At 48.1% G+C, this 144,179-nt stretch overlaps 1 protein-coding gene across 2 annotated transcripts; it reads right to left on the reverse strand.

Annotated features, from left to right (window-relative positions):
* Positions 1 to 301: 301 nt before the first annotated feature.
* On the reverse strand, positions 302 to 92,814 carry NDC1 (NDC1 transmembrane nucleoporin). Of its 2 annotated transcripts, XM_063939616.1 has the most exons (19): positions 92,636 to 92,814; positions 91,295 to 91,415; positions 89,696 to 89,797; positions 80,019 to 80,193; positions 79,787 to 79,928; positions 79,286 to 79,394; positions 78,798 to 78,849; positions 78,561 to 78,693; positions 77,416 to 77,505; positions 52,286 to 52,367; positions 52,014 to 52,175; positions 31,747 to 31,794; positions 29,951 to 30,196; positions 29,602 to 29,717; positions 23,229 to 23,279; positions 3,116 to 3,179; positions 2,689 to 2,789; positions 2,392 to 2,552; positions 302 to 2,245 (listed from the first exon to the last, which is right to left on the reverse strand). In XM_063939616.1, exons 1-19 carry the CDS (start codon positions 92,657 to 92,659, stop codon positions 2,182 to 2,184), a joined length of 2,043 nt encoding a protein of 680 aa, XP_063795686.1. In that variant the 5' UTR covers positions 92,660 to 92,814; the 3' UTR covers positions 302 to 2,181. The 2 variants fall into 2 exon arrangements, with proteins under 2 accessions (XP_063795686.1, XP_063795687.1); XM_063939617.1 differs by lacking the exon at positions 31,747 to 31,794 and having other exon boundaries at positions 92,636 to 92,812.
* Positions 92,815 to 144,179: the final 51,365 nt, after the last annotated feature.

Raw genomic sequence — 144,179 nt, forward strand, 5'->3', positions numbered from 1 at the left:
ACATTATCTTTCACTAATCACTATACACCTGGGTTACACATTATTCTTCTCTCCCACAATTCCTCATCCATGCGTTGCACTGCCCAAGGCCGGCCTTCCAGTCCTCTGTACATGTGTGATTCAGCAAAGATACATGCAGAAATACCAGCAGGACTGGCTGGCAAAACGTTATCCACCTTGGCTGGCAGCAGTAAGAGGATTCCTGAGTATTAGCCAGATGCCAGTGCAAACTGTTAAATAGTAATGCGTCAATATGAGATTATCTAAACATAAATAGAAAGTGAAAAAACAAACACAAAAGTATCTGCAAACATTTTTATTTGTTACTTTTTTTCTAAAACTACAATCAAGTAAAACTTAAAAGCAGTCAAGAACACATACAAACTTGTAGCACCTAGTGCACAGTGATGCCACATCCCCCAGTAAAATATCGGGAAGGGTGATGTGAAGTCAGGCACAGTACCATAGTTGGACATGAATGGTGCAGTGAAACCCCTTAGTGTCGAACCCTTCTTGTAACATGTAGATTAATGTCACAGGGGTAGGGGGTACGGGGAAGGGGCTGCAAACAAAAATGAACAAGTCCGGAGCGACTGTAGGTGCAGCATATTGCCGCTCTTATTTGCAGATGTGAGAACATCGCATCTAACAGAATCGACAATATAAGGTCATAATCTAAGTTTGGTATGCGTTTAGCATACCGATCGTCAGGATCCCGGTGGTCACAATACAGATGCCAGGATCCCGATAGGGGCACCATACCGCCGTGGTAGGTGATTCCGCCTCTATGGGTGTCCACGACACCCATAGATGGAGAATGGAACCTGTGGCGAGCGAAGCGAAGTTCCCCACCAAGCCTGCAGTGTGGCAGGCACAGCGAGACCGCAAGGAGCTTGGTTACGCTCGCCCCCCTGCCAGCATTCCACCGCTCAGGATGCCGGTATACTGACATTCGGCATCCCATCTGGCGGTAAATCATACCGAACCCCCGAGTCCTGATAAAAAAAAATGTTGTAATTCCCATTAGTCAGTATGTGTGCCTGGACTGTGGTTCCTGGAGGGCAAGCGTGGCAGTGTGAGTGACTACCACCAAGAGGACAGCGAGACTCAGCTTGCAGCAGGGAGGGGTGGGGGGTGACATAAGTACACTTTGCAAGAGACCCATTCAGCCTGCACAATTAGTTTTTACATGAACTACATTTTCTGAAGCCCTTCAGATGGGGGGAAAAGGATGTCCCTATTTCTGCCCCAAACAGGCTATAAAAGTAAACAAGGGCACCCTGGATACCTGCAACAAATTAAAATGGTTACAGCCTCAAAGACTGGACCTAGGTCCACCTACTAACTTGTAGCTAGCGTCATTTACTGTAGTATAATCTGCAATTACATGTAGAAAATCCCTGTGTATAGACGCACATTGCAGCATGTACAGAGCATCAGCAAGTGCTGCCCTCTAGAGCCCCATATCTACCCATAAACCGGCCCTTAAACTTGTAGTGTTTGGAATGTGCTTAAAATCGTAATACATGCTACACAGATTTCCTTATTTACATATGCAGTGCTGCACATATGAATGCTGGTAACAGTGATTACCGGTCTTCAGCCGTTACCATATTCCAAAAATATTTTTTCTTCCACTTACTACAAAAAGAATAGCACTACACCAACTGGTGTTCCCTGCGCCTCACCTGAATTGCCCAACAACAATAAAACCCACACATCATCTGCTCCAGGCACCTTCTTTGACCTGCAGACAATGCCTACTGGATGTAATTTATACAACCGTGTCACATGGTACATCGCACTGATCATAGGACTCTGTAGTAATCAGAATATTGGTTAGTATAGACTTGCACTTGGTTTAATAGCTTTCTACCTTTATTATTGTATAGTTGATTGCACTTCTGATAAAACAGTTACAAGGATCATACAAAAAAAAAAAAACTTAGAAGATACTAAAGACCAGAAATAAACACACTGCACAAGGAAAGAAAGTCAGGAACTCGTAATTCATAAAATAACTCCACTTTAACATGTAGTCCTTGTGCTGGATGTTTTGAGTGGAACGTTTGATTACATGATTCATCCAATGCTCAGATTCCGCATGAAGCGCCATCAGGAAGGGAGAACTAGATTACAAAAGGTTACCGTCATACTGTACAAGCAATCTTCCATTTACAGTCATTCTTTGAAGTCCAGGAATTGCTGTAGCTTTTTCCTGTGTTCTGTAGACACTGGAACAGCACTAAAGTAGAAAGAAAATGTTGATGTTTTTATTTATGATGGTTACAGGGATTAATCCACCGTTAGGCAAACTCTGCTGTGTAGATCCCCCAAGCCCAAGTTGCACTCAATAGGATTACTTTTACTGCGGATAAGGAAAATACTTACTGTAAGTGCTCCCTGAAAGTTGTGGTTATTCTGTAGATTGCAGTCTTCAGGGCAGACCGCAAAGCAAACCTCAGCGTCTTGTAGGAAGAATCTACTAAACTGCTGGTAATTCTGGGTGGTTTGCTAGATGCGTGTGGAAGCTTGAAGTGCTTCTCTACAGCCTGCAACAGAAACAGCCCAAAGTACAATGCAGCATTTTAAAAACAAAGCAGGAAGTGTTTTACGTACTGCCGAATGTGCAGCACCTTCCAGACAGATGTTACATGTGGCTACAGGACAGAGTACTATGCTGCTCACCTCTTGTAGAGTCAGAAATGTAGTAAGTATGGTGGAGAGGGAGGTCTGTACCACTCCCATCCGGTCTTCTGAGAACGAGGCTGCCACTAGATGGGACAGACCTGCATGGAGAACCAGAGTACATATACTGACTGCGGTGAACACACAGTGCAGAAACAGATGTGACAAAAACCAGGTCCATTTATCAGGTTATGCTTCTTATCAACCGTATTCCCACCCTCCTCATCAGTTTTAGGGCTCATTCATACAGACATATTGCCACTTGTGCAATACGCTGATACAATTGCGTACTTAAGATGGCCATTTACTTCTCTCCAAAAGAAATTAACAGAAGAAGCCAGTTAAGTGAAATGGGCTGGCAATTTACTATACATTACTGCAGAAGCAATCCTGTGAACTGGTTATGTGCTCTTCCCCAGACACTCACCTTCCAGAGCCCAGATATGAATCTGGGAATCAGCAAACAATTCCTGACTAGAAGCCTCTGGGTGCTGCAGAGAGAACAGATACATGTCATACATGTAATGAGAGCTTATCAAGTTTTACAAATGTTATAGCTGCACAGCGGACTCCCAGGAAGGACAGAATTTCTAAGGCCATAACAAGAGCCCGTTGTTATTCTTGCCTCCTGCCGGGTCACAGCGGCTTCGTACGCTGAACGCCGGCAGCGATGTGATGACAAAGGCAGAATATGGCACAGAGTTTGTTGGGCTCATCCACTTCTGAAGGACCTCTTACAATTTAGGGCAGTGATGGCTAACCCGAACACTCCAGCTGTTGTTGAACTACACACCCCAGCATGCCCTGCATCAGTTTTAGCAAGGCCAAATAGCAAAACTGTAGCAGGGCATGCTGGGATGTGTAGTTCAACAGCAGCTGGAGTGTCAAGGTTAGCCATCACTGATTTAGGGCATAGAATAAATCAAAATTAAAAAGTGAACTGTCTCCATTACATTTCCGAAAATGAAAGCCATTCTGTCATAATGATTCCACATTTTTAAAGCCCATTGCGACTAAGCACAACAAATTGGCCACTTTCCAGGAGTTCTTAATCAAAGTTCCTCTCATTTTACCGCCTGCTCCTTCTGAACGCAAGTGGTATTCTGTGCACCTGCCACAATCACTTCTTAGAACTCTAGGATGTGTATTATCATTGTTTACTTATATAGTGCCATCAATTACTCAGCACTGTACAAAGATTGGTCACTCACAGTAGCAGATTAAAAGATATGGGTTTGACAATCATAATAGTGGAATTTCCTTACTCGGCAGCTATGTTGTTGCATGTAAACAATACCGTATTAAGGCATGTACACACTTATGGAACGACTTCTATTATGTTTACACATAGATGACAACATGGTGGGGAAAAATGGTGTGTGTGTATATATATATATATATATATATATATATAGGTGTGCGTGTATGTATAATATATATATATATATGGGTGTGCGTGTATATATATATATATATATATATATATATATATATATATATATATATATATATATATATATACATACATATACATACAGGGGTCCCTGCACTCTCACAAACCACAGCCAGCTACTAGGGTGCCAATCAAAGTCAGAACCCCCTAAGGGGTGTGACCCAAAGTACAATACAGTATTTTCCACAGCCGTGGAAAGAATAGCACTCTCTAGATTTAATCAACCAAGTGAACGATATTTAATGTAGAGGTCAATCTCACAGTTCCATAAGGCAATTTCCTCCTCCAATGTTTCAGTCCACACCAGGACCTTTGTCATGGAGTTAACAGCTCAGTCAGATGGTCAGCATAACATCACAGATCAGCAGTGCAAAATAACTGGAACCAGAGATGCTGCCTCACCGGCCCCAGTTTTATACCAGCACTAATTGGTCTTTTGGTCACGCCCCCCTCATTGTGAAGGTGCAGTACAAAGAGAGAATCAGACTTCCTAATGGGAGCAGTCCTCTTTACATAGATACGGAGAGCCCGTACCACATCCAAAGACCGCTCTCTGGAAGAGAATTCAGGAGAGACAAAGGCCGGAACCACAATCTCCTGATTAAGGTGGAAAGACGACACCACCTTAGGTAGGTATCCGGGATGTGCCCTAAGAACCGCCCAGACACGGAGAAAAATCAGATAGGGGGACCTACAAGACAAGGCACCCAAATCAGACACCCATCTAGCAGAGGCAATAGCCAGTAGAAACAATACCTTAAGAGAAAGCCACTTAAGGTCTGCCGATTCAAGAGGCTCAAATGGAGACCCTTGTAATGCCTCCAGAACCACCGACAAATCCCAAGGAGCCACAGGCGGGACGTAAGGAGGTTGAATCCGTAACACACCCTGAGTGAATGTATGAACATCAGGTAGAGTCGCAATTTTTCTCTGAAACCAAACCAACAAGGCAGAAATATGAACCTTGATGGAGGCCAGACGAACGCCCAAGTCCAGGCCCTGTTGCAGAAAGGCCAAGTTTGGCCATACTAAACTTGTAAGAGTCATGATTATTAGATGCGCACCAAGCAAAGTAAGAATTCTAGACCCTATGATAAATCCGGACAGAAGCCGGTATCCGGGCCTTCAACATAGTTTGAATGACCGCCTCAGAAAAACCTTTGGCCCTGAGGACCAAAGCTTCAGAAGCCACTCTGTCAAAGCCAACCGGGCCAAATCCTAATATACACAAGGGCCCTGAATGAGGAGATCTGGGCGCTGCGGAAGTAGAAGGGGATGCTCCATCAAGAGACCCTGAAGGTCTGAGAACCAACTCCGTCTGGACCACGCTGGGGCAATCAGAAGCAGGAGTCCTTCTTGCTTGAACTTCCTTATTACCCTGGGCAGAAGTGACACCGGAGGGAACACATAGGGCAGCCGAAAGTTCCATGGAATTGCCAGTGCGTCCACAAACGCTGCTTGAGGATCCCTTGTTCTTGCTCCGAAGACCAGAACCTTGTGATTGTGTTGAGACGCCATCAGGTCCACATCTGGGAGGCCCCACTTGTCCACTAGGAGTTGAAATAGTTCTGATGGAGGCTCCACTCTCCGGCGTGCAAGTCCTGACGACTGAGGAAGTCTGCTTCCTAGTTTAGGACCCCCGGAATGAACACTGCCGATATGGCTGGTAGATGGCATTCCACCCACTGAAGAATCTTTCATGCTTCCCTCATTGCCATGCGGCTTCGAGTGCTGCCTTGATGATTTATGTACTTGAACAGGTCTGTTCTGTACTAAATGCTGGGCCAAATTCAGTGCATTGAACACTGCCCGCAGTTCCAGAATGTTTATCGGGAGGAGAGACTCCCTGGTCCACCGATCCTGAAGGAAGTGTTGCTCCAACACCACGCCCCAGCCTCTCAGACTGGCATACGTCGTCAGAAGGATCCAGTTAGAGATCCAGAAGGGATGACCCCTGCTCAAACGTTGGTCCTGCAGCCACCAACTCAGTAACAGACGGACCTCTGGATATAAGGAGATCATGTGAGACGTGAACCGGTGAGGCAGGCCGTCCCACTTGGGAAGAATCGGTTTCTGCAGAGGGCGGGAATGGAATGGAGCGTACTCCACCATGTCGAAAGCTGACATCATGAGACCTAGCACTTGCATTGCAGAGTGTATCGACACTTGCAGACGAGATAGGAAGCATCGAATCCTGTCCCGAAGTTTCAGGACTTTCTCCTGAGACAACAACGCCCCCAGGTGCACCATGCTCGAGCCACCCGTGGGCCTGCAGAAACTGGAGCGTCAAATCCAGATGACAAAGGAGAATTTCTAGGAAATTTGTCAGGATCAACAAGTCGTCCAGATACTGGAGGATCCTGACCCCTTGACGGCGGAGTACAGTCGTCATTACAGCCATGACCTTCGTGAAGACTCGCAGAGCCGTGGTCAAACCAAAAAGTTAAAGTCCGAAATTGATAATTGAGGTTGCCCACAGCAAACCTCAGGTACTGCTGTTGTGACATTGCAATAGGAATATGCAGGTAAGCATCCTGTATGTCCAGGGAGACCATATAATCCCCAGGCTCCAAGGCCAGAACAATAGAGCGTAGAGTTTCCATACAAAACCTGGAGACTCTCACAGATTTGTTCAAGGACTTGAGGCCGAGAATGGGCTGAGAGGACCCATTTAGTTTCGGGACAAGGAACAGCGGTGAATAGTACCCCTTGCCTCTCTGAGCCAAAGGCACCTGTACTACCAACTCCTGTGTCCAGGAGGGACTGTACCACCGAATGAAGAGCTATTGCCTTCACCTGATCTTGAAGGATATGGCGTAACCTCGAGTGACGACTTCCCGTACCCAGGCGTCGGAAGTGGTCTTCAACCATTCCTGGGTAAACCCTAGAAGTCGGCCTCCCACTCTGGGATCCCCCAGAGGGAGGCCCGCCCAGTCATGCAGCAGGCTTGTAAGATTTGGAAGCTAGCTGACGGGCAGCCCAGGCACGTTTAGGTTTGGGCTTAGTGGTTTTGGAAGTGCGAGCCTGTTTCGGGTACGCCTGACCATTTGCTTTACCTGAAGGACGAAAGGAGCGAAAGGAAGTACTCTTAACCTTCGGCACCGAAGGAGCAGTACTAGGTAGACACGCTGTTTTAGCAGAAGCCAAGTCAGCTCCTATTTTGTTGAGGTCCTCTCCAAAAAGAATGTCTCCCTTAAAAGGGAGCACCTCCAGGGTATAGAATACAGATCCACAGACCAGGACATCGTAGAAGCCTTGGCCGCCAGAATACCGGCATCAGTAGCCACCTTCTTAATGTAATGAGAGGCTGTAACAATATACGAGAGACATTGTCTAGCATTATCAGAAAAGTTGGAAGGCAGCTCCGCTTCCACCTCCTGAGCCCACGCTTCAATAGCTTCTGCAGCCCAAGTAGCTGCAATAGTGGGCCGATGCACAGCTCCTGCTAGGATATAAATCGCCTTTAAGCAAACCTCCACACGCTTATCCGTCAGCTCTTTCAGAGAAGTGATGGTAGTTACATGTAGAGCTGAGGAAACTACCAACCACGCCACTTGCAAATCCACAGGCAGGGCTGTTTCCCAATTTTTACTTAGCTCCACAGTGAGGGGATAGCGTTTTCTTGTGGAGGTGTGAATTTTTCCCCCGGATTTTCCCAGGATTCCTGACGTATGTCAACTAAAAGGTCAGAGTGAGGTAAAACTTGTTTAAACAACCTTCTGACGTTTAAATCTGTCCAGTTTCTTAGCAGTTGCATCAGGCTCTGGGTCATCAGTAATTTGAAGAATTAGTCTGATAGCCTCCAATAAGTCAGGAACATCCACCTGTGAGACAGATTCCCGGAAGTATCTGGATCAGTATCTGTGGGATCAGTATACACGACATCCTCATCAGACGAGGTGTCTGGGATATGGGTGGATTGTGAGGAAGTAATGGCCCGCTTAGAGGACCCCTTGGTCTTAGGTGGGAGAGAGTTAGATTTCTGTTTTGTCAGTGAGTGGTTCAATTGCTGTAACTGAGTGGACAGGTGATCTGCCCAAGGCGGATTAACCACAGGGACAATAATAAGATTTTACTCACCGGTAAATCTATTTCTCGTAGTCCGTAGTGTATGCTGGGGACTCCGTAAGGACCATGGGGAATAGCGGCTCCGCAGGAGACTGGGCACAACTAAAGAAAGCTTTAGGTCACCTGGTGTGCACTGGCTCCTCCCACTATGACCCTCCTCCAAGCCTCAGTTAGGACACTGTGCCCGGACGAGCTGACATAATAAGGAAGGATTTTGAATCCCGGGTAAGACTCATACCAGCCACACCAATCACACCGTATAACTCGTGATACTATACCCAGTTAACAGTATGAAATATAACTGAGCCTCTCAACAGATGGCTCAACAATAACCCTTTAGTTAGGCAATAACTATATACAAGTATTGCAGACAATCCGCACTTGGGATGGGCGCCCAGCATCCACTACGGACTACGAGAAATAGATTTACCGGTGAGTAAAATCTTATTTTCTCTGACGTCCTAGTGGATGCTGGGGACTCCGTAAGGACCATGGGGATTATACCAAAGCTCCCAAACGGGCGGGAGAGTGCGGATGACTCTGCAGCACCGAATGAGAGAACTCAAGGTCCTCCTCAGCCAGGGTATCAAATTTGTAGAATTTAGCAAACGTGTTTGCCCCTGACCAAGTTGCAGCTCGGCAAAGTTGTAAAGCCGAGACCCCTCGGGCAGCCGCCCAAGATGAGCCCACTTTCCTCGTGGAATGGGCCTTTACAGATTTAGGATGCGGCAGTCCAGCCGCAGAATGTGCAAGTTGAATCGTGCTACAGATCCAGCGAGCAATAGTCTGCTTAGAAGCAGGAGCACCCAGCTTGTTGGGTGCATACAGGATAAATAGCGAGTCAGTTTTTCTGACTCTAGCCATCCTGGAAACATAATTTTTCAAGGCCCTGACTACGTCCAGTAACTTGGAATCCTCCAAGTCCCTAGTAGCCGCAGGCACTACAATAGGTTGGTTCAAGTGAAAAGCGGATACCACCTCAGGGAGAAACTGGGGACGAGTCCTCAATTCTGCCCTATCCATATGGAAAATCAGATAAGGACTTTTATATGACAAAGCCGCCAATTCTGATACACGCCTGGCCGAAGCCAAGGCCAATAACATGACCACTTTCCGCGTGAGATATTTTAGATCCACGGTTTTTAGTGGCTCACACCAATGTGATTTTAAGAAACTCAACACCACGTTGAGAACCCAAGGTGCCACTGGAGGCACAACCGGGGGCTGAATAAGCAGCACTCCTTTTACAATGTCTGAACTTCAGGTACTGAAGCTAGTTATTTCTGGAAGAAAAATCGACAGAGCCGAGATCTGTATCTTAATGGAGCCTAATTTTAGGCCCATAGACACTCCTGCTTGTAGGAATGCAGAAATCGACCTAGTTGAAATTCCTCTGTTGGGGCCTTTTTTGGCCTCACACCAAGCAACATATTTTCGCCATATGCGGTGATAATGTTTTGCAGTTACATCTTTCCTGGCTTGAATGACTTCCTCCGGAATGCCCTTTTCCTTTAGGATCCGGCGTTCAACCGCCATGCCGTCAAAACGTAGCCGCGGTAAGTCTTGGAACAGACAGGGCCCCTGCTGCCGCAGGTCCTGTCTGAGCGGCAGAGGCCATGGGTCCTCTGATATAATTTCTTGAAGTTCTGGGTACCAAGCTCTTCTTGGCCAATCCGGAACCACGAGTATCGTTCTTACTCCTCGCCTTCCTATTATTCTCACTACCTTCGGTATGAGAGGCAGAGGGGGGAACACATAAACCGACTGGTACACCCACGGTGTTACCAGAGCGTCCACAGCTATCGCCTGAGGGTCCCTTGACCTGGCGCAATATCTTTTATAGCTTTTTGTTGAGGCGGGACGCCATCATGTCCACCTGTGGCCTTTCCCAATGGTGTACAATCCTTTGGAAGACTTCTGGATGAAGTCCCCACTCTCCCGGGTGGAGGTCGTGTCTGCTGAGAAGATCTGCTTCCCAGTCGTCCACTCCGGGAATGAACACTGCTGACAGTGCTAACACATGATTTTCCGCCCATCGGAGAATCCTTGTGGCTTCTGCCATCGCCATCCTGCTTCTTGTGCCGCCCTGTTGGTTTACATGGGCGACTGCCGTGATGTTGTCTGATTGGATCAGTACCGGCTGGTTTTGAAGCAGAGGCCTTGCCTGACTCAGGGCATTGTAAATGGCCCTCAGTTCCAGAATATTTATGTGTAGGGAAGTCTCCTGACTTGACCAAAGTCCCTGGAAATTTCTTCCCTGTGTGACTGCCCCCCAGCCTCAAAGGCTGGCATCCATGGTCACTAGGACCTAGTCCTGTATGCCGAACCTGCGGCCCTCTTGAAGATGGGCACTCTGCAGCCACCACAGTAGAGATAACCCTGTCTTCAAGGACCAGGGTATCAGCCGATGCATCTGAAGATGTGATCCGGACCACTTGTCCAACAGGTCCCACTGAAAGTTCTTGCATGGAACCTGCCGAATGGGATTGCTTCGTAGGAAGCTACCATTTTTCCCAGGACTCGCGTGCAATGATGCACCGATACCTGTTTTGGCTTCAGGAGGTCTCTGACTAGAGATGACAGCTCCTTGGCTTTCTCCTCCGGGAGAAACACTTATTTCTGGTCTGCGTCCAGAACCATCCCCAGGAACAGTAGACGTGTCGTAGGAACCAGCTGTGACTTTGGACTGTTTAGAATCCAACCGTGCTGTTGTAGCACTTTCCAAAATAGTGCTACCCCGACTAGCAACTGCTCCTTGGACCTCGCCCTTATAAGGAGATTGTCCAAGTACGGGATAATTAAAACTCCCTTTTTTCGAAGAAGTATCATCATTTCGGCCATTACCTTGGTAAACACCCTCGGTGCCATGTACAGTCCAAACGGCAGTGTCTGGACTTGGTAATGGTAATCCTGTACCACAAATCTGAGGTACTCCTGGCGAGGAAGGTAAATGGGGACATGCAGGTAAGCATCCTTGATGTCCCGGGATCCCATGTAATCCCCCTCGTCCAGGCTTGCAATAACCGCCCTGAGTGATTTCATCTTGAACTTGAATTTTTTTATGTATGTGTTCAAGGATTTTAAATATAAAATGGGTCACACCGAACCATGCGGTTTCGGTACCCCAAACCGTGTGGAATAGTAACCCCGTCCTTGTTGAAGTAGGGGCACCTTGAGTATTACCTGCTGGGAATACAGCTTATTAATTGCCTCTAGCGCAGCCTCCCTGCCTGAGGGAGTTGTCGGCAAGGCATATTTGAGGAAACGGCGGGGGGGAGACAACTCGAATTCCAGCTTGTACCCCTGAAATACTACTTGAATGAAAAAGGGATCCACCTGTGATCGAGCCCACTGATCGCTGAAATTGTTGAGACGGCCCCCCCACCGTACCTGGCTACACCTGTGGAGCCCCCGCGTCATGCTGTGGACTCAGAGGAAGCGAGAGAAGAATTTTGATTCTGGGAACAGGCTGACTGGTGCAGCTTTTTCCCTCTTCCCATGTCTCTGTACAGAAAGGAAGCGCCTTTGACCCGCTTGCTTTTCTGAAGCCGAAAGGACTGTACCTGATAATACAGTGCTTTCTTAGTCTGTGAGGAAACCGGAGGTAAAAATATTTCTTCCCAGCTGTTGCTGTGGATACAAGGTCCCAGAGACCATCCCCAAATAATTCCTCACCCTTATAAGGCAGAATCTCTATGCGCCTTTTAAAGTCAGCATCACCTGTCCAGTGACAGGTCTCTAATACCCTCCTGACAGAATGGACATTACATTCATTTTGGATGCCAGCCGGCAAAATATCCCTCTGTGCATCCCTCATATATAAGACGACGTCTTTAATATGTTCTCATGTTTGACAGGGTCACCGACCACGCTGCAGCAGCACGATCAGCAGGTCTCAGTCTAGTACCTGAGTGTGTAAATACAGACTTCAGGATAGCCTCCTGCTTTTTATCAACAGGTACCTTCAAAGTGGCCGTTCCTAAAACGGCAGTGCCACCTTTTTTGACAACCGTGTGAGCGCCTTATCCACCCTAGGGGATATCTCCCAGCGTAACTTATCCTCTGGCGGGAAAGGGTACGCCATCAGTAACTTTTTAGAAATGACCAGTTTCTTATCAGGGGGAACCCACGCTTTTCACACACTTCATTCATTCATCTGATGGGGGAACAAAACACTGCCTGCTTTTTCTCGACAACATAAAAACCCATTTTTAGAGGGTTAATGTCAGAAATGTGTAACACATTTTTTATTGCCGGGATCAAGTCACGGATGTTCTTAGTGGATTGTGTATATGTCTCAACCTTGTCGACACTGGAGTCAGACTCCGTGTCGACATCTGTGTCTGCCATCTGAGTGAGCAAGCGTTTTTGAGCCCCTGATGGCCTTTTAGACGCCTGGGCAGGCACGGACTGAGAAGCCGGCTGTCCCACAGCTGTTACGTCATCCACCCTTTTATGTAAGGAGTTGACACTGTCGGTTAATACCTTTCACCTAACCATCCACTCTGGTGTCGGCCCCACAGGGGGCGACATCACATTTATCGGCATCTGCTCCGTCACCATATAAGCCTCCTCATTAAACATGTCGACACAGCCGTACCGACACACCGCACACACACAGGGAATGCTCTGACTGAGGACAGGACCCCACAAAGCCCTTTGGGGAGACAGAGAGAGAGTATGCCAGCACACACCAGAGCGCTATATAATGTGGGGATTAACACTATAACTGAGTGAAATTTCCCCAATAGCTGCTTGTATATATAATATTGCGCCTAAATTTAGTGCCCCCCCTCTCTTTTTAACCCTTTGAGCCTGAAAACTACAGGGGAGAGCCTGGGGAGCTTTCTTCCAGCTGCACTGTGAAGAGAAAATGGCGCCAGTGTGTCTGAGGGAGATAGCTCCGCCCCTTTTTCGCGGACTTTTCTCCCGCTTTTTTCTGGATTCTGGCAGGGGTATTTACCACATATATAGCCTCTGGGGCTATATATTGTGGTATTTTTGCCAGCCAAGGTGTTTTTATTGCTGCTCAGGGTGCCCCCCCCAAGCGCCCTGCACCCTCAGTGACCGGAGTGTGAAGTGTGTATGAGGAGCAATGGCGCACAGCTTCAGTGCTGTGCGCTACCTTGGTGAAGACTGATGTCTTCTGCCGCCGATTTTCCGGACCTCTTCTTGCTTCTGGCTCTGTAAGGGGGACGGCGGCGCAGCTCCGGGACCGAACACCAAGGCTGGGCCTGCGGTCGATCCCTCTGGAGCTAATGGTGTCCAGTAGCCTAAGAAGCCCAAGCTGGCTGCAAGCAGGCAGGTTCGCTTCTTCTCCCCTTAGTCCCTCGCTGCAGTGAGCCTGTTGCCAGCAGGTCTCACTGAAAATAAAAAACCTAATTCTATACTTTCTTTCTAGAAGCTCAGGAGAGCCCCTAGTGTGCATCCAACCTCGGCCGGGCACAAAATCTAACTGAGGCTTGGAGGAGGGTCATAGTGGGAGGAGCCAGTGCACACCAGGTGACCTAAAGCTTTCTTTAGTTGTGCCCAGTCTCCTGCGGAGCCGCTATTCCACATGGTCCTTACGGAGTCCCCAGCATCCACTAGGACGTCAGAGAAATGCGGTTGTACCGGCTCACGAGTTCCCATAGGGGGCGTAAGTCTAGTTACCAGCGTACTTAATAACGTGAAGTAGCACAAGATGGGTCATTATGAAACCCCGTTGCTACGGTCCCACTAGGGGGTAGGGAACCTCCAGAATCTGAATCCTCTGCTGCTATGTTTTCCTCTAACGTGTCTGCAGTATCACCACCACACAATGTGGGATCAGCCACAGCTCCGTCGCCCCTTGTAGCTGACATAGCTGTAAGCTCAAATCACGGGCAACTCAGTACAATATCAGCAGTCTAATACCTTGTCAAGAACCCCCTGTGCAGTGTATTAGAACAGAGAATTCAAAAGGTATATGGTAACTGAAAATCAGAGAAAAATACTCAAGTATATCCTGTGAAACACCTATATTAAATAATAGCCCTGGCGCACTTAGCCCCCTCAGGGTGTAGAATATAGGGATAGCAATCTCAGTGAGATACACGGAATGGAAGTCACACAGCAGCTATATGCAAACAGTCACATGTACAATGCAGAAATTATGACATGCAATAAAACTGCACTGCACTAGCAATACAAAGTAATACTAAGTACAGCTATACAATCAATAGATATACATCCAGTATTTACTGTGCATTGATATATCACAGGGTACTTGTACTACATAACCCTGAAGTAATGCACTGTTTCTTAACTAACACTGTCAACAGACATGTAGAATACTTAAATGTCCTGTAAAATGCACAGCGCTGACATGCAGGCGGCTTTACCGAGGAGGTTTTGCCCAAACAGTCCCAGGATCAGCTCAGCATGTGAAAATGGCGCCAAACGCGGACAGGGAGTGAGAGAGAGATATGCAGCTCCAGGGCGGGAACATTTACTCTAAATGGCGCCCAGGGGCTGGGGGAGGGGCTACAGGTCGGAGCCTTAGCCCATTGCTGGACTTCACCACCGGGTACTGTGGGTCATATAAAAATGTTTTTTAGTAAAAAACAGACCTGTGCCCCTGCCCTGGTGGGGTCCCTGTACGGCCACAGTGTCCACGCCAGCGCGCGCGGCCCGCCTCCCACCAGCCACACTGTATCGCGGTTTCCAGCGGGTCCCGCCTGGGGGACCCTCTTACCTCCTCCCTAAGTGCGGCCACGCGATCCAGGAGAGCCGCGGTGGTGTGTGTGCCTGACTGAAGAAAACCGGAGCCTCCGCTGTAAGTACCCGGCAACTAGGACACAGGAGTATACAGCGCCGCTGGGGGAGGTGATGGTACTCCAGCAGGAGATGTCCGAGTGACATCTAACACTCACAGTGTCTCTGCTGCAGCCCTTGAAGTCTTCAAAATTCACTTATAAAAGCTCTTCTGAGCCCACCTGTTGTATGCCTACACTGCATGGCAACAACTACAAAACTGAGCTCCTGTGCACGGAGGCGGGTTTATAGAGGAGGTGGCGCTATGCAGCCTGGGAAGTGTCAAAGCTTTTATCCTGTTGGTGCCTCGGATCAAGATCCTACTCTACACCCGATGTTATTCCCTGTGGAACCCAGTGTACCCTGCTGCAGAAAAATCTATACATGTTCCAAAACGTGTACTCAGGAATGGGGCCAGACCATATGATATCACGATCTTTAAACACGGAGGACCACAAGAGGTACAGCAATCCTGTAACACTCTGGCACTGAGTGAAGTTAATACACCGTAAAGTAGTCAGTCATTTAAAGAGATAAATGTGTGTTTGCGTCATTAAAAGTGCAAATCTACACAAGACTGGCCATTCTGATGCACCATTTAGTGCAGTGCTTTGTTATAACCTCGTGGTGTCACTGCAGGTAAATAGTGCATGACTACAGGGTATCAAGTTATACTCCCGACTGTCCGGATCCCGGCAGTCATAATCCCAACAGCCATTGGAATGCAGACGGTTGGAATTCCGAACGCCAGGCAGAAACCCCTCTTGGGTGGTGGTCCACGCCACAACCAGAGAAGGAATAGACCCTTGTGGCGACCAAAGTTTGCCACCGGGGCCCGAAGCGTGGCGAACACAGTGAGCCCGCGAGGGGACACGATGCGCTCAAGGTCATGATTCCGGCGTAGGTATTTCGACCGCCAGGATCCAGTCAGCCGGGAAATCATACTGATCCCGACTACAGAAGTGTAACAAGATACCATAAGTAGTGCTAGACACCACATCCTGTACCATTCTTTATTCTACATAGGGTCTCCTGTAATCCATTACCCTGCTCTGCATAGATAGGGACTCTAGCAGCCTGACGTGCAGTATGGGTCCAGGAGCTTTGTGGCACCTCCTATGGGACTGTCCAGGGGTTCAAAAAAAGTGTTTATAGATGGTGGAGGGTCTCCATCATACTGGTGTGGATGTCCCTCTCCTCTATCCTAAACTCTGTCTTTTTGGGATATAACGTGATCTTGTACGGGATATAGTCCTGCATCACAACACGTGTTTAATTGTTTGTCCTGTCCAAGATAATAGCGGGATGGTCCCCGAATACCCTCGTTTTCATAAATGGTGGTGCTGGTGAATAAACAGAAATAAGTCAAACTATAATAAAAAATAAGAATTTACTCACCGGTAATTCTATTTCTCGTAGTCCGTAGTGGATGCTGGGAACTCCGAAAGGACCATGGGGAATAGCGGGCTCCGAAGGAGGCTGGGCACTCTAGAAAGATTTAGGACTACCTGGTGTGCACTGGCTCCTCCCACTATGACCCTCCTCCAAGCCTCAGTTAGGACACTGTGCCCGGACGAGCGTACACAATAAGGAAGGATTTTGAATCCCGGGTAAGACTCATACCAGCCACACCAATCACACCGTACAACTCGTGATATGAATCCCAGTTAACAGTATGAAACAACTGAGCCTCTCAACAGATGGCTCAACAATAACCCGATTTAGTTAACAATAACTATGTACAAGTATTGCAGATAAACCGCACTTGGGATGGGCGCCCAGCATCCACTACGGACTACGAGAAATAGAATTACCGGTGAGTAAATTCTTATTTTCTCTAACGTCCTAGTGGATGCTGGGAACTCCGAAAGGACCATGGGGATTATACCAAAGCTCCCAAACGGGCGGGAGAGTGCGGATGACTCTGCAGCACCGAATGAGAGAACTCCAGGTCCTCCTCAGCCAGGGTATCAAATTTGTAGAATTTTGCAAACGTGTTTGCCCCTGACCAAGTAGCTGCTCGGCAAAGTTGTAAAGCCGAGACCCCTCGGGCAGCCGCCCAAGATGAGCCCACCTTCCTAGTGGAATGGGCATTTACAGATTTTGGCTGTGGCAGGCCTGCCACAGAATGAGCAAGCTGAATTGTACTACAAATCCAGCGAGCAATAGTCTGCTTAGAAGCAGGAGCACCCAGCTTGTTGGGTGCATACAGGATAAACAGCGAGTCAGATTTTCTGACTCCAGCCGTCCTGGAAACATATTTTCAGGGCCCTGACAACGTCTAGCAACTTGGAGTCCTCCAAGTCCCTAGTAGCAGCAGGCACCACAATAGGCTGGTTCAGGTGAAACGCTGACACCACCTTTGGGAGAAATTGGGGACGAGTCCTCAATTCTGCCCTATCCATATGGAAAATCAGATAAGGGCTTTTACATGATAAAGCCGCCAATTCTGACACACGCCTGGCTGAAAACAAAGCCAATAACATGACCACTTTCCACGTGAGATATTTCCGATCCACGGTTTTTAGTGGCTCAAACCAATGTGATTTTAAGAAACTCAACATCATGTTGAGATCCCAAGGTGCCACAGGAGGCACAAATGGGGGCTGAATATGCAGCACTCCTTTCACAAATGTCTGAACTTCAGGTACTGAAGCTAGTTCTTTTTGAAAGAAAATCGACAGCCGAGATCTGTACTTTAATGGAGCCTAGTTTTAGGCCCATATTAACTCCTGCTTGCAGGAAATGCAGAAATCGACCTAGTTGAAATTCCTCTGTTGGGGCCTTTTCGGCCTCACACCATGCAACATACTTCCGCCATATGCGGTGATAATGATTTGCTGTAACCTCTTTTCTAGCTTTAATAAGCGTAGGAATGACTTCCTCCGGAATGCCCTTTTCCTTCAGGATCCGGCGTTCAACCGCCATGCCGTCAAACGCAGCCGCGGTAAGTCTTGGAACAGACAGGGCCCCTGCTGTAGCAGGTCCTGTCTGAGCGGCAGAGACCACGGGTCCTCTGAGATCATCTCTTGAAGTTCCGGGTACCACGCTCTTCTTGGCCAATCCGGAACCACGAGAATTGTGTTTACACCTCGCTTTCTTATTATTCTCAATACCTTTGGTATGAGAGGTAGAGGAGGGAACACAAACTGACTGGTACACCCACGGTGTCACTAGAGCGTCCACAGCTATCGCCTGAGGGTCTCTTGACCTGGCGCAATACCTCTCTAGTTTTTTGTTTAGGCGGGACGCCATCATGTCCACCTGTGGACGACCCCACTGATTTACAATCATTTGGAAGACTTCTGGATGAAGTCCCCACTCTCCCGGGTGGAGGTCGTGCCTGCTGAGAAAGTCTGCTTCCCAGTTGTCCACTCCCGGGATGAACACTGCTGACAGTGCTAGTACATGATTTTCCGCCCATCGGAGAATCCTTGTGGCTTCTGCCATTGCCATCCTGCTTCTTGTGCCGCCCTGTCGATTCACATGGGCGACTGCCGTGATGTTGTCTGACTGGATCAGCACCGGCTGGTGTAGGAGCAGGGATTTTGCTTGACTTAGGGCATTGTAAATGGCCCTTAGTTCCAGAATATTTATGTGAAGGGAAGTCTCCTGACTTGACCATAGTCCTTGGAAGTTTCTTCCCTTTGTGACTGCCCCCCAGCCTCGTAGGCTGGCATCCGTGGTCACCAGGACCCAGTCCTGTATGCCGAATCTGCGGCCCTCCAAACGATGAGCACTCTGCAGGCACCACAGAAGAAACACCCTGGTTCTTGGGGACAGGGTTATCAGGCGATGCATCTGAAGATGCGATCCGGACCACTTGTCCAACAGGTCCCACTGAAAAATCCTGGCATGGAACCTGCCGAATGGAATTGCTTCGTAAGAAGCTACCATCTTTCCCAGGACCCGCGTGCAGTGATGCACCGATACCCGTTTTGGTTTTAGGAGGTCTCTGACTAGAGAAGACAACTCCCTGGCTTTCTCCTCCGGGAGAAACACTTTTTTTTCTGGACTGTGTCCAGAATCATTCCCAGGAACATTAGACGTGTCGTCGGGACCAGCTGTGACTTTGGGATATTCAGAATCCAGCCGTGCTGGCGCAGCACTTCCTGAGATAGTGCTACTCCCACTAACAACTGTTCCTTGGATCGTGCCTTTATTAGGAGATCGTCCAAGTATGGGATAATTAAAACTCCCTTTTTTCGAAGGAGTATCATTTCCGCCATAACCTTGGTAAATACCCTCGGTGCCGTGGAGAGTCCAAACGGCAGCGTCTGGAATTGGTAATGGCAATCCTGTACCACAAATCTGAGGTACTCCTGGTGAGGATGGTAAATGGGGACATGCAGGTAAGCATCCTTGATGTCCAGGGATACCATGTAATCCCCCTCCTCCAGGCTTGCAATAACCGCCCTGAGCGATTCCATCTTGAACTTGAATTTTTTTATGTATATGTTCAAGGATTTCAAATTTAAAATGGGTCTCACCGAACCGTCCGGTTTTGGCACCACAAATAGTGTGGAATAGTAACCCCGGCCTTGTTGAAGTAGGGGTACCTTGATTATCACCTGCTGGGAATACAGCTTGTGAATCGCTGCTAGCACCGCCTCCCTATCTGAGGGAGCAATCGGCAAGGCAGATTTTAGGAACCGGTGGGGTGGAGCCGCCTCGAATTCTAGCTTGTACCCCTGAGATACTATTTGAAGGATCCAGGGATCCACCTGTGAGCGAGCCCACTGATCGCTGAAATTCATGAGGCGGGCCCCCACCGTACCTGGCTCCGCCTGTGGAGCCCCACCGTCATGCGGCGGACTTGGAAGAGGAAGCGGGGGAGGACTTTTGCTCCTGGGAACCTGCTGTTTGTTGCAGCCTTTTTCCCCTACCTCTGCCTCTAGAGAGAAAAGACCCTCCTTTTCCCCGCTTGTTTTTCTGGGACCGAAAGGACTGAACCTGATAAAATGGCGCCTTCTTAGGCTGTGAGGGGACATGGGGTAAAAATGCTGACTTCCCAGACGTTGCTGTGGAAACTAGGTCGGAGAGACCATCCCCAAATAATTCCTCCCCCTTATAAGGCAAAACTTCCATGTGCCTTTTGGAATCTGCATCTCCAGTCCACTGGCGAGTCCATAAGCATCTCCTAGCAGAGATGGACAATGCACTTATTTTAGATGCCAGCCGGCAGACTTCCCTCTGTGCATCTCTCATATATAAGACTGAGTCTTTGATATGGTCAATTGTTAGCAGAATCGTGTCTCTGTCTAGTGTGTCAATATTTTCTGACAGTTTATCCGACCACGCAGCGGCAGCACTGCACATCCATGCTGATGCAATAGCTGGTCTAAGTATAATGCCTGAGTGTGTATATACAGACTTCAGGATCGCCTCCTGCTTTCTATCAGCAGGTTCCTTAAGGGCGGCCGTATCCTGAGACGGTAGTGCCACCTTTTTAGACAAACGTGTGAGCGCTTTATCCACTCTAGGAGGTGTTTCCCAACGTAACCTATCCTCTGGCGGGAAAGGGAACGCCATTAGTACCTTCTTAGGAATTACCAATTTCTTATCAGGGGAAGCCCACGCTTCTTCACACACTTCATTTAATTCATCTGACGGGGGGAAAACTACAGGTAGTTTTTTCTCCCCAAACATAATACCCTTTTTTGTGGTACCTGGATGTAAATCAGAGATATTTAACACCTCTTTCATTGCCTCAATCATGCAGTGAATGGCCTTAATGGGCATTAAATTTGACTCCTCGTCGTCGACACTGGTGTCAGTATCCGTGTCGACATCTACTTGTGCCATCTGAGATAGCGGGCGTTTCAGAGCCCCTGAAGACTTTTGAGACACCTGGACAGGCACGAGCTGAGAACTCGGCTGTCCCGCAGTCGGCATGTCGTCAAATTTCTTATGTAATGAGTCTATACGTGCACTCATTTCCTTCCATAAGCACATCCACTCAGGTGTCTGCCCCCCAGGGGGTGACATCCCTTCTAAAGGCATCTGCTCCGCCTCCACCTCATTATCCTCATCAAACATGTCGACACAGCCGTACCGACACACTCCACACACACAGGGAATGCTCAATATAGAGGACAGGACCCACAAAAGCCCTTTGGGGGGACAGAGTGAGAGTATGCCAGCACACACCAGAGCGCTATATAAGGCAGGGACTAACTGAGTTATGTCCCTTATAGCTGCTTTTTAATATAAACTATATACTGCGCCAAATTAAATGCCCCCCCTCTCTCTTTTTTACCCTTTTCTGTAGAGTAGTCTGCAGGGGAGAGCCAGGGAGCTTCCTTCCAGCGTAACTGTAAGGGAAAAATGGCGCCCAGTGTGCTGAGGGAGATAGCTCCGCCCCTTTTCCGCGGCATATTCTCCCGCTTTTTTATGGAATCTGGCAGGGGTATTTACTTCATATATAGCCCCTGGGGCTATATATTGAGGTATTTTTGCCAGCCAAGGTGTTTTTATTGCTGCCTCAGGGCGCCCCCCCCCCAGCGCCCTGCACCCTCAGTGACCGGAGTGTGAAGTGTGAGAGGAGCAATGGCGCACAGCTGCAGTGCTGTGCGCTACCTTGGTGAAGACTGATGTCTTCATGCCGCCGATTTTCCGGACCATCTTCTTGCTTCTGGCTCTGTAAGGGGGACGGCGGCGCGGCTCCGGGACCGAACATCAAGGCTGGGCCTGCGGTCGATCCCTCTGGAGCTAATGGTGTCCAGTAGCCTAAGAAGCCCAATCCGGCTGCAAGCAGGCGAGTTCGCTTCTTCTCCCCTTAGTCCCTCGCTGCAGTGAGCCTGTTGCCAGCAGGTCTCACTGAAAATAATAAACCTAAGACTATCTTTCTTCTAAGAGCTCAGGAGAGCCCCTAGTGTGCATCCAACCTCGGCCGGGCACAAAATCTAACTGAGGCTTGGAGGAGGGTCATAGTGGGAGGAGCCAGTGCACACCAGGTAGTCCTAAATCTTTCTAGAGTGCCCAGCCTCCTTCGGAGCCCGCTATTCCCCATGGTCCTTTCGGAGTTCCCAGCATCCACTAGGACGTTAAAGAAACTAGGTTACCAGCCCCTCAAAATGACGAAACATAACCATAATGTCAGCGCTGGCTGCTGTGCGCCCCCAAAAGGAGAACCACTTGATATGCGCCGTCAGGCGCCATCTAGTGGCCGCCAGTGCGCACAACACTTGAATTCTCCCCACAGAGGTGAGGCGCAGCGTCTGCCTTTTATTACGTAGGATCTGGTCCAACTGGACATCACCACACTTTTGTATGGTTCTTATATGAAGATGCTGGTGATGCCACTATTTAAATGTTTCGATATGGGAAGGATAGTGTTCCCTTATGTTCCTCTCTCCCACCCAAATTTAACTTGGAACGCCATACACAGTACTGCACTGTATCTCACTAGGACAGCTCTAAGATCTATGTACATTATGTGTCCCCTGCAGCTTCAGTCTACTGTACCATGTGCCACTGGAGGCTGTTATTTACACATGGTGTAGGAGCTGCACATATCTGGCATGTGTACATACTGGAGTTCTGGTTTTACATTAACGCCACTTTGATATTAGCACAAACATTCCCAACCTCAGTCCTTAAGGCACACTAACAGTCCAGGTTTTAGTGATAGCCAGGCTTTAGCACAGGTGACTTAATTAGTACCTCCGTTATTTTGATTTAACCATCTGTGCTGAAGCCTGGATATCACTACAACCTGCACTGCTAGTGTGCCTTAAGGACAGATGTTGAGAAAGTATGCCAGAACATGCTACATCAGGCTAACTGAAAATTTATATTCCCCCCTTTTTTCCTTCATTGTATTTATCAACAGGTTCGGTATTTTTTGTTAACAAAAGTGTTATGGTGTGTACACACGGCGAGATATTTTCTTACGATTTTGACTATATAGTCATAATCGTAAAAAAAAGTTAGTGCTCACCTTGCAATCCCGATGCACGGTCGGCATCGCAAGCCTAGATATACTGTGCAGGCAAGTCAATTTTGACTCTCTCGTAGAAAAGATAAATCAGAATTGACACTTAGCCAAAATCGCACAAAGTCAGTATCGTAAGCACAGTCATTATGTGCTTGCGATACCGACTTAGTCCCTGACGTATAGTGAGAATCGGGGTTACCCCGAATCTCACAGTGTGTATGCACCTTTAGTTAAGTCTACATAACACTCTGAAAATAAACCTTATTGCAGCACGACTGTCCATACGGCATATACTGGCTCTCTCACCTTGCTGAACAGGTACATGATCAAGACGCGCTTGGACAAGAAACTCTTTATCTAGAAAGCAGGAAATAAAACTTGTTTAGTTAAAGTAAAAAGCATTTCATAGTTAATATTACCCCGTCAGACTGACATTGCCACGTCACACCCTTAATATTACCCCCTTCAGACCGCAATTGCCGGATCCTTCCTGGGTGTGACTCGGAATTGGACCTGTGCAATGTGAACGGGGTGGCTTCCAGACCCGGCAATATGCCGGGTCGGGTTGCCATCCGGGGGGTGGGGCCAGAGGCGGAGCTGGAGAGGACATCTCCGCACCTCCTCTCCCTATGCTGTGAACGGGTACCAGGTTGCATCGACCCGGGTAACCCGTTTACACTGCGCCTGACCCGGTAATAACCCTTTTTTATTCCCGGGTTGAATTACTGGGTCATGCGATCCGGCAAAGCAACAGTGACCCGTGCCGACCCGGCAAAATACCAGGTCGATAACGGGTTATTTGTGCAGTATGAACGGGGTATCAGATATAATAGTAGATAAGCATTAAACTTGAAATACTAAATCATATGACTTCTGCTGAGAGTATACAACTAGTTTCATTGCAGTGTCGGTTAAAGATAACTAGTGACAAGAAGAAATGATGGATGGCGGAGTATGCTCTACAGAAGGGAATTCCAGAGGTTATTCTATAATAAGCAGCGTAGGCTGAAATACGTTAATTACCCTCAGATAACAGTATATATTAAAATGAATACTGTATTTGATAAGACCTTACAATGTTTTTAAAAATAGGATTTTATATTACCTACCGATAAATCCTTTTCTCATAGTCCATAAGGGATATTGGGGAGACTTAGTACGATGGGGTATAGACGGGGTCCAAAGGAGCCGGGTGCACTTTAAATTTCTTCACTTGGTGTGCTGGCTCCTCCCCTCTCTGCCCCCTCCCACAGGCAGTTATAGGTAAAATAGTGCCCGAAGTAGAAATGACATATATGAGAGAAGGAACATAAATGAGCACACCACTAACAGAAAACGACCAGCAACGGCTGGCAACAAAACAGCAACAGCTGAACAGGTAACCATATAAAACAGAACCTGCAGAAAAGTCAACGCACAGAGGCGGGCGCCCAATATCCCTTATGGAATACGAGAAAAGGATTTACCGGTAGGTAATAAAAATTCTCTCTAGCATCCATAAGTGATATTGGGGAGACTTCGTACGATGGGGACGTCCCAAAGCTTTCAGAACAGGCGGTAATGTGCAGAGACGTCTGTAGCCCCGCCTGCCCAAACTGGTAATCCTTTTTGGCCAGGGTATCAAACCTGTAGAACTTTACAAAAGTGTTCTTACCCGACCAGGTAGCAGCTCAACACAGTTGCAAGGCCGAGACACCACAGGCAGCTGCCCAGGAAGACCCCACTAATCTCGAAGAGTGGGCTTTCAGAGACTCAGGAACAGGTAAGGCTGTCAACACATAGGCCTGGATAGTAAGTCGAAGCCAATGAGCAATGGATTGCTTCGAAGCAGGGCAACCTTTTTACTGCGCATCATAGAGCTCGAACCAGTAATCAGTCTTTCTGATTCGAGCCGTTCTCTAGACATAGATCTTCAAGGCTCGCACAGCATCCAATGCCGCCGGAGGAGCAGAAGTGCCAAAACTGGACGGAACCACAATAGGCTAATTCAAGTGGAATGCAGAGACGACCTTCGGCAGGAACTGCTGCAGAGTTCTGAGCTCTGCTCTTTCCTCATAAAAGACCTAATAGGGGCTCTTACACGATAAAAGGCCCCCAATTCTGAGACACGCCTAGCAGAAGCCAGGGCCAGTAACATCACAGTCTTCCACCGTCATCAGAGGTTCAAACCAGGAGGACTGTAGAAATTCCAACACTACATTCAAATCCCAGGGTGCCTTGGGCAACACAAAGGGAGGTTGTATGTGAAGTACCCCTTGCAAGAAGGTCTGAACTTCTGGCAACACAGCCAATTTCTTCTGGAAGAAAATTGAGAGAGCTGAAATCTGGACCTTACTTGAACCCAGATGTAAGCCCTTATCCATACCAGCCTGCAGGAAACATCCCAAGTGAAACTCCGCTGGCAGATACGTGCGTTCCTCGCACCAAGAGACATCTTCTCCAGATATGAGTGTTTTGACGTCACAGGTTTCCTGGTCTAAACCATGGAAGCAATAACCTTCTTGGAAAGGCTCGTGAGCTAGGATGTTCCGCTCAAACTCCATGCCGTCAAACGAAGCCGCCGTAAGTTCGGGTAGACGAACGGTCCTTGTTGAAGATCTCTTCTCAGTGGCAGAGGCCAAGGGTCTTCGACGGACAAGTCCAGAAGAGTCACGTACCAAGCACTCCGAGGCCAATCCGGAGCAATCAGAATGCCTGGACTCTGATTCCTGAATCGCTTGAGCACCCTTGGGAGCAATGGAATCGGAGGAAACAGAGATAGACCAAAAAGGGTAAAGGCCACGGCAATGTCAGTGCAGCTACTGCCATCACCCAAGTGTCCCTGGTTCGTGAGCAATAACCAACGAAGCTTCTTGTTGAGTCGAGAAGCCATCATGTCTATTTGTGGGCAACCCCACCGGTTGATGATCTGCTAAAACACCTGATGGTGAAGCCCCCACTCTCCCAGGTGGAAATCGTGACGACTCAAAGTCCGCTTCCCAGTTGTCCACTCCCGGAATGAAGATTTTGGACAGTGCTGTGGCATTTCTTTCTGCCCAGAGGAGTATCTGACACCTCTCGCATGCAGGCCCTGCTTTCTGTACCTCCTTGTACGCCAGTGCTGTGGCGTTGTCAGACTGTACCTGGAACGCATGATACCTGAGGAGAGGCCTGAAGCAGAGCATTGTAGATCGCCCGAAGTTCCAGAATGTTGATCGGAAGGAGGGCTTCGTGGGCTGACCAACTGCCCTGGAACTGAGCCCCCTGGGTGACCGCTCCCCATGCTCTCATACTCGCATTAGTCGTAAGGAGGATCCAATCTTCAATCCCAAAACTTCAGCCTTCCAGTAGGTTGGAGGACTGCAGCCACCACAGGAGAGAAATCCTGGCCTGAGGTGACAGCCAAATTAACCGGTGCATCTGAAGATGTGAGCAGGACTACATACTCAGGAGATCAAATTGAAAAGTCCTGGCATGGAACCTTCCATACTGGATCGCCTCGTACGAGGCAACCATTTTCCCCAACAATCTTATGCAAAGATGTATGGATACCTGGGGAGGCCAGAGGACCATGTGGACCATCTCCTGAAGTGTCCTCTGGGAGGAACACTTTTTGGGCCACAGTATCCAGCAACATTCCCAGGAATGGGAGCCTCTGAGTGGGCTCCAGGTGGGACTTCCGTAAATTGAGGATCCACCTGTGGTGTGACAGAAGCTGGATAGTGCGGTCTATATAGAGCAATAAAAGCTCCTTGGATCTTGCTTTGATCAGTAGATCATCCAGATAAGGGACAACATTGACCCCCTGGAACATCATCTCTGCCATCACCTTCGTGAACACCTACGGAGCTGTGGACAGGCCAAAGTGTAGCGCCTGGAACTGGTAGCGATTATTCAGCAGAGCAAACCTCTGGTAAGGCCAAAGAGGTGGCCAAATCGGGATATGGAGATGAGAGTCTCCGATATCCAGGGAGAATTCCTGTTCTTCCAGGCCTGCAATCACTGCTTGCAAGACTTCCATCTTGAACTTGAAAACCTTTAGGTAAGGGTTCGAGGATTTTAGATTCAAAATGGGCCTTACTGAACCGTCCAGTTTCGGTACCACAAACAGGTTGTAGTAGTAACCCTGTCCCTTTTGTTGCAGAGGCCCTGGAACAATGACTTGGGATTGTACCAAATTTAGGATGGCCTGTTGCAGTGTAACACGCGTATCCTCTAAAGCTGGTAAGTTTGATTTGAAAAATCGTTTGGGAGGAGCACTGTCGAACTCCAGCTTGTAGCCCTGAGAAATGAGGTCCTTGAACCAGGTATCCTGGCAGGGACTTTCCCAGATGCGGCTGAAGTGATGCAGCAGAGTTCCCACCTCGAGATCCCTTCGAGGTGGGTGGGCAGTCATGCTGAGGCCTTAGTGGAAGCAGTACCAGTGCTCTCCTGAGAACTGTCGACCGCTGGTTTTCTTGTCTTACCTCTGGTGCCTCTAGCCGCGTTGGAGGCACCTCTGGCCCTACAATTAAATACGTTAGACCGAAAGGACTGGGTAAACAGACCCGGGTAGGAACGCCTAGCCAGTGGGGCCCCAGAGGGGAGAAACATGGATTTCCCCGCAGTAACTTTAGAATTCCAGGTATCCAATTTTACCCTGAAGAGCCATTCCCCTGAAAAGGGAAGAGACTTGACGCTCCGCTTAGATTCTGCATCCGCTATCCAATGACACAACCGCAAAGCCCTGAGCGCCGACACTGCCATAGCAGTGGTCCTTCTCCTTGAGCGAGTCACACAGGACACGTGCGGTGTCTGGAGGAGCTGTGTGTTCCTGCTGCTGCAGCTGTAAGCGGAGGAAGGCGCCAAAATGCAGCTGGTCCTGCTCTGAGGAAGCTCCGTCCCCTGTAATGGCGCCGGAGATTCTGTAGTTTTTATACTGGCAAAAGTCTCCCCATGAGTAGAAAGCATCACACAAGTGCTAGTTTTACCCACCACCCACCACTGCCCCCCCCCAGGAGGGTCCCGTATGCCGCCCCTGCGTTCTGCCACACCATTAACCGGGGGACCCCCCTAGTGGGGCCCCCGGTTTGTACTTGCCACCGATGTCACCTTCAGGCTAATATTAGGGGTGTGCGGCGTGCTGCGATTGTGACCGCCAAGGGGCAGTGCCCCGCTGTACAACCACCTCTCAGGACGTTAGTCCTGCAGCGGAGAAGCGGCTCTGACACCTCGCAAGGCTGGTGACCGCCCCCTCTAACTCCAACGGTGCAGGTATGCTGTTGCCCAAACAGCATACCGAAAATAACAAAGATTGAAAAAGAAACTGAAGAAAAACGCTGGAGCTCCAGAGTGTGCATCCTCTCATGAGGGCACTTTTTTCTAAACTTCCTGTTGGAGGGGGCATAGAGGAGAGGAGCCAGCACACCCAGTGGAAGAAATTTAAAGTGCACCGGCTCCTTTGGACCCAGTCTATACCCCATCGTACTAAGTCTCACCAATATCCCTTATGGATGCTAGAGAAAAAAAATAGATCGGTAGATAGAGTACATAAAATTGTATACAATAAGTACATAAAATCAGACAATAGATTCAAAAACTAAAAATTTCACAATATACAAAGAAATTTCTTAGGAATACATAAAATTGGCTGTACAATTCACTACCGATGGTTTCCACAGAATTGGTCATACAATTCACTACCAATAGTTTCCACAGTACACAATTTTTTCCATGAATTTCCAGGTATTAGTCTCTTGGATTTAGCTGAATAGCCATCAAATAGATGAAACAGAAAGACATAAACCCAACGCGTTTCATCATGAAGACTTCATCAGGGGTCAATCCATAATCTATTGGATTTAATAAATGTATCACTTCCAGTCTTGATATTCTAATCAGTAAATGTAGATAAAAGATGCGATTTGCATAATCCCAAAGTAGGGGAGGGATAATCCAATATCTCAACAAAAACCTTTTAGACCAAAGAACTGGACTCAATACAAAAAAAATCTGTCATAGAATATAACAGAAAAAATGTAAAAACAGAAGAGTGTCAGCCAAAGTGGTCAGTAACCTTCACAGCAGTGAATGAACTGAAGTACTGCCAAACCCTTACTTATACCCCTCCAATTAGTAATGTCACTTATTGGGGGGCTATAGGGATTGGCAGTACTTCCGTTTCTGCAAAATTCAGTTTAAAAACGTAATTACATTTGTTTATTTGGAGTAACCTTTGTCTTCTAAATGTTTTTAAAGACCATTCTAATGGAGAAACATAAGTTTTAAAGAAATTCTATCACCAGGTGTATGCCCGTTTCTGCTTACGCCACTGTTACAGAAAATGTCACTATGACAGCCATTGTTCCCATCAATGGTGGGAGAACGGAATCCCTCTGAACCTCTAAGGAAATTGTGTCCGCATATATGGAGGATGAACGTGGGTACACAGATAATACTGAACTGAAGAAACCTATTGCAGAATTTGTTAAACCAAATGGTGTAACAAACGTGATAACATGGTACTTTGCTAGAGCATAGAAGGCATACCCAAAATACACGTAAAGAAACTAAAAACTAAAAAGATCTTAAAGTTTTTGCCATTATTCTCAGACACCCACTTGGGAAACATTTCTTAACCAGTTTTCCCAGTAGAAATTGTTCCATCATTGACATCAATCAGGTACAAACCTTTGCACTTAGAATATTAAATGCGACTTACTTGTTCCCGTTTGTTTTGGAACCACGAATAAAGGACTTTCTGCTCCTCACTACTGCTGCCAAGCCTGGTGCTCTCCTTGGAGAGAGAAGATACTTCCGAACCATTCCTCTGGATGTCTAACAAGGACATGTAAAAGCTTTGCTGAAAACAAGTATTTGAAGCCTTCTCAACTACTGGATACTTTTATTCTGTGCACAGAAGTTATCAAATGTAATTACGTTCTAGGACTACAGGTCAGTTAAACAGAACCACAGGTGAATACATGAAATGGACTAAGTAATTCACCTGCACTCAGGAGACTGACAGAATAAGTACAGCTGCTAATGCCATGTAATGTACACGTGCTCACCAGAGCCATATGTCCACAGCTTTGCACCTCTCCTGATAAGGTGGGGGCTCTGGACAGATCCATGCCATGGCGAATTCTGGTCTTGCAAAGCAGAGATGTGACCCACTGCAGGGGATGCAAAAGGGCTACCAGCGTCCCAAGGAGCTCTGAGAGAAGCAGAGGCCTTTAGTCGGGAAGGTATGGGCGTTTCAGCAGCTGCAATCACTCTCTGTGACTGGTCAACAGAGTCATCAATGAGGGATGAGCCTGCAAAACAATAATCAGGCCAAAATTGCCACAAAATAAGCACTATAAGAAGGAACATACTTACTGTAACAGGGTACTTATGGAGCATGGAGCCCTGCAGTGTGGTAAGGACACTGGCCTGAGAGATTCGGAGCACGGAGCCCTGCAGTATGGGAAGGGCACTGGCCTGAGAGATTCGGAGCACGGAGCCCTGCAGTATGGTAAGGGCACTGGCCTGGGAGATCCTAAGCATGGAACCCTGCAGTGTGGCAAGGGCACTGGCCTGAGCGATTCTCAGCATGGAGCCCTGCAGTGTGGGAAGGGCACTGGCCTGAACGATTCTGAGCATGGAGACCTGCAGTATGGTAAGGGCACTGTCCTGGGAGATCATGAGCATGGAGCCCTGCAGTGTGATAAAGGCACTATCCTGAGCGATTCGGAAACCTGCAGTATGGTAAGGGCACTGGAGATTCTGAGCTTGGAGCCCTGCAGTGTAGTAAGGGCACTGGTCTGAGCGATCCTGAGCATGGAGCCCTGCAGTGTGGCAAGGGCACTGGCCTGGGAGATTCTCAGCATGGAGCCCTGCAGTCTGGCAAGCGCACTGGTCTGGGAGATTCTGAACTTCTGAACATGGAGCCCTGCAGTGTGGGAAGGGCACTGGCCTGGGCGATTCTGAGCATGGAGCCCTGCAGTATGGTAAGGGCACTGGCCTGGGCGATTCTGAGCATGAAGCCCTGCAGTATGGTAAGGGCACTGTCCTGGGAGATCCTGAACATGGAGCCCTGCAGTATGGTAAGGGCACTGTCCTGGGAGATCCTGAACATGGAGCCCTGCAGTATGGTAAGGGCACTGTCCTGGGAGATCCTGAACATGGAGCTCTGCAGTATGGTAAGGGCACTGTCCAGGGAGATCCTGAACATGGAGACCTGCAGTATGGTAAGGGCACTGGCATGGGTGATTCTGACCTTGGAGCCCTGCAGTGTGGGAAGGGCACTGGCCTGGGAAATTCTGAGCATGGAGCCCTGCAGTGTAGTGTAGTAAGGGCACTGGCCTGAGAGATTCTGAGCATGGAGCCCTGCAGTGTGGGAAGGGCACTGGTCTGAGAGATTCTGAGCATAGAGACCTGCAGTATGGTAAGGGCACTGTCCTGGGATATCCTGAGCATGGAGACCTGCAGTATGGTAAGGGCACTGGCATGGGCGATTCTGAGCTTGGAGCCCTGCAGTGTGGGAAGGGCACTGGCATGGGCGATTCTGCCCTTGGAGCCCTGCAGTGTGGGAAGGGCACTGGCCTGGGAAATTCTGAGCATGGAGCCCTGCAGTGTAGTGTAGTAAGGGCACTGTCCTGGGAGATCCTCAGCATGGAGCCCTGCAGTGTGGTAAGGGCACTGGCCTGAGCGATTCGGAGACCTGCAGTATGGTAAGGGCACTGGCGATTCTGAGCTTGGAGCCCTGCAGTGTAGTAAGGGCACTGGCCTGGGCGATACTGAGCATGGAGCCCTGCAGTGTAGTAAGAGCACTGGCCTGGGCGATACTGAGCATGGAGCCCTGCAGTATGGAAAGTGCACTGACCTGAGAGATTCTGAGCATGGAGCCCTGCAGTATGGAAAGTGCACTGACCTGAGAGAGATGAGCATAAGACAGCTTGTGAGAAGTCTGACTAGGGAGTTGATTATTATTATATTAGGTGCACTACTTTATCCAGCCCAACTGTCATTTTTTAAAATAAATTATATATGCACTAAATGTTGTGTAGACACACTACAACAAAATAACACAATGGGCGGTATCCTATTAGCTGCGCTAAAGGTCTCGCCGGGGGCTATCCTACTAGCCCTGATAAGCCGGTGCGAGCCGCGGCTCATCACGGATTCTGTTTCACCTGCCTCGGGCAGACAAAACCAAATCTCTGGAAACAGCCCTGTGTCTCACGAAAAACACACAGGTTTCACTGAACGGGCGATCTAATAGGATAACCTGACAAATAAAAAAAATTTAAAAAAAAAATTCACCCGATGTTCTACCGCAGCTAATAGGATACCACCCAATATTGTAGGCCATTTTTGTCCTTCTCTAAATTACATGGATAATGGAATACACGTACAAAAATTAGCAGTATTTCATTAATAGGCACATTACTGAGCACGCACACACACACACACACACACACACACACACACAAGACAAGCCTAATAATTGGAGGCCCTTAACGTCACTGCAGATGACTTCAGTGTGTTTGTCCACTATTGATGTGGACAACATTAAAGTTGGGCTAATTATCCACTCCAGTCCCAATAGCCTCAGGTGCGATTTGTTAAAGGAAGTGAAAATGTAATAAGAGGCAAAGATAAACAGGAGTCTGACAGGACCCACAGCCTGGAGATTTGGGACTGAAAACTACCACTCCTGAAATGACAATGTGGAAAACGAGCAGGTGTGTAAGACTACAACAGAGAAATAGGAAAGTGCCTCAAGTGGCGCAATGCAGCTATAGTACTTGATGGTTTAAAATAAATGTCACCACATTTAAAGACAAGAATAGATACAACAAATATAAACCTTCCTAGTACACACAGCGCAAACAAAAAAGGGGGAGAAATTACGTTCCTGATTGGATGTGCGGACTCGGATGTCTCTGTCCAGCCTTCCAAGTGTGTAGAATCCAACTCGTGTTATTTCAATATGAAACAGAAAAAATATAAAAGGACAACCAATGTGTAATATTTCACAACAATAAATGGATCAAAAAAAGTGTCTTTGAATGAGTAGACTTAGATATCCAGATCCAGCGTACCCCACTCACTCAGTGATAGGTGGATATATGCATATAAAGGTATCTTTATGCCATCAAATGTCGTGTCTATTCACCCTTGGAGTGCGTTGAAAAGACCGATAGGAAGGGGAAAAATCATCAATATGTAGAGCGTACCCGAAAACTCACAGGAAAAAGAGGGATATGAAACATATAAAGGTTTCTTTCAAGTGTGTTATTCAGTTGCACACAGCGTACCCAAACTCACTCTTGATGATGTGGAACAATTCCTATCAAGGTATCTTTACTTGGTTGTCTTGGTAAGTAATTCTGTCTTCTAAATTATACCATATATCCTCAAAGTTTTGACATAGGGAAATGGAGCAAGAAGAAAAGAAACCAATGTGTAGTATGTATCAATTGATATAGAGATCTAATGAATTAATCTCCTATTTGGATGCCAAATTTAAAATACAGGAGAAGTAATATGTGCTGAACTTACACTAAATAGAGCAGCAAATTAAATGGTGTATTAAGCCTTATAGCAAGATATTGCAAATAGGGTGGCGTACCCCAACACTCACAGCAACACCACCAGTGATAAACACATCAAGGTATCTTTTTCAAGGGTGCAGAAAGTTTTCATATATAGCGTACCAAGACTCACACGTGTAAATCATGCGCCGTTCCTATCAAGGTATCTTTGTACAATTGGTCAGGTAATCTCATTCCAGGTCGTGGTTTTCCATAAAAATAAAAATTTATTGGGCTCCACAAACTCCACAGAGGAGTGTACAAAAATACAACACATACATAAAAAGGAAAAAAATCCAGTAAAAATTATTTTTACAATGTCAGCAAAAAAACTTGGTGTAAAAAGCAAAGTCCACATGGATTCAATTAAAAATGGCTACTCACACTCCTTGTAGTATAATCAACGCGTTTCGGTCTAATAGACAATTGAAAGAAACCTTTATATGTTTCATATCCCTCTTTTTCCTGTGAGTTTTCGGGTACGCTCTACATATTGATGATTTTTCCCCTTCCTATCTGTCTTTTCAACGTACTCCAAGGGTGAATAGACACGACATTTGATGGCATAAAGATACCTTTATATGCATATATCCACCTATCACTGAGTGAGTGGGGTACGCTGGATCTGGATATCTAAGTCTACTCATTCAAAGACACTTTTTTGATCCATTTATTGTTGTGAAATATTACACATTGGTTGTACTTTTATATTTTTTCTGTTTCATATTGAAATACCACGAGTTGGATTCTACACACTTGGAAGGCTGGACAGAGACATCTGAGTCCGCACATCCAATCAGGAACGTAATTTCTCCCCCTTTTTTGTTTGCGCTGTGTGTACTAGGAAAGTTTATATTTGTTGTATCTATTCTTGTCTTTAGGTGTGTAAGACTGGTAGCACACACCAGAGCAGAGCTAAAAACACACGCAGACAGCCTACCTATGGAAAAAAACAGGATTTTGGTACTTACCGGTAAATCCATTTCTCCAATTGCACAGGGCACACTGGAAGGTCATTACGTTGGACAAGTGCAGCAATCACTTTAAATTCTTTGAAGTGACTGGCTCCTCCCCTCTATGAACCCCACTACAGACCAGTTCTGAAAACTGAGCCAGAGAGGAGACGGCTAGATACAACACGACAGAGGAGGATGAGGAGGAGGAGGAGGAGAAAGAACGAGAACAGTATAAACAAATAAGAACAATTGTCATGGTCATCTGTCAACATTAATGTAAAGAACTGTGGAGAAAATTCTACCACACTGGAGAAACTAAACCCAAAGATGCCCAGCGTCCAGTGTCCCCTGTGGAATCGGAGAAATGGATTTACCGGTAAGTACCAAAATCCCGTTTTCTCCTTCATCCACTAGGGGACACTGGAAGGTCATTACGGCTGCGACATCCCAGAGCTCCCATTACAAGCGGGAAAGCGCTGAGTCCTGTAAAACCGCTCGGCCAAACTGAGCAGCTGAAGCCACAAAGTATCAAACTTGTAGAACTTGATAAACGTACGTTTCACCAACCAAGTTGCAGCTCTACAGAACTGCGTCAAGGAAACACCTCTAGTAACTGCAAAGGAAGAACCCACTGACCTAGTGGAATAAGCGGAGACCGAAGTAGGCGGAGGTAGCGATGCTGCTAGATAGGCCTGTCAAATAAATCTGATCCAACGTGCTAATATCCGTTTTGAGGCCGGCCATCCAGGCTTGGCGGCATCATAGAGCACAAAAAGAGCATCCGTCTTGCGCAAAGTAGTGGTTCTCTCTACATAAAGCTGCAGGGCCCGAACAATGTCCAGGGATCTTGAAGAGGGAGAGTCGTCAGAGTACTGGAACCACAATAGGCTGATTAATATGAAAGGCTGAAACAACCTTAGTTAAAAAAGATCTGCAAGTGCGAAGTTCCGCTCTGTCCTCATGGAAGATCAAATACGGAGGAAGGCAAGAGAGAGCTCCCAACTCAGAGAACCTCCAAGCCAAGGCCAGAGCCAACAGTAACCCCACCTAAGTAATTTGAGCTCCACCGATTACACAGAGCTTAAATAGGGATGATTGCAAAAATGAAAGAACCGTATCCAGATCCCAGGGAGCTGTGGCTTAAGGCGGATAACCCCCTGAAGAAAAGCCTATACCACAGGCAGTAAGGCCAATTTTCTTTGGAAAAAAATTGACAGGGTGGAAATTTGAACCTTTAGTGACCCTAGGCTCAAACTCGCCGAGAAGCCAGCCTGGAGGAAAAGGAGAAGTCTGGCCAACCTAAAGGAAGTAGGCGAGAAAGGACGCTGTTCACACCATGAGATATATGACCTCCAAATTCGGTAATAGTGTCTAGAAGTGACCTCCTTTCTAGCACTCATAGCAGGAATTGCTGGTGTTGGGATGTCGTTTTGTCTTAAAAGTTCCCTCTCAACAACCACGCTGTCAAATGTATCCGCTGTAAATCCAGATAAACGAAAGGACCTTGTGACAGCAAATCCTGTCTCAGAGGTAGCGGCCACGGGTTGTCTATGAGTAACTGAAGGAGATCGCTGTACCAAGTTCTTCGAGGCCAGTCTGGAGCCACGAGTAGAACTCTGATGGTTTCCCGTTTGATTTTCTTGAGAAGACGTGGCAATAGGGGAAACGGTGGAAACAGGTACACAAATTGGAAAGTCCAAGGGATCATCAATGCGTCGACCGCCTCCGCCTCTGGTGTGAGAGCAATACCGAGGAAGATTGTGGTTCTTTCTGGACGCCATGAGATCGATCTGCGGGAGTCCCCATCAACGAACCAGTTGCTGAAAAACCTGCAGATTTAGTTCCCATTCGCCTGGATGCATATCCTAATGTCTTAGGTAATCGACCTCCCAGTTCTCCACTCCTGGTATGAACACCGCCGATATTGCTACTGCATACCTCTCGGCCCATAAGAGGATCTTGGTGACCTTCATATCAGCTCTGCTGCGTGTTCCCCATTGGCGATTTATGTATGCCACGGTCTGACTGCACACATACTGCTCATCCTTGTAGGAGAAGACTGGCCAACAGGAGAGCGTTGTAGACAGCTCGAAGATCCAGAATATTGATAGGTAGAGTCTGTTCTTGGAAAGTACAAAGACCCTGGAATTGGCAATCTAGAGTTACCGCTCCCCAGCTGCGGAGGCTGGCATCAGTCGTGAGAAGGACCCAATTCAGGAAAGCAAAGTCCCTGCCCTTTGACAGATTCGCCATCTTCAGCCACCAAAGCAATGACAGACCAGTTCTGGGGTTTAGCTGAACCTTCTGATGCATAAAAAGATGCAAATCGGACCATTTGGAAAGGAGATCTAGTTGAAATGGTCTGGAGTGGAACCTCACGTACTGTACCGCTTTGAACGCCGATACCATCTTCCGCAGAAGACAAATGCAAAGATGAATTGAAACTCTGCGATGTTGTAAGACCAATCGAACTAACTCTTGAATGGATTGAATCTTGTCCTGAGGGAGAAATATCTTCTGAAGTAAATCCATGATCATCCCTAGGAATTGAAGCTGCTGTGTCGGTTGTAACCGAGACTTTTGGATATTTATGATCCAACCGTGTCTCCAGAGAAAATCTTGTGCTGTTCCCATATCGTCTACTAACGTCTCTAAGTAGGGGACAATGTTGACCCCCTGTGATCGTAATTGCGCCATCATTACTGCCATCACCTTTGTGAAAACTCGAGGTGCTGAAGAGACCGAAAGGCAATGCTTGGAATTGAAAATTTAAATCCTTTAGCGCAAAACGGAGAAAACTCTGATGGGGCGGCCAAATCGGGATATGGAGGTAGGCATCTCTGATGTCTATTGACACCATAAAGTCCCCTGCTTCTAGACCATTTATGACTGACCGCAGAGACTCCATCTTGAATTGGACTGTTCTCAAAAAAGGATTGAGACTCTAAATTCAGAATGGGTCTTATCGAGCCGTCCGGCTTCGCACCACGGACTGGAATAAAATCTGTTTCTGCTGGTGTAAAGGTACAGGAACGATACCACCCTTCTCCAGGAGATTCTGCATCGCCAAGAGAAGAAAATCCCGATGCTCCTGTGAAACTGGTAAACTTGTCGTAAAATATCTTGGAGGAGGATGTAACTGAAACTCGAGTCTGTATTCCCGAGTAATAATGTCTCTTACCCAGGCGGGAGCGGAGCCCATTATGCGGCGGGCTTAGTGGCTGGTTTAGGGCCCATCTGTAACGCAGCTGTGGCACGACCACGTCCTCTGCCACCTCTGTAAGAGGTGGCTCCACCTCTAGCACATCCTCTGAACTTTGACGGAGACCAAAAAGACGGTCCAGAGTAAGTATTTATGGGAGGAGCTGCTGAAGGAAGATATGTTGACTTCCCTCCCGTGGCCTTAGTGATTAGAGTGTCCAGTTCCTGACCAAACAGGAACTCACCATTATACGGTATTGCTTCTACCACCTTCTTGGAATCCGCATCCGCTTGCCACTGCTTAAGCAAGAGCGCACGGCGAGCTGAAATAGACAAGGCCGATATCCTGGATCCGATGCTTTCTGCATCCTTGGATGCTTCCCCCCAAATATACCGCAGACTCTGATATGTTCTGCCAGAGTAATCAATTGATCTGTAGGGAGACCAGATTGTAAACCTGTTACCAATTGTTCTGCCCAGGCTTCTATTGCCTTGTTAACCCACATACCAACCAGAGTAGGACGAACAAGTATCCTTGCTGCTGTGTAAATAGACTTTAAAGTACTTTCTAACCTGCGGTCTTGCTTGCTCCTTTAACAAGGTAGCGCTAGCCACCGGTAAGACAGTCTTCTTTGACAATCTAGATAGAGAGGGATCTACAAGAGGAGGGTTCTCCCACTTAGCTCTATTTTCCTCTGGGAAAGGATACGACAGTAAGAGTCTACGCGTAACTTGGAATTTCCTATCAGGGTGCTTCCATACTAGTGCAAAATGATCATCTATTTCCGAGGAAATAGGAAAGGAGCTTGCACTCTTGTTTTTTTTGTAAAAAAAAAAAAAAAAGAAGCAAAAAAAAACAAACAAAAAGTGGCTGTGGAGGAGTCGGATCAGACTCTGTAATTCGTAACACCTGGCGCACTGCCAGTATGAGAGCATCTAAGCAGTCTGATTCAATATCCGTGTCATCCTTAATTCTCTCTGTATCAGAGCCTCGCCCTCCTCTAACGGACGGATATCTTCCATGTCTGAGTCGTCCGACTGCAAAACTGCTGGTAACTGTCTTTTTGGAGACAGCCTGTGTAGAAAAAGAGTTGGGGGATTTAGATGCCCCCACAGACTTGCGTAACTTCTCTACTGACCTGGCTTGACAGTGCACCCACTCTGGTTCAGATAGAGAAGTCTGAGCTCTGGATTCTTCTCTATCTTTACGGGAAGCTGCCAGCTTCGCCGACAGATCTGTCATGACTCCGAACAATTGAACCAGCCATGGTGGAGTGGGATCCTGCATAGTTGCAGGTGCTGGAGAAGTTACTTCATAGTTACCACAATATAATGAACCCTCATTCTGTTGCGTGAACTTTGCAGAGCACTTCTTACAAGTATATAGCTTCTGAGAAGCCTTGGAAGAAGTGCCTCTGCCAGTCATTGTCAGTAATTAAAAATAAATAAAAGAAAACCCCAACAACCATCATCACCACCACAGTTACAGTAGTGAACTGTTAGAAACAAAGAGAAGAAGACGAGACAAATGCTTTGGAGCGTAGCTCCGCCCCCCGTCTCTCTGCTAGGCGGGAAATTCAAAGATGCTTCCTAGTGGTTAGCGCTGAAGTACAGGGCTGCTCCGGTACTCCGCGCGTGGACAGAGTGCCCTGCCAGAAGACGCGGCATTCTGAGCACTGCACTCCGGAGCTTAGATCAACTCGGAATGACCCCCTCAGTACGATGAAGACGTCCCAAAGTTCCCAGAACGGACGGGAACGTGCGGAGACATCTGCAGCACCGACTGCCTAAACTGGGTATTCTCTTTGGCCAGGGTATCAAACTTGTAGAACTTCACAAAAGGGTTCTTCCCCGACCAGGTAGCAGCTCAGCATAGTTGCAAGGCAGAGACTTCACGGGCAGCCGAGTAGGAAGAGCCCACCGATCTTGTAGAATGGGCCTTCAGAGACTTAGGAACAGGTAAGGCTGTCGAGACATAGGCCGGTTGGATAGTAAGCCTAAGCCAACGAGCAATGGACTGCTTTGAAGCAGGACAACCCTATTTCTGTGCATCATAGAGCACGAACAAGGAATCCGTCTTTCTGATCCGAGCCGTCCGCTTGACATAGATCTTCAAGGCTCGCACAGCATCCAATGCCTCTGGAGGAGCAGAGGTGTCAGAACTTGATGGAACCACAATAGGTTGAGTCAGGTGAAATGCAGAGACAACCTTCGGCAGGCACTGCTGTCTAGTCCTGAGCTCCGCTCTGTCCTCGTAAAAGGCCAAGTACGGACTTTTACACGATAAGGCCCCCAATTATGAGACACGTCGAGCAGAAGCCAGGGCCAGCAACACCACTGTCTTCCATGTGAGGTACTTGTCTTCTACCGTCAGAGGTTCAAACCAGAATGACTGTAGAAATTCAAACACCAAATTGAAATCCCAGGGTGCCGTAGGCGGCAACAGGAGGTTGTACTGTATGTGGAGTACCCCTTGCAAGAAGGTCTGAACTTCTGGCAACACTGCCAATTTCTTCTGGAAAAAAAAATGGAGAGCGCCGAAACATGGACCTTAACAGAACCCAGACGTAAGACCTTACCCACACCAGCCTGCAGGAAACGCAAGAAACGTCCCAAGTGGAACTCTGTAGGTTGATACGTGCGTTCCTCGCACCAGGAGACAAGTCTTCTCCAGATATGATGATAGTGTTTTGACGTCACAGGTTTCATGGCCTGAACCATGGTAGCAATAACCTTCTTGGAAAGGCCCTTGTGAGCTAGGATGTTCCGCTCAACCTTCATGCCGTCAAACGACGTCGCCGCAAGTCCGGGTAGACGAACGGTCCTTGTTGACGAAGATCTCTTCTTAGTGGTAGAGGCCAAGGGTCTTCGACGGACATGTCCAGAAGATCCGCGTACCACACCCTCCGAGGCCAATCTGGAGCAATTAGAATTGCCTGGACTCTTGATTCCTAATTCGCTTGAGCACCCTTGGGAGCAACGGAATCGAAGGAAACCGGTAGACCAGCTGGTAAGGCCAAGGCGACGTCCGTGCATCCACTGCCCTCGCTTGAGGGTCCCTGGTTAATGAGCAATACCAGTGGAGCTTTTTGGAGACGAGAAGCCATCATGTCTATTTGTGGGCAGCCCCACCGGTCGATCTGCTGAAACACCTGATAGTGGAGCCCCCACTCCCCCAGGTGGAGATCGTGACGACTCAGGAAGTTCACTTCCCAGCCGTCCACTCTCGGAATGAAGATTGCGGACATTGCGCTTGCATTTCTCTCCGCCCAGAGGAGTATCTTTGACACCTCTCGCATGCAGGCTCTGCTTTTTGTCCCTCCTTGCAGATTGATGTACGCCACTGCTGTGGCTTTGTCCGACTGTACTTGGATTGCGTGATCCCTGAGCAGGGGAGATGCCTGCAGCAGAGCATTGTAGATCGACAAAGTTCCAGAATGTTGATCAGGAAAGCGGCTTCGTGGGCTGACCACCTGCCCTGGAGCTGCGCCCCTTTGGTGACAGCTCCCCAACCTCGTAGACTCATCCGTTGTGAGGAGGATCCAATCCTGAATCCCGAAACGCCAGCTTTCCAGGAGTTTGGAGGACTGAAGCCACAACAGGAGGGAAATCCTGGCCTGAGGTGACAGCTGTATCATCCGGTGCATCTGTAGATGTGATCCGGACCACTTGCTCAGGAGATCCAATTGAAATGTTCTGGCATGGTACCTCAGATATTGGATTGCATCGTATAAGGCGACCATCTTCCCCAAATATCTAATGCAGAGATGGATGGAAACTAGAGCAGGTCGGAGTACCATGCGGACCATCTCCTGAAGTGTTCTCTCTTCGTCCTCCGGGAGGAACACCTTCTGGACCACAGTATCCAGTAACATCCCCAGGAAAGGGAGCCGCCGAGTTGGCTCCAAGTGGGACTTCTGTAAATTGAGAATCCACCCATGATGTGACAGAAGTTGGATAGTGCGTTCGACATGGAGCAACAAAAGCTCCCTGAATCGTGCTTTTATCAGAAGGTTGTGCAGGTAAGGGACAACATTGACCCCCTCGAACCGCAGCTGGATCATCATCTCCGCCATTACCTTTGTGAATACCCTTGGAGCTGTGGATAGGCCAAAGGGTAGTGGTCGTCCAGCAGGGCAAACCTCAGATAAGCCTGATGAGGTGGCCAAATAAGAATATGAAAGTAGGCTTCCTTGATATCCAAGGAAACCATGAATTCCTGTTCTTCCAAGGATTCCATTTTGAACTTGAAAATGTTTAGGTAAGGGTTCAAGGACTTTAGATTCAAAATGGGCCTTATCGAACTATTCGGCTTCGGTACCACAAACAGGTTGGAGTAATAACACCTGCCTCGTTGTGGTATTGGTACTTGAACAGTGATGTGGCACTAGACCAACTTTTGGATGGCCTATTGCAACGTAACCTCCAAAGCTTGATTTGAAAAACCGTTGGGGAGGCCCACCATCGAACTCCAGCTTGTAGCCCTGAGAAATGAGATCTCTGACCCAGGTATCCTGGCAGGAAACCTCCCAGACGCGGCTGAAGTGACGCAGTCGAGAGCTCCCACCTCGAGATCCCCTCGGGGTGGGTGGGTACCATCATGCTGAGGACGTAGTGGAAGCAGAACTGGTACTCTGTTCCTGAAAACCAAAGTTTGCAGGTCTTTTGGTCTTACCTCTGGTGCCTCTAGTCGCATTGGAAGCACCCCTTGCCCTAGAACGAAATCTGTTAGACCAAAAGGACTTAACAGATGGCCCCGGTTAGGAACGCCTAGCTGGCGGGGCCCCAGAGGGGAGAAACGTAGATTTCCCTGCAGTGACTTTGGAAATCCACGTATTCCACACTGCACTTGGATTCTGTGTCCGCTATCCACTGACACAACCACAAGGCCCTGCACGCCATGGCAGACTTCCTAGCATTAATATTGCCCATCTCCTTGAGCGAGTCACACAGGACGCATGCAGTGTCCTAAATGTGCTTCAGGAGAGTCACCGTAGTGTAAGAGGCATATCCCTGGAGAGGCACTCCTGAAACAGAGTAGCCCAGGTATGAATGGCATGGGTCATCCGGAACTCGCTATGACCGGCCTTTGCGATACACCTGCTGTTGTGTAGATAGAGACTACACTAAAGTCTATCTTTCTGTCCCCAGGGTCCTTTAAGGTAACGGAGTCTGGGGCAGGCAGCACGCCTTTTTTGACAGTCGAGAGCCTAAGACGTCAATTCCCAGGGGCTCTTCCCAAAATTTCCTACCTTCAGGAGCAAATGGGAAAGTGTGCAAAAATCTTGGATTTTCCCAGACTAATTTAAATAGGTCATCTACCTCTGCAGAATCAGGGAAAGGGACATTAGGCTTGTTTCGTGTAAAGAAAAAAAAGACTGCTGTGATGCAGCGTCCTCTAGAGGGAGCTTTACCATGTCCCGTACAGCTAGGATGAGGGGTTCAATACCCTGAGCAGAAGCGGAATCCTCACTAACGGGAACCAAGTCCTCCCCATCCTCCTGTATTTCCTCATCTGAATCAGAGAGAGTAGAGCAGGTAAACCACGCGTCTGTGGTTAGAGAGGGGGGGCGGCTGTGTAGCATCTGCCCTAAGTCTGCTGTAGTAGCCGAGTTTTCTGAACATTAAAAGTGCGTTGTGATGACATATCAGACATCAGTCTTAAGAGCCCCTAACCAGGATGGCTCTGGTCCCTCTCCCCCAGCCCCTTCACTGAGCTGTGAAGATTGGCTGCATTGTTCACATGAAACAGAATCAGGTGATAGGGGAGAGAATCTGGTGTGACATACACTGCATAGTTTGTGTTTACCCATGTTTACAGTAATCACAATGACATACACAGACAGTAATACTTAGCAAGCCTGCCCTTACTGTATGAGAGACATACAGAGAGAGAAGACCAGCACACCCCAGCTACACAGCCCCAGTGAGGCTGTCAGCTTACTATATGACAGTGAAACACTAATGATTTCTGTCCTGTATAGGACACAGATTGTGTACAATAGCGGCTCTCCCCCTTTGCTACAACCTGTAACATTTTTCCAGCGTGTCTTTTGAGTCAGGAGGAGCTGTGTGTGCTTGCTGCTGCTGCTGCATTAAGCAGAGGAAGGTGCCAAAATAGACGTTATGGTAAGAACTTACCGTTGATAACGTGATTTCTCTTATGTCCACAGGTATCCACAGGATAACATTGGGATATGGTTGAGCGACAGCGGAAATGGCACCAACACGGTCACGAGCTTTCTGGCCCCCCAGGATGCATCGGGGCCTCACCATATAGTCCCACCCACTGACTCAGTCAGATCAGTTCTTTCCACAGCGATTTAGGCAGGAGCATCAGGTAGAGACCTGTTTAGGTGATAAGAACAAACATGCACACCCTTCCATACAAGAAGAGGTTTAGCGATTGCCTAGATCCTCAAATCAGGTGCGTCAGGGTGGGATCCCTGTGGACATAAGAGAAATCACGTTATCAATGGTAAGTTCTTACCATAACATCTATTTCTCTGGCTGGGTCCACAGGATTATCCACAGGATAACATTGGGATTCCCAAAGCCAATTTTAGTGGTGGGGACGCTCCTGATTACACAGGAAGATCTTACGCCCGAAGTCTGGGTCATGAGAGACAAAAGTATCCAAGGCATAATGTCTGATGTATGTGTTTATGGAAGACCATGTGGCTGCCGTACATATCTGTTCTGCTGAAGCTCCCTGTTGTGCTGCCCATGAAGGACCTACCTTACGTGTAGAGTGTGCAGAGACAATAGCCGGAGTAGGGAGATCTGCATGAGAATAAGCTTCTGATATTACTATTCGGAGCCATCTCGCCAACGTCTGTTTACTAGCAGGCCATCCTCTTCTATGGAATCCGTAGAGGATGAAGAGAGAATCTGTTTTTCTGATGGCACTAGTACGATCTATCTAGATTCTTAAAGCTCGGACTACGTCCAGCGACGCTTCTCCCGCAGATAGTCCCGATACCTGAAAAGCTGGGACTACAATCTCTTCATTCAGGTGAAACTTTGAAACCACCTTAGGAAGATAACCAGATCTCGTTCTGAGAACTGCTCTGTCTGGAAAAAAAACTTAGGAAAGGAGACTTACACGATAATGCTCCTAAATCTGACACTCTTCTGGCTGACGCCATTGCCAGTAGAAAAAGCACTTTAGCCGTTAACCATTTAAGATCTGCTCTCTTAAGTGGTTCAAACGTAGGACCCTGTAGGAATTTAAGAACTAAATTCAAATCCTAAGGAGCTGCAGGAGGAACAAATGGAGGTTGAATATGTACAACTCCCTGAAAGAAAGTACGTACATCCTGTAATTCAGCAATCTTTCGCTGAAACCATACAGTCCATGCTGATACTTGAACCCTCAAGGAAGCAACTTTCAAACCTTTATCCAATCCTGCTTGAAGGAAATCCAAAATCCTGGATACTTTAAAAAATCTTGGATTCCAATTTTTTCCAGTACACCAATGAATATAGGCTTGCCATATTCTATGATACACACGAGCTGAAGAAGGCTTTCTTGCTCTAAGCATAGTTTGGATTACTTGTTTCGAAAATCCTCTAGCTTCCAAGATAGAGGTTTCAACAGCCATGCCGTCAAAGACAGGCGATCCAGATGACTGTGACAACAAGGACCCTGCATTAACAGATCTGGACGTTGAGGGAGCAGCATCGGTGCTTCCGCATACATCCTCAGTAGATCTGTGTACCAATGCCTTCTTGGCCAAGCTGGAGCTATTAGAATTATCGCTCCCTTTGCTTGCTTTATTTTTCTCACTACTCTGGGTAACAGATATTGGAGGGAACAGATATGCCAGATGAAATTTCCATTCTACTGACAGTGCGTCTACAAGTACCGCTCCTGTGTCCCTTGTTCTCGATCCGTACCTTGGAACTTTGTTGTTTAGACGAGACGCCATGAGGTCTCTCTCTGGTAGACGCCATCTGTTCACTAGTGTCTGAAACACTTCTGGGTGTAATGCCCATTCGGTTTCCTGAATGGTGTGTCGACTGAGAAAATCCGCTTCCCAGTTCAGTACACCTGGGACAAACACTGCTGACAATGCCGGGAGATGGAGCTCTGCCAATCTTAGAATGGGAGTCACTTCCTCCATCAATTTTTTGCTGTGACTTCCTCCTTGATGATTGAGGTACACCTACTGCTGTCGCATTGTCTGAGCGGATCTGGACTGGTCTTCCTTGTAGATTGTCCTTTGCCTGAACTAGAGCCAAGTAAATGGCCCTTATTTCCAACAGATTTATCGGCAGGCGACTTTCCCTTGCGGTCCATTTTCCCTGGAACCAAAGGCTTCCGAGTACCGCACCCCAGCCTTGCAGGCTGGCATCTGTTGTCAGGACTTGCCATTCTTTTATCCAAAAGGGTCTCCCCTTGTTTAAATGGTCTGTCTGTAGCCACCACGCTAGAGACCTTTTTACGTTTATTGGAAACTTTATCATCTTCTTTTTTATCGTCTGATGATTTCCGTTCCATTTGGTCAGAATAAGGTGCTGCAATGGTCTGGAGTGGAATTGCGCATATTTCACCATGTCGAAGGTTGATACCATCAGACCCAACAGTCGCAATTCTGCATGGACTGACATTGTCTGGGCGTGCAACACTTCCTGAACCATGACCTGCACCTTGACTATCTTTTTCTCTGGTAAGAGAACTTTCTGTAGGTCTGAATCCAATATGGCCCCCGAATGAACCATCCGTTGTGACGGATTCAGAGACGACTTTACCCAATTTATGAGCCACCCGTGTCTCTGTAAACAAACTATTGTCTGTTGAAGATGGCTCAAAAGTAAATCTTGCGAATGTGTTAAGATTAACAGGTCGTCCAGGTATGGGAATATTCTTATCCCCTGTTTGTGCAGACAAGCTGCCATAACCACCATGATCTTGGTAAACACCCTGGGTGCTGTTGCTAGCCCGAAGGGCAAGGCTTGGAACTGAAAATGTTCCTGGAGGATGGCAACCTGAGGTAACACTGATGAGACCGTGCTACAGTGTCAAAGTCGAAAAATATCGTGATTCACAATGCTTTGTACTAACCCCAATGCACATGCCCGCTGCTCGTGCACCCACTCCCCCGTGCATACGCATCCCCTCAGGTTGCGTAAGGGACGCTCCGACGTCTCCTGCGCATGGAGATGTGTATTTACGGCGGAGTTTGTGAGCGTCTAGCGAGCGACTCGATCGCAACATATTTAACCTAAATAGTGTGTTTTATAGATAGTATTTCCCTTAACAATGTCAGCAAGTATGTTTAGTGTAAACGGTTCTTGGACAGAGAAATTCCTCTTTGCATGATATGAAGGGTCAGACAAAGGTAGAACGGTGATGTCTAGTATCCAGCTGTAGAGTATTTTAAATGTAACATTTCGGTGTTGGTTAGGAAGAGATTGTTCGCTCCTGCATATAGTTATGTTTAAAAGTAATTTAGAGACATTTACTATATTTGCTGTTCATTACCCATGCGGCGGGAATCCTGAGGATACCTCCCACCTGAGCAGTTGGAAATAGACACAGCCCACCTGTTCGAACCCACCTATGACCTTTTGTTATAATGCAGACACACATTCCTGTGTCCAATGAACTATAAGATTGTAGGGACCATTGTATTGTTACTGTATGTTGTGTATATAAAGGCCACCATTGCTGGACCAGCACTCACACTCTCTCTCTACAAAGGTTTTCACACTGAAGGCTGAGGGCTGGTCCAGGACGCGCTTGCGAATCATTCTCACGTGTGTAAGTTTCTCTGTAGCCATTTTGTTATTCTTTATGTACGCCATTCGTTCTCATTTTGTTATCCTTTAAGTGTTTGCCATTTTATTCTCTTTGTGTTTATTCTGTTTGCGATCGTTCGCTATTGTTCACATTTATTTCTTGTTATTCTGTTTAGATATTGATGTTAGGTCTGTAGTGTATAAGCTGTAACTGTTTTTCCCCTTTTTATACTAAAGTATCTTCTACGAAAGTGTTGGAACCTTACCAGGTCTTGTGTGTTTCACCAGTTATTATATCGGGTTTCTGAGCGTCTCAATCGCTCAAACAGCATTCATATTATCAAGGTCAATAAGCGTTACATTGTGGTAATATTACAGTACTTAGGTTTACAGTATAAGCATACCCTTACAGTGTGTTAACAAGGTTTACTGTGCGTCATTCAGTGAGCGTCAGCGCCGCTCGTGTCTCACTCTCACGGCACAGCGTCCGCTACGCCAACAGCGTAGCAGTACGGTACTCAGGCCGCCTATAGCGTGCTCGATACTAAGCGTAAGCCCGTGAGCGTACGTGCCGCTCGTGCGTCGCGCCCACGGCTTAGCGTCTGCTACGCTAAGTGCGTACCCTTACGGTACTCCGTGCGCCAATTGCGTACTTAGTCCATAATAAGTATATAGCAAATGTTCAAAGGTAATATTTGACTTTATCAATAGGCACATGTAGGTAAGCATCCCGTACATCCAGAGATACCATGTAATCTCCCGGTTCCATGGCCAACATTATGGAGCGTAACGTCTCCATGTGGAACTTCGGGATCCAAATGTATTTGTTTAACATTTTTAGATTGAAAATTGGTCGATGTGACCCATTTGGCTTCTGGATCAGAAATAAACTGGAGTAAAACCCCTGTCCCCTTTGTGATGGAGGTACTAGGACAATCACACCTGACTGCAGTAATTTTTGGACTGCTTCTTGCAGGGCATAGGCCTTCGACTCTATACGAGACGGGCTGGTGCAAAAAAATCTTTGAGGAGGCTGCCTCCTGAATGGGAACCCATACCCCTGAGATACCATCTTCTGCACCCAAGCATCTGTTGTCGACTGCTGCCATATGTGTGCAAAATGGAGGAGTCGGCCCCCAACCCTGGAATCCTCCAGGCGGAGGCCAGTCTCTTCAGGCTGATGGTTTCTGTTCAGGCTTGGAAGCTGGCTTTTTGCTAGCCCACTGCTTCCTATCCCTGGTTTTGAACTGGGGTTGCTTAGACTCCTCTTTAGCTTTCGCTTTGCTAACGAAATGAGTGAAACTTTGAACCCTTGGACTTAGGGTTATAAGTAGCCGGAAATCTAACCTACTTTGACTCAGCCTCTGATTCTAGGATATCAGATGATGGTTTCCCAAACAATATATTACCAATGAAAGGCAATGCTTCCAATTCTTTCTTGGATTCCACATCTGCCTTCCAGGTACGTAGCCAAACTGCTCTGAGAGCAGCTACTGTCAAGGCTGAAGCTTTAGAAGCAACTGTACCCATACCAATTGCTGCTTCCTCCAAGTATTGTAAACCACTAATAGTGTCTGGCGCTAATCACTATATATATACAAATGTATGTATAACTGCGGATAGGTGCATGCATCCACATACACACCTACCTCGCATATATACAAACCATTAGATTATAAAAATTAATATATCATCTGTTGTATCATCTTGTGTAGTCTGCCACATAGACGTATCTGTCTTAAGTCTTACCTGTCCCTTGGTTGCTTGTAGAGGCTACTGGAACCAAGCCGTAGGAAGGGAGCTGCATGTATGGGTTAATAGTGTAACCTAACCCTTGAGGTGGTGCTACCGGAGCTAACCTGTCCGCTATTGAAGATAGAGTCTTTGCGAACATATTCCATGGTGGCTCTGTTGGTGGCTGAACCAACTCCTGTTTTTTACTTTGCTGAAAAGCAAAACAGTTCGCACACAAGCCCTCATAAGTGACTAATTGGTCCACATTAATTAACCCTGTCTTACAAGATAAGCATGTTGGGATGTAGGAGTGCTTGATAAATTCTCCTCGTCACTTTTGCCGCTCACAGACATGGTAATCTGTTAATGACTACACAATTTGTGACTGAAAATCACCTATATATGAGTATATAGAAGAGAGATCAATCTGACCACAGTGCACCTGAATTGAGGGTCAGAACAGGACTGACATTACACAGAAAAGTCAGCACACATACTAGCAGTCAGTCACATGTTAAAGCATTAGACATTGTCATATGAGAATACAACCCCCATTACAACTTATGAATAAGTAGGAAAATTGTACTTCTGTTTTCAACTGGTTCTTTTTTCAACATAACATGCAGAAAACGCAGTAATATACAGATCTCATATGCAATATGTACTAAAAATTAACAATTCATACTAACAAGTAGAGAGAATTTTTAGTACTGTATACTCTTCCTCTGTATAGCGGGATACAGGGAGACTCACCACACTTCCATATCCAAGCAAATGCGCTCGTAAGACGCTGAGTGGATTCAGACGCTACTGATGTACACTGCCGCTCTTGTATAACTGATAACAGACACAGTCGCTCACTGCGGACACGGACGCTCTGCGACTTCCACGTGTATGCAGACGCTAAGGCCTGCGACTCGGTCTAGGCGGGATCTCTAGTGTACACAACCACAGCGTCTAAGCTGCAACAGAGTACCCTCGTGGTAGCGTCTGAGACGGAAGTGAGGTCATTCAGTTCATGGACGGGAGACGCGCGGAAACTGGTCATGAACTCGGAGGAGGGGCGGCCAGGAGAGCGTCTAAATCCCCCAGTTGACTTAAACTAAGGATTGCGGCCTCTACCTAGTCCTGGTGCCTATGATCCCTGGAGCGTAGCGCTGTCGCACTCGAGATGTTCGGCGCATCAACACACTGTAGTCTCCACCAAATCAGTGTAGCTGTGTCCGGATCCCCCTAATAAGGGGGAATCCATAGACTCACCTTCCCCCCATGCTCCGGCCACAGCCTGGTTACGTCTGCTGGACCTGCTAGAACATCCGACACAGACGCCCGTCGAGACAGCACTGTACCGCGATGGTAAGCGTTGTTGCGACCCAGTGGGGAGTTATTGGAGCGACTCTTTCTAGTATACGTATAAGACGCTGTTAAGAAAAGTTGCTCGAAAAAAATATAGTGAGTCTATAAAAATAAAATAAAAGCTTCAGGCTGCTTTATTCTACAGCAGCCCTGTGACCATGCGGCTTCCTCCTGCACCAAGAAAAAAACTGATCTGACTGAGTCAGTGGGCGGGACTATATGGTGAGGCTCCGATGCATCCTGGGAGGCCAGAAAGCTCGTGACCGTGTTGGTGCCATTTCCGCTGTCGCTCAACCATATCCCAATGTTATCCTGTGGATAATCCTGTGGACCCAGCCAGAGAAATGCTCCTGGTCCTGCTCTGAGGTAGCTCCCTCTCCAATGGCTCCGGAGCTGTAGAGATTTTTATAATGGCAATGTCTCCTAGTTTGCTTAAAAACATCACACAAATGCTGGTTTAAGCCACCGCTAGCCAGTTTACATGGTGGTCTCTAGAGTGTCCACCCCAGGAGGGTCCCGTACGTCGCGCCCGCGTTCAGCTGCACCATGAACCAGGGGGACTCCCCTAGTGGGGTCCCCAGTTTGTACTCACCACTGTCGTCACCTTCAGGTATATGTTAGGTGTGTGCGGCGTGCTGCGATTGCAACAGCTAAGGCGCAGTGCCCCGCTGAACAAACAACCTCTCAGGACGGTGGTCCTGCAGCGGGGCTCTGACACCTTGCAAGGCCAGTGACCGTCCATCCCCTAACTTCCACGCTGCAGGTATGCTGTTACCCAGACAGCATACCGAAAATAAAAGTTTTTTTAAAAATTTAAGAAAACTCTCTGGAGCTGCAGAGATGTGCATCCTCTCCTGAGGGTACTTTTTTCTAAACAGCCTGTGGGAGGGTGCATAGAGGGGAGGAGCCTGCACACCCAGTGAAGAAATTTAAAGTGCACCTTTGGACCCCGTCTATACCCCATCGTACTAAGTCTCCCCAATATCCCTTATGGATGCTAGAGAAACATAAATAACACTAAAAGATGTTTCATAGTGGAGTATGACAGTAATCACTAATCTCCACAGTGCTGGCAGTCCTGTTAAGTGCAGCCTTATTGGTTATAGATATGGACTAGGGAGATAGAATTTAATTGGTCAGAGATGTCCTAAGAGTAAAGAGGAAACAGGACAGAACAGCGCCATGAATAACGTGCAATACCTCAAAATAAACATTAAGTAAAATGTAGATACACAAATCCAGAGTATTATGCTCTCTAAATTATGATGAAGCAAGGGCTACTTTTTGTAGCAGTGTTCTATATGCACTATGAAGGATTAGCCGAAGCACGTTTATATATTACATGTCAGCAGAACACACCAGTCACCTGCACTGACAGTGTACCCTATGAAAAATACATATAAATATGCAACAGCAATTTTTGCAATATGTATTATCAAAGGGACTGATCATAAAAGCAAGCAATATTACCTTCTTTATCTTGAGTAGAGGACAATAAGAAAAGAAGGATATACAGGTAATAAAGACAGAACAGCATTGCACAAATCAGTGAGAAAGGTCACCTGAGCCGCTGGACGATTTCCTCAGCTCTAGAGAAGACGACAGCAGCCTGACACGTCCATTACTTGCAGCAGCTTCCTGGTACGCGACCAGTCTTGATGTTAAATTGTTTAAGACATTTAGACATTCCTTGGAGATTGCAGCCCAATTATGGGGATGGCCTCCTGTCATAGTATATGAACCACACACACACATAAGTATACAGACTGTTGATGTCAGAATTCACGATTCTCTATACAGTTCAATAAGCGCATTTCATAAAAGTAGCAGGTACCTGGTTGGCTGAGGCTAAACACTTCCTGTCGTCGAGCTGGCGAATACTGTGATAGGAGCATGAGGTCTTGGAAGGCCAGGTACTAGGGAGGACAAAACGGAACATGAAAAAATTGCTCTGCAGAACTAAGTAGATGTTACTTTATTTGATTTACAAAAACTCCACTGACGACAGTGGTTGTGAGACCCACCATCTGTAGGCCCTAAATAAAGGCAGTTTGGTTCCGGTCTCCTGCTCTCTGTACAGCTAATACACAAGTTCTGGGGCAAACACATCATCAAGGGAAATGCTGTGGCCCAACTGAATCGGTAGAAAGGCAAAAGGTACAGAGGAGACACTAATATATTATTCATGTTAGCAGCATAGAGAGAAGCTACTACTCTGTCTTCTAACAGGTATATTTGTGATTGGACCAATGAGTATGGGCAATTTTATTTTAAAATACATCTTACGGCAAAACATAGTAAAAGAAACCACTACTTAAACTAGGCATACACTATACTATACAATTATCTGTCAGATAATCTGTGGTTGGAATGAAAATCTGGTAATGGATGAGAGCAACTGATAATCGACCATGTGCTACCAAACACTGAAAAAATTGACAAAACCGGTCCGTGATTTAACCAATTTGTATAAGCGACAGTTTTTGTCCTTTTTCCAGTGTTTGGGGGCAAAATGGTTGATCGTCCGTTGCTCTCATCCATTAGCAGGTTCTCATTCTAACCACAGATTATCTGCCAGATAATTGTATAGTGTATGCTCATCTTAACGCCGGGTACACACCTAAAGATATATCTGCAGATCAACTGATCTGCAGATATATCTGTAGATGGTACAAACTGAGCAACCACCGCTGCCACCTGCAAATATATCTGTTGTTGAGGACATAAGCCAATTAATCTTTCCTCCATGCCAGTGGTTCTCAAACTCGGTCCTCAGGAACCCACACGGTTCACGTTTTCCATGTTACCCAGCAGAGAGCCGAGCAAGGCATGGCCGGGGACATGAAGGGGCTGCAGCTATGGAGCTGCATGCAGGGTTTAGGAGCAACAAATTCGCACTGGAGGCTGTGATCCCTCGCCCGGCTGCCCACCGGTGACAGGTGACAAGTACGTACCCTGGGAACAGGGGCACTGCAGGGTGCCGGTCCGCTAACCACCTCCCACCACGGGACACAGTTTATTTAAATAATCCTGCCCACCTATCGAATGGCTCCGGGTCATCTATACACACAGAATAATGCACCAATATATCTGCACATATATTGGTCATAGTCTGTGCAGCAGGGCAGACGCGATATGTCTGAACGACGTAGTTCACAGACAGTTCATACACACCCTCCGACCAGTTGATGATATTGGCCGATCAATTGATTCTAAAGAGCATACAGGTAAAGGAAATAGGCCTTATAGGGGTAAATTATGCTCCTGATTATGGTATATGTAAGCAGCTGATATATTGGCCGATCAATTGATCGGCCAATATATCTGCCAGGATGTACCCAGCATTAAGTTAACCAGATTATGTTATTTAGTAGGACTGCGCTATATTGGTGACACTGTACACTATTGTAGTCAAGTGGAAACAGATATGCTGTCAAATGTTTGTAAATATTTGTATTGTTTCACTTGTTTGTTATCCCGATGATTGGGTCACGAACCCCAAAACGTTGATCCATTCACTTATTTCAAGACTTGGAGTGCCGCCTGCTGCCAAATCACACACTAATAATAAGTTTTTAAACCTACCGGTAAAATTTTTTCTCCTAATCTGTAGAGGATGCTGGGGACTCCGTAAAGACCATGGGGTATAGACTGGCTCCGCAGGAGACATGGGCACTCTAAGACTTCAGAATTGGTGTGCACTGGCTCCTCCCTCTATGCCCCTCCTCCAGACCTCAGTTAGGACTGTGCCCAGAGGAGACGGACAGTACGAGGAAAGGATTTTTGTTAATCTAAGGGCGAGATACATACCAGCCCACACCATACATACCGTACAACCTGGCATACACCAAACCAGTTAACAGCATGAACAAAACAGCATCAGCCAGAGACTGATCTCAACTGTAACATAACCCTTATGTAAGCAACAACTATATACAAGCCTTGCAGAAATAGTCCGCACTGGGACGGGCGACCAGCATCCTCTACGGACTAGGAGAAAAAGATTTACCGGTAGGTTTAAAATCTTATTTTCTCTTACGTCCTAGAGGATGCTGGGGACTCCGTAAGGACCATGGGGATTATACCAAAGCTCCAGACCGGGCGGGAGAGTGCAGATGACTCTGCAGCACCGATTGAGCAAACATGAGGTCCTCATTAGCCAGGGTATCAAACTTGTAGAATTTTGCAAAAGTGTTTGAACCCGACCAAGTAGCTGCCCGGCAAAGCTGTAATGCAGAGACGCCTCAGGCAGCTGCCCAAGAAGAGCCCACCTTCCTAGTGGAATGGGCTTTTACCGAACTAGGTGACGGCAATCCAGCCGTAGAATGAGCCTGCTGAATCGTGTTACAGATCCAGCGAGCAATAGTCTGCTTAGAAGCAGGAGCGCCAACCTTGTTGGCCGCATACAGGACAAACAGTGCCTCTGTTTTCCTAACTCGAGCCGTCCTAGCTACATAAATTTTTAAGGCCCTGACTACATCAAGGGACTTGGAATCCTCCAAGTCACCCGTGGCCACAGGCACCACAATAGGTTGGTTCATATGAAATGACGAAACCACCTTAGGTAGAAATTGAGGACGAGTTCTCAACTCCGCTCGATCCACATGGAAAATCAGATAGGGGCTCTTGTGAGACAAGGCCGTCAATTCGGACACCCGCCTCGCAGATGCCAAGGCCAACAACATAACCACTTTCCAAGTGAGAAATTTTAATTCAACCGTTTGAAGAGGTTCAAACCAGTGTGACGTAAGGAACTGTAACACCACGTTAAAGTCCCACGGTGCCACTGGGTGCACAAAAGGAGGTTGGATGTGCAGCACTCCCATTACAAAAGTCTGGACTTCTGGGAGAGAAGCCAATTCCTTCTGAAAGAATATAGATAAGGCCGAAATCTGCACCTTAATGGAGCCTAACTTGAGGCCCATATCCACTCCTGTCTGTAGAAAATGGAGAAAACGACCCAGCTGAAAATCTTCCGTCGGAGCATTCTTGGCTTCACACCAAGACGTGCCTCGCCGTTACCTCCATCCTAGCTTTGATCAGAGTAGGGATGACTTCCCCCGGAATACTTTTCCTAGCTAAAATTTGATGTTCAACCGCCATGCCGTCAAACGTAACCGCGGTAAGTCTTAGAACACGCAGGGCCCCTGTTGCAACAGGTCCTCCCTGGGAGGAAGAGGCCACGGATCTTCTGCGATCATTTCCTGAAGATCTGAATACCAGGCACTTCGAGGCCAATCTGGAACAATGAGTATTGTCTGCATCTTGTTCGTCTTATGATTCTCAATATTTTTGAATGAGTGGAAGAGGAGGGAACACATATACAGACTGAAAAACCCATGGTGTCACCAGGGCGTCCACCGCAACTGCCTGAGGGTCCCTCGACCTGGAACAATACCTCCAAAGTTTCTTGTTGAAGCGTGACGCCATCATGTCTTTTTGAGGAAGTCCCCAACGACTTGTTATCTCTGCGAAAACTTCTTGATGAAGACCCCACTCTCCTGGATGGAGATCGTGTCTGCTGAGGAAGTCTGCCTCCCAGTTGTCCACTCCCGAAATGAAGACTGCTGACAGAGCGCTTACGTGATTTTCCGCCCAGCGAAGAATCATGGTGGCTTCCGCCATTGCCCCTCTGCTCCTTGTCCAACCTTGGCGGTTTACATGCGCCACGGCTGTGACGTTGTCTGACTGAATCAGAACGGGTAGGTCGCAAAGAAAATTCTCCGCTTGTCGTAGGCCGTTGTATATGGCCTTTAATTCCAGCACGTTGATGTGTAGACAAGCCTCCTGGCTTGACCACAGTCCCTGAAAATTTCTTCCTTGTGTGACTGCTCCCCATCCTCGGAAGCTCGCGTCCGTGGTCACTAGAACCCAGTCTTGAATGCCGAACCTGCGACCCTCTAGGAGGTGAGCACTCTGAAGCCACCACAGGAGAGACACCCTGGCCCTGGGGGACAGGCTTATTTTCTGATGTATTTGCAGATGGGACCCAGACCACTTGTCCAGAAGGTCCCACTGAAACGTTCTCGCATGGAACCTGCCGAAGGGGATGGCCTCGTAGGCCGCCACCATTTTTCCCAATACTCGAGTGCATTGATGAACTGACACTCTTTGGTTTTAGCAGGTCCCTGACCATGTTCTGGAGTTCCTGGGCTTTTTCCGTTGGGAGAAAAACCCTCTTCATTTCAGTGTTCAGAATCATACCCAAAAATGATAGCCGAGTTGTCGGAATCAACTGCGACTTTGGTAGATTTAGGATCCAGCCGTGTTGCTGCAGCACTCTCAGGGAGAGCGATACGCTTTTCAGTAATTGATCTCTCGATTTCGCTTTTATCAGGAGATCGTCCAAGTATGGGGTAATTGCGACTCCTTGCCTGCGCAGGAGCACCATCATTTCCGCCATTACCTTGGTGAAAATCCTTGGGGCCGTGGAAAGCCCAAACGGCAACGTCTGAAACTGGTAATGACAATCCTGTACAGCGAATCGCAGGTACGCCTGATGAGGGGGATAAATGGGGACATGAAGGTATGCATCCTTTATGTCTAGTGATACCATAAAATCCCCCCCTACCAGGCTGGAGATCACTGCCCGGAGAGATTCCATCTTGAATTTGAACCTTTTCAAATACAGGTTCAGGGATTTTAGATTCAGAATAGGTCTCACCGAGCCATCCGGCTTCAGGACCACAAACAGGGTTGAATAGTACCCTTTTCCCTGTTGCATTAGGGGAACTTTGATAATCACTTGCTGTTGACACAGCTTTTGAATGGCAGCTGAAACTATTTCCCTCTCTGGGAGAGAAGCTGGCAAAGCCGATTTGAAAAATCGGCGAGGAGGCACTTCTTCGAACTCCAGCTTGTAGCCTTGGGATACATTTTCGACCGCCCAAGGACCCAAATCCGACTGAACCCAGACCTGGCTGAAGAGTCGAAGACGTGCCCCCACCGGTGCGGACTCCCTCAGCGGAGCCCCAGCGTCATGCGGTGGATTTTGTAGAGGCCGGGGAGGACTTTTGTTCCTGGGAACTAGCCGTAGCAGGCGTTCTTTTCCCTCTCCCTTTACCTCTGGCGATGAAGGAAGAGCCCCGACCCTTTCTGAACTTATGCGACCGAAAAGACTGCATCTGGTATTGAGGTGTTTTCTTTTGCTGTGGGGGAACATAAGGCAAAAAAGAAGACTTACCCACGGTAGCTGTGGAAACCAGGTCCGCGAGGCCCTCCCAAAATAAGACCTCACCTTTGTAAGGTAAAGTTTCCATATGTCTTTATGAATCGGCATCACCCGTCCATTGGCGGGTCCACAGGGACAGTCTAGCAGAAATTGCCATTGCATTGGCTCTTGAACCCAACAGCCCAATGTCTCCCGCAGCCTCTCTCATATATAACGCTGCGTCTTTAATGTGACCCAAGGTCAACAAAATGCTTTCCTTATCTAGGGTGTCAATGTCAGACGACAAGTTATCTGCCCATGCAGCAATTGCGCTACCCACCCATGCCGACGCTACTGCCGGTCTGAGCAAGGCACCCGTATGCGTATAAATTGATTTTAAGGTAGTTTCCCGTCTGCGATCAGCAGGATCCTTGAGGGCTGCCGTGTCCGGAGATGGTAGCCCCACCTTTTTGGACAAGCGGGTTAAAGCCTTGTCCACCGTGGGTGAGGATTCCCATCGTAACCTGTCCTGTGAGGGGAAAGGATACGCCATAATAATTCTCTTGGGAATCTGCAGTTTCTTGTCTGGAGTTTCCCAAGCTTTTTCAAATAAAGCGTTCAGCTCATGAGATGGGGGAAACGTTACCTCAGGTTTCTTTTCCTTAAACATGCAGACCCTCCAGTCAGGGACAGAGGAGTCCTTTATGATATGCAAAACATCTTTTATTGCAATAATCATATAATGAATACTCTTAGCTACCCTTGGGTGTAACCTCGCATCATCATAGTCGACACTGGAGTCAGAATCCGTGTCAGTGTCTGCTATCTGGGAAAGGGGACGTTTATGAGACCCCGAAGGGCCTTGTGACACAGTCAAAGCCATGGATTGACTCCCAGCTTTTTCCCTGGACTCTGCTTTGTCCAATCTTTTATGTAATAAAGTCACATTTGCATTTAAAACATTCCACATATCCAACCAATCAGGTGTCGGCGGTGCCGACGGAGACACCACAATCACCTGCTCTGCCTCCTCCCTAGACGAGCCTTCCGCTTCAGACATGCCGACACACACGTACTGACACCCCCACACACACTGGGATATACAAATATGGGGACAGCCCCTCCAATAAGGCCCTTTGGAGAGACCGAGAGAGTATGCAAGCACAAACCCAGCGCCACTGGACACTGGAACAAAGTCCCAGCCTGTACAGCGCTTTTATAGATATATAATACACTTACTGCGCCAATTAAATGTGCTCCCCCCCCCCCTCGTTTTTGCCCTCTGTACTTGTGTTCAGCAGGGGAGAGTCCGGGGAGCAGCTTCTCTGCAGCTTGCTGTGGAGAAAATGGCGCTGGTTAGTGCTGGAGGATCAAGCTCCGCCCCCTCAACGGCGGGCTTCGGTCCCGCTTAAATTTTTTATACTGGCGGGGTTTTGTAATATACTGCCTGTGCAGTATCTATTATGCTGGCCAGTGTCCCTTGAGGTTATTATTGCTGCCCAGGGCGCCACCCCTGCGCCCTGCACCCTTACAGTGCCTTGTGTGTGTGTGAGTGTGGGAGCAATGGCGCGCAGCGTGACCGCTGCGCGGTACCTCAGTGAAGATCTGAAGTCTTCTGCCGCCTGTGAAGTCTTCTTTCTTCTTATACTCACCCGGCTTCTATCTTCCGGCTCTGTGAGGAGGGCGGCGGCGCGGCTCCGGGACGAACAGCGAGGACGACACCTGTGTTCCGACCCCCTGGAGCTAATGGTGTCCAGTAGTCTAAAGGTGGGTACACACTAATAGATATATCTGCAGATCAATTGATTTGCAGATATATCTATGGACGGATCGGGCAGTGTGCTGTGCATACACATTGCCCGATCCGTCAGGGACTGACGTCATGAATTGGGCGGATTCAGCTGTCAATCACCGCCGGCCGCCGCAGCATGTGTATGGGCGGTCGGGCAACCGCCCCGTACACACACACTGACGCGCCAATATATCGGTAGATATATTGTCCATCGGCTGTGCTGCGCGGCCGACGCAATACGTCTGTGAACAACAGAGTTCACAGATGTATCGGCCGTACACACTGGCCGACGGACCCGCGATATATCGGCCGTTCAAGAGAACGGCCGATATATCGACCAGTGTGAACGGGCCTTAAGAAGCAGAGCCTATCATTTAAGTAGGTCTGCTTCTCTCCCCTCTGTCCCACGATGCAGGGAGCCCGTTGCCAGCAGTGCTCCCTGAAAATAAAAAACCTAACAAAAGTCTTTTCAGAGAAACTCAGTAGAGCTCCCCTGCAGTGCATCCAGTCTCCTCTGGGCACAGGATCTAACTGAGGTCTGGAGGAGGGGCATAGAGGGAGGAGCCAGTGCACACCCATTCTAAAGTCTTAGAGTGCCCATGTCTCCTGCGGAGCCAGTCTATATACCCCATGGTCCTTACGGAGTCCCCAGCATCCTCTAGTACGCAAGAGAAAATAAATATATGCACACACACACACACACACACACATATACATACATAATAAGAATTTACTCACCGGTAATTCTATTTCTCGTAGTCCGTAGTGGATGCTGGGAACTCCGTAAGGACCATGGGGAATAGTGGGCTCCGAAGGAGGCTGGGCACTTTAGAAAGATCTTAGACTACCTGGTGTGCACTGGCTCCTCCCACTATGACCCTCCTCCAAGCCTCAGTTAGGATACTGTGCCCGGACGAGCGTACACAATAAGGAAGGATTTTGAATCCCGGGTATGACTCATACCAGCCACACCAATCACACCGTACAACTCGTGATATGAAACCCAGTTAACAGTATGAAACAACAGAGCCTCTCAACAGATGGCTCAACAATAACCCGATTTAGTTAACTAACTATGTACAAGTATTGCAGATAAACCGCACTTGGGATGGGCGCCCAGCATCCACTACGGACTACGAGAAATAGAATTACCGGTGAGTAAATTCTTATTTTCTCTGACGTCCTAGTGGATGCTGGGAACTCCGTAAGGACCATGGGGATTATACCAAAGCTCCCAAACGGGCGGGAGAGTGCGGATGACTCTGCAACACCGAATGAGAGAACCCCAGGTCCTCCTCAGCCAGGGTATCAAATTTATAGAATTTTGCAAATGTGTTTGCCCCTGACCAAGTAGCAGCTCGGCAAAGTTGTAAAGCCGAGACCCCTCGGGCAGCCGCCCAAGATGAGCCCACCTTCCTTGTGGAATGGGCATTGACAGATTTTGGCTGTGGCAGGCCTGCCACAGAATGTGCAAGCTGAATTGTATTACAAATCCCACGAGCAATAGTCTGCTTAGAAGCAGGAGCACCCAGCTTGTTGGGTGCATATAGGATAAACAGCGAGTCAGATTTTCTGACTCTAGCCGTTCTGGAAACATATTTTCAGTGCCCTGACAACGTCTAGCAACTTGGAGTCCTCCAAGTCCCTAGTAGCCGCAGGCACCACAATAGGCTGGTTCAGGTGAAACGCTGACACCACCTTTGGGAGAAACTGGGGACGAGTCCTCAATTCTGCCCTATCCATATGGAAAATCAGATAAGGGCTTTTACAGGACAAAGCCGCCAATTCTGATACTCGCCTGGCAGAAGCCAAGGCCAATAACATAACCACCTTCCACGTGAGATATTTCAGATCCACGGTTTTTAGTGGTTCAAACCAATGTGATTTTAAGAAACTCAACACCACGTTGAGATCCCAAGGTGCCACAGGGGGCACAAACGGGGGCTGAATATGCAGCACTCCTTTAACAAATGTCTGAACTTCAGGTACTGAAGCTAGTTCTTTTTGAAAGAAAATCGACAGAGCCGAGATCTGTACCTTAATGGAGCCCAGTTTTAGGCCCATATTTACTCCTGCTTGCAGGAAATGCAGAAATCGACCTAGTTGAAATTCCTCCGTTGGGGCCTTTTCGGCCTCACACCATGCAACATACTTCCGCCATATGCGGTGATAATGAGTTGCTGTGACCTCTTTCCTGGCTTTAATAAGCGTAGGAATGACTTCCTCCGGAATGCCCTTTTCCTTCAGGATCCGGCGTTCAACCGCCATGCCGTCAAACGCAGCCGCGGTAAGTCTTGGAACAGACAGGGCCCCTGCTGTAGCAGGTCTTGTCTGAGCGGCAGAGACCACGGGTCTTCTGAGATCATCTCTTGAAGTTCCGGGTACCACGCTCTTCTTGGCCAATCCGGAACCACGAGAATTGTGTTTACTCCTCGCTTTCTTATTATTCTCAATACCTTTGGTATGAGAGGTAGAGGAGGGAACACATAAACTGACCGGTACACCCACGGTGTCACTAGAGCGTCCACAGCTATCGCCTGAGGGTCTCTTGACCTGGCGCAATACCTCTCTAGTTTTTTGTTTAGGCGGGACGCCATCATGTCCACCTGTGGACGACCCCATTGATTTACAATCATTTGGAAGACTTCTGGATGAAGTCCCCACTCTCCCGGGTGGAGGTCGTGCCTGCTGAGAAAGTCTGCTTCCCAGTTGTCCACTCCCGGGATGAACACTGCTGACAGTGCTAGTACATGATTCTCCGCCCATCGGAGAATTCTTGTGGCTTCTGCCATTGCCATCCTGCTTCTTGTGCCGCCCTGTCGATTCACATGGGCGACTGCCGTGATGTTGTCTGACTGGATCAGCACCGGCTGGTGTAGGAGCAGGGATTTTGCTTGACTTAGGGCATTGTAAATGGCCCTTAGTTCCAGAATATTTATGTGAAGGGCAGTCTCCTGACTTGACCATAGTCCTTGGAAGTTTCTTCCCTTTGTGACTGCCCCCCAGCCTCGTAGGCTGGCATCCGTGGTCACCAGGACCCAGTCCTGTATGCCGAATCTGCGGCCCTCCAGAAGATGAGCACTCTGCAGCCACCATAGAAGAGACACCCTGGTTCTTGGGGACAGGGTTATCAAGCGATGCATCTGAAGATGCGATCCGGACCACTTGTCCAACAGGTCCCACTGAAAAATTCTGGCATGGAACCTGCCGAATGGAATTGCTTCGTAAGAAGCTACCATCTTTCCCAGGACCCGCGTGCAGTGATGCACCGATACCTGTTTTGGTTTTAGGAGGTCTCTGACTAGAGAAGACAACTCCCTGGCTTTCTCCTCCGGGAGAAACACTTTTTTCTGGACTGTGTCCAGAATCATTCCCAGGAACATTAGACGTGTCGTGGGGACCAGCTGTGACTTTGGGATATTCAGAATCCAGCCGTGCTGGCGCAGCACTTCCTGAGATAGTGCTACGCCCACTAACAACTGTTCCTTGGATCGTGCCTTTATTAGGAGATCGTCCAAGTATGGGATAATTAAAACTCCCTTTTTTCGAAGGAGTATCATCATTTCCGCCATAACCTTGGTAAATACCCTCGGTGCCGTGGAGAGTCCAATCGGCAGCGTCTGGAATTGGTAATGGCAATCCTGTACCACAAATCTGAGGTACTCCTGGTGAGGATGGTAAATGGGGACATGCAGGTAAGGATCCTTGATGTCCAGGGATACCATGTAATCGCCCTCGTCCAGGCTTGCAATAACCGCCCTGAGTGATTCCATCTTGAACTTGAATTTTTTTATGTATGTGTTCAAGGATTTCAAATTTAAAATGGGTCTCACCGAACCGTCCGGTTTCGGCACCACAAATAGTGTGGAATAGTAACCCCGGCCTTGTTGAAGTAGGGGTACCCTGATTATCACCTGCTGGGAATACAGCTTGTGAATCGCTGCTAGCACCGCCTCCCTGTCTGAGGGAGCAATCGGCAAGGCAGATTTTAGGAACCGGTGGGGTGGAGCCGCCTCGAATTCCAGCTTGTATCCCTGAGATACTATTTGAAGGATCCAGGGATCCACATGTGAGCGAGCCCACTGATCGCTGAAATTCATGAGGCGGGCCCCCACCGTACCTGGCTCCGCCTGTGGAGCCCCACCGTCATGCGGCGGACTTGGAAGAGGAAGCGGGGGAGGACTTTTGTTCCTGGGAACCTGCTGTTTGCTGCAGCCTTTTTCCCCTACCTCTGCCTCTAGACAGAAAAGACCCTCCTTTTCCCCGCTTGTTTTTCTGGGTCCGAAAGGACTGAACCTGATAAAATGGCGCCTTCTTAGGCTGTGAGGGGACATGGGGTAAAAATGCTGACTTCCCAGACGTTGCTGTGGAAACTAGGTCGGAGAGACCATCCCCAAATAATTCCTCCCCTTTATAAGGCAAAACTTCCATGTGCCTTTTGGAATCTGCATCTCCAGTCCACTGGCGAGTCCATAAGCATCTCCTAGCAGAGATGGATAATGCACTTACTTTAGATGCCAGCCGGCAGATTTCCCTCTGTGCATCTCTCATGTATAAGACTGAGTCTTTGATATGGTCAATTGTTAGCAGAATCGTGTCTCTGTCTAATGTGTCAATATTTTCTGACAGTTTATCTGACCACGCAGCGGCAGCACTGCACATCCATGCTGACGCAATAGCTGGTCTAAGTATAATGCCTGAGTGTGTATATACAGACTTCAGGATCGCCTCCTGCTTTCTATCAGCAGGTTCCTTAAGGGCGGCCGTATCCTGGGACGGTAGTGCCACCTTTTTAGACAAACGTGTGAGCGCTTTATCCACCCTAGGGGGTGTTTCCCAACGTAACCTATCCTCTGGCGGGAAAGGGAACGCCATTAGTATCTTCTTAGGAATTACCAATTTCTTATCAGGCGAAGCCCACGCTTCTTCACACACTTCATTTAATTCATCTGACGGGGGAAAAAATAAGAATTTACTCACCGGTAATTCTATTTCTCGTAGTCCGTAGTGGATGCTGGGAACTCCGTAAGGACCATGGGGAATAGCGGGCTCCGAAGGAGGCTGGGCACTCTAGAAAGATCTTAGACTACCTGGTGTGCACTGGCTCCTCCCACTATGACCCTCCTCCAAGCCTCAGTTAGGTACCGTGCCCGGACGAGCGTACACAATAAGGAAGGATTTTGAATCCCGGGTAAGACTCATACCAGCCACACCAATCTCACCGTACAACTCGTGATATGAAACCCAGTTAACAGTATGAAACAACAGAGCCTCTCAACAGATGGCTCAACAATAACCCGATTTAGTTAACAATAACTATGTACAAGTATTGCAGATAAACCGCACTTGGGATGGGCGCCCAGCATCCACTACGGACTACGAGAAATAGAATTACCGGTGAGTAAATTCTTATTTTCTCTGACGTCCTAGTGGATGCTGGGAACTCCGTAAGGACCATGGGGATTATACCAAAGCTCCCAAACGGGCGGGAGAGTGCAGAAGACTCTGCAACACCGAATGAGAGAACTCCAGGTCCTCCTCAGCCAGGGTATCAAATTTATAGAATTTAGCAAATGTGTTTGCCCCTGACCAAGTAGCAGCTCGGCAAAGTTGTAAAGCCGAGACCCCTCGGGCAGCCGCCCAAGATGAGCCCACCTTCCTTGTGGAATGGGCATCGACAGATTTTGGCTGTGGCAGGCCTGCCACAGAATGTGCAAGCTGAATTGTATTACAAATCCAACGAGCAATAGTCTGCTTAGAAGCAGGAGCACCCAGCTTGTTGGGTGCATATAGGATAAACAGCGAGTCAGATTTTCTGACTCCAGCCGTTCTGGAAACATATATTTTCAGGGCCCTGACCACGTCTAACAACTTGGAGTCCTCCAAGTCCCTAGTAGCCGCAGGCACCACAATAGGCTGGTTCAGGTGAAACGCTGACACCACCTTAGGGAGAACTGGGGACGAGTCCTCAATTCTGCCCTATCCATATGGAAAATCAGATAAGGGCTTTTACATGATAAAGCCGCCAATTCTGATACTCGCCCGGCAGAAGCCAAGGCCAATAACATGACCACCTTCCACGTGAGATATTTCAGATCCACGGTTTTTGGTGGCTCAAACCAATGTGATTTTAAGAAACTCAACACCACGTTGAGATCCCAAGGTGCCACAGGAGGCACAAACGGGGGCTGAATATGCAGCACTCCTTTTATAAATGTCTGAACTTCAGGTACTGAAGCTAGTTCTTTTTGAAAGAAAATCGACAGAGCCGAGATCTGTACCTTAATGGAACCCAATTTAAGGCCCATAGTCACTCCTGCTTGCAGGAAATGCAGAAATCGACCTAGTCGAAAATCCTCTGTTGGGGCCCTTTCGGCCTCACACCATGCAACATATTTTCGCCATATGCGGTGATAATGATTTGCTGTAACCTCTTTCCTGGCTTTAGTAAGCGTAGGAATGACTTCCTCCGGAATGCCCTTTTCCTTCAGGATCCGGCGTTCAACCGCCATGCCTTCAAACGCAGCCGCGGTAAGTCTTGGAACAGACAGGGCCCCTGCTGCCGCAGGTCCTGTCTGAGTGGCAGAGGCCATGGGTCCTCTGATATAAATTCTTGAAGTTCTGGGTACCAAGTTCTTATTGGCCATCTACGAGTATCGTTCTTACTCCTCGCCTTCTTATTATTCTCAGTACCTTTGGTATGAGAGGCAGAGGGGAGAACACATAACCGACTGGTACACCCACGGTGTTACCAGAGCGTCCACAGCTATCGCCTGAGGGTCCCTTGACCTGGCGCAATATCTTTTATAGCTTTTTGTTGAGGCGGGACGCCATCAAGTCCGCCTGTGGCCTTTCCCAATGGTGTACAATCCTTTGGAAGACTTCTGGAGGAAGTCCCCATTCTCCCGGGTGGAGGTCGTGTCTGTTGAGAAGAACTGCCTCCCAGTTATCCACTCCGGGAATGAACACTGCTGACAGTGCTAACACATGATTTTCCGCCTATCGGAGAATCCTTGTGGCTTCTGCCATCGCCATCCTGCTTCTTGTGCCGCCCTGTTGGTTTACATGGGCGACTGCCGTGATGTTGTCTGATTGGATCAGTACCGGCTGGTTTTGAAGCAGAGGCCTTGCCGGCCTCAGGGCATTGTAAATGGCCCTCAGGTCCAGAATATTTATGTGTAGGGAAATAACCTGACTTGACCAAAGTCCCTGGAAGTTTCTTCCCTGTGTGACTGCCCCCCAGCCTCAAAGGCTGGCATCCATGGTCACTAGGACCTAGTCCTGTATGCCGAACCTGCGGCCCTCTTGAAGATGGGCACTCTGCAGCCACCACAGTAGAGATACCCTGGTCCTTGGAGACAGGGTTATCAGCCTATGCATCGGAAGATGCGATCCGGACCACTTGTCCAACAGGTCCCTCTGAAAAGTTCTTGTATGGAACCTGCCTAATGGGATTGCTTCGTAGGAAGCTACCATTTTTCCCAGGACTCGCGTGCAATGATGCACCGCTACCTGTTTTGGCTTCAGGAGGTCTCTGACTAGAGATGACAACTCCTTGGCTGTCTCCTCCGGGAGAAACACTATTTCTGGTTTATGTCCAGAACCATCCCCAGGAACAGTAGACGTGTCATAGGAACCAGCTGTGACTTTGGACTTCCAACCGTGCTGTTGCAGCACTTTCCAAAATAGTGCTACCCCGACTACCAACTGCTCCTTGGACCTCGCCCTTATAAAGAGATTGTCCAAGTACGGGATAATTACAACTCCCCTTTTTTCAAAGGAGTATCATCATTTCGGCCATTACCTTGATAAAACACCCTCGGTGCCATGTACAGTCCAAACGGCAGTGTCTGGACTTGGTAATGGTAATCCTGTACCACAAATCTGAGGTACTCCTGGCGAGGATGGTAAATGGGGACATGCAGGTAAGCATCCTTGATGTCCCGGGATACCATGTAATCCCCCTCGTCCAGGCTTGCAATAACCGCCCTGAGCGATTCCATCTTGAACTTGAATTTTTTTATGTATGTGTTCAAGGATTTTAAATATAAAATGGGTCACACCGAACCATGCTGTTTCGGTACCCCAACCCATGTGGAATAGTAACCCCGTCCTTGTTGAAGTAGGGGCACCTTGAGTATTACCTGCTGGGAATACTGCTTATTAATTTCCTCTAGCACAGCCTCCCTGCCTGAGGGAGTTGTCAGCAAGGCATATTTTAGGAAACGGCTGGGGGGAGACATCTCGAATTCCAGCTTGTACCCCTGAAATACTACTTGAAAGAAACAGGGATCCACCTGTGAGCGAGCCCACTAATTGCTGAAATTTTCGAGACGGCCCCCCACCGTACCTGGCTACACCTGTGGAGCACCCGCGTCATGGTGTGGACTCACAGGAGGCGGGGGAAGAATCTTGATTCTGGGAACAGGCTGACTGGTGCAGCTTTTTCCCTCTACCCTTGTCTCTGTACAGAAAGGAAGCGCCATTTGTGTCTGTGAGGAAACCTGAGGTAAAATTATTTCTTCCCAGCAGTTGCTGTGGAAACGAGGTCCCAGAGACCATCCCCAAATAATTCCTCACCCTTATAAGGCTCTCTATGCGCTTTTTAAGTCAGCATCACCTGTCCAGTGACAGGTCTCTAATACCCTCCTGACAGAATGGACATTACCTTCATTTTGGATGCCAGCCGGCAAAATATCCCTCTGTGCATCCCTCATATATAAGACGACGTCTTTAATATGTTCTCATATTAGCAAACTAGTATGCTTGACAGGGTCACCGACCACGCTGCAGCAGCACGATCTGCAGGTTTCAGTCTAGTACCTGAGTGTGTAAATACAGACTTCAGGATAGCCTCCTGCTTTTTATCAACAGGTACCTTCAAAGTGGCCGTTCCTAAAACGGCCTTTTTTGACAACCGTGTGAGCGCCTTATCCACCCTAGGGGATATCTCCCAGCGTAACTTATCCTCCTGGCGGGAAAGGGTACGCCATCAGTAACTTTTTATAAATTACCAGTTTCTTAACGGGGGAACCCACGCTTTTCACACACTTCATTTATTCATCTGATGGGGGAACAAAACACTGCCTGTTTTTTCTCCCCAAACCTAAAACCCATTTTTAGAGGTGCTTGGGTTAATGTCAGAAATGTATAACACATTTTTTATTGCCGGGATCAAGTCACGGATGTTCCTAGTGGATTGTGTATATGTCTCCACCTTGTCGACACTGGAGTCAGACTCCGTGTCGACATCTGTGTCTGCCATCTGAGAGAGCGGGCGTTTTTGAGCCCCTGATGGCCTTTGAGACGCCTGGGCAGGCGCGGGCTGAGAAGCCGGCTGTCCCACAGCTGTTACGTCATCCACCCTTTTATGTAAGGAGTTGACACTGTCGGTTAATACCTTTCACCTATCCATCCACTCTGGTGTCGGCCCCACAGGGGGCGACATCACATATATCGGCCTCTGTTCCGTCCCATATAAGCCTCCTCATTCAACATGTCGACACAGCCGTACCGACACACCGCAGACACACAGGGAATGCTCTAAACGAGGACAGGACCCACAAAAGCCCTTTGGGGGGACAGAGTGAGAGTATGCCAGCACACACCAGAGCGCTATATAATGCAGGGACTAACTGAGTTATGTCCCCTATAGCTGCTGTTTTTATATATAATGTATTCTGCGCCTAAATTTAGTGCCCCCCCTCTCTTTATTAACCCTTTTCTGTAGTGTAGACTGCAGGGGAGAGCTAGGGAGCTTCCCTCCAGCGGAGCTGTGAGGGAAAATGGCGCCAGTGTGCTGAGGAGATAGGCTCCGCCCCTTTTTCGCTGCCTATTCTCCCGCTTTTTATGGAATTCTGGCAGGGGTATTTACCTCATATATAGCCCCTGGGGCTATATATTGAGGTATTTTAGCCAGCCAAGGTGTTTTTATTTGATGCCTCAGGGCGCCCCCCCCAGCGCCCTGCACCCTCAGTGACCGAAGTGTGAAGTGTGTGAGAGGAGCAATGGCGCACAGCTGCAGTGCTGTGCGCTACCTTGGTGAAGACAGTCTTCATGCCGCCGATTTTCCGGACCATCTTCTTGCTCTGTAAGGGGGACGGCGGCGCGGCTCCGGGACCGAACATCAAGGCTGGGCCTGCGGTCGATCCCTCTGGAGCTAATGGTGTCCAGTAGCCTAAGAAGCCCAATCCGGCTGCAAGCAGGCGAGTTCGCTTCTTCTCTCCTTAGTCCCTCGCTGCAGTGAGCCTGTTGCCAGCAGGTCTCACTGAAAATAAAAAAAATCTAAGACTATTACTTTCTAAGAGCTCAGGAGAGCCCCTAGTGTGCATCCAACCTCGGCCGGGCACGAAATCTAACTGGGGCTTGGAGGAGGGTCATAGTGGGAGGAGCCAGTGCACACCAGGTAGTCTAAGATCTTTCTAGAGTGCCCAGCCTCCTTCGGAGCCCGCTATTCCCCATGGTCCTTACGGAGTTCCCAGCATCCACTAGGACGTCAGAGAAATTATATTATAATATAGATATATATAGATATATATATCTATATCTATATCTATATATATATATATATATATATATATATATATAATAAGATTTTACTTACCGATAAATCTATTTCTCATAGTCCGTAGTGGATGCTGGGGACTCCGTCAGGACCATGGGGAATAGCGGCTCCGCAGGAGACAGGGCACAAAAGCAAGCTTTTAGGATCACATGGTGTGTACTGGCTCCTCCCCCTATGACCCTCCTCCAAGCCTCAGTTAGGTACTGTGCCCGGACGAGCGTACACAATAAGGAAGGATCTTGAATCCCGGGTAAGACTCATACCAGCCACACCAATCACACCGTACAACTTGTGATTTGAACCCAGTTAACAGTATGATAACAATGAAGTAGCCTCTAAAAAAGATGGCTCACAACAATAATAACCCGATTTTTTTGTAACAATAACTATGTACAAGTAATGCAGACAATCCGCACTTGGGATGGGCGCCCAGCATCCACTACGGACTATGAGAAATAGATTTATCGGTAAGTAAAATCTTATTTTTTCTAACGTCCTAGTGGATGCTGGGGACTCCGTCAGGACCATGGGGATTATACCAAAGCTCCCAAACGGGCGGGAGAGTGCGGATGACTCTGCAGCACCGAATGAGAGAACTCCAGGTCCTCCTCAGCCAGGGTATCAAATTTGTAGAATTTAGCAAACGTGTTTGCCCCTGACCAAGTTGCAGCTCGGCAAAGTTGTAAAGCCGAGACCCCTCGGGCAGCCGCCCAAGATGAGCCCACCTTCCTTGTGGAATGGGCATTTACAGATTTTGGCTGTGGCAGGCCTGCCACAGAATGTGCAAGCTGAATTGTACTACAAATCCAACGAGCAATAGTCTGCTTAGAAGCAGGAGCACCCAGCTTTTTGGGTGCCTACAATATAAACAGCAAGTCAGACTTTCTGACTCCAGCCGTCCTGGAATTATATATATATATTTTCAGGGCCCTGACAACGTCTAGCAACTTGGAGTCCTCCAAGTCCCTAGTAGCCGCAGGCACCACAATAGGTTGTTTCAGGTGAAACGCTGACACCACCTTAGGAAGAAACTGGGGACGAGTCCGCAGTTCTGCCCTGTCCCGAATGGAAAATCAAATATGGGCTTTTGTAAGACAAAGCCGCCAATATTGACAATCGCCTGGCCGAGGCCAGGGCCAACAGCATGGTCACTTTCCATGTGAGATATTTCAAATCCACAGATTTGAGTGGTTCAAACCAATATGATTTGAGGAATCCCAACACTACGTTGAGATCCCACGGTGCCACTGGAGGCACACAAGGGCTGTATATGCAATACTCCCTTGACAAACGTCTGGACTTCAGGAACTGAAGCCAATTCTTTCTGGAAGAAAATCTATAGGGCCGAAACTTGAACCTTAATGGACCCCAATTTGAGGCTCATAGACACTCCTGTTTGCAGGAAGTGCAGAAATCGACCTAGTTGAAATTTTTTTTCGTGGGGCCTTCCTGGCCTCACCCACGCAACATATTTTTACCACATGTGGTGATAACGTTGTGCGGTCACCTCCTTCCTGGCTTTGACCAGGGTAGGTATGACCTCTTCCGGAATGCCTTTTCCCTTAGGATCCGGCGTTCAAACCGCCATGCCGTCAAACGCAGTCGCGGTAAGTCTTGGAACAGACAAGGTCCCTGCTGGAGCAGGTCCTTTCTTAAAGGCCGATGCCACGGTTCCTCTTGGAACAGACATGGTACTTGCTGAAAGCAAATCCCTTCTTAGCTCCCGAGGCCATTAGTCCTCTGTGAGCATCTCTTGAAGTTCCGGTTACCAAGTCCCTCTTGGCCAATCCGGAGCCACGAGTATAGTTCTTACTCCTCTATGTCTTATAATTCTCAATACCTTGGTTATGAGAAGCAGAGGAGGGAACACATACACCGACTGTTACACCCACGGTGTTACCAGGACGTCCACAGCTATCGCCTGAAGGTCTCGTGACCTGGCGCAATACCTGTCCCATTTTTTGTTCGGGCGGTTCACAATCATGCGGAAAAACTTCCCGATGAAGTTCCCACTCTCCCGGGTGGAGGTCGTGCCTGCTGAGGAAGTCTGCTTCCCAGTCGTCCACTCCCGGAATGAACACTGCTGACAGTGCTATCACATGATTTTCCGCCTAGCGAAAAATCCTTGCAGTTTTTGCCACTGCCCTCCTGCTTCTTGTGCCGCCCTTTCTGTTTACGTGGGCGACTGCCGTGATGTTATCCCACTGGATCAATACCGGCTGACCTTGAAGCAGAGGTCTTGCTAAGCTTAGAGCATTATAAATTTGCTCTTAGCTCCAGGATATTTATGTGGAGAGAATTCTCCAGACTTGATCACACTCCTTGTGTGACTGCTCCCCAGCCTCTCAGGCTGGCCTCCGTGGTCACGAGCATCCAATCCTGAATGCCGAATCTGCGGCCCTCTAGAAGATGAGCACTCTGTAATCACCACAGGAGAGACACCCTTGTCCTTGGATATAGGGTTATCCGCTGATGCATCTGAAGATGCGATCCGGACCATTTGTCCAGCAGATCCCACTGAAGAGTTCTTGCGTGAAATCTGCCGAATGGAAGCGCTTCGTAATAAGCCACCATTTTTACCAGGACTCTTGTGCAATGATGCACTGACACTTTTCCTGGTTTTAGGAGGATCCCGATTAGCTCGGATAACTCCCTGGCTTTCTCCTCTGGGAGAAACACCTTTTCCTGGACTGTGTCCAGAATCATCCCTAGGACCAGCAGACGTGTCGTCGGAACAACTGCGGTTTTGGAATATTTAGAATCCACCCGTGCTGTCGTAGAACTACTTGAGATAGTGCTACTCCGACCTCCAACTGTTCTCTGGACCTTGTTCTTATCAGGAGGTCGTCCATTTTCTTTGAAGACTAATCCTCCTTTCGGTCATTACCTTGGTAAGGACCCGGGGTGCCTTGGACAATCCAACGGCATCGTCTTGAAACTGATAGTGACAGTTCTGTACCACGAACCTGAGGTACCCTTGGTGAGAAAAGGCAAATTTTGGGACATGGAGGTAAGCATCCCTGATGTCCCGGGACACCATATAGTCCCCTTGTTCTTTGCTATCACTGCTCTGAGTGACTCCATCTGGATTTGAACCCTTGTAAGTGTTCAAATTTTTCAGATTTAGAATAGGTCTCACCTAGCCTTCAGTACCACCATATAGTGTGGAGTAATACCCCTTTCCTTGTTGTCGGAGGGGTAATTTTATTATCACCTGCTGGGAATACAGCTTGTGAATTGTTTTCAATACTGCCTCCCTGTCGGAGGGAGACATTGGTACAGCAGACTACAGGAACCTGCGAGGGGGGAAACCTCTCGACATTCCAATCTGTACCCCTTGGATACTACTTGTAGGATCCAGGGGTCCTGTACGGTCCCAGCGTCATGCTGAGAACTTGGTAGAAGCGGTGGAGGGCTTCTGTTCCTGGGAATGGGCTGCCTGCTGCAGTCTTCTTCCCTTTCCTCTATCCCTGGGCAGATATGACTCTTATAGGGACGAAAGGACCGAGGCTGAAAAGACGGTGTCTTTTTCTGCAGAGATGTGACTTAGGGTAAAAAACGGTGGATTTTCCAGCAGTTGCCCTGGCCACCAGGTCCCATGGACCGACCCCAAATAACTCCTCCCCTTTATACGGCAATACATCTTTGTGCCGTTTGGAATCTGCATCACCTGACCACTGTCGTGTCCATAAACATCTTCTTGCAGATATGGACATCGCATTTACTCTTGATGCCAGAGTGCAAATATCCCTCTGCGCATCTCGCATATATAGAAATGCATCCTTTAAATGCTCTATAGTCAATAAAATACTGTCCCTGTCAAAGGTATCAATATTTTTAGTCAGGGAATCCGACCAAGCCACCTCAGCTCTGCACATCCAGGCTGAGGCGATCGCTGGTCGCAGTATAACACCAGCATGTGTGTGTATACTTTTAGGATATTTTTCAGCCTCCTATCAGCTGGCTCCTTAAGTACGGCCCTATCCGTAGATGGTAATGCCACTTGTTCTGATAAGCGTGTGAGCGCCTTATCCACCCTGAGGGGTGTCTCCCACCGCGCCTTAACTTCTGGCGGGAAAAGGTATACCGCCAATAATTTTCTATCGGGGGAAACCCACGCATCATCACACACTTCATTTAATTTATCTGATTCAGGAAAAACTACAGGTAGTTTTTTCACCTCACATATAATACCCTTTTTTGTGGTACTTGGAGTATCAGAAATATGTAACACCTCCTTCATTGCCCTTAACGTGTGGCCCTAAAAGAAAATACGTTTGTTTCTTCACCGTCGACACTGAAATCAGTGTCCGTGTCTGGGTCTGTGTCGACCGACTGAGGTAAATGGGCATTTTACAGCCCCTGACGGTGTTTGAGACGCCTGGACAGATACTAATTTGTTCGCCGGCCCTCTCATGTCGTCAACCGGCTTGCAGCGTGTTGACATTGTCACATAATTTCCATAAATAAGCCATCCATTCCGGTGTCGACTCCCTAGAGAGTGACATCACCATTACAGGCAATTTGCTCCGCCTCCTCACCAATATTTTCCTCATACATGTCGACACACACGTACCGACATACAGCACACACATAGGGAATGCTCTGATAGAGGACAGGACCCACTAGCCCTTTGGGGAGACAGAGGGAGAGTTTGCCAGCACACACCAAAACGCTATAATTATCCAGGGACAACCTTTATATAAGTGTTCCTCCCTTATAGCATTTTAATATATATACATATCGCCAAATCAGTGCCCCCCCTCTCTGTTTTAACCCTGTTTCTGTAGTGCAGTGCAGGGGAGAGCATGGGAGCCTTCCCACCAGCCTTTCTGTGAGGGAAAATGGCGCTGTGTGCTGAGGAGAATAGGCCCCGCCCCCTTTTCGGCGGGCTTCTTCTCCGGAGTTTTAGATATCTGGCAGGGGTTAAATACATCCATATAGCCTCAAGGGCTATATGTGATGTATTTTTCGCCATACAGGTATTATACATTGCTGCCCAGGGCGCCCCCCCCCCCCCCCAGCGCCCTGCACCCTCCGTGACCGCTGTGTGAAGTGTGCTGACAACAATGGCGCACAGCTGCAGTGCTGTGCGCTACCTGATGAAGACAGAGTCTTCTGCCGCCTGGTTCCGGACCTCTTCATCTTCAGCGTCTGCAAGGGGGGTCGGCGGCGCGGCTCCGGGACGAACCCCAGGGCGAGCCCTGTGTTCCGACTCCCTCTGGAGCTATGTCCAGTAGCCTAAGAATCCAATCCATCCTGCACGCAGGTGAGTTGAAAATCTCTCCCCTAAGTCCCTCGATGCAGTGAGCCTGTTGCCAGTAGGACTCACTGAAAATAAAGAACCTAAAAACTTTTTCTAAGTAACTCTTTAAGAGAGCCACCTAGATTGCACCCTTCTCGGCCGGGCACAAAAACCTAACTGAGGCTTGGAGGAGGGTCATAGGGGGAGGAGCCAGTACACACCATGTGATCCTAAAAGCTTGCTTTTGTGCCCTGTCTCCTGCGGAGCCGCTATTCCCCATGGTCCTGACGGAGTCCCCAGCATCCACTAGGACGTTTATATATATATATATATATATATTTCTCTCTCTCTCTATATATATATATATATATATATATATATATATATATATATATATATATATATATATATATATATATATATATATATATATATATATATATATATATATATTTCTCTCTATATATATATATATATATATATATATATATATATATATATATATATATATATATATATACACATACATACATATATATATATATACACACGCACATACATATATGTATACACACACACACACACACACACACACACACATATACATATACATGGTATATATGCTGCATATCTTTCCATCTACACACATATACTCATCAAAAACTACTACTCCCAGTGATATGGCCGCATTGTGAAATGTAAAAACCTGGCCGAGCAATTCACATCCTTGAAAGTGCAGATTTGTAAGTATGTGTATTGTTAGCATGCAGTGATCCAGATACACGTGAAAGGTAAAAACGGAATAAAATGTCCTGCCACTTCGGCTGTAACTAGCCATGTCACATAGATCACTAGCCAATATGATCATAACACAGCTATGCAGGTTTTCAACATTATCCATTTTAAAAACACACCTAGCAATGATAAAGCCCATAGCGGTGCATTATAAAATGATCTATGGTGGAGCTCTCCAGGACTTCATCATGAACGGTCTTGCTGGTATGGGGTATTTTGTTACCAGAGCACAGCATGCAGCTTTTTAGTTCGCAACACACTGCACACTGGTGGTGATTCAGAGTTGAACGCAGCCAGCAACTTTATGCTGCTGCGATCAACTAGTCCACGCCTATGGGGGAGTGTATTTTAGCTTAGCAGGGCTGCGATCGCTTGTGCAGCCCTGCTAAGCTAAAAAAATTTGAAGTAAAAAAAAAAAAAGACGACTAGCCCTGGACATACTTACCCTGTGTGACGATCTCTGCGATGCTGGGGCCAGCTTTGACGTCAGACATCCGCCCTCCGTTCTGCTGGACACGCCTGCGTTTCCTTATCCACTCCCTGAAAACTGTCTCCAACGGTCCGGTGATGCCCAGGTACGCCTTCTTTCTGTCAATCTTCTTGCGGTCGGCTGTGCGACCGCTTTCTTCGTACTCCTGGACGTAACCCGGCGACCCTTGTCGCCAGGCAACGTCGCGCACGTGCAGTGGGGCCGCCGCGCATACGCATTCCGGACCCGTTCGCATGCAGCGACAAACCACTGCGTGCGAACGGGTCGGAATGACCCCCACTGTCATTGTAATACATAGAGTTAGTGGCAACGTTCAATCTGTGCTACTTTCATCAGTAACCACTTTTTTTTTTGTACAGTTACTCATGACCTTTATTATACGTAACTACAGTAGTCATAAACAATGATCTTCCACTCGCCTCTCCCTCCTACATCTCCAACCTCCTTTTCCTTCACTAGCCCTCTGACCTAAGCAGGGAACTGTTGCCTTTCTACACTGCTGATTGCCACCTCTTAGTCCCAGTCTCCAAGACTTCTCCCGTGCTGCCCATAAACTACAGAATGCTCTCCCTCATCCTATTAAACCCCCCCCCCACCACCACCACCGCTTCAAATGCTCCCTCAATACCCATGTATTCCGGATATCTGCCCGATCCGATTTTCACTGCCACATTCTTGTATTTCCCCAATAACCCCAATACTTCCCATTCCATTTTAGAAGGCCCTCCCTCCTATTGTTTCATCCTTCCCTTTAGGTCCACTATCTCAGCCAATTAGTACAAGGTAATTACTATGCCTTAGTCTTTAATTATGTATATTTGTTATTCTGCTACTTTGTTTACGATATTTTATACTTTTGCTGTTTATGGTACTTAAGAAATTTGTGGTGCATGATAAATAATGGATAATAAAATATGTCAGCACTCACTTTTAAAAGAGGAGAACTGCAGCTTAATACATTAGGGAGACATCGGTCTGCTTCTTCAGCAAAGGAGGTCTGCACAGGAAACATTTGGGCCTGAAGTAATAAAAGGCAGGTGAGAAGCACAACATAAAATATATTTTTTGCGGAGCAGTTCCAGCATAAACGTGTTGGAAGTAAAAATAAACAAACTTGCACAAAAAAAAAAAAATTTTTATAACAGGACATTGCCTCACCCCTAGGGGTGAGGCAGCAGAGCAGAGTATATCAAGAGGCAGCATAACTCCGGAACGTCTGGACCAATTGACATCAAACTTGCTACACATATGACTTACAATCTGGGAACAAACACTGTGGGGGGAAGACACCACTAGCATTCCTAGAGGTGAGGCAGCAGCACAGAGTATTTCAGCAGACATCATAACTCTGGAATGCCTGGTGCAATTTACACCAAACTTGCTACACATATGACTTACACTCTGGGAACAAACACTGTGTGGATAAGACACCCCTAGGGGTGGGCCAGCAGCACAGATTATATCAGGACATGCATGATATCTCAGTGATGACAGGGCTGCATGTGACAGTGGCAGTGACATGATATGAGGAAGGGAATGGAGGTAGCAGGAAGCCACATGCAGACAGTTATATAGTGGGAGGAGCACGGTCCCCCAGCAGCACAGAGTATATCAGGAGATGCATAATATGCTGCGCTAAGAAACTGTAAATAAATCCATCATTTCACAGGGGCACTGACATGATGTGAGAAGGGGAATGGAGGCAGCAGGAAGCCACAGACTGAGAGTTGTATGTTGGGAAGAGCAGGGTCTCTTGGGGGACCAAAGAGGGGTCCGGCCACTACACAAAGTGGGTCAGGGAAGTAAGATATATCTATATACTAGATCTCCAACCAACGTAAATTAATGAACAACTAGAACTCTAAATTTACCTTCCTCATCCCGTAGCGAAGCACTGGTATTCAGCTAGTATATATACAAAATATAATATAATCAGATGGCAGCTTCCAATAGTCTAACTAATCTGGAAAGAGTCGATTGGTTGGTTGTGATGGATTACAACACATTCACAGTCTCCACCCTGAAAGTAATGTTAGACCAGTAAATGAAGCAAATGACCGCATCAGTACAGACCTCTGTTGCGTGAATGTGGAATAGTATCCACACAATGTGCCAGGTGGTGAGGAGGAATGTGCTGGACAACCAGATCTGGTAAAACAGTGACAAGTCCAGGAGTCCCCGCAGAGTATCAAGCGGTGGCAACTGCCTGTATAGAAGAGATAGATCCCACAGGCCTATGAATGAAATACCACCAGAAAACACTCAGTTTGTTAGATCTAGAACTTAAGTAATGAATATCAGAATACTTACTGATCCATGCGCAGGTACAGAACTGCTTGAACCCATGTCCGTGGAATATAACCTGAAAAAAAAAAAAAAAAAAGCCCAGTTATACAGTCACAAGATGACAGCTGGAACAGAGAGTAAAGGGGGGTACACACAGAGCGATTTTTGGTTAATTTCTAAGCAATCTGACTAGAGCGCTTAGAATAGAAACATAAATTGCTCCATGTGTAAGCCCTATAGCGATGCGCGGCACAATCTAGTCAGGTCGTTCACTCCACCTCTGTGCAAAGTGAGCACCCCCCCCGTTCCGGAGTTGGGGGGGGGGGGGGGGGGGGAGAGATGTGTGCTGAGCAGTCTGTGATAGATCGCTCCGCACACATCTCCCCGTGTGTACCCCCCTCAAGCGAACCAAACCAAAGATCCAGGCACAATTATATGGTACAAGTGTGTCTGGTATAATGCAGAAGAAAACAGGTTTAACATGCTGGTAATATGGTTACAAAAAGACATACCCAGGAAAAAGTAGACAGCACTGAAGTTCCGAACCAAATACAAGGAGTGGACACAGCTGTATTTCAGCAGTATAGGCAGACACCTCCGGAACTGCAGATACTTGAATTGCTTTAGAATAATAGGGTTGAAAATGTTTAAAATTAAATGTGTAGGGTAACATCACACTAGAATTGCAGAGAACAAAACATAGGACAGAAAGGTAAAGTAATTCAGAAACAGGACAAAAAATCTGAAAAGTAATTTCCACTATTGCCGACTAATTACGGGTAGTCATTTGAAGAGACAATGACTGTGTACAACGTGTTAGAACAAATGATTAAATAGGAAAAGAAACCAAACATACTGTATATAACAGGTAATAGTAACATATATAGTGTGCTGTATATATACAACTTTATTTAATGTCATACATATTACACCAATAGCAATGTACTAGATCAGAAGCTCAGCGAAAAGGTCAATCATTGAAAATGCTGTGGAATGACGACGCTGGTTCCTACCTGCACGGATGGAAAAGACAGATAGTTCATGTTGTGCACAAAGTACAGGATGCTGTAGCTGCAACCAACAAATGCTCCAGTCAGCAGCAGGAAGAGGTAGCGCTCGTTCAGACATATCGACTGACTGTAGGCTTCATGATTACTGAGGGGGTGAGCAAGTGCAAAACACTATAGATCAATCGTGCATCTCATCACCTTACACGCCAAAGCCATGTATATTACTTAGACTCACCTGTCTTCAGAACTGCATGCGACTGCCAGACTCTGGGTCTGACTCCCACTGAGGAGGGTACAGCACCAGAAAACCAACAACCCCATGAGGGAGTGAACGAGTGAGTGCAGCACATGATGTGGGAGCAGTATCTGTCCAATCAGGGAGAGCCGAGAGCCAGGGATGGAAGGCACCACTGTGGGCAGGAGAGGAGGGGTCATTGTGTGCATGAATACTGTACCCGTGCACATAACAAAGCTTGGGACATTTGGTTTTCTTTTTTAAAGGACGTAATGTAGAGGTTCCCAAACTCAGTCCTCAAGGTACCTTATAACAGTTCAGGATATCCATGCTTGAGCACAGGTAACTAGTAGCTCAGTTTTATTTAACCATCTGTGCTTAAGCATGGATATCCTTAACAACTGGACTGTTAGGATGCCTAGAGAACAGAGGGGCAGATGTATTGACCTGGAGAAGTGATAAAGCAGTGATAAGTGGAATGTGATGACGCACCAGCCAATCATTACAGATTTGAAAAATGACAGTTAGGAGCAGATTGGCTGGTGCGTTATCACCTTCCACTTATCACTGCTTTATCACTTCTCCAGGTTAATACATCTGCCCCGCAGTTTGGAAAACAGTGACATATTGGCTTGCAACAGATTCTCTGCCTGTAGGATAGGATTTTGTTATGCACCACAGTCCACAGAATAAGAGGAGCTACAACAATTTAAGACACTACTATGACCTTACGTAAGACTTTTATTCCCATAAAGATGGTGCTGTTCTAAATAAACAACTTCAGTCTCACTTTACAGGCCGTGTTTGAAAAAAATGACAGGAGTTGATTGGTTGGTACTTTATCAGCTTTGATACATATGCCCCATACATGTTACAAGTACCCTGCGTACAGTACTGTAACCAACCAGGCACATTAAAAATAATTAAATGAAATGGGATGGTGCAGTAAGAAGTAGAAAAATATTTAAATCCTGCAACTGTGATTCTACACTGCCCCCTTCAGGACTAACGGCTCACAAAGGAGTAGGTCAGGCATGTCCAAACTGCGGCCCTTCAGCTGTTGATAAACTATACATCCCAGCATGCCCTGCCTGACACAGCTTTAGCATTCTCTGACCACAAAACTGTAAAGGCATGCTGGGATGTGTAGTTTATAAACAGCTGGAGGGCCGCAATTTGGACATCCCTGGAGTAGGTAATCCAACTGGATAATGTTCACTTCCAACATAAGGATCATCAAGCTGACTAGGCTGTATTACCTATTCCTGTGTGAGTAGTTAGTCCTGAAGGGGGCAGAGTGGATCACAATTGCAAGATTGAAATATTCTGCATTTATTAGTGCACCCTCACTGTTCCTGATGGGAAACAAGGTTCACATACACGGGGCTTCTTTGGACATCACAAACAGGAACACAAATGCTTTGCAAACGAGCTAAAAGGCCCTAAACAGCTCAAAACGCTCACGCTTGTGGCGAAAATGGTCATAGATACCACCCTCAACTCACAGGGTGACTGCCAGTGTAGTAAAAAGCAAATGTCAAGATTAACGTAAAAAAGTGATCTGCACCTTAAGAGGATTTCGTTTCATTAGTCGGAGATACAGATAGAGGTCATGTGCCCTTCTGTAAAACTGTAAATCTCCCCTATAAATGGAGCTTTTCCACCTCAATTACATAACTCCTAGCAGATTGAAAAAAAAAATTCCACTTCAGTGGAAAACTCTTCTCCACAAGCCAGCTTGTGCTCGGTTTAGCGGTCCCCTAAAGAATAAATCAATGTAGAGGAGTTATACGACAAACACTGATGTCGATTCAATTCAGAGCAAATTGAATAGCACTGGGAGAGAGCTCCTGGAGCGATACAATTCAGCGTGAGGTTATCTCCAACAAGATTTGTTTTCTCTCGCACCACTCCGACAGAAATCAGACAGAACTCGGTCTGCAATGGTGTTGTGTACCCTAGCCCGGCGCAAACAGCATTGCAACAACGCCCTTTAGTCGGAGTACGGGCATTCTCCGACTTAGCATTGTGCTGAACTGTATAGCTCCGGGAGCTCCTTCCTGGCACTATTCAATCTGCTCTGCATTGAATCGACCCAATTATGAATATCTTATTTATAAAGGTGCAAAGTGTACGCAGCACCGTACATTGTAAATATACAAAACATTACACATTAAACAGTATATAAGTTATTAAATACAATACACAAATCAATGCCATAGAAGAAGCATCAAACATTAATATCACACAAGATTGGGAAGGACGGATAACCGGGGCATGGATAGAGAAACTCACAATCAATTCAGTGTTCTTGAGCCCAACGTATGAGTGAGCAGAGTCAGAGTAGCTGGAGGGGAGAAGGAGAAAAGGGAGCAGAGCACTGGTAACATGGGGTGTGCTAGGTCAGAACAAGAGGGAGACGAGTCCTGCCTCTGAGAGCTTACATACTAAGGGGATGTAAAAGGTCCTTTTATAGTTATTATATTCCTTGGAGCACCTCCCAATATAAAAGATATATATCTATATCACTGAACAAAAGGGAAAGGACGTAAAAGAATATTAGAATACAATTTGATTAAAATAAAGTCTGTGCGACCCTTTATTCTTTCTTATACTAAGGGGATGGACAGCTGGAAGGCGAACAGGAAAAGATACAAATAAAAATAAGATTTTACTTACCGATAAATCTATTTCTCGTAGTCCGTAGTGGATGCTGGGGACTCCGTCAGGACCATGGGGATTAGCGGCTCCGCAGGAGACAGGGCACAAAAATAAAGCTTTAGGATCAGGTGGTGTGCACTGGCTCCTCCCCCTATGACCCTCCTCCAAGCCTCAGTTAGGATACTGTGCCCGGACGAGCGTACACAATAAGGAAGGATTTTGAATCCCGGGTAAGACTCATACCAGCCACACCAATCACACCGTACAACTTGTGATCTGAACCCAGTTAACAGTATGACAACGTAGGAGCCTCTGAACAGACGGCTCACAACAAGAACAACCCGATTTTTTTGTAACAATAACTATGTACAAGTATTGCAGACAATCCGCACTTGGGATGGGCGCCCAGCATCCACTACGGACTACGAGAAATAGATTTATCGGTAAGTAAAATCTTATTTTCTCTAACGTCCTAGTGGATGCTGGGGACTCCGTCAGGACCATGGGGATTATACCAAAGCTCCCAAACGGGCGGGAGAGTGCGGATGACTCTGCAGCACCGAATGAGAGAACTCCAGGTCCTCCTTAGCCAGGGTATCAAATTTGTAGAATTTTACAAACGTGTTCTCCCCCGACCACGTAGCTGCTCGGCAGAGTTGTAATGCCGAGACCCCTCGGGCAGCCGCCCAGGATGAGCCCACCTTCCTTGTGGAATGGGCCTTGACAGATTTAGGCTGTGGCAGGCCTGCCACAGAATGTGCAAGTTGAATTGTGCTACAAATCCAACGAGCAATCGTCTGCTTAGAAGCAGGAGCACCCAGCTTGTTGGGTGCATACAGTATAAACAGCGAGTCAGATTTTCTGACTCCAGCCGTCCTTGAAATATATATTTTCAATGCCCTGACAACGTCCAGCAACTTGGAATCCTCCAAATCGCTAGTAGCCGCAGGCACCACAATAGGCTGGTTCAGGTGAAACGCTGACACCACCTTAGGCAGAAAATGAGGACGCGTCCGCAGTTCTGCCCTGTCCGAATGGAAAATCAGATATAGGCTTTTATACGATAAAGCCGCCAATTCTGACACTCTCCTGGCTGAAGCCAGGGCCAGTAGCATGGTTACTTTCCATGTAAGATATTTCAAATCCGCCGATTTGAGTGGCTCAAACCAATGGGATTTGAGAAAATCCAAAACTACATTAAGGTCCCACGGAGCCACTGGGGGCACAACCGGGGGCTGTATATGTAGTACTCCTTTTACAAAAGTCTGGACTTCAGGAACTGAAGCCAATTCTTTCTGGAAGAAAATCGACAGGGCCGAAATTTGAACCTTAATGGACCCCAACTTGAGGCCCATAGACAATCCTGTTTGCAGGAAATGTAGGAATCGACCCAATTGAAATTCCTCCGTGGGGGCCTTCCTGGCCTCACACCACGCAACATATTTTCTCCAAATGCGGTGATAATGTTGTGCAGTCACCTCCTTCCTGGCTTTAACCAGTGTAGGAATGACCTCTTCTGGAATGCCTTTTTCCCTTAGAATTCGGCGTTCAACCGCCACGCCGTCAAACGCAGCCGCGGTAAGTCTTGGAATAGACACGGTCCCTGCTGAATCAGGTCCCGTCTTAGAGGTAGAGGCCACGGATTTTCCGTGAGCATCTCCTGAAGTTCCGGGTACCAAGTTCTTCTTGGCCAATCCGGAGCCACGAGTATCGTTCTTACTCCCCTTTGCCGTATAATTCTCAGTACTTTGGGTATGAGAGGCAGAGGAGGAAACACATACACTGACTGGAACACCCACGGTGTTACCAGAGCGTCCACAGCTATTGCCTGAGGGTCTCTTGACCTGGCGCAATACCTGTCCAGTTTTTTGTTGAGGCGAGACGCCATCATATCCACCTTTGGTTTTTCCCAACGGTTCACAATCATGTGGAAGACTTCTGGATGAAGTCCCCACTCTCCCGGGTGTAGATCGTGTCTGCTGAGGAAGTCTGCTTCCCAGTTGTCCACTCCCGGAATGAACACTGCTGACAGTGCTATCACATGATCTTCCGCCCAGCGAAGAATCCTTGCAGCTTCTGCCATTGCTCTCCTGCTTCTTGTGCCGCCCTGTCTGTTTACGTGGGCGACTGCCGCGATGTTGTCCGACTGGATCAACACCGGCTGACCCTGAAGCAGGGGTTTTGCCAGGCTTAGAGCATTGTAAATCGCTCTTAGCTCCAGTATATTTATGTGAAGAGACATCTCCAGGCTTGACCATACTCCCTGGAAGTTTCTTCCCTGTGTGACCGCTCCCCAGCCTCTCAGACTGGCATCCGTGGTCACCAGGACCCAGTCCTGTATGCCGAATCTGCGGCCTTCTAACAGATGAGCACTCTGCAACCACCACAGAAGAGACACCCTTGTCCGTGGCGATAAGGTTATCCGCTGATGCATCTGCAGATGCGATCCGGACCATTTGTCCAGCAGATCCCACTGAAAAGTTCGTGCGTGGAATCTGCCGAATGGGATTGCTTCGTAAGAAGCCACCATCTTTCCCAGGACTCTTGTGCATTGATGCACAGACACTTTTTCTGGTTTTAGGAGGTTCCTGACAAGTTCGGATAACTCCTTGGCTTTCTCCTCCGGAAGAAACACCTTTTTCTGAACCGTGTCCAGAATCATTCCCAGGAACAGCAGACGTGTTGTCGGGGTCAACTGAGATTTTGGAAAATTCAGAATCCACCCGTGTTGTTGCAGCACTACTTGGGTTAGTGCTACTCCGTCCTCCAGCTGTTCTCTGGACCTTGCCCTTATCAGGAGATCGTCCAAGTAAGGGATAATTAATACGCCTCTTCTTCGCAGAAGAATCATCATTTCGGCCATTACCTTGGTAAAGACCCGAGGTGCCGTGGACAATCCAAACGGCAGCGTCTGAAACTGATAATGACAGTTTTGCACCACGAACCTGAGGTACCCTTGATGTGAAGGGCAAATTGGGACATGCAGGTAAGCATCTTTTATGTCCAGGGACACCATAAAGTCCCCTTCTTCCAGATTCGCCATCACTGCTCTGAGTGATTCCATCTTGAACTTGAATTTTTGTATGTACAGGTTCAAAGATTTCAGATTTAGAATAGGTCTTACCGAGCCGTCCGGCTTCGGTACCACAAATAGCGTGGAGTAATACCCCTTTCCCTGTTGTAGGAGGGGTACCTTGACTATCACCTGCTGAGAAAACAGCTTGTGAATGGCTTCCAATACCGTCGCCCTGTCTGAGGGAGACGTTGGCAAAGCAGACTTTAGGAACCGGCGAGGGGGAGACTTCTCGAATTCCAACCTGTAACCCTGAGATACTACCTGCAGGATCCAGGGGTCCACCTGTGAGCAAGCCCACTGCGCGCTGAAATTCTTGAGTCGACCCCCCACCGTTCCTGAGTCCGCTTGTAAAGCCCCAGCGTCATGCTGAGGGCTTTGCAGAACCCGCGGAGGGCTTCTGTTCCTGGGAAGGAGCTGCTTGCTGCCCTCTCTTACCCTTTCCTCTGCCTCGGGGCAGATATGACTGTCCTTTTGCCCGCTTCTTATAGGACCGAAAGGACTGCGGCTGAAAAGACGGTGTCTTTTTCTGTTGGGAGGGGGTCTGAGGTAAAAAGGTGGATTTCCCGGCAGTTGCCGTGGCCACCAAATCCGATAGACCGACGCCAAATAATTCCTCCCCTTTATACGGCAATACTTCCATATGCCGTTTGGAATCCGCATCACCTGACCACTGTCGTGTCCATAAACTTCTTCTGGCAGATATGGACATCGCACTTACTCTCGATGCCAGAGTGCAAATATCCCTCTGAGCATCTCGCATATAAAGAAAAGCATCCTTTAATTGCTCTAAAGTCTGTAAAATACTGTCCCTATCCAGGGTATCAATATTTTCAGTCAGGGAATCCGACCAGACCACCCCAGCACTGCACATCCAGGCTGAGGCGATGGCTGGTCGCAGTATAACACCAGTATGTGTGTATATACTTTTTAGGGTAGTTTCCAGCCTCCTATCAGCTGGATCCTTGAGGGCGGCCGTATCAGGAGACGGTAACGCCACTTGTTTTGATAAGCGTGTGAGCGCCTTATCCACCTTAGGGGGTGTTTCCCAGCGCGCCCTAACCTCTGGCGGGAAAGGGTATAATGCCAATAACTTTTTTGAAATTAGCACTTTTCTATCTGGGTTAACCCACGCTTCATCACATACATCATTCAATTCCTCTGATTCAGGAAAAACTACAGGTAGTTTTTTCACCCCCCACATAATACCCCTTTTTGTGGTACTTGTAGTATCAGAGATATGCAAAGCCTCCTTCATTGCCGTGATCATATAACGTGTGGCCCTACTGGAAAATACGTTTGTTTCTTCACCGTCGACACTAGATTCAGTGTCCGTGTCTGGGTCTGTGTCGACCGACTGAGGTAAAGGGCGTTTTACAGCCCCTGACGGTGTCTGAGACGCCTGGGCAGGTACTAACTGGTTTTCCGGCCGTCTCATGTCGTCAACTGATTTTTGTAATGTGCTGACATTATCACGTAATTCCATAAACAAAGCCATCCATTCCGGTGTCGACTCCCTGGGGGGTGACATCACCATTACCGGCAATTGCTCTGCCTCCACACCAACATCGTCCTCATACATGTCGACACACACGTACCGACACACAGCAGACACACAGGGAATGCTCTATTGAAGACAGGACCCCACTAGCCCTTTGGGGAGACAGAGGGAGAGTTTGCCAGCACACACCCAAGCGCTATAATATATATGGGAACAACCCTATATAAGTGTTGTATCCTTATAGCAGCTTAAATATAGTAATATCGCCAAAAAAAGTGCCCCCCCCTCTCTGTTTTACCCTGTTTCTGTAGTGCAGTGCAGGGGAGAGTCCTGGGAGCCTTCCTCACAGCGGAGCTGGGCAGGAAAATGGCGCTGTGTGCTGAGGAGAATAAGCCCCGCCCCCTATTTCGGCGGGCTCTTCTCCGGAGTTTGTGAGATCTGGCAGGGGTTAAATACATCCATATAGCCTCAAGGGCTATATGTGATGTATTTTTTAGCCATAAAAAGGTATTATACATTGCAGCCCAGGGCGCCCCCCCAGCGCCCTGCACCCTCCGTGACCGCTGTGTGAAGTGTGCTGACAACAATGGCGCACAGCTGCAGTGCGGTGCGCTACCTCAGGAAGACTGAAAAGTCTTCTGCCGCCTGCTTCTGGACCTCTTCCATCTTCGGCATCTGCAAGGGGGGTCGGCGGCGCGGCTCCGGGACCGGACTCCATGGCTGGGCCTGTGTTCGATCCCTCTGGAGCTAATGGTGTCCAGTAGCCTAAGAAGCCAATCCATCCTGCACGCAGGTGAGTTGACTTCTCTCCCCTAAGTCCCTCGATGCAGTGAGCCTGTTGCCAGCAGGACTCACTGAAAATAAAAAACCTAAAAACTTTTTCTAAGCAGCTCTTTAGGAGAGCCACCTAGATTGCACCCTGCTCGGACGGGCACAAAAACCTAACTGAGGCTTGGAGGAGGGTCATAGGGGGAGGAGCCAGTGCACACCACCTGATCCTAAAGCTTTATTTTTGTGCCCTGTCTCCTGCGGAGCCGCTAATCCCCATGGTCCTGACGGAGTCCCCAGCATCCACTAGGACGTTAGAGAAAGGATGAGGGCTGGAGAAGTAGAACTCCAGTAGAATATGTATGAATGACCACTGACCATTTTCAGAAAGCCCCATGTAAAAATAACACTACAAGACTGGCAGCAAAGTCAGTTTGGTTAACTTTTCATGGACTGTAGCAGGACACACTGGGGCAGACGCATTAAGCCTGGAGAAGTGATAAAGCAGTGATAAGTGCAAGGTGATAAAGCACCAGCCAATCAGCTAGTGGCAATTTACATATTGGAGCTGATTGGCTGGTGCATTTATCACCTTGCACTTATCACTGCTTTATCCCTTCTCCAGGCTTAATACAGCTGCCTCACTGCTTCTACTGGTGTCAATGAAGACGACTGACTGACTACACTAACTGATAAGGGATCACTCACTGAAATCAGCAACAAACACCCAAGGATAGATTTATCCAAAGTGATAGCAACCAATGATAATCTGGCTAGGGGCAATAACTCCAGTGTTCCTTTTTAGAAATTTAAATCAATCTAAAGGTGCATACACATGGAGAGATTTTGACTATGAGAGATTTTGACTGAGCGATTTCCCTTGAACTGTCAGTAGGAAATTTTGACTAACTTTTCCAGCGATTTTGGCTATGGGCGATTTTGGCTAACTCATTCAAGCAAGGGGGTGCTTTTTCTTTCCCAGCGACATAGCCAAAATTGACTTGCCTGCAGAGTCTATTTTTAGCAGCGATAGCCACCTGGCGAGGACGCGCATCGCTATCGCCGGCTGTGTACACATGGAGAGATATGCACTAACTTTCTGAGCGATTTTGACTATATAGTCAAAATCGCTCAGTTATATTGCTCAGTGTGTATGCACCTTAAAGGTCCTTACACACGAAGCAATATAACTGAGAGATTTTGACTGAGCGGCCCGGGAGGGGGAAACATTAGACGACGTCGCTCACAGAGCCTCCTCTGCCATCCATTTAATGAAGGATAGAAATTGTTTCCAATTTCAGAGGTGGACAAGGAGTAGACAACTACATTGTAACATACACTCCGACTGTTGCATTCTGTATACAAGGGGGTGATTTATAAATCGGGCAGGGTGCACTGAAAAAGGGCAGGGTGCACTGAAAATGGGCAGGGTGCACTGAAAATGGGCAGGGTGCACTGAAAATGGGCAGGGTGCACTGAAAATGGGCAGGGTGCAGCACCCTGCTGAAACAGCCTAGAAGGAACACTAAGCCAAGTGGCTCAAACGCTATCGGCAGAATGTGATTAAGGGATAGTGGTAAAAGGTGCTAAATACAGCAAGTACCAGTAGTGTGAAGGGAGGTGTTTTAGCAGAATTCAAACTGGAAAACATCTTCAAACATTTGATAGTCTCACCTGAGAAGGACTCCACATTGAAGGCACACTGAACTCCTTGCAATGTCCACAGAAGAAGTAGACAAAAGAATGTGGAGCTGCTGAGAATATCACTGAGGGAGTCTGTAGAACAGGGCAGAGATGCAAGATTCACTCGATTAGACTGTTATTACGCGACTGATTTGTAGAATACACTTCATAGTGGGAGACCACTTAGGATGTAATACACTCAGAGTGTGACCAAAACAGGATTATGCTGCATGAGCATCATGTATCAGTCTTCACTCTAGTGCACAGGGCAATGTCTCTAACGCCCCAATAACCGTAAGGAAATATTTTATCTAGCAGACTCTTACAGTGTGCAATTTGCAGTGAGGTTTCCGTAGACTCTTCTGTAACAGAAATAGTAATTGGACAATTCTGGTGCATTACTTTTTCTTGCCACCTCAGGAGACTGCGAGAAGAAATGTGTCCAACCCCCCCCCCCCCCCCCAAACAACTGCTTCTTAGGCACATGTAGGGAAAAACAATTGAATTCCCCCTCGTAGGGTGAAAAGGAAAGAGTTAGTTAAAAACCTAAAAAGAGATCATACAACACGCAGTAACATAGGCACTATATAAAATACTTCAAGAGGTCCCAGACACAACTACTGAATGTCAAGTTACTAGTACCTGCACCTAAATTAAAGGCAGTCCCCCTCTCCAGTGTAATTTGCCCTCACTAACGATCCTGAGGCAAGCACAGTGCATTTCCACAGTCATTCTAGCAGGCTAGTATACTACATTATATATATCATAATATCCATTTAATCCAGGACACCTATGATTTACACAGGTTCTGTGGTTGATTAAACCCAGGTGAAATTCAGAGTTAAATTTAGACAGACACAGAACCTTGTCCCGGATTAAAGGAATGTTATGGCAAGCCTATATATAAATGTGTGAGGTTTGTCTATAAATGTATGACAATGCCTTAACCCAAGATCGCCCGGCCTTTCAACGTCTAACAAACAGCATGGGTCATATAACCACCACTTTACTGCAATGACAATATGTGGGTTGATGGAAGGTATGGAACTGTAATAATGAAGAAATAAATGATGGGACAGACTATGATGGCAGACAAGAACCAAGTGGTTAATTTACAGACAGGAGGTATGGCGGTGGGTACATGTAATTAGCCCCTCACAGAGAATCAGACATACTAGTAGAGTGTACACAAGAAATGTTTAACACCTACAAGAAAATGTTAGCCCCAGCTTTTATTCCTTTCATAAAATGGTGATATAATTACAGGTACAATATTAAATAATAAGGGTTTACTTCTGTGCCTTACATTACCATGGGTTTACAAACCGAATTCACATATTTCAGTGTGTCTAATCACACACACTGCAAAATATTCATTATGAGCATTCCGATATGAATCCATTCACTTCTCATTCGACAACAGCCTGCAAAAAATGCATTGCTCGCAGGCCCCAACATCCCCAGCCAGCTTCCCATTGCTTCTAGTCACTGACACCCACACTTCTTGTTGCGTCCAGCTTGAACCCCCCCCCCCAGGGTTCCATTTGCCTCCAGCCCCAGACTTTCCAGACTTCAAAAAATGCCACTCACCTGTCAGGCACTGTATGGGGTGAAGTATGTGGAATCTGCCAATTGTTATGAACACCACACAGCACAGGGCCAATAAAACGATGGCCCAGGCAAAACTGTTGGCCACTCTCCATTTCAACACCTGTAAGAGACACATAGTGAACAACAGTCAGTTCTCTCCTATATACCCCTCAGACAGGCAGTGTGTCTACAGCATGTGCAGACCAACTGCTATATACCCCTCTCAGACAGTCAGGTGGTATACAGCACACGCAAACCAGCAATCTCTCCTATATACCCCTCTCAGACAGGCAGGGTGTATACAGCACGCACAGACCAGCAATCTATCCTATATACTCTTCACAGACAGGCGGGGTGTATACAGCACGCGCAGACCAGTAATATCTCCTATATACCCTTCTCAGACAGTCAGGGTGTATACAGCACACACAGACCAGCACTCTCACCTATATACCCCTCACAGACAGGCGGGTGTATACAGCACACACAGACCAACTCCTATATATCCCTCAGGCAGGCAGGTGTATACAGCACACAGAGACCAACTCCTCTTCAGGCAGGGTGTATACAGCACACGCAGACCAGCAATCTCTCCTATATACCCCTCACAGACAGGCAAGGTGTATACAGCATGCGCAGACCAACTCCTATATACCATTCACAGACAGGCAGGGTGTATACAGCACACGTAGACCAGCAATCTCTCCTATATACCCCTCACAGACAGGCAAGGTGTATACAGCACGCGCAGACCAGCAATCTCTCCTATATACCCCTCTCAGACAGGTAGGCTTACCTACCATACTATTCCTTTAAACAAGGATACACATTAATTACACATGTTCTGTGGCTGATTAGAACCAAGTGAAATGCAGGCTTGAAGTCAGCCAGCCACAGAACCTGTATCATGGGTGTCAGGGTTTAAAGGAATAATATTATAAACCTATGTATGCAGCATGCGTAGACAGCCACGTAACCCCTTGCAAATGCAGCACAGGCCAGGGGTAGGCAGGCAGTCTAATAGCTGTGGCACTACAAATCCCAGCATGCCCTGTCACACTTCTGCTGGGATGGATAGTGCCTCACAGCAGCTGGAGTGCGGGCGCTGCCTCCCTCTGGAGTGCGTGCACACAAGTGACATCTACACACACTGACACAATGCCAGGTGTAGAGAGTGTCCCTGCTCAGGCAGCCTGTCATCCCCAGCCAGGAAGTGCTGAGACCTGTGGTTCTACACGAGCAGTAAAGCAGCAGGTCACCGTCGTGCAGACAGTATACGGCGTGAATAGGTGCACGGTGACAGGCCGGCGTCTCCCCCAGTCCCGGGCCGACCGCTGGTACCTGTCTCTCCCCGGCCACACTCATGTCGCTGCCGCGTCTCACATTCAAACACTGTGCGCGGCGGCATGGGAGGAGAAGGACCCCGCCGGGGGCTGCCCGCCGCGCTGCCTGTATGAAAAGTGCACAGAGACAGGAGCAATCCTCCAGCCAGGGCTGCCCGTTGTGCTGCCTGATTGGACTGCCGCCGTGTATCTCATCTCTGCCGATTAAGCACTGACTCACTCAGTCTCATATTCATATTCAGATCTACTGTTTTACAGAGACACTAGGTCACCCTCTTACGATTCATACCCACAATAATATTAAGTACAATTATTACGTTAATGTAATGAAACACGAGCTATTGTACCAATAATCACTGAGGCAGAATGAAAGAATGTTGCTGTTAATGATTTAGAATTATCCACCCTGTCACCATGGCAACCACAGTTAGATGCTTTGGTGAACAGAGAGGCTTTAGAATAGGGCCAGACATTGAATATATATGAATATCTATTTTATAATGCTGTAAGGCATGACTCTAGCAGCTGCGCACTGTCTGCCTGCTGTACGCAGCCTCACTTCTCCCCAGCCCCTGTATCAAAGGCGATGAGCAGGGCGTGAGCGTGAGATATTCAGGGTGGCATGAGGCAAGACACACAGTGGGTTGCATGAGGCTGGAGAGACACAGTGGGTGGCATGAGGCTGGAGAGACAGTGGGTGGTATGAGGCTGGAGAGAAACAAGGGGTGGCATGAGGCTGGAAAGACACAGTGGGTGGCATGAGGCTGGAGAGAAACAAGGGGTGGCATGAGGCTGGAGAGACACAGTGGGTGGCATGAGGCTGGAGAGAAACAAGGGGTGGCATGAGACTGGAGAGACACAGTGGGTGGCATGAGACTGGAGAGAAACAAGGGCTGGCATGAGGCTGGAGAGACAGTGGGTGGCATGAGGCTGGAGAGAAACAAGGGGTGGCATGAGGCTGAAGAGACACAGTGGGTGGCATGAGGCTGGAGAGAAACAAGGGCTGGCATGAGGCTGAAGAGACACAGTGGGTGACATGAGGCTGGAGAGACAGTGGGTGGCATGAGGCTAGAGAGAAACAAGGGGTGGCATGAGGCTGAAGAGACACAGTGGGTAGCATGGGGCTGGAGTGACACAGGGGGTGGCATGAGGCTGGGGAAAGGTTGGCATAAGGCTGGGGAGACAGTGGGTGGCATTAGAATGGAGATACACAGTGGGTGACATGAGGCTGGAGAGACACAAGGGGTGGCATGAGGCTGGAGAAATACAGGTTGGCATGAGGCTGGGGAGACAGTGGATGGCATTAGACTGGGGAGACAGTGGATGACATGAGGCTAGAGAGAAACAAGGGGTGGCATGAGGCTGGAGATAACAAGGGGTGGCATGAGGCTGGAGAGACACAGTGGGTAGCATGAGGTTGGAAAGACACAGTGGGTGGCATGATGCTGGAGAGACACAGGGGGTGGCATGAGGATGGAGAAACACAGAGGTTGGCATGAGACTGGAGAGACACAGTCGGTGACATGAGGCTGGAGAGACACAAGGGGTGGCATGAGGCTGGAGAGATACAGTGGGTGGCATGAGGCTGGGGAGACATGGTCTGGAGAGAACATTAAGGGATGTACCTGGAAGAATGGGATGAGGCTATATGGCGGTCAGACTAGCTGGTGACCTGGCAAATTAAAGGTAAAAAAAATAGATAGATCTATAGATAGATCTAGATAAATGCTGTTGTAGTCACCTGGGCGCAAAATGTGATCTATTTCAAATGGAATTCACTATAAAATGGCATTGTTAAATTGAAGTGTGGACAGTTTCTTATAGGACATTGGGGGTCATTCCGAGTTGATCGCTCGCTAGCAATTTTTAGCAGCCGTGCAAACGCATAGTCGCCGCCCACCGGGGAGTGTATTTTCGCTTTGCAGCGAACAACAGCAGCTAGCGATCAACTCGGAATGACCCCCATAGTTTTGTTGTTATAGGAGATATCCTAACTGTAGTAGTTACCTTTACCTGAAGTCTCTGATATGTAAACCAGCCGGCGCGGTGAAAGGGGGAGGGTCAAAGAGGACAACCATCCTGGGTCCCGTGGGTCAGAGGGGCCCCAAAAATTAGGAACACACAAAGCAGCTGCAGCAGCGTATACTAATATTTTTTAAGTGCCTGCTCCACCCTCCCACCTGCCAATTAAATTCAGAACTAATGGAACGGCCGGAAGCGCCAACCCCCCTGCCTCCCAATTACCTGTCACTTGGTCCGGTCCCGATGGTGCCGGCGTCGTGACTTCATAGGGCTGACGTGCCCAGTCTCCTGCAGGACACGGAGTCGGTCTGTGCAGCTCCACCGCTCTCCCTACAGACAGGCTGATGTAAGTCCCCCCTGGATCCTGGCACTGTGTAATTGTATAAAAAAAATTAAATCACTAAAACTGTGTGTGTGTGTGTGTGTGTGTGTGTGTGTGTGTGTGTGTGTGTGTGTGTGTGTGTGTGTGTGTATTATATATTATTATTATTATTAATATTATTATTATTATTATTATCCTTTATTTCTCTAACGTCCTAAGTGGATGCTGGGGACTCCGTAAGGACCATGGGGAATAGCGGCTCCGCAGGAGACTGGGCACAAAAGTAAAAGCTTTAGGACTACCTGGTGTGCACTGGCTCCTCCCCCTATGACCCTCCTCCAAGCCTCAGTTAGATTTTTGTGCCCGAACGAGAAGGGTGCATACTAGGTGGCTCTCCTGAGCTGCTTAGAGTAAAAGTTTAAATTAGGTTTTTTATTTTCAGTGAGTCCTGCTGGCAACAGGCTCACTGCACCGAGGGACTAAGGGGAGAAGAAGCGAACTCACCTGCGTGCAGAGTGGATTGGGCTTCTTAGGCTACTGGACATTAGCTCCAGAGGGACGATCACAGGCCCAGCCATGGATGGGTCCCAGAGCCGCGCCGCCGGCCCCCTTACAGAGCCAGAAGACAGAAGAGGTCCGGAAAATCGGCGGCAGAAGACGTCCTGTCTTCAATAAGGTAGCGCACAGCACCGCAGCTGTGCGCCATTGCTCTCAGCACACTTCACACTCCGGTCACTGAGGGTGCAGGGCGCTGGGGGGGGGGCGCCCTGAGACGCAATAAAAACACCTTAGATGGCTAAAAATACATCACATATAGCTCCTGGGCTATATGGATGCATTTAACCCCTGCCAGTTTTTCCTTAAAAAAGCGGGAGAAAGGCCGCCGAGAAGGGGGCGGAGCCTATCTCCTCAGCACACAAGCGCCATTTTCCCTCACAGCTCCGTTGGAGGGAAGCTCCCTGGCTCTCCCCTGCAGTCCTGCACTACAGAAACAGGGTAAAACAAGAGAGGGGGGGCACTAATTTGGCAGATTAATAAATACAGCAGCTATATAAGGGAAAAACACTTATATAAGGTTATCCCTGTATATATATAGCGCTCTGGTGTGTGCTGGCAAACTCTCCCTCTGTCTCCCCAAAGGGCTAGTGGGGTCCTGTCCTCTATCAGAGCATTCCCTGTGTGTGTGCTGTGTGTCGGTACGTTGTGTCGACATGTATGAGGAGGAAAATGGTATGGAGGCGGAGCAATTGCCTGTAATAGTGATGTCACCCCCTAGGGAGTCGACACCTGACTGGATGGTCTTATGGAAGGAATTACGTGATAGCGTCAGCACTTTACAAAAGACTGTTGACGACATGAGACAGCCGGAAAAACAGTTAATACCTGTCCAGGCGTCTCAAACACCGTCAGGGGCTCTAAAGCGCCCGTTACCTCAGATGGTCGACACAGACCCAGACACGGACACTGACTCCAGTGTCGACGGTGAGGAAACAAACGTATTTTCCAGTAGGGCCACACGTTACATGATCACGGCAATGAAGGAGGTTTTGAACATTTCTGATACTACAAGTACCACAAAAAAGGGTATTATGTGGGGTGTGAAAAAACTACCCGTAGTTTTTCCTGAATCAGATAAATTAAATGAGGTGTGTGATGAAGCGTGGGTTTCCCCCGATAAAAAACTGCTAATTTCTAAAAAATTATTGGCATTATACCCTTTCCCGCCAGAGGTTAGGGCGCGTTGGGAAACACCCCCTAGGGTAGATAAGGCGCTCACACGCTTATCAAAACAAGTGGCGTTACCGTCTCCTGATACGGCCGCCCTCAAAGAGCCAGCTGATAGGAAGCTGGAAAATATCCTAAAAAGTATATACACACATACTGGTGTTATACTGCGACCAGCAATCGCCTCAGCCTGGATGTGCAGTGCGGGGCTGGCTTGGTCGGATTCCCTGACTGAAAATATTGATACCCTGGACAGGGACAGTATATTATTGACTATAGAGCATTTAAAGGATGCATTTCTATATATGCGAGATGCACAGAGGGATATTTGCACTCTGGCATCAAGAGTAAGTGCGCTGTCCATTTCTGCCAGAAGAGGGTTATGGACGCGACAGTGGTCAGGTGATGCGGATTCCAAACGGCATATGGAAGTATTGCCGTATAAAGGGGAGGAGTTATTTGGGGTCGGTCTATCGGACCTGGTGGCCACGGCAACGGCTGGGAAATCCACCTTTTTACCCCAGGTCACCTCTCAGCAGAAAAAGACACCGTCTTTTCAGGCTCAGTCCTTTCGTCCCCATAAGGGCAAGCGGGCAAAAGGCCATATCTGCCCCGGGGCAGAGGAAGGGGAAAAAGACTGCAGCAGGCAGCCTCTTCCCAGGAACAGAAGCCCTCCCCCGCTTCTGCCAAGTCCTCAGCATGACGCTGGGGCCTTACAAGCGGACTCAGGTACGGTGGGGGGTCGTCTCAAGAATTTCAGCGCGCAGTGGGCTCACTCGCAAGTGGACCCCTGGATCCTGCAGGTAGTATCTCAGGGGTACAAATTGGAATTCGAGACGTCTCCCCCTCGCCGGTTCCTGAAGTCTGCTTTACCAACGTCTCCCTCCAACAGGGAGGCGGTATTGGAAGCCATTCACAAGCTGTATTCCCAGCAGGTGATAATCAAGGTACCCCTCCTACAACAGGGAAAGGGGTATTATTCCACGCTGTTTGTGGTACCGAAGCCGGACGGCTCGGTGAGACCTATTTTAAATCTGAAATCATTGAACACTTACATACAAAGGTTCAAATTCAAGATGGAGTCACTCTGAGCAGTGATAGCGAACCTGGAAGAAGGGGACTATATGGTGTCTCTGGACATCAAGGATGCTTACCTCCATGTCCCAATTTGCCCTTCTCACCAAGGGTACCTCAGGTTTGTGGTACAGAACTGTCACTATCAGTTTCAGACGCTGCCGTTTGGATTGTCCACGGCACCCCGGGTCTTTACCAAGGTAATGGCTGAAATGATGATTCTTCTTCGAAGAAAAGGCGTCTTAATTATCCCTTACTTGGACGATCTCCTGATAAGGGCAAGGTCCAGGGAACAGTTAGAGGTCGGAGTAGCACTATCTCAAGTAGTACTACGACAGCACGGGTGGATTCTAAATATTCCAAAATCGCAGCTGATTCCGACGACACGTCTGCTGTTCCTAGGGATGATTCTGGACACAGTCCAGAAAAAGGTGTTTCTCCCGGAGGAGAAAGCCAGGGAGTTATCCGAGCTAGTCAGGAACCTTCTAAAACCAGGCCAAGTGTCAGTGCATCAATGCACAAGGGTCCTGGGGAAAATGGTGGCTTCTTACGAAGCGATTCCATTCGGCAGATTCCACGCAAGAACTTTTCAGTGGGATCTGCTGGACAAATGGTCCGGATCGCATCTTCAGATGCATCAGCGGATAACCCTGTCTCCAAGGACAAGGGTGTCTCTCCTGTGGTGGTTGCAGAGTGCTCATCTTCTAGAGGGCCGCAGATTCGGCATTCAGGACTGGGTCCTGGTGACCACGGATGCCAGCCTGAGAGGCTGGGGAGCAGTCACACAGGGAAGAAATTTCCAGGGCTTGTGGTCAAGCATGGAAACGTCACTTCACATAAATATCCTGGAACTAAGGGCCATTTACAATGCCCTAAGTCAAGCAAGGCCTCTGCTTCAGGGTCAGCCAGTGTTGATCCAGTCGGACAACATCACGGCAGTCGCCCACGTAAACAGACAGGGCGGCACAAGAAGCAGGAGGGCAATGGCAGAAGTTGCAAGGATTCTTCGCTGGGCGGAAAATCATGTGATAGCACTGTCAGCAGTGTTCATTCCGGGAGTGGACAACTGGGAAGCAGACTTCCTCAGCAGACACGACCTCCACCCGGGGGAGTGGGGACTTCACCCAGAAGTCTTCCACATGATTGTGAACCATTGGGAAAAACCAAAGGTGGACATGATGGCGTCCCGCCTCAACAAAAAATTAGACAGATATTGCGCCAGGTCAAGGGACCCTCAGGCAATAGCTGTGGACGCTCTGGTAACACCGTGGGTGTACCAGTCAGTGTATGTGTTCCCTCCTCTGCCTCTCATACCCAAGGTACTGAGAATCATAAGAAGGAGAGGAGTAAGGACTATACTCGTGGCTCCGGATTGGCCAAGAAGGATTTGGTACCCGGAACTTCAAGAGATGCTCACGGAGGACCCGTGGCCTCTACCTCTAAGAAAGGACCTGCTCCAGCAGGGACCCTGTCTGTTCCAAGACTTACCGCGGCTGCGTTTGACGGCATGGAGGTTGAACGCCGGATCCTGAAGGAAAAAGGCATTCCGGATGAAGTCATCCCTACCCTGATAAAAGCCAGGAAGGATGTAACCGTGCAACATTATCACCGTATTTGGCGTAAATATGTTGCGTGGTGTGAGGCCAGGAAGGCCCCTACAGAGGAATTTCAACTGGGTCGTTTCCTGCATTTCCTGCAAACAGGACTGTCTATGGGCCTAAAATTAGGGTCCATTAAGGTTCAAATTTCGGCCCTGTCGATTTTCTTCCAGAAAGAACTGGCTTCAGTTCCTGAAGTTCAGACGTTTGTCAAGGGGGTACTGCATATACAGCCTCCTTTTGTGCCTCCAGTGGCACCTTGGGATCTCAATGTAGTTTTGGGGTTCCTAAAATCACATTGGTTTGAACCACTCACCACTGTGGACTTAAAATATCTCACATGGAAAGTGGTAATGCTGTTAGCCCTGGCGTCAGCCAGGCGTGTCTCAGAATTGGCGGCTTTATCCTATAAAAGCCCTTACCTAATTTTTCATACGGACAGGGCAGAATTGAGGACTCGTCCTCAATTTCTCCCTAAGGTGGTTTCAGCGTTTCACTTGAACCAGCCTATTGTGGTACCTGCGGCTACTAGGGACTTGGAGGACTCCAAGTTGCTGGACGTAGTCAGGGCCCTGAAAATATATGTTTCCAGGACGGCTGGAGTCAGAAAATCTGACTCGCTGTTTATCCTGTATGCACCCAACAAGCTGGGTGCTCCTGCTTCTAAGCAGACTATTGCTCGTTGGATTTGTAGTACAATTCAGCTTGCACATTCTGTGGCAGGCCCGCCACAGCCAAAATCTGTAAAAGCCCATTCCACAAGGAAAGTGGGCTCATCTTGGGCGGCTGCCCGAGGGGTCTCGGCTTTACAACTTTGCCGAGCAGCTACTTGGTCAGGGGCAAACACGTTTGCTAAATTCTACAAATTTGATACCCTGGCTGAGGAGGACCTGGAGTTCTCTCATTCGGTGCTGCAGAGTCATCCGCACTCTCCCGCCCGTTTGGGAGCTTTGGTATAATCCCCATGGTCCTTACGGAGTCCCCAGCATCCACTTAGGACGTTAGAGAAAATAAGAATTTACTTACCGATAATTCTATTTCTCATAGTCCGTAGTGGATGCTGGGCGCCCATCCCAAGTGCGGATTGTCTGCAATACTTGTACATAGTTATTGTTACAAAAATCGGGTTATTATTGTTGTGAGCCATCTTTTCAGAGGCTCCTCTGTTATCATGCTGTTAACTGGGTTCAGATCACAGGTTGTACGGTGTGATTGGTGTGGCTGGTATGAGTCTTACCCGGGATTCAAAATCCTTCCTTATTGTGTACGCTCATCCGGGCACAGTATCCTAACTGAGGCTTGGAGGAGGGTCATAGGGGGAGGAGCCAGTGCACACCAGGTAGTCCTAAAGCTTTTACTTTTGTGCCCAGTCTCCTGCGGAGCCGCTATTCCCCATGGTCCTTACGGAGTCCCCAGCATCCACTACGGACTATGAGAAATAGAATTATCGGTAAGTAAATTCTTATTTTATATGGCGCCACAAAGGTTCCGCCCAGTTACAGAGTTCAAAACAGGAAAACAGTGACTTACAGTTGAAGACAATATAGGACAAGTATAGGGTAACTAAGCATAACTACACCAGTAGATGACATAGAGATAAGTTTCAAGGTGTCCAAAAAATTGCAGGATTTGGGGAGTTAAGGATTATTAAAGTAAGAAAAGGATAAGCACATGAGGGAAGAGGGTCCTACTCGTGAAAGCTTACATTCTAAAGAGGAGGGGCAGACAGACAGGGGTGACACAGATGGGGTAGACCGAGCATGGGACAGAGGGTTAGTATGAGATTTGGCTGGGTTTGGTAAAGATGTGGGTCTTAAGAGACCGTTTGAAGTTCTGTAGAGAGGTGGAGAGTCTGAAGAGGAGAGGTAGAGAATTCCAGAGTAAGGGGCCCTACACATTTCCCGATGCGCCGCCGAGGTGCCCGACGGCCGATACGGCCGACGAGCGACCCGGCGGCGGGGGGGCAGTGACGGGGGGAGTGAAGTTTCTTCACTCCCCCCGTCACGCGGCTGCATTGAAGTGCAGGCAAATATGGACGAGATCGTCCATATTGGCCTGCATGCACAGCCGACGGGAGACCAGCGATGAACGAGCGTGGGGACGCGCATCGTTCATCGCTGGAGTCTCCACACTGAAAGATATGAACGAGTTCTCGTTCATTTATGAACGAGATCGTTCATATCTTTCAGAAAATCGGCCAGTGTGTAGGGCCTATAAGGGAGCAGCACGTGAAAAAAATCTATGAGATAGGAGTGGGAGGAAGTAATCAGAAGACAGGAGAGTCGGCGTGCATTAGCAGAGTGAAGAGGACGGGTGGGAGAGTAAAGGGAGATAAGGTCAGAGATGTAAATGGGAGAGGAGTGGGTGAGAGCTTTGTAAGTGAGTGTGAGAAGTTTGAATTGGATTCTGAAAGGGAAGGGAAGCAAGTGAAGGGCTTGTAGGAGAGGGGAGGTAGATGTAGTGCGTTTGGTGAGGAAGATGTATGTAAATTATATATGTATACATATGTATGTGTGTGTGTATATATATATATATATATATATATAAAAAGTGATGGATAAGATCTGAGCGACCAACGGTGGCAGCAAATTAAAAGGACTGCTAGTTTTTATAAAAGAAGGGGGTTTATTAAGGAACAGTAAAATGTTTTATATATAGAAAAACTTATAAAAACACACAACTGACCAATCGGGGTTGCAACATCCAATGTGCTAAATATTGGCACGATGGAACCCTAGGCACATAAAAAACATCAAAATTATTCTAGCAAGAAAACAATTTAAAATTTATACGGAGCACGTGAAAAGTTTGAAAACAAATTGGAAAGCATGGGGTTATTAAAAAATACAATTCAAAAGTTAAAATCTAAAAACATGGAATTGACAAGGGATAAATGCAAGTTTGGGATGCAATTAAAATAATGGAGATGGATATGAGTAGCTTAACTGAGGATTCAGTAGTATCAGGATTCACCCAACGCGTTTCGTCTGGTCTGACTTCATATGAAAGTGATGTACCACTGAATTTCAATACATGCTGTTTGCATTTAACAAAGCCTCTGAATGCCGTTCCATATTGACTTCTATATATATATATATATATATATATATATATATATATATATGTGTATATATATATATACTGCTCAAAAAAATAAAGGGAACACTTAAACAACACAATGTAATTCCAAGTCTAGGGGGGGCGTCCGTGTCTTCAGCCCAAGGAGGGGCGTCCGTGTCTTCAGCCCAAGGAGGGGCGTCCGTGTCTTAAGCCCAAGGAGGGGCGTCCGTGTCTTCAGCCCAAGGAGGGGCGTCCGTGTCTTCAGCCCAAGGAGGGGCGTCCGTGTCTTCAGCCCCAGTGAGGGGTTCAGAGAGTCTTCAGAGCGCTGCCCAGCCAGAGAGACTACAGAGCGCTGCCCAGCCAGAGAGACTTCAGAGCGCTGCCCAGCCAGAGAGACTACTGAGCGCTGTCCAGCCAGAGAGACTACAGAGTGCTGCCCAGCCAGAGAGTCTACAGAGTGCTGCCCAGCCAGAGAGTCTACAGAGTGCTGCCCAGCCAGAGAGTCTACAGAGTGCTGCCCAGCCAGAGAGTCTACAGAGTGCTGCCCAGCCAGAGTCTACAGAGTGCTGCCCAGCCAGAGAGTTTACAGAGTGCTGCCCAGCCAGAGAGTCTACAGAGTGCTGCCCAGCCAGAGAGTCTACAGAGTGCTGCCCAGCCAGAGAGTCTACAGAGTGCAGCCCAGCCCCGTGAAGTGGGGGCTCTTGTTTCAGCCCAGCCCCGTGAAGTGGGGGCTCTTGTTTCAGCCCAGCCCCGTGAAGTGGGGGTTCTTGCCTCAGCCCAGCCCCATGAAGTGGGGGCTCTTGCCTCAGCCCAGCCCCGCGAAGAGGGGGCTCTTGCCTCAGCCCAGGCCCATGAAGTGGGGGCTCTTGCCTCAGCCCAGGCCCGTGAAGTGAGGGCTCTTGCCTCAGCCCAGCCCCGTGAAGTGGGGGCTCTTGCCTCAGCCCAGCCCCGTGAAGTGGCGGCTCTTGCCTCAGCCCAGGCCCGTGAAGTGGGGGCTCTTGCCTCAGCCCAGCCCCGTGAAGTGGGGGCTCTTGCCTCAGCCCAGGCCCGTGAAGTGGGGGCTCTTGCCTCAGCCCAGCCCCGTGAAGTGGGGGCTCTTGCCTCAGCCCAGGCCCGTGAAGTGGGGGCTCTTGCCTCAGCCCAGCCCCGTGAAGTGGGGGCTCTTGCCTCAGCCCAGCCTCCGTGCCTCTGCATCTCCGTGCTTCAGCATCCCCGTGCCTCTGCACCTCCGTGCCTCTGCACCTCCGTGCCTCAGCATCCCTGTGCCTCTGCACCTCCGTGTCTCTGCACCTCGTGCCTCCAGTACCTCTGTGCCTTAGCACCTCCGTTCTTCCAGCATCTCCGTGACTCAGCACCTCGTGCCTCCAGTACCTCCGTTCTTCCAGCATCTCCGTGACTCAGCACCTCGTGCCTCCAGTACCTCCGTGCTTTCAGCACCCCGTGCCTCAGCACCTCCGTGCCTCCAGCATCTCCGTGCCTCCAGCATCTCCGTGCTTCCAGCATCTCCGTGTCTCAGCACCTCGTGCCTCCAGTACCTCCGTGCCTCAGCATCTCCGTGCTTCCAGCATCTCCGTACCTCAGCACCTCCGTGCTTCCAGCATCTCCGTGTCTCAGCACCTCATGCCTCCAGTACCCCCGTGCCTCAGCACCCCGTGCCTCAGCACCTCGTGCCTCCAGCATCTCCGTGCTTCAGCATCTCCGTGCCTCAGCACCTCCGTGCTTCCAGCATCTCCGTGCCTCAGCACCTCAGTGCCTCCAAGCACCTCAGTGCCTTCAAGCACCTCAGTGCCTCCAAGCACCTCAGTGTCTCTACGCACCCCAGTGTCTCTACGCACCCCAGTGTCTCTACGCACCCCAGTGTCTCCAAGCACTTCCGTGCCTCCTAGCACCTCAGTGTCTCCGAGCATCCAGTGCACTTTAGCGCAGTTGTACCTGGTATCTTCACTGATTCATCAGCGCCTTTCCAGTTCTGTCTTTCAGGAGACCTTCAGCGTCCACACGTGCCTCCTGTCTGCCGACCTAATCCTGCATGAGGCGAACCTAGATTCGGTCATCTCTGCTGCGGTTCCTCTTCCCGGTCACCGGAAGAAACCCCGAGCCCACAACACTCCCAAACCAGGTCAATGAAAGAATTCACATAGTCCTCCAGTCGCCCGCACAGACTTCACTAACACCGGGTTCATAAAACCTCAGTCATGACAGTAATACCCCTTTTACACTCGCAGAAAAATCCCGGGATATTGCACGTGAACGCGCATCATCCCGGGATTTTTCTCAGTGTAAATGGGTACAGGGACAATTTCCCGGGACGAGCATCCCGGGATTTCATCCCAGGTCTAAAGCAGGGTTGAACCCGGGACCGTCCCGGGAAGCTGCCAGTGTAAACGGGTATACCGGGTCAAGGCGACCCGGCACCCGTTCTCTTCATAGGAGGAGGCGGTGCTTGGAGAAGATTATCTCCAAGCACCGCCTCTGGGAGACTCAGCGGTGACGTCACTGACCCGGCAATATGCCGGGTCAGACCGCTAATGTGAAAGGGTCATTCCCGGGAATGTGTCCCGGCAAATATACCGGGACACATTCCCAGGAATGAACTTTCCTGCAAGTGTAAAAGGGGTATAACTGACTGAACTGATCGCAATGGCAGAGTAAGTCTCGAGCTACTCAGAAACTGCTAAGAAATTTCTATTCGCAATTTTGCAAATCTTTCGTTCACTATTCTGCTAAGCCAAGATACACTCCCAGAGGGCGGTGGCTTCGCGTGTGCAATGCTGCTAAAAGCAGCTTGCGAGCGAACAACTCGGAATGAGGGCCCATGTGCACTGCAGGGGAGGCAGATATAACATGTGCAGAGAGAGTTAGATTTGGGTGGGGTGTGTTCAATTTGCAATCTAAATTGCAGTGTAAAAATAAAGCAGCCAGTATTTACCCTGCACAGAAACAAAATAACCCACCCAAATCTAACTCTCTCTGCAAATGTTATATCCCCCCCCCCTGCAGTGCACATGGTTTTGCCCAACTGCAAAAAAATTTCCTGCTGCGATCAATTTGGAATTACCCCCATAGCTTAAAAGCCAAGGGGTATATGCAATTGCGATCGAATTCCCGAAATTGTCGAATTTCGGGATTTTTTCGCCAAAAAAAAAATTCATCAATGCAATTCAGTGCTTTCCGTCAAAAAAACGAACTTTCAAAATTCGACTTTTTGAAATTCGACTTTTGTCAAATTCGACTTTTCTGCAATGATACAAGTGTTGCAATTCGACCAAAGTGTATTCAATTCAAGTTTGGAAATTCGACAACAGTGCTTTAAGACAGTAAATTCGTCATTTTCAATCCGCCACACTTTGGAGGGTGCAACCAATAAAAAAAATTTTAAACATGTTTTTTTTGTGTTTTTTTTTCTTCGTAATATCAGATCTATTTATATTAGAAGGGATTAGGTACTTGGTTTGTCTTTTTTGGAGGCACAAGTATTATTTATATATTTTTAAAAATAATATTATTTTTTTTATTTATTTTTTTATAGATGGAATGGTAAAATCCCGGAAAAAAATGGCGTGGGGTCCCCCCTCCAAAGCATAACCAGTCTTGGGCTCTTCGAGCTGGTCCTGGTTCTAAAAATGCGGGGGGGAAATTGACAGGGGATCCCCCGTATTTTTAAAACCAGCACCGGGCTCTGCGCCTGGTGCTGGTGCAAAAAATACGGGGGACAAAAAGAGTAGGGGTCCCCCGTATTTTTCACACCAGCATCGGGCTCCACTAGCTGGACAGATAATGCCACAGCCGGGGGTCACTTTTATACAGTGCCCTGCGGCCGTGGCATTAAATATCCAACTAGTCACCCCTGGCCGGGGTACCCTGGGGGAGTGGGGACCCCTTCAATCAAGGGGTCCCCCCCCCAGCCACCCAAGGGCCAGGGGTGAAGCCCGAGGCTGTCCCCCCCCATCCAAGGGCTGCGGATGGGAGGCTGATAGCCTTGAGTAAAATGACAGAATATTGTTTTTTCCAGTAGTACTATAAGTCCCAGCAAGCCTCCCCCGCAAGCTGGTACTTGGAGAACCACAAGTACCAGCATGCAGGAGAAAACGGGCCCGCTGGTACCTGTAGTACTACTGGAAAAAAAATACCCAAATAAAAACAGGAGACAGACACCGTGAAAGTAAAACTTTATTTCATACGTCGACACACACATACTTACCTATGTTCACACGCCGACATCGGTCCTCTTCTCCAAGTAGAATCCAGCGGTACCTGAAAAGAAAATATAAATATACTCACCTCAGCCATGGTCCAGAGATAAATCCACGTACTTGGCAAAAAAACAAACCGGACACCCGACCAACGGACTGAAAGGGGTCCCATGTTGACAGTGGGACCCCTTTCCCCGAATGCAGAGAGACCTCTCCGTGACAGCTGTCACAGAAAGGTCTCTTAAGCCAATCAGGAAGCGCTACTTCGTTGCGCTCACCTGATTGGCTGTGCGCTGTCTGAACTCAGACAGCGCATCGCACAGCTCCGTCCATTACTTGCAATGGTGGGAACTTTGCCGTCTGCGGGGGTTACCCGCGGTCAGCCGCTGACCGCGGGTGACCTCACCACTAGCCGCAAAGTTCCCATCATTGAAAGTAATGGACGGAGCTGTGCGATGCGCTGTCACAGCACAGACAGCGCACAGCCAATCAGGTGAGCGCCACGTAGTAGCGCTTCCTGATTGGCTGAAGGGACCTCAGTGACAGGAGTCACGTGGGGTCCCGGCACATTCGGGGAAAGGGGTCTCATGTGTCAATATGGGACCCCTTTCAGTCCGCTGGTCGGGTTTTTGCGTTTTTTTATTTTGCCAAGTACCTCGATTATACTCTCGACGTGGATTTATCTCTGGACGCTGGAAGGTGAGTATAATTTTTTCACAGGTACCCTCGGATCGTCGGAGACTGTGGCAGTCGGCGTGTCAACATAGGTAAGTATGTGTGTATCGGCAGTGTGTAATAAAGTTGTACTTGTCACGGTGTGTGTGTCCTGTTTTTATTTGGGTATTTTTTTTCCAGTAGTACTACAGGTACCAGCGGGCCCATTTTTCTCCCGCATGCTGGTACTTGTGGTTCTCCAAGTACCAGCTTGCGGGGGAGGCTTGCTGGGACTTGTAGTACTACTGGAAAAAAACAATATGCAGACATTTTTCTCAAGGCTATCAGCCTCCCATCCGCAGCCTTTGGATGGGGGGGGACAGCCTCGGGCTTCACCCCTGGCCCTTGGGTGGCTGGGGGGGGGACCCCTTGATTGAAGGGGTCCCCACTCCCCCAGGATACCCCGGCCAGGGGTGACTAGTTGGATATTTAATGCCATGGCCGCAGGGCACTGTATAAAAGTGACCCCCGGCTGTGGCATTATCTGTCCAGCTAGTGGAGCCCGATGGTGGTGTGAAAAATACGGGGGACCCCTACTCTTTTTTTTTTTTTTCATCATATGATTTTTATTTTATGTTAGAAACATATAAGTCAATTGTCGAAATACAAACGGTAAACAAGAGTTTGTAAAAGCAGAGTGGTCATTATAGAAACAAAACATGCAAGTAAACTTCTTTGAGAGAACGGTAGAGAAGTGTGGTATGGTTGATAGAGAGAAGAACTGGAAGCCGAAGAATCCAGAGCTATGAGGGGAGGGAGAAAGCGGGGGAGTAGAACAGCGTCTTTAATGGGGCGTGAGTTCATAGGATAGGAGGAAAAAATAGAAGAGAGAGGAAAAGTAAATAAAAAAAAAAAAAAAACATTTATAGGGGGGGAGGGGATATAGAAGGAGGGGTTGTGGTTGCGAGGCGGGGTCTTTAATTAGTTAAGTCCTGGGAGGGGGCGGTCGTGGAGCCTGTACCATGGGAGCCAGGTAGAGTGGAACTTTTTAACTGTGTTATGGCGAAGGCTAGTGATGTATTCCATATTTGCCACAAACCAGATTCTATTCTTGAGAGCCTGGCTGCTGGGGGTTTCAGGATTCTTCCAATTACTTGCAATTTGGTATTTTGCTGCGCAAGATATGAAGAGAACTAGGTTTTTAGATTCCTTGGAGATGTGATCGGGCGGAGAGCAGAGGAGGAGGTTCGCAGGCGATAAGGGCTCTGGCAAGTCGATTAGTCGTGAGATAAGCTTACGGACCTTTGCCCAGTAATGAACAATCACCGGACAGGTCCACCAAATATGATAGAATGTGCCTACTTGGCCGCAGCTTCTCCAGCAAAGGTTGGAGGTGTCGGGATAGATCTTGTGCAGTCGGTCCGGTACCAGGTACCATCTAGTATATATTTTGTAAGAGTTTTCCCGTATGGCCACGCTGATGGACCCCTACTCTTTTTGTCCCCCGTATTTTTTGCACCAGCACCAGGCGCAGAGCCCGGTGCTGGTTTTAAAAATACGGGGGATCCCCTGCCCAATTTTTCCCCGCATTTTTAGAACCAGGACCAGCTCGAAGAGCCCGAGGCTGGTTATGCTTTGGAGGGGGGACCCCACGCCATTTTTTTTCCGGGTTTTTCCCGTTTTTTTAAATCGCGACAAAATCCGGCAAATCGGCCGATTTTCGCCCGCGGGACTGTCGAATCCGTTTTTCATTGAATATGGTGAATTCCGGCAGCCACCTGCCGGAATTCACCTGTCGAATTGTGTCGAATTAAAAAACGGCGATAATTTGCCGCGATTCGCCGTGAATTGCATATACCCCTAAGTGTCCAAGTGTTCGAATGTATTCCTGCAGGACTTGATTGGAACCCCAGCCTGGGACCGTTGTTAGATGGAACTTTATGCCACCGCTTGATTATAATCAGCCGAGTATTTTCTCTGGAAGATACCCTCTCACCAGAGCAGACACCCAAAACACGGCACCAAAGGCTTTCAATTGATAGAACATCTGACGTTTATTCATGGCATTCAGTAAATATATACAATTTAAAAGATTTTTATCTTACATCATAAAAAGAGGTGTTTTGTAAAAAACCAATGTCACACAGGAACAGGTCTAATCGAGTGCCACCAACCACCCTAGGGTCAGGGCCGGTTCCAATCCTTGTGGTGCCCAGGGCGAAAGTTTCTTTTGCCCCACCCCCACCCCGACAGGTAAAACAGGGTTAGTGCATGCGTAAAAAATAGGGGCGTGGCTTCATAGGGAAGGGGCGTGGTCCCTGTAGTTGTGCCCCCTGTAGATTTGCCCTCAGTAGTTATACCACCAGTAGATGTACCCCCAGTAGTTATGCCCCCAGAAGAGATGCCCATGTAGATTTGCCCCCATTAGATGTGCCCGCAGTAGAGATGCACCTGTAGTTATGCCCCCTTAGATGTACCCCCAGTAGAGATGCCCCCATTATATGTGCAGCCAGTAGAGATGCCCCCTTGTAGCGCCGCTTACAAACACTAAAAAAAAAACAATACTCACCAGCCCCATTCCTGCTTCCCAACTGCTGCTGCTGCTCCATCTCTGGTCGCCGCCGGCTCCTCTCTGTGGGAGAGACGTCTCTCCCATAGCAGCGCCGTACAGACACTAGAGGTCAATTATGACCTGTAGTGTCTGTCTGAAAATGGAGCCGGCTGCATCGGGCACCCACACTGCCCACGACGCTTGCTGCAGCTGGAGTGCGGGGTGCGGGTGGGAGGCGGGCGCCTGCCGGGTGACTGCGGCCGCAGCGCCCCGGTCATCCGCCCTTCTTGCCCGTGCCTAGATCCGCTCCTGCCTAGGGTGTGAGATCAGTGGTGGAAGCTCCCAATGCAGACAATCCTACGTGTTTCGTCCATTTCGTATATATATGTGTACAGATGTTTCCCACTACACCTTTGCAGCATATAGCAGCGTTCTGTAGTGCGACCGCAGTGCATATGCACCCGCTGCCAGCACCATAGCAGTGTATGCATAGCGGAAGCATGCATATGCATATATATATATATAGAGAGAGAGAGAGATATGGGATGTAGTTAATCTACCGGCTGTCAGGATCGTGGCGTTCAGGATCCCGCAATCCCGACTGCTGGTAAAATGCCAGTGGTCAGAATACCAACTGCTCCCCAGTATTCCCTCTCAGGTGGTGAGTCCACGCCACCACCCGAGGGAGAATAGAGCCCGTGGCGAGCAAAGCTACACCACCGGGCATGAAGCGAGGGGACTCGCTGTGATCACTGCAGGTATTAGGGGCTGGCGGGATGCCGCTTTTGGGATCCTGACAGCCGGCATCCCATCAGCCCAGATATCATACTCGTATATATTGCATAATCATATATATAACATTATTGGTGTGGCGCAGCTGTTAGTGACATATACTGAGAATTACATCCACTATACAGGAATATAGAAGTGTTGGCCGTGTTATGTATACAGGCACATACACACTAGAGCAGTGGTCTCCAACCTCAATTGGGGTGTGAGCTACTTGAGAAAAATTAAATCTCCCTAGGAGCTACCCCCCCCCCCCATTGCTATATTAAAAGTAAAGAATTAGCACGCTCAAACAAGAGGGTGTGGCATCACTGTAAGGGCCTTGGTATTGCAGGATATTACTACCTTATACCCCAGTTTTGCAACCTGCTTGCCAAGACATTGACCACCACAGCAAAAAAAAAAACTAATTCATGCCCCTTACATTATTTGTTATTTTTACTCCTTATAGTAATGCCTCTTACACATTATACCACACACCATAATGCTCGTTACACATTATACCACACACAGCAATGCCACTTACACAATATGCCACACACTGTAATGCCCGTTACACATTATGCCACACACCGCAGTGCTCCTAACACATTCATCCACACACCGCAATGCCCCTGACACATTATTCCACACACTGCAATGCCCTTGACACATTATTCTACATACCGTAATGCCCCAGACACATTATTCCACACACCGCAATGCCCTTGACACATTATTCTACATACCGTAATGCCCCAGACACATTATTCCACACACCGCAATGCCCTTGACACATTATTCTACATACCGTAATGCCCCTGACACATTATTCTACATACCGTAATGCCCCTGACACATTATTATACACCCCGTAATGCCCATGACACATTATGCCACACACCGCAATGCCCGTGATACATTATGCCACACTGTAATGCCTGACACATTATGCCACCTACTGCAATGCCTGTGATACATTACGCCACACACCATATTGCCCATTACACATTATGCCGTTGTCAGGGATCTTGTGCTCATTGCCAGGGGTTTCATGCACATAGAAGCCTTGTAATATCACTGCTGAGACTAACCCAGACTAAATGCTGCTATCACGCCCCGTTTGGAGGGTCCGTATAGTATTGGGTGCGGGCTCCGTCACACTCCATGCAGCTGCTCAGTGGCAAAGATGGAGGTATTGGTGTCATCAGCTCTCCATTTAGAGCCAACACAAACTGTAACGTTACATTGTGCTCCAATATGCTCAATCAGTAATATTCGCCTGCATTGTGCTGGTTATTGCTGCTATCACCATACCTAGTTAGAGCCAAATAAACTGACAGTCTAATTATGCTCCAATGTGCTCCATCGGTATACATATGCATTGTACTGATTTTTGCAGCCATCACCTCACTTTACACAATGCATGTGTATACTGATGGAGCATATTGGAGCATAATTGTTAGGGTCTCCTGCCCTGTGCTGCCACGTCGTCATGGCAACCGGGAGACAAGTGCTAGCGGAGTAACCTGAGTGCAGCTGATACTCCGGTTCGGGTCTTTTGCTGTGCAGTGGTTACAGGCTCTGTGCACGGCAGGGGATCCGGTGCTGATTTTTGTGCTCACAGTCTGTGAGGTCTGAGTGGGGCGTGGACAGCACCTGCTTTATAAACCCTCTTCTCAGGTTAAGCAGATGCTGCTGAATCTTTGTTGGTTAGTCAGTTCCTGAAAGTTAGCCAGTACTGTGTAGCTTTGTATTTGTTGTTGCTTACTGCAAATAGGCCTTGGGGTTTGGTACTACACTCTGCCAATCCAGACCTAGCAGTAAGACTGGAGTCAGTCGTTTAACTTGCTGGGGTTCTTTTGCTACTCTGTGAACTTAGCAAGTTTGCGGCTGTATTCTCAGACTTGCCTGCCTAAATCCTTTCTCACTGTGCAAGGTGTTCAGGTGTCAGTTTAGTGGCAGTAAATTGAACCTGTGCACTGCAAGTGAGGATTAGGATTGTGGAGACTCTCCTTGTGTCTATCATTCCATCTCTGACCAAGGAGTTTACTGCCACACCCGTTGGTAACCCTTTAGGGTTTTGCTGTTGCCCTTAGCAACAGCATTTCGGGTTCTCTACGTATTAAAACACAACATCTTGCTTTTTCCATCTGAGCATTCCTAATACTAGGGAGACACCCAGTTTCTTAGCCTCTGGGCTTCTCTGTTCACTTTGTGTTTATTTTGTTACCCTATCACCTTCTGTGTACGTAATGTCATATTCCCCAGTCTGTGAGTTAATTTGTTTTGCATCCCTATCCGTTCAGACACCAGTACATTCCTGCAGGCAATGGTGTGCATAACAGTTCAGACACCAGTACATTCCTGCAGGCACTGGTGTACATAACATATTCAGCAGCCCAATACTCCTGTTGAAATTTTGTGGGAATATGGAGCATACCCCTCAAAATACGTTGCAACAGGTGGTCGATCAGGTGCAGGTCCTGACTCGACAATTTAATGATTTATCCATTAAAATGCACACCTCCCAGGCCGCTGGCGGAGCTCCCGCAGCAGCAGCACCTTCAGGGGTTAAGGAGCCGAAAGTAAATCTCCCGGATCGTTTTTCTGGAGATCGCTCGCAGTTCTTTTGTTTCAAGGAGAGCTGCAAGCTATACTTCCGGCTTAGGCCTCAGTCTTCTGGGTCGGAGATTCAGCGGGTGGGCATAGTGATTTCCTTGCTACAAGGAGACCCACAGGTCTGGGCATATGGGTTGCAGCCTGACTGTCCGTCGCTTAAAAGTGTTGATGTTAACAGAGAAGCACTGGGCATGTTGTATGATGACCCTGACAAGACGGCCTCAGCCGAGGCTCAGATTTCGATCCTTAAGCAAGGGCGAAGGCCAGTTGAGGTTTACTGTACGGAGTTTCGGAGGTTGGCCCATGATACCCAGTGGAATGACCCAGCCCTGAGACACCAGTACCGAAGAGGTCTTTCTAACCAGATAAAAGACCAACTGGTACAATATCCCTTGCCTGATAGCTTGGATCAGCTCATGCAGTTATCCATCCGGGTGGATAGATGGCTGAGAGAGCGTAGGCTTGAAAGGGAGACCGAGGTTTCCTTCTTTCCCAAGGGAACCTCAGACTCTGAGGAATTTTCCGAGGAGCCTATGCAGATTGGGGCTACCCGCCTCTCCTCGCGTGAGAAGATGCGGAGGAGACAGCAGGGGTTGTGTTTGTACTGTGGGAATAAAGGTCATGTGGTAGTATCATGCCCAGAAAAGCCGGAAAACTTCAGGGCCTGAGAGTGATGGGAAATATCCTGTCAGGCCAGAAGTCAGAATTTCCCAAGAAGACTTTTATCATTCCGGTGACCTTGAAGATCCTCGGTCAAACTGTCAAGACTGAGGCCTTTGTGGACAGTGGGGCCGACGGGGTTTTTATGGACCGCCAATTCGCCCTGAAACACTCTGTTCCCTTAGTACCCTTGGCATTGGAAATTGAGATTTGTGGGTTAAACGGGGAACCATTATCCCAAGGTAAAATTACCTCTTGCACTAGCCAGATTTCTTTGTTTATTGGAGCCACACACTCTGAAAAATTGTCCTTTTATGTGACTGTCTGTACTTTTGCCCCATTGGTGTTGGGGTTACCCTGGTTAAGGGGCCACAATCCTCAATTTGACTGGGTCTCTGGGGAGATTCTTAGTTGGGGTACTGATTGTTTCAGGAGTTGCTTGAGCCTTCCAGTCAGGCTCTCGCAGCTACGTTTGCCAGGATTGCCAGGGTGTTATGCAGATTTTGCGGACGTGTTCTCCAAAAAAGTTGCAGAGGTACTACCTCCCCATCGCCCCTATGACTGTGCCATTGATTTGTTGCCGAATGCTAAGCTTCCCAAGAGCAGGTTGTACTCCCTGTCACGTCCTGAGACTCAGGCTATGGCAGAGTACATTCAGGAGAACTTGGCTAAGGGATTTATCAGACCTTCACAGTCTCCAGTTGGGTCGGGGTTCTTCTTCGTGGGTAAAAAGGACGGTTCGTTGCGACCCTGCATCGACTTCAGGGAATTGAACCGTATCACGATTAAAAACTCATACCCACTGCCTCTCATTTCGGTCTTGTTTGACCAGCTTCGTACTGCCACCATTTTTTCTAAGATTGACCTACGCGGGGCGTACAATCTAATCCGAATAAGAGAGGGGGATGAATGGAAGACTGCCTTTAATACCCACTCAGGGCATTATGAATATTTGGTGATGCCTTTTGGGCTCTGTAATGCCCCGGCAGTCTTCCAGGATTTCATGAACGCTGTATTCAGGGAATATTTGGATAGATTCTTAGTTGTATACTTAGATGACATCCTAATCTTCTCCCATTCCCTGGAGGAACATCGGAAACATGTACGCTTAGTCCTCCAGAAACTCAGAGACCACCGGCTTGGGGCGAAGCTGGAGAAGTGCGAATTTGAAGTTCAGCAAATCGCATTTCTAGGATATATTATCTCCCCAGAAGGTTTCCAAATGGAGGGTTCCAAGGTACAGGCAGTCCTGGATTGGGTGCAGCCCACTAGTTTGAAGGCGCTTCAGCGTTTCCTGGGCTTTGCGAATTTTTATAGACGATTTATCGCTGGATTTTCGTCTATAGTGGCGCCCTTGGTGGCACTCACTAAGAAAGGGGCGGATGTTGCTCACTGGTCTTGTGAGGCTAAATCGGCTTTTGCCCGTCTCAAAAGGGCATTTGTCCCGGCCAAGGTGCTGCGACACCCAGATCCAGAGCGTCCTTTTGTGGTGGAGGTGGATGCCTCTGAGAAGGGTATTGGGGCAGTGCTCTCTCAGATGGGAGTGTCTGATAATCGCCTTCATCCCTGTGCTTACTTTTCCCGTAAATTTTCGCCTGCCGAGATGAATTATGACGTGGGTAACCGGGAATTGTTGGCTATTAAGGATGCACTCGAGGAGTGGAGACACTGGCTTGAGGGGGCTAAGTTTGTGGTCTCAATTCTCACCGACCATAAGAATCTGGCATATTTAGAGTCAGCGAAGCGTCTCAATGCCAGGCAGGCACGATGGGCTTTGTTTTTTGCTCGCTTTAATTTTTTGATAACATATCGCCCTGGGTCAAAAAACATCAAGGCTGATGCGCTCTCGCGGAGTTTTGCTCCAATCCAGGAGACCACCGAGGAGCCGTTGCCCATTGTGTCCCCATCATGTATTAAAGTGGGCATTACCCCGGACCTCTTGTCATTAGTCCTTAGAGCACAGGAGCAGGCTCCTCCAGACCTTCCGGTAGGTCTTTTGTTTGTGCCTCCTAGGTTAAGACAGCGAGTGTTCCTGGAATTCCATGCCAAGAAGTCGGCAGGTCACCCGGGTATTGCCAGAACTCGCGAGTTGCTAGCTAGGGCGGTGTGGTGGCCCTCGGTGGCTAAGGATGTGGATCAGTGGGTTCGGGCATGTGACATCTGTGCCCGAAATAAGACTCCTAGAGGGGTTCCTGTTGGCCCATTACATCCACTCTCTATTCCATCTAAGCCTTGGACCCACATTTCAATGGATTTTGTGGTGGACTTGCCCAAATCCTCGGGGATGACAGCCATCTGGGTTGTCATTGACAGGTTTTCGAAGATGGCGCACTTCGTTCCACTGGTTGGGCTGCCATCGGCCAGACGCCTGTCTGAATTATTTATGCTGCATGTTGTGCGTCTCCACGGGCTGCCACTTGATGTGGTCTCTGACCGCGGATCCCAGTTTGTGGCCAAATTCTGGAGGGCATTTTGTTCCGATCTCCAGATTTCTGTCAGCTTGTCGTCAGGCTACCATCCGCAGTCTAATGGGCAGACTGAAAGGGTGAACCAGTCCTTGGAGCAGTTCCTCAGGTGTTATGTCTCCAAGTGTCATACTGACTGGGTTGCTCATCTGTCCATGGCGGAGTTTGCCTATAACAACGCGGCTCACTCTGCTACAGGGATCTCTCCCTTCCTTTGTGTGTATGGGCATCATCCTAAGGCCAATTCTTTTGACGCCCTGGACTCCACGCCTGGTGGTTCCTCTGTGGTTTCGGTCCTTAGAGGTATTTGGAGGAAAGTGAAGAAAGCCCTTGTGTCTGTGTCATTAGTGACCAAAAGGGTTTTTGATAAGCGGAAAAAACCCTGCAGCTTCAAATTAGGAGACTTCGTCTGGTTGTCTACCAAGAATTTGAAGTTGAGACAGCCATCTCATAAGTTAGGCCCCCGGTTCATCGGCCCTTATAAGATCACCAGGGTTATCAATCCGGTGGCATTTCAGTTAGATCTACCTCGTTCTTTGGGTATCAATAAAACATTTCATTGTTCCCTTTTAAAACGGGCGATTAGTAATCCTTCTTCCAGTGGAAGACCTTCCCCTCTTCTGATACGTGGCCAGAGGGAGTTTGTTGTTGAAAGGATTCTTGACTCCAAGATGGTTCAGGGTCGGCTGTCATTTTTGGTGCACTGGAAGGGGTATGGCCCGGAGGAGCGGTCGTGGGTGCGCAGTTGTGATCTTCATGCCCCCAGACTGATACGCTCTTTCTTCTCGCAGTTCCCCGATAAACCCGGTGGTAGGGGTTCTTTGACCCCTCGTCAGAGGGGGGGGGGGTACTGTTAGGGTCTCCTGCCCTGTGCTGCCACGTCGTCATGGCAACCGGGAGACAAGTGCTAGCGGAGTAACCTGAGCGCAGCTGATACTCCGGTTCGGGTCTTTTGCTGTGCAGTGGTTACAGGCTCTGTGCATGGCAGGGGATCCGGTGCTGGTTTTTGTGCTCACAGTCTGTGAGGTCTGAGTGGGGCGTGGACAGCACCTGCTTTATAAACCCTCTTCTCAGGTTAAGCAGATGCTGCTGAATCTTTGTTGGTTAGTCAGTTCCTGAAAGTTAGCCAGTACTGTGTAGCTTTGTATTTGTTGTTGCTTACTGCAAATAGGCCTTGGGGTTTGGTACTACACTCTGCCAATCCAGACCTAGCAGTAAGACTGGAGTCAGTCGTTTAACTTGCTGGGGTTCTTTTGCTACTCTGTGAACTTAGCAAGTTTGCGGCTGTATTCTCAGACTTGCCTGCCTAAATCCTTTCTCACTGTGCAAGGTGTTCAGGTGTCAGTTTAGTGGCAGTAAATTGAACCTGTGCACTGCAAGTGAGGATTAGGATTGTGGAGACTCTCCTTGTGTCTATCATTCCATCTCTGACCAAGGAGTTTACTGCCACACCCGTTGGTAACCCTTTAGGGTTTTGCTGTTGCCCTTAGCAACAGCATTTCGGGTTCTCTACGTATTAAAACACAACATCTTGCTTTTTCCATCTGAGCATTCCTAATACTAGAGAGACACCCAGTTTCTTAGCCTCTGGGCTTCTCTGTTCACTTTGTGTTTATTTTGTTACCCTATCACCTTCTGTGTACGTAATGTCATATTCCCCAGTCTGTCTGTGAGTTAATTTGTTTTGCATCCCTATCCGTTCAGACACCAGTACATTCCTGCAGGCACTGGTGTGCATAACAGTTCAGACACCAGTACATTCCTGCAGGCACTGGTGTGCATAACAATAATTTGACTGTCAGTTTATGTGGTGTGGTAATAGCAGCAATGATCAGCACAATGCAGGTGTATATTAATGATGGAGCATATTGGAGCATAATGAGGTTGTAGCACAGCCACATTATGCTTCATCAGTAATACACATGTGCATTTGTGCTGATTATTGCGGCTGTCATCTCATACACACATCACAGATCACATATGCATCACAGAAGACTAACCCAGGACTAACCTATATAGTCAGAGGACTAACCCAGACAAAATGGAGGGACCGGATGGGGTGGGGTGCGGGCTCCGTGCAGCTGCTCAGGAGTGGAGGAGGTACTGTAATGGCGCTGTCAGCTCTCCAGTGTGCAGCCGCGCATAGCCACGCATGCGCACACTCCCCGAGTCCCCTTCCATGTTAGTATGCCGGGCGAGCCACGCTGACTACAGTGGTGAGCTACCCGTCGCTCGTGAGCGACAGGTTGGCGACCGCTGCACTAGAGCAACGTCATCTAGTGTTATACCCCCAGGTTGGGGGGTTGGCATCCGGCCGTACACACTGAGTGATATGACCGTTCATATCGCTCAGGGATGTCACGCAGTGGCTGGGCCGTTCAAGCAGCTCCTGGACGACAGTCCGGATTGAGCATGCATGCACTGCCGACACCAAGGGTCGTAAATGACCCGCGGTGCCGCGCATTGGTCATCGTAGCCAGCATACACGCTTGCCAAGAAAATGAACTACGTCGCTCAGGAAGCGACGTTGTTCATTTTATCGGCAAGTGTGTATGCACCTTAAGAGTAATTATTGCGGCTGGTCTGTGGGTTACAGCTCCCTGCTCTGCAGCTCTGCAGTCTGCAAAAATAAAAGAGCAACAATGTAAATTGAGTGACAGGCTGCAGAGGTTAACCCTTTCTGTGACTGCTGCACAGGGATCACACAACCTCTATTCATAGGCATTAATTCAGTTAGGGGAGATGTTCTTATCCTGCAAGTGCAAGCATACAGTATATGCCGCACTCACAGTACCATTGGATTCACAGATATTTCCTTGCAATACACCATATACATAGAAACATAGCATTTTACAGTTAATAAGAATTACATAGTCCATCCAGTCTTCCCCGTAGGGTTAAGGCATTAAAGTTAGTTTAGGGGTCTGGGTTAGGGTCAGGGCCAACAACAGAAATCTCTATGCCCGATATCTCTGGGGGCCCCCGCAACCCCCCTTGATAGATAGATAGATAGATAGATAGATAGATAGATAGATAGATAAATAAAATGTACACAGATATACTTTACACACATACATATATAGGGGATGTAGTTATGTGACTGGCGGTCAGGAGCCAGCGGCTGATGCTGGCTGGTGAATTGGTACTGGAGCAGGATAGCGGCTGGGCAGGGCTCAGGGAGTGGGTGACAAGATGGTGGCCGCTCAGCAGCAAGGCAGCATTTCAGGCGGCAAAATGGCGGGGCATGTCCAAACTCAAATCTAAATTACAGTGTAATAAAGCTGTCCAGCATGCGTGGCCTACATGCAAAATCAGCCAGTATTTACCCTGCAGGCAAAAAAATCTAGTGTACTCGCCCCCTTAAATCGCGACATGGTTTATCCAGGTGCAGTTACTGGATCTTTGCTTAAAGCTAGGTACACACTGACAGATTTTTTTGGTCGGCCCACCAATCGGAATTTTTTTTTTGACAATTGCAGGTACCAATATCTGAGCTACACACTAACAGATTTGTTTTTTTTTAAGTTACTGATTCTCTGCCACGTCACACTGCATTTGCATATGTCCACCCGCAAGGAGGGTGACATAGTGACAGGAAGACATAGGAAATATGGGCAAATTATTGAGAACGCACACACACACACTGCTCGATATCAGGAGATTGTGGCTGAGATTTTTGGTTTTGAGACTAAAGATGGCAAAATCGATCGCTCGTATGTGTAGGAAAGTTTTCCAGAATTATCAGCAAAACATCTAAACGCTCTTTCGTACACACTATACAAAACATTTGCCTGAGAACACGATTATTGTTAAATTGGCCCAATAATTATATAGTGTGTAACTAGCTTGTCTGTCACCTCAGAACCAGGCTCATAATACAAAGTAAGCACGGTAGTCAATTCCATACAGTGTTTCAAATTAACACCTAGATAATAATCACACATCGCCTGTCCTTGTTACTGTGTTACATTTCTCCACCGGATTTATTAATATGTATATATATTGTACAGATTACTCTTTTTTTTTTTTATATTGACACTCAACAGCTCCAAAAATGTCATCACTGATAGATTTTGTTTTCGGCTGCACGATATACATTTATAACGGACTCACCAGTAAGTAAAGTAGATAAAGCTGAGACATGTTCTGAACTCTCTTGTTGATTACAATTAGTACACCTTTGGGGAGTCATGCAGTCTGGATAGGCTATGGGGGTGCAGCTCACACCTGAGGGGACCTGTCTTCCCTGTTATAGTTCCTGTGCTATATAGATTATGCATAATTTGGCGGTACATATGGGACCTTACAAACAGTTTATATGGGACCTACACATATCTAGTGACGCCCTGACTCATATTATCTGTTGGTTTGCTCCCAAAAGCTCTGCACCTAAATCAAATGCCTTCTCTATAGCATACCTCCCAACTTTCTTCATTACAGAAGAGGGACATTTTTCGGGTTTTTTGTTTTTGTTTTGGATTCGGTTCCGCGTCCGTGTTTTGGATTCGGACGCGTTTTGGCAAAACCTCCCTGAAATTTTTTTGTCAGATTCGGGTGTGTTTTGTATTCGGGTGTTTTTTTCTCAAAAAACCCTCAAAAACAGCTTAAATCATAGAATTTGGGGGTAATTTTGATCCTATAGTATTATTAACCTCAATAACCACAATTTCCACTCATTTCCAGTCTATTCTGAACACCTCACAGTACTATTTTTAGTTCTAAAATTTGCACTGAGGTCGCTGGATGACTAAGCAAAGCGACCCAAGAGTGCGGCACAAACACCTGGCCCATCTAGGAGTGGCACTGCAGTGTCAGACAGGATGGCACTTAAAACAATTGGCCCCAAACAGCACATGATGCAAAGAAACCAGTAAAAGAGGTGCACTGTGGTCGCTGGACGGCTAAGATAAGCGACACAAACACCGCAATATCACAGGAATTAATCGTTCTAATCAATGGTATTATTGGTCCAAATAACTGGAAGAAAATGACAAAATCACTGGAATTATTGGTTCTAATCAATGGTATTATTGGTCCAAATCACTGGAAGAAAATGACTAAATCACTCGAATTATTTGTTCTAATCAATGGTATTATTGGTCCAAATCACTGGAAGAAAATGATAAAATCACTGGAATTATTGGTTCTAATCAATGGTATTATTGGTCCAAATCACTGGAAGAAAATGACAAAATCACTGGAATTATTTGTTCTAATCAATGGTATTATTGGTCCAAATCACTGGAAGAAAATGATAAAATCACTGGAATTATTCGTAAACATTTGTAGAAAGTCGCTGCCTTCTGATTACAGAAATGCTCAGATATTCCTGCGAATCCACAATCCCTTCCCAGGGGAAAAAGAAATTGAGAAACCGTTGTTTCCAAGAAGACTGAGGCACGTTTTTCTCCCGCATGCTGGTACTTGTGGTTCTCCAAGTACCAGCTTGCGGGGGAGGCTTGCTGGGACTTGTAGTACTACTGGGAAAAAACAATATTCTTTCATTTTTCAAAAGGCTATCAGCCCCCCATCCGCAGCCCTTGGATGGGGGGGACAGCCTCAGGGCTTCACCCCTGGCCCTTGGGTGGCTGGAGGGGGGACGACCCCTTGATTAAAGGGGTCCCCACTCCTCCAGGGTACCCCGGCCAGGGGTGACTAGTTGCGTATTTAATGCCATGTCCGCAGGGACCAGTATAGAAGTGTCCCCCGGCTGTGGCATTATCTACCCGATGCTGGTGTAAAAAATACGGGGGACCCCTACGCTTTTTGTTTCCCGTATTTTTTGCACCAGCACCAGGCGCAGAGCCCGGTGCTGGTTTTAAAAATACGGGGGATCCTCTGTCAGTTTTTTCCACGGATTTTTCGAACCAGGACCGGCTCGAAGAGCCCGAGGCTGGTTATGCTTTGGAGGGGGGACCCCACGCATTTTTTTTTCTGATTTTACACCATTCCATTAAAAAATATATATATATATATATATATATATATTTTTTTTTTTAAATATATAAATAATACTTGTGCCTCCTAAATAGACAAACCATGTACCTAATCCCTTCTAATATAAATAGATAGGCTATTACCAATAAAAAAAACACACAAAAAAAGATGTTTTTAATTTTTTTTATTAGATTCCGCCAGCAAAGTGTGGCGGATTGAAAATGACGAATTTACTGTCTAAAACCACTGTTGTTGAATTTACAATCTTCAATTGAATATACTTTTGTCGAATTGCCGCATTTGTACCATTGCAGAAATGTCGAATTTGACAAATGTCGAATTTCAAAAAGTCAAATTTGTAAAGTCCGTTTTTTTGACGAAAAGTACTGAATTGCATTGTCGATTTTTTTTTTTGGGTGGAAATGTCCCGTTTTTCAACATTTTCGGGAATTCAACCACTATTGCATATACCCCATAATGGCCCTCATTCCGAGTTGTTCGCTCGGTATTTTTCATCGCATCGCAATGAAAATCCGCTTAGTACGCATGCGCAATGTTCGCACTGCGACTGCGCCAAGTAACTTTGCTATGTAGAAAGTAATTTTACTCACGGCTTTTTCATCGCTCCGGCGAACGTAATGTGATTGACAGGAAATGGGTGTTACTGGGCGGAAACACGGCGTTTCAGGGGCGTGTGGCTGAAAACGCTACCGTTTCCGGAAAAAACGCAGGAGTGGCCGGAGAAACGGTGGGAGTGCCTGGGCGAACGCTGGGTGTGTTTGTGACGTCAACCAGGAACGACAAGCACTGAACTGATCGCACAGGCAGAGTAAGTCTGAAGCTACTCTGAAACTGCTAAGTAGTTAGTAATCGCAATATTGCGAATACATCGGTCGCAATTTTAAGAAGCTAAGATTCACTCCCAGTAGGCGGCGGCTTAGCGTGCGTAACTCTGCTAAATTCGCCTTGCGACCGATCAACTCGGAATGAGGGCCAATGTTTTTGAATATAAATCCTAAAGCAGGTGGTTTATTAGAGCAAAAGAGTGCAAGAGACCAGCCATGCAGTTTCTGAAATATTATGACAAAATGTTACTGTATTTCATAAGCACTCATTCCTAACTCTGCTAAGTACTGTTTGGTATACTGTATCTGGCTTCCATGAGGTAGTTGTCCATTATATGGATACTTGCAGTGACACTGAGATGCAAGATGCTACAGCAATGGCCTAATGTACTGTACAACTATATACTGTTGGTCACCAAAATGCTGCACTGTAATACTATATATACTGCTCACAAAAATGCAGCACAGATATGGAATGGATACTTGCAGTGACACAGAGCTGCAAGATACAGCAGTGACCAACTGTACTGTACAACTATATACTGTTAGTCACCAAAATGCTGCACTGTAATACTATATATACTGCTCACAAAATTGCAGCACAGATATGGAATGGATACTTGCAGTGACACAGAGCTGCAAGATACTACAGCAATGGCCTACTGTACTGTACAACTATATACTGTTGGTCACCAAAATGCTGCACTGTCCTACTATATACTGCTCACAATAATGCAGCACAGATATGGAATGGATACTTGCAGTGACACTGAGCTGCAAGATCTACAGCAATGGCCTAATCATGTACTGTACAACTATATACTGTTGGTCACCAAAATTAAGCACACTGAGCACAGATATTTGCAGCACACTGAACACAGATATTTGCAGCACACTGAGCACAGATTACGGAGCTTTTCAGGGATAGAACGCAGCCACGTCCTCTCCGTTCAATCTCCCATGCACAAGTGAAAATGGTGGCGACGCGCGGCTCTTTATATAGAATACGAATCTCGCGAGAATCCGACAGCGGGATGATGGCGTTCGGCCTTGTTCGGGTTAACCAAGCAAGGCGGGAAGATCCGAGGCTGCCTCGGAACTGTGTAAAATAGGTGAAGTTCGGGGGGGGGGTTCGGATCTCGAGGAACCGAACCCGCTCATCTCTAATTTTTCGTCACTGAGTGATAAGTAGGGGTCCTTTCAAACTTTTCCTTGGGTCCTGCAATATATCTACGTATGGCCCTGGACCTGCTCATTGTAGTGTGGTAAGAAATGAACTGGAGTGCATTATAATGTTATATAATATGAACCGGGGCACTGTACTGAGGCACAATATGAACGGGGAGCACTATGTATCATAATGTGAATTGGGGGTACTGTGCGGCATAATGTGTACTGGCAGCTCTGAAATGTGACATAGGGTGAACTTAAGCACTACTACGATTCATATAAGAAACTAGGGCACTACTATGGGGCATAACATTAAATAAGGCTCTACTATGGTTCAGAAAATGAACTAGAGCACTATTATAGGGCATAAAATGAACAACTGCTGCAGAGAAATGTCTCTCTAGGAGCATTGGGACAGGGGTCCCTTCAAAATGCTGCTATGGGGCCAACAAAGTTCTGGCTATGCCACTGCATGCTCACAAGCAGAGACGGACAGGACCTGGCAGCTCACTCATGCCAGGAGTTTCTCGTTGCATGGCGTGTTAAGGCTAGCTGTATGAGGACACATCTGCATCAGCTTTACAACCGGAATAAATTAATCTCTCTCTCTTTGGGGTTTGCCAATAAAACTATTTTAAGCTATATTTTGTTCTATTCACTCTTTCTTTCCCATCTCGACTACTGCAACCATCTCCTTACAGGCATCCCTCATTTCCAACTTGCTTCCCTTCAATCCGTACTTAACGTTGCAGCTAGACTTGTCTCACCGCTCACATCTCCCCACCCCCACCCCCTGCCTAACACTGGCTCTCATTTACTTACACAATACTCCTAAAACTTTCACCCTCACATATAAGGCCCCCTCCAACTGCACTGCTCGGCTCCCTAAATCTCCATCCTCATCTTTTTACGTACTACTTCCCGCGTTGTGCACATGAGTCCCTATAGCTTTGTAACTTACAAGGTTTCTCTTCTCTTTACAGGAACAAGATGACGAAACATCATCACCATCAGGGAGACTAATATGGGTGTGGCCGCGCTGGTGTGGGTCACAACATCAATATAAACTGTTGTCTAATCCATGTAGAGTCAGTGGGAGGTGCTGTCAAAAAAAAAAAATGCATCACAGCACCTACAAATGCTTTTTTACTTATGCTCCAGCTGTCTGCAAATTAAAAAAACACAATTAACAGGGTGTGCCAAGTTCTCCCCACCCTTTCCCCGGTTACCCTGTCACTTGGTCCAGTCCTGTGGTCCTCCCTGCGTTGCCATCATAACACGCTGTGTCCTGGCCCGGCGCTACCCGCTCAGCGAAGAGATGCAGTGCAAGGAGACACTGGGACGGAGAGGCGCTCCCCCTGCTCTGCATCCCTTCCCTGCTGCTGCGCCGTCCTGTCCCCCTGCTGCTGCTGCCAGCTGCTGTGCCTGTCACTGTATGACAGGCAGCGGCGCCTGCAGCATGAAAAGCCCACTCCCCTCCTCTCACCTGTGTGACAGCGGCTGTGTACGGATCAGAGGAGGGGGTGAGCTAAACGGAACGGAAGGGGGTGGAACCAGAGCTGGATTAAGGCATTGGGGGGCCCGGGGTACGTAAGACAGGGGGGCCCTAAGGTGTAAATTTTAAATTATAATATACAGTGTGTGTGTGTGTGTGTATATATATATATATATATATATACACACATACACACACACATACATATTGTACACACATACAGAGTGTGTGTGTGTATTTATAATTATATATATATATACACACACACAGATACTATATATATAAATATATATATATATATATATATATATACACACACACACACACACACACACACACACACACATATACTGTACATATATAATACACATACATAGACACACATATATATATATATATATATATAAACCCAGTACATAATGCAGCCAGCCTTACGTTTTTATGTGCTTTGCTGCTGGCAAGATGCCCTGCCCGGCGCGTGTGTTTCAGCACATAGCCTAGGAGAGGTGCTGGCTGAGACTGGGTGCCCTCCTCCCTCCCTGCAGCCTGCGCGCCCAGCCAATGACTGAGCCGCAGGCTGCTGCTCCTCAGCTTATTGGACAGCTGAGCCGTCGCTCAGCTGTCCTTCCGTTTACAGGCATTCACTCCCTGCGTGCGGCGGCCGCGGCGCCAGCCTTTCCAGTGCAGTGGAGTCGGGAGCCAGAGCTGATCTGCCGCTGCGTGTGGCTCCGGCTCCCGGGAGCGCAGCGCAGTACAGCAGATCGGAACAGAGATCCGATCTGCGGCGGGGGGCCCTTATAAACAAGGGGGCCCGGGGTACTTATCCCCGGGACCCCCCTCTTAATCCGGCTCTGGGTGGAACAAAATGGAACAGAAGTCGCCGAGCTACAGGGACCAGGCTGCTGTACAGAGAGAGGGAGAGTAATTGCAGTTGCAGCCAGCTAGACTTAGGTAAGTGGAGGGTGAGAGGGAAATGTATATGTGTGTGTGTGTGTGTGTGTGTGTGTGTGTGTGTGTGTGTGTGTGTGTGTGTGTGTATGGTGGGGGTGTGTATGTGAGGTATGTCTGTGTGCGCGCATTATGGACGCTACTACTGGGGGGGGGGCATTACATGTAAGGACGCTACTACTACAGGGGTGGCACTACATGTAAGGATGCTACTATTACAGGGGGGGGCATTACGTATAAGTACGCTACTACTGGGGAGCATTACGTATAAGAATGCTACTACTACTGGGGAGCATTACGTATAAGAATGCTACTACTACTGGGGAGCATTACATATAAGAATGCTACTACTACTGTGTCACAACTGAGGGCCTGAGCTGACGGGAGGCAGCCTCAGTTGTAGGGGCTGAGATGTACCGGAACCTGGGAGGTTGTATCAGACCCCTGGACATGTAAGTAACATGAATAATAACTGCCCGAAGGCGTGACCACAACAACTTGGATAAAAGTCAATGATGTTTATTATGACAACTCCGCAACACAGCAGCAGTAAAAGAAAACGTAAAAGTCAGCAAAGAATAAATACAGTTCCTGGGTACTACAGGATGGCAGGAGCCACAGGGCACTGGTAGTGTGAGATAGTTCTTATAATCTTCTAGATGGAAAGTCCTTACCAGGCCCGACTGTAGCAATGGAGATAACCCAGGATTGTGCCAGCTGGTGTTCCAGGAAAAGCTGGGTTGCTGAAGATAAAACGGCTGCTGTGGATACTGGCTGGAACCAGACTGTTGTTAGCACGGAGTGGATACTGGCTGGAACCAGTTAAATAATAAATGAACTTGGGAGCGATGAAATATTAACTGAAATGTAGAACTTGAGAGCGGAGAAATAATAATACCGGTGGAGAGTGGTAAAGTGTAGAAAGGACACCGGCCCTTTAAGAGAAGCTGTACTCTGCTGGAAGCTGAGCTGGAAGCAGGTAATGTTGTAGCTGGAAACAGATGAATCCACACTGGATTGGAGAGTCAGGCTACACCGCAGGTGGAATGCTGGTGCGGGTCTCTATGGTGGAAGTCTTGAGACAGGAGCTGGAACCTGGAAGACAATCACAGGAGAGAGACAAACAGGAACTAGGTTTGACAACCAAAGCACTGACGCCTTCCTTGCTCAGGCAGTGTATTTATACCTGCAGCAAGGAAGGGATTGGCTAGGCAATTATGCAGATTATCAATACTGAGAACAGATTGGTGGAAATGATCAGCTGACAGAATCCAAGATGGCTGCGCCCATGCAGACACTTGGAGGGAAGTTTGGTTTGTAATCCATGTGGTAATGAAAACAGTAATGGCGGCGCCGGCCACCGGAGACAGGAGGCGCCAGGCTGACAGATGCACATCCAACCACGCGGACACAGCGGAGGCCGCGGCTGACGTAATCGCCACTCAGACACTCTGCATGCAGAAGTTCAGGGACGGCGGCGGAGGCCGCGGGAGACGCCATGCCAGGTGTAATATGGCGTTTACTGTGACAGCGTCCCAGAGTGACAGGAGAGGATACAGGAATGTACACATCAGGATAACAGATGGGATCCGGTCCTGGAGCGCTGAGCCAGCCTTAGGAGGCATCTGATGGGTAAGAAATGGCGTCCAGATACCCGGATCGTGACAGCACCCCCCCCTTTAGGAGTGGCCCCAGGACACTTCTTTGGCTTTTGAGGAAACTTGGAATGGAATCTCCGGACCAAGGCAGGAGCATGGACATCAGAAGCATTGGTCCATGAACGTTCCTCAGGACCATAACCCTTCCAGTCAATAAGATATTGTAGTTGACCGTAACGGTGACGTGAGTCCAGGATCTTGGCCACTTCATACTCAACGCCTCGTTGAGTTTGGACTTTCGGAGTTGGAGGAAGTGAGGAATGAAACCGATTCAAGATCAGCGGTTTCAACAGGGAAACATGGAATGTCCTGGGTATTTTTAAGAAGGGAGGCAACTGGAGTCTGTAAGCAACAGGATTGATGACTTGTTCAATCTTGAAAGGACCGATATAGCGAGGTGCAAACTTCATACTGGGAACTCTTAACCTCAAATTCTTCGTGGATAACCATACCCGATCACCCACCTTGAGAGCAGGAACTGCTCGACGCTTCTTATCCGCAAACTTCTTGTACCTGAACGATGCCTTGAGCAGAGCTGATCGTACGCTCTTCCAGATATTGGCAAACTGATGCAAGGTGATATCCACTGCGGGAACAGAAGTTGCTGGAAGCGGTTGGAACTCAGGGACTTTAGGGTGGAATCCAAAGTTAGTGAAGAATGGTGTTGAAGCAGATGAAGAATGATACTGGTTGTTATGACAGAACTCGGCCCAGGGAAGTAATTGAACCCAGTCATCTTGAGAGGAGGACACATAGATGCGGAGGAAGGCCTCCAAGTCCTGATTCACCCTCTCGGTTTGACCATTGGTCTGAGGATGGTAAGCCGTGGAAAACTTTAGCTTGACTTGGAGGACTTGACATAAACTTCGCCAGAATTTGGCTGTGAATTGAACTCCTCGATCTGAGATAATTTCTTCAGGAAGACCGTGGAGTCGGAAGATCTCTTGTATGAATACTTGAGCCAACTTGGAAGCTGACGGAAGACCGGTGAGAGGAATGAAGTGTGCCATCTTGGTGAACCGGTCAACTACCACCCAGATGGTATTGAACTTGTTGCACATGGGAAAATCTGTAATAAAATCCATCGACAAATGGGTCCAAGGTCGACGGGGAACAGATAGTGGAACCAGTTGCCCCGCAGGCGACTGGCGGGATACCTTATGTTGAGCACACTTTGGGCAAGATGCAATAAACTCCAAGACGTCCTTTTTCAGAGTTGGCCACCAATAGGACCTAGAGATAAACTCCAGGGTTTTTTGGATACCTGTATGTCCGGCAAAACGGGAAGCATGGGCCCAATGCATGAGCTTCTTCCTTAGCATCGGTTTCACAAAACTTTTCCCTGATGGGGGCGTAGAGTCCATCCCTACCGTGGAGAATGCCAACGGATTTATAATAGGATGCTTGTCTGAAGACTCTGACTCATTTTCTTGCTCCCATGAGCAGGAAAGGGCATCGGCCTTGCGATTCTGAGAGCCCGGACAGAACTGGAGTTTAAAGTCGAACCTGGAAAAGAAAAGTGCCCATCTGGCCTGACGAGGGTTGAGACATTGTGCGCCTTTCAGATATAAAAGGTTCTTGTGGTCTGTAAGTATGGTGATTGAATGAGAAGCTCCCTCCAACAGATACCTCCACTCTTCTAGAGCGAGCTTGATGGCTAGCAACTCCTGGTCGCCAATGGCATAGTTGCGCTCAGCTGGGGAGAACTTCCGGGAGAAGAAACTGCAAGGGTGTAAATGGCCATCTTTAGCCCTCTGAGATAACACCGCTCCTACTCCTACGGAGGAGGCATCCACCTCTAAGATGAAAGGAGAGTCGATGTCAGGCTGTTTCAGAACAGGCGCAGAGATGAACCTTTGTTTTAAAAGATGAAATGCTTGCATGGTTTCTTCAGACCACTTGGACGGGTTAGCACCCTTCTTAGTGAAAGCAGTAATAGGCGCCACAATGGTGGAAAAGTCTCGTATAAACTTTCGGTAATAGTTGGCGAACCCTAAGAACCTCTGGACCCCTTTGAGGGTTAAGGGTACCGGCCAATTTTGGATTGCTTGTAGTTTCTCAGGATCCATCTCTAGTCCGGAACCGGACACAATGTACCCTAGAAACGGAATGGACTTGACTTCAAAGACGCATTTTTCTAATTTGCAATAGAGATGATTGACACGGAGACGGGACAGAACCTCTTTAACCCAAAAACGATGTTCCTCTAAATCGTTGGCAAAAATGAGGATATCGTCTAGATAGACCACGACATGACGGTATAGAATGTCTCTGAAGATCTCATTGACAAAATGCTGGAAGACAGCTGGAGCATTGCTCAATCCGAAGGGCATGACGAGGTACTCATAATGTCCGTCACGGGTGTTAAAGGCGGTCTTCCACTCGTCACCCTCACGGATCCGGATGAGATTGTATGCACCTCTCAAGTCCAGCTTTGTAAAGATGGTAGCTCCGCTAACTCTGTCAAAGAGCTCAGTAATCAGGGGTAAAGGATAACGGTTCTTGATGGTAATGTCGTTCAAACCTCTGTAGTCAATGCACGGCCGCAGACCACCATCTTTCTTTTTTACAAAAAAGAAGCCTGCGCCGGCTGGAGAAGAAGAAGGTCGAATGAACCCCTTTGCTAGGTTCTCTTTAATATATTCCTCCATAGAATGCGTCTCAGGCAGAGACAACGGATAAGTTCGGCCTCGAGGTGGAACCTTCCCTGGAACGAGATCAATCGGGCAGTCCCATTCTCTATGAGGAGGAAGGATATCAGCAGAAGCTTTACTGAACACATCCGTGAAATCTTGATATGGAGGAGGTGGAACATCAGACGACCTGGGGGAGGAAGAACAGACAGGCAATACTTTAAACAAACATGTCTCAGCACAGGAGGAACCCCATGCCAGGATTTGCGTAGTCGTCCAATCAATTGTAGGATTGTGAAGACGGAGCCATGGAAGGCCCAGGACCACAGGATGTGTGGCTCTTGGAATCACTAAAAAAGAAATAAGTTCGGAATGAAGAACTCCCACTCTCAGACGAACTGGTAGAGTCCTTAAAGAAATAACTGCATCAAAAATTTTGCTGCCATCCACGGCAGTTAAAGAAATGGACGAAGGAAGTCTCTCGGTGGGTAGGGACCACCGTTTAACATAGGCTTCGGTAATAAAGTTCCCAGCTGCTCCGGAATCAAGGAGGGCAATGACGTTCCGATAACGTTGAGCAACTTGAAGCGAGACTGGGAGATTACAATCTTGAGGAGATGGAGAGGAGATCATTACTCCTAGCCGGCCCTCTCCTTGGCGAGCTAGGATTTGGAGTTTCCCGGACGTTTGGGACAGGCATTAATGGTGTGAGACGGAGCTGCACAATAGAGACAGAGAGACTCGGAGAGACGTCTTCGGCGCTCAGCAGGAGTTAAACGGGAACGGCCAAGTTGCATGGGCTCATCTTTAGATGGTGACAGTTGACGAGGAGGAGGAGCAGAAGATTTTGGAGCAGATGATCTTCCACGCTCAGTTGCTCTCTCTCTGAAACGTAAATCAACTTTCGTGCAGAGTGAGATTAGCTCATCTAACTTAGAAGGTAAGTCTCTGGTAGCTAACTCATCTTTAATACGCTCAGATAAGCCATGCCAGAATGCAGCATACAGGGCCTCGTCGTTCCATGCCAGTTCGGATGCCAGGATCTGGAACTGTATCAGATATTGTCCTACAGTACGTGACCCCTGGCGTAAACGGAGAATCTCGGATGAAGCTGAGGTTACCCGGCCTGGCTCGTCGAAGATGCGCCTGAATGTTGACACGAAGGCAGTGTAGGAAGATAGCAGGGTGTCGGACCTCTCCCATAACGGTGATGCCCAATCAAGGGCTGAGCCACTGAGAAGAGAAATAATGTAGGCAATTTTTGTACGGTCACTGGGAAAATTGCCAGGTTGTAGCTCAAACTGAATCTCACACTGGTTGAGAAATCCCCTGCAGAATCTTGGAGATCCGTCAAATTTTGCTGGCGTTGGAAGATGAAGACGTGGAGCAGAAATGGGTAAGGTGGGTGGGGTTATAGCTGGAGTCACTGTGGTTGACGCACCAGACGCGCCTGATCCACGGAGAGTTGTCTGAATCCCATCCAGCCGAGTAGAGAGATCCCGGAGACAGCGGATGATGTGGCCCTGTGCAGCCTCCTGATGTTCTAGTCGGGCTGCCAGTTCTTGCATCGGCCTGGCCGCTTGATCCTGGTCTCCGGCTGGATTCATTAGGTCAGTGCTTACTGTCACAACTGAGGGCCTGAGCTGACGGGAGGCAGCCTCAGTTGTAGGGGCTGAGATGTACCGGAACCTGGGAGGTTGTATCAGACCCCTGGACATGTAAGTAACATGAATAATAACTGCCCGAAGGCGTGACCACGACAACTTGGATAAAAGTCAATGATGTTTATTATGACAACTCCGCAACACAGCAGCAGTAAAAGAAAACGTAAAAGTCAGCAAAGAATAAATACAGTTCCTGGGTACTACAGGATGGCAGGAGCCACAGGGCACTGGTAGTGTGAGATAGTTCTTATAATCTTCTAGATGGAAAGTCCTTACCAGGCCCGACTGTAGCAATGGAGATAACCCAGGATTGTGCCAGCTGGTGTTCCAGGAAAAGCTGGGTTGCTGAAGATAAAACGGCTGCTGTGGATACTGGCTGGAACCAGACTGTTGTTAGCACGGAGTGGATACTGGCTGGAACCAGTGAAATAATAAATGAACTTGGGAGCGATGAAATATTAACTGAAATGTAGAACTTGAGAGCGGAGAAATAATAATACCGGTGGAGAGTGATAAAGTGTAGAAAGGACACCGGCCCTTTAAGAGAAGCTGTACTCTGCTGGAAGCTGAGCTGGAAGCAGGTAATGTTGTAGCTGGAAACAGATGAATCCACACTGGATTGGAGAGTCAGGCTACACCGCAGGTGGAATGCTGGTGCGGGTCTCTATGGTGGAAGTCTTGAGACAGGAGCTGGAACCTGGAAGACAATCACAGGAGAGAGACAAACAGGAACTAGGTTTGACAACCAAAGCACTGACGCCTTCCTTGCTCAGGCACAGTGTATTTATACCTGCAGCAAGGAAGGGATTGGCTAGGCAATTATGCAGATTATCAATACTGAGAACAGATTGGTGGAAATGATCAGCTGACAGAATCCAAGATGGCTGCGCCCATGCAGACACTTGGAGGGAAGTTTGGTTTGTAATCCATGTGGTAATGAAAACAGTAATGGCGGCGCCGGCCACCGGAGACAGGAGGCGCCAGGCTGACAGATGCACATCCAACCACGCGGACACAGCGGAGGCCGCGGCTGACGTAATCGCCACTCAGACACTCTGCATGCAGAAGTTCAGGGACGGCGGCGGAGGCCGTGGGAGACGCCATGCCAGGTGTAATATGGCGTTTACTGTGACAGCGTCCCAGAGTGACAGGAGAGGATACAGGAATGTACACATCAGGATAACAGATGGGATCCGGTCCTGGAGCGCTGAGCCAGCCTTAGGAGGCATCTGATGGGTAAGAAATGGCGTCCAGATACCCGGATCGTGACATACTGGGTGTCACACCTCGCGGGCAGCGGCGGCCGCGCTTGCCTCTGCGGGTGTCCTGGATGGCCTGGCGCCTCTGTTCTCCGGCGGTCTCGGGGGTCCGGCGTCGGGTCGGCGGGTCTCTCCAGCGGCTCCCGGAGCGAGGGCGCCGCCATGTTGATTGATTAGGTAGGCGGAGCGGGGCTGACGTCATCTGCCCGCTCCGCCAATCAGGCAAAGGCGGGAGGTTTAAAGTCAGACGCCGAGCAGGGAGCCGGCGCCTGTGTATCATCATTCTGCCTGTCAGAAACTGTGATCTCCAGAGCTCCCTTGTTCCTGTTTCCACTGTGCTTCCAAGCAAATCTGTGTTTCCAGCATCTCAGCGTTTCCAAGTACCTCCGTGTCTCCAAGCGCCCGAGCGCCATCACGCACCTCCGTGCCTCCAAGCGCCCGAGCGCCATCACACACCTCTGTGCCTCCAAGCGCCCGAGCGCCATCACGTGCCTCCGCACCTCCGTACCTCGGTGCCTCAGCCCCTCAGCACCTCCGTACCTCGGTGCCTCAGAACCTCAGTACCTCCGCACCTCCGTACCTCGGTGCCTCAGTACCTCAGAACCTCAGTACCTCCGCACCTCCGTACCTCAGTGCCTCAGCACCTCAGTACCTCCGCACCTCCGTACCTCGGTGCCTCAGCGCCTCAGTACCTCGGTGCCTCAGCACCGCTGTGCCTTCATCACCTCAGTGCCTCAGTGTCTCAGCACCTCAGTACCTCAGCACCCTAGTACCTCAGTGCCTCAGCACCTCAACACCTCTGTACCTCAGCGCTCAGCACTTTTGCCAGTCTTGTTTTTCAGGAGACCTTCAAGCATTCCTCCGTGATTCCTGCTTACTGTCTTCATCCTGTATGAAGAAGACCTACATCCGGCCATCTCTATTGCGACCCAGTAGCGGTTCCTCTTCCCGGTCACCGGAAGAAGCCCCAAATCCACAACACCCTTCGACCAGGTCAGTGATAGTATACACAGGCCACATGGACTCGGGGAATCGGAACCCAGAAGCGAGTGCCATCCAAGATCTGGTTTCCCGTGTTCAGAGTCAGGAAGCAGCGCAAAACCAGGTGATGCGGTATCTCCAAGAACTATCCGGCAGGCTGGATCAAATTCAGGTTTCCCTGGCTTCAGTAGTTCCAGTTCCAGCTCCGGTGCCCACTCCGGTAGTCGTCCCCGATAATGCTCACGCAGGGTCCGGTACCAGGTCACGCCTTCAGCTTCCCACTCCCTCTCACTACAACGGCAACCCGAAGAATTGCCGTGGTTTTCTTAACCAGTGCGAGGTACAGTTTGAACTCCTCGCACACAACTTTCCCACGGATCGATCCAAAGTAGCATACATTATTTCCTTGCTTGAGGGCTCAGCGCTGGAATGGGTGTCTCCTTTATGGGAGCGATCTGATCCTTTGGTTTCCAGCTACACCAATTTCATCTCATCTTTCCGCAGGATCTTTGATGAGCCTGGCAGAACGGCCGCTGCCTCTTCAGATCTTCTCCGTGTTCGACAAGGCTCTCGTTCAGTGGGTCAGTATGTGATTCATTTTCAGACCATAGCCTCCGAATTGCGCTGGGATAATGATGCCTTACGGGCCGCTTTCTGGAACGGGCTATCCGACCGTCTTAAAAACGAATTGATTACAAGAGATTTGCCAGATTCTTTGGAACAGTTGATCTCGCTCTGTGTGAAAGTGGATCTCCGCATGCAGGAACGAGTTGGCGAACGTTCTCGGTCTGAACGATGCAGATTCCGGGCTCCTCCGTCCAAACAATCGGTTACGACAGCTCCAGACGAACCCATGCAGATTAATCGGTCTCGACTGTCTCCAGAGGAGCGACAGCGTCGGCGTGAGAATAGACTTTGCCTCTACTGTGGAGCCGCGGTTCACTTTCTCAAGTCTTGCAAAGCTCGCCCGGGAAACGGGCAATCCTAGCCTGTTCCGGGGAAGTCAAGCTGGGTGTGGTTTCTCAATCTTCTCCAGAAGTGGACTGTTTACTCTCAGTGTCTTTGTCTACTAAAACAGAAGTCAAAACTGTTATGGCTCTTTTGGATTCTGGAGCTGCGGGGAATTTTATTTCTCTCCCCTGCGCCCAGAGTTTGGGCTTGAAATTACAGTTGGTCGAACGACCTATTACGATAACAGCTATTAACGGTGTTCAAATTCCTAACGCCTTGATTACGAGTCAGTCTGAGTCAATTCAGCTACAAGTGGGAGCTTTGCATCGTGAACAACTGAAGTTTCTAGTTATTCAGGAGATGTCTCATGATCTCGTTTTGGGTCTTCCCTGGCTCAGGCTTCACAACCCTCATGTCGACTGGGAGTCGACACAAATAATTTCTTGGAGTCCTTTCTGCCGATTGAATTGTCTTACTCCTGTCGTTCCACTCCGTGCATCGGCCAAGTTGGACGTGGAGTTAGTTCCTGAGGCTTATCGAGAATTTTTAGATGTCTTCTCGGAACAGGCGGCTGATAAATTACCTCCGCATAGGGCCTGGGACTGTCCTATTGAGCTCATTCCTGGGAAAATGCCGCCCCGAGGTCCCACTTATCCTTTGTCGGTTCCAGAGACACAAGCTATGTCAGAGTACATTAAGTCGAGTTTGCAGAAGGGGTTCATCCGTCCCTCCACTTCCCCAGCGGGAGCTGGCTTCTTCTTTGTAAAGAAAAAAGATGGAGGGCTGAGACCATGCATTGACTATCGTGGTTTAAATGAAGTCACCATTAAAAACAAGTATCCTCTGCCGCTCATCACAGAGCTCTTCGATAGAGTGCGTGCAGCTCGAGTATTTACTAAGCTTGACTTAAGGGGAGCATACAACTTGATACGTATTCGACAAGGAGATGAGTGGAAGACGGCTTTCAATACTAGAGACGGGCATTATGAGTACCTGGTAATGCCATTTGGCCTCAGCAACGCCCCCGCCGTCTTTCAAGGATTCATTAATGAAGTCTTTCGGGATATGTTGTATCTGAATGTAGTAGTCTATTTGGATGACATTCTGATTTTTTCAAAGAATCTTTCTGAGCACCAACTACAGGTTAAGGAAGTACTCCTTCGGTTGCGCGAGAATCATCTTTATGGCAAAATCTCCAAGTGCACCTTTGAGGTTCCTTCGATTTCATTTTTGGGCTACATTATTTCTGGAACTGAATTGCGTATGGATCCGGAGAAACTCTCGGCCATCCGGGATTGGACTCAACCTCTTTCCTTGAAAGCAGTGCAACGATTTCTAGGATTCGCAAATTATTATCGGAGATTTATAAGAGGTTTCTCTACTATTGTGGCACCTATTACGGCTCTGACTAAGAAAGGGGCTGACCCAAGCAATTGGCCTTCTGAAGCAGTAGCAGCGTTCAAACAGCTGAAGACCTCCTTTATATCCGCCCCCGTACTTCAGCAGCCAGATTTCCTAAAACCATTCTTTCTGGAGGTTGATGCTTCCACGGTAGGCATAGGTGCTGTACTCTCGCAGTACGCCTCAGATGGGAAGTTGCATCTGTGTGGTTTCCATTCTCGCAAGTTCTCCCCTGCTGAATTAAATTACACCATTGGAGACAAAGAGCTACTGGCAATTAAATCTGCGTTAGAAGAATGGAGGTATCTTCTGGAGGGTGCTAAACACTTAATTACAATTTTTACGGATCACAAGAATTTACTGTATTTAAAGACGGCCCAATGTTTGAATCCCCGTCAGGCAAGATGGGCGCTCTTCTTTACCAGATTTTCCTTTATCATCAAGTATCGGGCTGGAACTCTAAATACCAAGGCGGATGCCCTATCCCGTTCAGTGATGGCTTCGGATGAGGAGAATACAATGGAGAAGGCATTAATCCTTAGTCCCATCTCTATTTCTGCAGCTCCCACTAGGTTGGGTCCTCCTCCTGGAAGAATGTCGGTACCAGCTAAATTTCGACCGAAACTGTTGCAGTGGGCTCACACTTCTAAGTTTTCTGGTCATCCGGGAGTTCAGAAAATGTGGGAGTTTCTGCGAAGATCATACTGGTGGGACACTATGAAAAAAGATGTTCAAGAGTATGTCAATTCGTGTCCTCAATGTGCTCAGCACAAAACTCCACGTCTGCCGCCTGCGGGTTTGTTGCATCCTTTGTCCATTCCTAAAAGGCCTTGGACTCATATCTCGATGGACTTTGTTACTGAATTACCTCTCTCTAAGGGTCATAACACCATTTGGGTGATCATTGACCGATTCTCTAAAATGGCACATTTTGTTCCGTTGACCGGATTACCATCCGCTTCCAAGTTGGCTCTGTTATTTATCCAGGAGCATTTCCGCCTGCACGGGTTACCTCTTGAAATAGTATCAGATCGGGGAGTTCAGTTTACAGCAAGATTCTGGAGAGCCCTCTGTGCAACTCTACAAATTAAACTCAAATTCTCTTCTGCTTACCATCCACAGACTAATGGGCAAACTGAACGTGCCAATCAGGATCTAGAGACTTTTCTCCGTGTTTACCTTTCCCCTTCTCAAGATAACTGGGTGGAGTTGTTGCCGTGGGCTGAGTTTGCCCACAACCATCTATATCATTCTTCAACTGGTGAGTCTCCATTCTTTATTAATTATGGATTTCATCCCCAAGTTCCGGAGTTGCCCATTTGTCCTCCAGAAGAAGTTCCTGCTGCAGCTTCAACTCTCCGACATTTCACCCATATCTGGAGCCGAGTTCATGCCAATCTTAAGAGAGTTTCCGGTCGCTATAAATTCTTTGCGGATAGGAAACGACGAGCAGCTCCTCAATATAAGGTTGGTGACAAGGTATGGCTCTCTACCCGCAATCTTCGTTTAAAAGTACCCACTATGAAATTTGCCCCAAGGTTCATTGGTCCTTTCTCAGTGCTGCAAGTCTTGAACCCGGTCGTTTGCAAATTGGAGTTGCCTTCCCACCTTCGAATTCCAAACTCCTTCCACGTCTCTCTCCTCCGCCCCCTCATTCTAAATCGGTTCCACTCAGCATCTCCTAGGCCAACTACTACAGTGTCTGAAGCTGGGACAGAATTTGAAATCAAAGCTATTCTTGACTCTCGTTATCTTCATAAAAAACTACAGTACTTGGTAGAGTGGAAAGGTTATGGTCCTGAAGAGAGAAGTTGGATCAATGCTACTGAGGTAATGGCTCCCCGACTGGTTCGGATCTTCCATTCCAGACATCCAACTAAGCCCGGAAAGTGTCCAGGGGCCACTCCTGGAGGAGGGGGTACTGTCACACCTCGCGGGCAGCGGCGGCCGCGCTTGCCTCTGCGGGTGTCCTGGATGGCCTGGCGTCTCTGTTCTCCGGCGGTCTCGGGGGTCCGGCGTCGGGTCTCTCCAGCGGCTCCCGGAGCGAGGGCGCCGCCATGTTGATTGATTAGGTAGGCGGAGCGGGGCTGCTGTCATCTGCCCGCTCCGCCAATCAGGCAAAGGCGGGAGGTTTAAAGTCAGACGCCGAGCAGGGAGCCGGCGCCTGTGTATCATCATTCTGCCTGTCAGAAACTGTGATCTCCAGAGCTCCCTTGTTTCTGTTTCCACTGTGCTTCCAAGCAAATCTGTGTTTCCAGCATCTCAGCGTTTCCAAGTACCTCCGTGTCTCCAAGCGCCCGAGCGCCATCACGCACCTCCGTGCCTCCAAGCGCCCGAGCGCCATCACGTGCCTCCAAGCGCCCGAGCGCCATCACGTGCCTCCGCACCGCCGTACCTCGGTGCCTCAGCCCCTCAGCGCCTCAGTACCTCCGCACCTCCATGCCTCAGCACCTCAGCGCATCAGCACCTCAGTACCTCTGCACCTTTGTACCTCGGTGCCTCAGCACCTCTGTTCCTCAGCACCTCAGCACCTCAGTACCGCCGCACCTCCGTACCTCGGTGCCTCAGCGCCTCAGCACCTCGGTGCCTCAGCACCGCTGTGCCTTCAGCACCTCAGTGCCTCAGCACCTCAGTACCTTAGTACCTCAGTGCCTCAGCACCTCAACACCTCTGTACCTCAGCGCTCAGCACTTTTGCCAGTCTTGTTTTTCAGGAGACCTTCAAGCATTCCTCCGTGATTCCTGCTTACTGTCTTCATCCTGTATGAAGAAGACCTACATCCGGCCATCTCTATTGCGACCCAGTAGCGGTTCCTCTTCCCGGTCACCGGAAGAAGCCCCGAGTCCACAACACCCTTCGACCAGGTCAGTGATAGTGGGGAGCATTACGTATAAGAATGCTACTACTACTGGGGAGCATTACGTATAAGAATGCTACTACTACTGGGGAGCATTACGTATAAGGACACTACTACTACTGGGGGGGTATTATGTATAAGAATGCTACTACTACTTGGGGGCATTATGTATAAGGATGATACTGCTACTGGGGGGCATTATGTATAAGGACGCTACTACTACTAGAGGGGCATTACGTATAAGGACGCTTCTACTACTGGGGGGTGCACTACGTATAAGGATGCTACTACTACTGGGGTGCATTACATATAAGGACGCTACTACTACGGGTGGAGCATTACGTATAAGATGAATAAGATTGTGCTACTGACCCTTTTTGGAATATGGGAGATTTATAGTTTGCAGGGGGGGCGTTGAACACCCTAGCACCGGCCCTGGCTGTGCCGATCCTGCCTTGTCTGCCCCTTCCACCGCCGCAGAGCCAGGCAGCCCCCGCTCAGGTATGGAGCACTGATGATTTCTTGAACAAGAGTGCCAGATTAAGATCTTGGAAAATCTGATTAAATGAGAAACTAGTTGTCACAACTGAGGGCCTGAGCTGACGGGAGGCAGCCTCAGTTGTAGGGGCTGAGGTGTAAAGGAACCTGGGAGGTTGTATCAGACCCCTAGACATGTAAGTTACATGTAGAAGAATTGCCCGAAGGTGTGACCACGACAACCAAAGTAAAAGTCAATGATGTTTATTATGACATACTCTGTAATACAGCAGCAGTAAAAGAAAACATAAAATCAGCAGAGGATAAATACAGTTCCTGGGTACTACAGGGTGGCAAGGACCACAGGGCTCTGGTAGTGTGAGATAGTTCTTATAATCTTCTAGTTGGAAAGTCCTTACCAGGCCCGACTGTAGCAATGGAAATAGCCCAGGATCGTACCAGCTGGTGTTCCAGGAAAAGCTGGGCTGCTGTGGATAAAACGGCTGCTGTGGATACTGGCTGGAACCAGACTGATGTTGGCACGGAGTGGATACTGGCTGGAACCAGTTAAATAATAAATGTAGCTTGAGAGCGATGAAATATGAAAGTGATGTTTGAAGCTTGAGAGCGGTGAAATAATAATGCCGGTGATAAATGGTAATCTGCAGAAAAGGGTACCGGCACTTTAAGAAGAGCTGACCTCTGCTGGAAGCTGGATGCTGAAAGCAGGTGGATCTGTAGCTGGAAGCAGATATATCCAAATGGATAGGAGAGTCAGGCTACACCGCAGGTGGAATGCTGGTGCGGGTCTCTATGGTGGAAGTCTTGAGACAGGAGCTGGAACCTGGAAAACAACCACAGGAGAGAGACAAACTGGAACTAGGTTTGACAACCAAAGCACTGACGCCTTCCTTGTTCAGGCACAGATTACTTATACCTGCAGCAAGGAAGGGATTGGCTAGGCAATTATGCAGATTAACATTGCAAACAACAGATTGGTGGAAATGAACAGATGACAGAATCCAAGATGGCTGCGCCCATGCAGACACTTGGAGGGAAGTTTGGTTTGTAATCCATGTGGGAATTAAAACAGTAATGGCGGCGCCGGCCACAGGAGACAGGAGACGCCAGACTGATAAGTGCACATTTAACCACGCGGGCACAGCGGAGGCCGCAGCTGACGTAATCACCACTCTGACATTCTGCATGTAGAAACTCAGGAACAGCGGCGGAGGCCGCGGGAGACGCCATTCCGGATGTAACAGGCGTTGCGGTGACCGCGTCTCAGAGTGACAGGAGAGGAGGCAGGAATGTGGACATCAGTATAACAGATGGGATCCGGTCCTGGAACGCTGAGCCAGCCTTAGGAGGCATCTGAAGGGTAAGTAATGGCGTCCAGATACCCGGATCGTGACACTAGTGTATTGGTGAGATATAAATGTAGGCCCTGTAATCGCTGCATAGTGTAGCGGGGAAAGGACCAGAATCACACACATGGACATGTTGCACAGAAAGGGGTGCAAATAAATCGTTTTGTTTTTTTTTTTTCGTTTTTTTTTATGCAGGGTAAATACTGTCTGCTTTTGCATGTTGCCCACAAATACTGGACAGCTTTATTTTTACATTGCTACATAGATTTGATTTAGGACACATCTAACGCTTTCTGCACATTGTATATCTGCCCACCTGCTGTGCAACATGACTTTACTAAAGCCGGTCTTGCATCAATGCCTTTAAGCTACTGCAAGCTCTTCCCTGGGGTACAGCCATGCATCAGAATGTGTAAGAACTGAGATGGACGATTGGTGTGTCTTTAGACGCGACTATCGGTTGCACCATCAAAACATACTAGGTGCAAATTCTCTGTCAGATTGTGGCCTCTTATGTCCGCAACCACTTCTGTGAAACGCCTGTGACACTCCCATTCCACAACCTCCTCCGTGCCTCTGAATAGCCACCTCACAGTCACCACCCATTACATTTTCAATAAATTTTTGACGACTTTGACGCATACGCAGTTGAAAAACATTGGCTATTTGCATGTGAATAGCAGCACTACATCCAACTCAGAATCAGGTCCTTATTCTCTGAGCAGTTGTGTATTTACACTGAAATGTGGAATTAAGCCAGGACACGCCCCCTCCCAACCATAAATCTCTCTGCACATTCTAAATCCCCTCCCCCCTTCAGTGCAGAATGGTTTTACCCAGGTGCAGATTGCTTCCTTTTGTTGCTTTTAAATCTGAATCTCGCCCCATGTGTATATTAATAATAATAGATACATTAATGATATTTTATAAACTACTCTCAGGCAGTGGCAGACTTTACCTAGGGGCTGCAGGGCTGCCCCTTCCCCCCAGTAAAATCTGCCACCCCCAGTGAGCCAGTGAGCCATGCATTGGCTTCATTAGCAGTGGCTTCCCATTGGAAACACTATCTGCTAATCAAACACCACACCAAATAGGCAGTCCTAAGGTGTTTTCTCCTTTTGGGACTGCCAGTCCGTGCTGCAATGCAAAAGAGAGCTTCAACTAGAAAGCCACTCTTCTGCCTTTCAGACAGCCCTACCTGGCTTCCAGGCACTGCAGCCAATGCAGTCCCTAGAACATACTTGCTGACATCCTGGCTGCTCTCTCCAGATGAGAGCAGCCAGGCCGGTCAGCAGGGGGGTGGGGTTATGATTAGTGATGAGCGGGTTCGGATCCTCGGGATCCGAACCCCCCCCCCCCGAACTTCATCCATTTTACACGGGTCCGAGGCAGACTCGGATCCTCCCGCCTTGCTCGGTTAACCCGAAACGTCATCATCCCGCGGTCGGATTCTTGCGAGATTTCGTATTCTATATAAGGAGCCGCGCGTCGCCGCCATTTTTCACTCGTGCATTGGAGATGATCGTGAGAGGACGTGGCTGGCGTCCTCTCAGTTTCTATGTTCAGTGGGCTGCAAATTGTGCTGCAAATATCTATGCTCAATGTGCTGCAAATATCTGTGCTCAGTGTGCTAATTGCTGTATTGTGGGGACTGGGGACCAGCAGTATTATATAGTAGGAGGACAGTGCAGAGTTTTAGTGACCAGTGACCACCAGTATTATACGTTCTCTGCCTGAAAAACGCTCCATATCTGTGCTGTATTGTAGTTTATAGTAGGAGGACAGTGCAGAATTTTGCTGATCACCAGTATAACTATATATATAGCAGTACGGTACAGTAGGCCACTGCTCTACCTACCTCTGTGTCGTCAAGTATACTATCCATCCATACCTTGTTATGAGCCACGGCTGTGGCTCATTCCTGTTTTGCATGTCAGTTATGTATTTTATGTTTATAAGTTGTCTTGCAGGCCAGGATTTCTCGTTGCTCTGTTTTAGAATACTCTTGGTTGCTGCCGCTGGTGAGTCTGTGTAATTGCAGCTTATTCCCATGTGTTCAGCCTCACCTGGCTGCTAATTGCATCTTGTCAGTTTGGAGTCATGCAACAGGGCAGCTGCATGAAATTATTAATTAGGCCTCTCTGTTATATGCTGGCTGACTGCAATTCACAAACGCTGGTGA

The sequence above is a fragment of the Pseudophryne corroboree genome, chromosome 9, assembly GCF_028390025.1.
Source record: "Pseudophryne corroboree isolate aPseCor3 chromosome 9, aPseCor3.hap2, whole genome shotgun sequence".
NCBI lineage: Eukaryota > Metazoa > Chordata > Amphibia > Anura > Myobatrachidae > Pseudophryne > Pseudophryne corroboree.

Coding starts and splice junctions, on each gene's coding strand:
- NDC1 (XM_063939616.1), bottom strand. CDS start 92,659: ATGAGTGTGGCCGGGGAGAGACAG. Junction 78,694..78,797: donor CTGTACCTGCGCATGGATCA/GTAAGTATTCTG, acceptor TCTTCTATACAG/GCAGTTGCCACCGCTTGATA. Junction 52,176..52,285: donor GTTTAGCCTCAGCCAACCAG/GTACCTGCTACT, acceptor ATACTATGACAG/GAGGCCATCCCCATAATTGG.